General features: G+C 43.2%; 1 protein-coding gene and 1 pseudogene across 2 annotated transcripts; both read left to right on the top strand.

The window, feature by feature from the left end:
• Positions 1 to 36,482: 36,482 nt before the first annotated feature.
• On the top strand, positions 36,483 to 124,050 carry LOC126293603 (organic solute transporter alpha-like protein). 2 transcript variants are annotated; one of them, XM_049986887.1, is made up of 7 exons: positions 36,483 to 36,704; positions 45,890 to 46,790; positions 69,371 to 69,522; positions 74,607 to 74,845; positions 89,531 to 89,627; positions 104,309 to 104,555; positions 123,186 to 124,050. In XM_049986887.1, the coding sequence occupies exons 2-7, from the start codon at positions 46,664 to 46,666 to the stop codon at positions 123,356 to 123,358; spliced, it is 1,035 nt and encodes a 344-aa protein (XP_049842844.1). In that variant the 5' UTR covers positions 36,483 to 36,704; positions 45,890 to 46,663; the 3' UTR covers positions 123,359 to 124,050. The 2 variants fall into 2 exon arrangements, with proteins under 2 accessions (XP_049842844.1, XP_049842845.1); XM_049986888.1 differs by having other exon boundaries at positions 36,532 to 36,700.
• Positions 91,805 to 91,922, top strand: LOC126293788 (5S ribosomal RNA; annotated as a pseudogene).
• Positions 124,051 to 141,218: the final 17,168 nt, after the last annotated feature.

Genomic DNA, 141,218 nt, shown 5'->3' with positions numbered 1-141,218 from the left:
GAGGATGTCTATGGGACTGAAAGGGGCACCTAGCACATTTCAAAGACTAATGAATGTTGCATTGTCAGGATTACAGGGAACGAAGTGTCTAGTATATTTAGACGATATTATCTGCTATGGAAGTTCTTTAAGAAAACATAATGATAAATTGCAGGAGGTTTTTGATCGACATGGGGAACAGAGACTAAAGAGTCAGATAAAGAACCAGCAGATCTAAGTGAGGAACAGAAAGCCGAAATATTGAAAGAAGTACACGACAATCCATTGGGTGGACATCAAGGTAGCCACTGAATGCTAAACAGGTTAGCAAGGAACGGTTCGTGGAAGGGAATGAAAAGAGATGTAGAGGAATACATCAGGAAATGTGAGAAATGTCAGTGAAATAAATTTACTCAGAGTAAGACCAAAATGCCATTGGTAATTACAAATTCAGCGGAAACCATGTTTGACAAATGTTATATGGACATAATCGGTCCATTGGATGTAACTGCTCAAGGCCACAGATATATTTTAACTTTTCAATATGATTTGAGTAAGTTTACCGTAGCAATACCATTGGAGAGACAAGACGCAGATACAGTAGCAGAAAAGTTTGTAGAAGAAGTTATCTTAAGGTATGGTATTCCTTCAGTATTGTTGACAGACCAAGGTTCAAATTTTTTAAGTCAAGTATTTAAAAGAATATGTAAATTATTGAGAATACAGAAGATACAGACAACCACTTTCCACCCCCCAAACGAACGGAGGTTTAGAGAGGACACATCGGACTGTAGTGGAGTATTTGAAACACTTTCTAAAGAAAGATCACAGCCATTGGGATAAGTGGATTTCTTGCAGTGTGTTTTCAATACTACCTCCCCCCCCCCCCCCCCCCCAGCAGTACAGGATATAATCATTTTGAATTTATGTTCGGAAGAACAGTGAACTTACCAGGAATGTTACAAAAGGAAGCAACCACAATAGGATATAATTATGAGGATTATGCACACCAATTCAAAGCTAGGATGCAAGAGGCACCTCGAGTAGCGAGAGAAAAGATAAAACAGGCAAGTAAAGTTTATTATGACAAAACAGAAAAGTACAGAACGTTTGAAATAGGGGATAAAGTACTTGTAAAGGACGAATCAGTAAGACGTGGGAGATCAAAGAAATTACACTCAGTTTAGAGGCACATACGAGGTAACAAATGTAGAATTGCATAATGTAACATTAAAGACAAACAGGAGGCAGGAATTGAAAGTTCATGCCAATAGATTGAAACTGTATTACTGAGATCAGGATTTCACTTACAGACACATCATGATGCCCTCAACTGCAATGATGTGGATGCTGTGTTTCATCAGTGGATGGTGGACCAATAATTGGCAAGTGTGTGGAGACACAGACGAGATTGTGGACGTTCACACAATACAGACATTACTGTCATAAAGGCGACATCGAGATAACCAGAACAACCTGGAAATTGATAACTTACGTGAATCTGAGAACCCTAGATGAAAGGCATCACTCGGTACGACGAGTAGCACTAAGAGCGAAACAACAATGTAAAAAGAGATTAGAGCAACTCATTATTAGTCAGGTTTCGTACAATGTAGATCGATTACAAGAGACACAGTCCTTAACACATCCATTAACACCACCAGTAAAGCGACAGAAAAGAGGAGTTCTCAATTTTGTAGGAGAAATCAGTAAAATCTTATTTGGAATCTTGGACGAGGCAGATGCTGTTTATTACAAAAAGCACATTGATCGGATGGAATCTAGATCAAAAGAACAAGTGGTGGTAGTCAGGGCCACATTGTCAAGTTTAAATAGAACTGTGGATTCAGTTGCTACAAACGAGCAATTGCTTAAAAATGGAATGAATGAACTAGAACAATTTATTACGTACTCTCTGAAGACTACAGATTATCGTCTGAAGAGAATAGCTGCATTCATGACGATCAATGAACAACTCCTACAATTATAAATTTTGTTTAATGAATTAAGTATGGAATATGATAGACTTGTAAGTGCAATAGTTCATACACAGAAGGGAATGTTAGCCCCTCACATTGTAAATCCAGTGCAAATTGTAGAGTATTTAAGATTAATACAAAATGAGTTGAGAGAAGTAAAGTTTCCAGTACCGTTCATGAGGGGTATGGAATCATATTGTTAAGAATTATGTAACTTGATGTATTTGTAACTGAGGATGTATTAGGTAATGTAATTAATCTTCCATTAATTGAGAATAATGAGTTTAACTTACATAAAACGTTGCCATTACCAATTAAAATGACCTCAGATGAAGACCAGAGAAAGAGTATTTGCTGATTGATAATTGCAAGAAACTGTATGCTAAACTGTCCTCTGAGCAGTTAGATTATAAGGAAATGGACAAGCAAAGATTGTTGTGATGAAATAGAGACAAAAATTAATGCTTCAACAATAATTACCTTTGAAGCACATCACATACAATCTAGATGATTTAAGAGTAGGGGGTAAAAGACTAGAAGACACTGATAAATTCATAGATAAAGAACAAATGGAATTGGAATGGGACAAGAAGGTCCACACCTATTCTGTTGTTACTTATATCAGTATAAGTGCAATCATTTTTGTCATTGTATTTATATGCTGTACCAAATGCAATTATTGTAAATATTTGTACAAAAAATTCTTTGATGGCCCAGAAGATGGGAACTGCTATCAATCTATTTATGTAAAGACGACAGTAGTACAGACACCCAAACATAATCGAATACTATTAAGATCAGTAAACATAGGCGAGGAAATAGTCATATATGAAAGACATCCGAGACACACAGATGACAGTGTAATTATAACCAATAGACGTTAAAATGTATTAATGGCACTTTGGATAAGTGCACATGAATGTAATTTTGGCGGGAGGTGTTGTGACTGTAGAAAATTTTAATGTTTATTCTTGGTCTTGTGACCATAATAAGAGTCCAGGCTCCATAGGCAAACAGCCAGCTGACATTAAGAAATAGTCGACCAGGACGTGGGGACAAGATAAACGACGGAGGCTGCCTAGTGTGGCATTCTTGTGCAATCCGATCACTTGGAAATGAAAGGGTTGTGTGAAACAAATTAACTCGTGTGCACCCAAGTACATGAGAAATGAAGTAAAAGGCCAGGCAGTGGAACAGCTAGAAGCAAAGATTCAGAGCCAGTGCCGGCAGTTTGGAGATTCCGCAGTGAGATGCCATCGGGGTCGAGTACGCCCCAAGAAGCCTATACAGCTGATAAAGGCTTCAACTACGAGAAGGCAGACAGCAATTTACAACAAACAGTTCAAAAGTATAATGCAAGATTTAAAGTTTAGACACTTATTTGGCTGTCTATGACTCAATTATAGTTGTAATTACTGTGTACTGACTAAAGATTAAGAGACAGTTTGAAGGCCTTAATCCTGCCAGGTGAAATGAAGCATCAATCCTTAAAGGCACACCAAGTTACTAGCTTCAACGTTTCTCAACCACTGTATTTATTCTACCTTTAGCACAAGCTCCCTCAACATTGTCGACAGATTAGTCTGATGGAAATCAACCTTTAACTACAAAAGTATGGGTGTTTCAAACTTTACGGTGAACACACTGATAACAATAGGAACGTAGCTGGCCTCCAACACCTTCTGTTGATGGCTAGTTTTCAACACACAGCACTCACCTGCCATTTCTGCACTCTGCATCTTGAGGCAAAATCTGGAATAATTGCTCTTCATTTAGAAATTATATATTCCATGAATCCAAGTAGAGAGGATATGTTGTTAGCTATTTGTGACCACTTCTTACTAAAGCTGTCAATAGTTCAAAGAAGTGTAACATGCAGCAACAAAAATTCTTTGATGAAACAAAGTTTGACAGTTCCTCAACAAACATTTAAATTATCAGCTTCCAACCTAACCTAGATCTCGGGCTTTGCTACAGATAATTCTGTCACTACAATGATGATTCCAGAGAGGGAGGACGTACTTCTGCTAGTAAATTTTTAACCCTTCTGGCATTATGAAATGTGAAAATGGTCAACATGTAACTGCACATTAAAATAATACATGCCAATAGTAAGCTATAAAATCGGTAAATATGGCAGGGAAGTTACAATAAAACGCCTCTACCTTGGCAAAAGATTTTTTCTGAATACCAACAGGTTTCCATTATTTTTTGTGTGCGCCTGGCAACAACTCAACAGCTCTGTTATTCAGTAAGTGAGTACAGCTGGCTTATTTTTTGCCTGTCAGTCACAGCTTTTCTATTATTTCAAACAGGCTGGATATGGGGAATGCTGCCCATTTTCAGATCATTTTCTGTAGTTACAGAGTAACTACCATTGATAGAACAATAAATTTCACTCCCATATATGCCTGAAACTTATTAGTTTGAAATAATAAGAACCACCAATTAACAGGCAGAAAACGATACTATTTTATATAAATCAGATTACAGACAGGTATGTCAAGTTCTGACAAAGTGAATGCTGAGAGAAACTATGAATGAGCGATGGAACAGGGGACTAACTACACTACATATACATATAAATGCTCTAGGACACACTGTTACAGCATTTAAGCCAAATCTAGAAACAACTGTTCAATATTAACAAGACACCACTCATTAGGCTTATTTTGGTTAGAAAAAACAATAGTATGATTCGGTGCACCCTTAACATCATACCACATTCTAATTCCATATTAAGTCCTGCCATGTTTAATGTAATATTCCTGAATGTCTTGTTAAAAAGATTACTTCTTAAGTTCACTGACCTTTGATCAGTAACATTACCAGCTGCCAAGTTTGTTTTGTTTGCTGATGATACAAACATTGAAATGAATAGCAAATCAAGTGTAGTCTTAGAAATATCAGCTAATAAAATATTTGTGACATTAATATCTGGCTCCTAGCCAATTCCTTGTCACAAAACTTTGAAAAAACACACTACATGCAGTTCAGAACTTGTAAGGGGTGTCCCACGGGTATACGCCTAACATACAATGACAAGCATATAAAAGAAGTGGACAGTGTTAAATTCTTGGGATTACAGCTTGATAATAAATTCAACTGGGAGGAGCACACCACAGAACTGCTGAAGCATCTTAACAAATCTCTGTTTGAATGCAAATTGTGTCAGACATAGAGGATATAAAAATGAAAAAGCTGGCATACTATGCTTACTTTCATTCCATAATGTCATATGGGATTATTTTTTGGGGTAATTCATCAAGCCAAGCTGAAGTTTTCTGGGCACAAAAACGCGTAGTAAAAGTTATATGTGGTGTGAACTCAAGAACATCCTGCAGAATCCTGTTTAGGGAACTAGGGATACTAACTACTGCTTCCCAATATATTTATTCCTTAATGAAATTTGTCATTCAAAATATATCACTTTTTCAAGCCAACAGCTCAATGCATGGAATCAATACTAAAAATAAGAATAATCTTCACGAGAATTTAAAGTAGCTTAGTCTTTGTACAAAAAGGTGTGCATTACAGGAACACACATTTTCAAACACTTGCCAGTAGCCATAAAAAGACTAACAACCAATGAAATTCAGTTTAAGAGAAGCCTAAAGGATTTATTGGTGGCCAATTCCTTCTACTCCATTGATGAATTTCTCAGTAAAACCAACTAACTTGTAATATACAAAACTTCTGCACTATTTCAGTGCAGTAATGTGTTCACTGTAAATAAGTATTGTAGTGGTTGTATTACACATTTATTACCTTATAAATAAATCAAAAACTTTTTTATTTTAAAATCAGTGCATTAGTATTTGTAAAATGACTTTCATATAGTGTTCATTAAAAAATGACGATCAATCCACTTGGGACCTGTGGATGGTACATTAGCTTAATCGTTTTAGTTGTAATTATTTGTCATGTATTGTTGTTGTCTTTCTGACATTTTCCACAGCCTGGAGAACCTCTCACTATGGATCAAATGGTATGAAAGTAAATCTAATCTAACCCGTCACACTAAAAACTAGCACACAACAACCAACTGTGTTCAGCATTTCTGATTTCCACCTTTTCATATTACAGCAATCTAAACAATTCATTATTTTTGCAGCAGTAATTAATAGAGTGTTATTATTCTCAAATGTATATATGTAATGTACCACTCTTTATTAGATATTTGTGTACACACTCTTGGTCAAAATGCACTTAAACACAACATTTTTAATAGTCAACCTTGTTCAACTATCAAAATGCTAAGCAATTTTAACACATTCTTAACAGTTAAATCAAAATGCTTACACCATCATTTTGTGTTTCATATCATAATATTGTCTGTAACAGTCACAGAGGTGTCCACTGAAATTCTAACTGCATTATTTTAGCAAAATTGTGTCAAAAAGAAACGAACAAATTCACCTCTTATAACAGCAATATATTTCAATTTGAGCACGATATAATTTCAGCGTAAGACTACCACATAGGGCTCTTTCATACGTTCACAATTTTTCACTAGCACGTACTGTTCACTTAATAAACATTACACAAATTCACGACAAAAAAACGAACAAAATAAACCAATGTTCCACTATTCGCATTCCTTTTCACCTCAGTCGATTGCGTTATCAGCAGGCGTACTGTGGCTGTTGCGTTGGAAGCAAATAAAATCTTCTCTTTGTCATTATTCTCTCTCGGGAGTATTTATCCTCCGGTGAAAATCGGGCTGCAAAGAATTTGTGTGTCAGTAAATAGCACCAACAGTTTGTGCAACTCGTACCCTCAATTACAATGAGTAATAGAAGACAAATATAGAAAACACTGCAAATAACATCTATTGCTAAAATCTCTCTTGTGCAGTCTCCTAATATAAGCAAGTCAACCCTAGTTACTGAATTATTTCAGTACGTTAGTCCGAGACGAAATGTACTTACCAGGATGAGCTGATGCCGTGGGTCTGCCTTTCGGATCGACTTTCTTCAGAGTATAAACTCTGTCACCGTTTCCGTCAAGATAATACATTAAATACATTGTGAATGGTTCCAACAATCACTATGGTGCGATTAACGTACCAGCTCCCTCGTTCCGTCGACTGTAAATAAACAAACAAACAACAACGCACGTGTTGCCCTGTAAGTGGCTACTGTGTGTGCCAGCGATAATCTTTGTGTTGTATGAAACTTCGACCATAGATACTATATGGTCGAAGGTAGCATCCAGCGCCAAAGAGTATATGTTAGGACGTTACCAATCTCTAGAACTAGAGTTGAACCAACATATTATTGACTTGTTCAGTTTGTGGAGCTCTTGCTCTTCAACAAATCATCCAGTTTTTAAAATTTTTGTCATTTGTTTGTCTGCACATGTACACCACATCTACTGAATTGATTTCCGTTTCTCTCAAATAACTCCTCCGGGTTAACAGATTGCGCGTTGTGCGATAACATTTTATTCCCGGTTAGTAATTTCCGGAATAGCGTTCCCGGCCAGTCAAGTTGGTAACAACATTGGAAAGCACTGCATATTTTCGCGTAAGTCATTTCATACTTAGTTACGTGTTTCAGGAAGTCATTTCTGAAAATATTTGTATGGAGTGTAGTCATGTATGGAAATGAAACATGGACGATAAATAGTTTGGACAAGAAGAGAATGGAAGCTTTCGAAGTGTGGTGCTGCAGAAGAATGGCTGAAGATTAGATGAGTAGATCACATAACTAATCGTGGACGATTAATAGTTTGGACAAGAAGAGAATAGAAGCTTTTGAAATGTGGTGCTACAGAAGAATGCTGAAGATTAGATGGGTAGATCACATAACTAATCAGGAAGTATTGAATAGGATTGGGGAGAAGACAAGTTTGTGGCACAACTTGACTAGAAGAAGGGATCGGTTGGTAGGACATGTATTGAGGCATCAAGAGATCACGAATTTAGTATTGGAGGGCAGCGTGGAGGGTAAAAATCGTAGAGGAGGCCAAGAGATGAATACACTAAGCAGATTCAGAAGGATGTAGGTGGTAGTAGGTACTGGGAGATGAAGAAACTTGCACAGGATAGAGTAGCATGGAGAGCTACATCAAACCAGTCTCAGGACTCAAGACAACAACAACAACAACCAACATTAATCGTTGACTGCGGAAGTAGAGGATCGAACGTGAACGATAAGCGTTCCAGATCGCAAACTTATTCGTTTGAGGCTGGTAGATACTGTAGAAGAGTTCAAGAGTATAGCAGGAAACACAAAAATTTCTGCGGTCTCATTCAATGAAAAGTTGAAAACGTTGGTGCAAAACAGCGAACTACGTTTCCTGGATAATTGCATGTATAATGACTTCCAAAATTAGTTAAATTATCAGGTGTGTGTTGTTTGACCAGTAAGAAATCTTTCTAGATTTCTGAAAACAACTTCACACAGATAGACAGAGCAGCTATAACAGGCGAACGATACACCCCCGCCCCACTGCGTCAAGAACAGGTGTCTATAAAAGGTAGCAGGGGTGCCCATATATGGAATGTGAGTTCCAGGTTGTGTACAATGAAATTTGCGATTTGATAAAGTTGTCAAGGAATACACCACAGCCAAGTAGGGACACAATATAAAAGCAACTGTGAAATGCTGTCTGATTTGTCAAATAGTGGTTCTTCCCAGAATTTCCAACTGTGGCAGCACAGCCAAAATTGAGATCGATCTGAACGAGAATTCTGAGAGGTGTAACTGGCTAACTCGTTGTTGTATTTATGTCTTAGAATGTTTCATTCGTTACAGATGCAGGAGTTTCCATAGAAAGTATATTTGCTGGATTACTGAACATTGGGCATCTACATTTGCAGTTATTTTGCATTTGTAAATCTTGTTTCTATGATGTGATTATTAATAATTATATTGAGCACATATATGATAAGTTGCCAACATTTACAATAAACAACAATAATCTTTTTTATAATCCTGGTGTAGAAATGTATGTATGGAAAATATCGAAACTGGAAGCTGTCTACATATCTCACCGTAAACGTTGTGCTTTTGAAATCATCTTGAGCTGCCATATATAACCTGGGTGGGAAGTGAAAGGAACTGGAGGCATGGACACCTTCACTGTGTTCATTTTGTATGGTCATTTTAGATTAAAACTGTCAGTTTTATTTTCAGAATAAAAATATCTGTTCAAAAATGTGGAAGAATTAGTGTTCAGGGTGCTGATTCAAAAGTAGCATGACAAGAATAAGAAAAAGGGGGAAGAACTGTATTGGTATTTAAAAAAATCATTAAGTTCAAAATTAGGATCAGAAAATACAAGTAAAACAAATGATTTCAGAATAAAAGAATGTTATTCCATATACATGCATTTATTTTATTTTCCCTTAACTACATGAGAGAGCTGAAATAATTAACAAAATTGTCTCTTCTATATGTTCTCCAGTGTTCCACAGATCCTTTTAATAGTCCTGCTATCTGCCCCTTGTCAGAACAAATGAAGTCTCCAATGAACAGAAAAAAAATCACAGACGCAAAGTATTTGAGTACTAGTAGTAACTGCTTCATTGGTAGAACACTGTCATTTTTGAAAGAAGAAAAAGAATGACAAGAGACAATTTGTTTGACAGTTCAAGAGAAATTTAAAAACAGAACTTGCTAGCCACTCTATCCACTTTTATGATTATGTAGATTCAATAACTAAAGACTCCTGTTAGCTGAATGACAAGTACCTATGTTCTTATGACACACAGCTAACAATTACTTTATGATAAATATGGATGTTGTTATGTAGATAATACTAATAAGTGAGAAACACAACAACCATATAGATTTCTGTTACTTTTACTATATTAAGCCTAGCTTGAGTGAACACAAGTAATTTATATGTTTACAGGAGTAATTCTAGGTGCCGTATAACGTTTATGCTCTGAAGCATTCACAACAAGATGGAAAGTTGTTATCTGAATGGGAAGTATGAGTGAAGAATATTTTCTGCTACAGATATGGCTGAGTGAATTCTGGACAATAGTATACTATCAACTTTTTGTTACATTACTCAGTCATAATAAGCCATTAGTTTCAAAAAATGGTACTTCATAGAAGTGCAATATAAGATATTTCAGTTTAAGTTACCTTCAGCCAGCTACAATTTGAAATAAAGGACACTGACACAAGAGTCCCCTTTTGCTCTTATAAGATGGATATAGCTATTATTTTATGGTAAATATGGATGGACTTACGTGGATAATACTGACAATTGATTGCAATTTTCAAGAAAATGCTATTAGATAAAGTGGCCATCTGGATGCATTTTTAATAGTTATACTGTGTCCTGATCAAAGTTTTATTTTTCATCAACCTTATGCATTTCGACTTTCATCATTTTCAGAGACTGCAAACATACAGAATAAAACTGGTATCAGACAACATGAAGACATGATACATTTCACCATTGTTAAGAGACAGATCCTTGAGCCTCGGTAGAAGGTGACGCACTACAGTTTGCCACAACACAATATTCTTTTCGCCATAAATGGCATACGATTCTGTATTTTACCCCCAAGACTATGCACCATTGTGTGGCTTCCTCCTCTGTTGTGTATTTTGCACAAGATGTGTAAAACCTCACCTATTTACTGCATATTTAATGTCATATGCTCGAATTGGTCATAGGCCGATACAGTATTCATAAATGGGTGCTCAGCGCCTCATGTTGCATGGCACAAGTTGAAAACTGTTGACAAAAGCGCTACTATAGCTGTTTAATATCACGTTATAATATTTTATGTAGGCTGTCATTTTATTAACATTTGTAGGTGCAGTATTACACACAGTAACAAGGATTTTTTAATATGTTAAGATTGATATTGTGTACCACTTGACCCCTCTTCACTTCCCTTAGTTGTGACATGGCGATCTATAACGACAATGTTTGTTATTGAGATCTACACTATGTGATCAACAGTATCGTGTTACACACCGCCATAGTACACGCTTGTGTCAGTGAAGTGGGGATGTTGAGTCAGTAATATGCGTGATGTGTAATACCTCAACTGACATATGTATACTACCTGGCAAAAACAGTAAAAAGCCTGGAAGGGAAAGGTGAAACGGAATTAAACTAAATGAACTGAGAGGGAATGTGACGTTCTTGCAGTGATTACAAAATCGAGTTAACTCTACAAAGTACATGACAGTAGTGTGGCCACTTGTAAGTACAATGTTGCACCTCTGTGGCCTGGATGCATGCATTGATTCGGTTGGGAAGGGTGTCATAATGGTGTTGTATCTTCTACCGAGGTGGCCCAAAACTTTTGCAATAGGTCCTTGATATTGTGATTTGTATGTTAACTGGGGGCCTAGAAACGATGTAGAGGCTCTGTCCCGCAGTGCTCCACAGCCCCACGATAACTACCGCAGTCCACTTCAACTCTCCCCTGCCCCACACCGCACCACTCTTTCAGGGTATAGCTGAGGCGGAAAAAGGGGAACCAGCCCACATTCGCCGAGCAGATAGAAAACCGCCTAAAAACCGTCCATAGACTGGCCACCTCACCGGACCTCAACACAAGTCTGCCAGGCAGATTCGTGCCGGGGACCAGGCACTCCTTCCCACCTGCAAAGCTATGTGTTAGACCGTACAGCTAAGTGGATATCCTGGATACTGGCACAGAGCTAATGTCCCAGCTGGTCCCACTTATGTTCTATTATGGAGAGATGTGGGTCCCTCGCCACTCAAAGGATTACCCCAACTTCATAGACAGTTGATAGAGACATGTGCCATATGTGGACGAACATTGTACTGTTAAAAAAGGGCACTACAATACCATTGTATGAGAGGTAACACATGAGGATGCACGATGTCTGTCATGTACCACTGTGCCATCAGAATTCCCTTAGTCGATGCCATCGATTACCTGAAGTCATATTCTATGGCTCCCCACAACATGATCCCAGGAGCAACACCACTTCGTCTCTATAAAACATTGGAAGAATGCGACCTCTCACTAGGTTGCTGCCATACTTGCTGACAGTGGTCATCCATGGTAGTGCAGATCCCCCACTCATTGCTGAATGCAATGTAATGCCATTCACCAGCAGTCCACACTTCCTGGTCATTGCTCTGCTCCAAAGGGAGAAATTTATGTTGCGTTGTTAACAGTAGCCAACACATGGGACCACAATTCCGTGATTTGGCTGCAGTTGGTCTTCACCAAACGATGCAGGATGACACAGGATGTTGGGGAGTCTATTGTTCTTGGATGGTGGGTATAGATATGAATGAGTTACGATGTGGTTGGTGCGCAGTACAATGACCTTCTATTGTAGCGGTCAGATATTGTTGACTGGGACCTTGATGATGAGTATGCTTTCTCTCATATTTACTTGCAGTCAAACGACAGGTACTTATCACATCTGAATGTCCCAGAAATCTGAATGTTGCATGATTCGACCAGCTAGCCAAATGGAGATCCACAATGAAGCCCATTGGAAAAATCTCTTAAGTGCTGATAACGCTGTCGTTCATCAGTATGCAATATCTCTGTGTGCTTAGTGATCAGTCAACATTGTAAACCATTTATGGCTCTTGTTTACTCGACCAGGGCTGGTATCAATAATGTATATGAACAAAGCTAATGAACTCTGGTGGGCGTTCCTCCTGTCACAGAATATTGCAACTGTAATAGTTTACATATCCACATGAATGAAGTTACATTGACATCTGACCATTTCGTCTGAGTGTCTCACTTTCTTTGTCTGACAGTGTACACTATGTGATCAAAAGTATCCGGACACTCCCAAAAATATACGTTTTCCATATCAGGTGCATTGTCTGCCACTTACTGCGAGATACTCCATATCAGCGACCTCACTAATCATTAGACATCGCGAGTGTAATGTGTAATAGGCAGACATCCATCCAGACATCTATCACACAGGAATTCCAAACTGCATTAGGATACACTGCAAGTACTATGACAGTTAGGCGAGAGATGAGAAAACTTGGATTTCATTGTCGAGCGGCTGCTCCTAAGGTACATACCACGCCAGTAAATGCAAAACAGAGCCTCGTTTGGTGTAAGGAGCATAAAACATCGTACGGTTGAACAATTGAAAAGCGTTGTGTGGAGTGAGAAATCACGGTACACATTGTGGTGATCCGATGGTAGGGTGTGGGTATGGCGAATGCCTAGCGAATGTCATCTGCCAGTGTTTGTAGTGCCAACAGTAAAATACAGAGGTGGTGGTGTCATGGTGTGGTCGAGTTTTTCATGGAGGGGGCTTGCACCCCTTGTTATTTTGCATGGCACTATCACAGCACAGGCTAACATTGATGTTTTAAGCACCTTATTGCTTCCCACTGTTGAAGAGCAATTCGGGGATGTCGATTGCATCTTTCAACATGATTGAGCACCTGCTCATAATTCACGGCCTGTGGTTATACGACAATAACATCCCTGTAATGGACTGGCCTGCACAGAGTTGTGACCTGAATCCTATAGAACACCCCTGGGATGTTATGAAACGCTGACTTTATACCAGGGCTCACTGACCAACATCGATACCTCTCCTCAGTGCAGCACTCCGTGAAGAATGGGCTGATATTCCCAAAGAAATCTTCCAGCACCTGATTGAACGTATGGCTGCGAGACTGGAAGCTGTGATCAAGGCTAAGGGTGGGCCAACACCATATTGAATTCCAGCATTACCGATGGATGGCGCTAGGTGTCCGGATACATTTGATCACAAACGATTTACATAGTAGTACTGTATTTTTGTCAAGAACTGTTTACTGAAGAAAAGTGTTGTGCAAAACCCATAAGTATATAAGGCATAATTGACAGGCAGTGAACAGTATCGTCTCTATGACTAAAGTGTAGACAGTCACACTATTCTTGGTTGATAATTAAAAACCCATACACTTGTATCTCGTTTACAGTGCAATTGATACATAAGTCATATTGTGCCTTGTCGAATAGCACAACTATTTTTCCTGGCTCCAGAAATCTTGTTCTTGGATGTGTGACACTAGCACCACCAGAGGGCAGTCGCTGTGGGAGATGAAACCACTGCAAGTGACATTGCCATGGAGGTTGGAGAGTGAACAGAGTGACAGAGCGTCGTACTGGAGAGACACTGAGGAAAGTAGTTATGTGGGAAGTGTATTCCAAGACTCCAACTGACTCAGTATGCACATCAACACCAGAGGGCTATGGTCAGCACAGATGATGCTGGCGTGTGGACAACAACCTTCTGAAGCAGGTGTTGTTTTCTCTTGTTGCACACACGGCATTGCAGGAAAGTGAGGAATGGCCTCAGCAGATTGTAAGGAGCACAGCTACACAGCTTCTGAGTTCAAGTCGGTAACCTGGTGCTCTTGTGGCATGAGTCAAAGTGCTATATGTGAAGGTGCATTAAGTGAAGTCTGTTGTATCTCATCTCATCCAAAGTTGTGAGAATAGAGTTATAGATTGTCGCAGCTGTTGCATTTAGGGCCATGCTAAGTGTACATTGTGTATAGCACACAGGGTGTGCTAAAGTAAATATTGTGTCTCAAAGCATGGGCGTACCCAGCGAGGGGGAGGGGGAGGCGTGCAGCTGCCCCCCCCCCCCCACCCCCCAAGAAGGTACTCGCAGTTTTTCACTAGTTTACTGTTTTATTTAATAAGAAATGCTGCATGTTTTCTCAGATTGTACAAGCGCATTCTTGTATTTAAAATGCTTATTAAAAGCTGTTTTTCATTGGTTTGCTGTTTTATTTAATAAGAAGTGCTGTATGTTGTCTCGAGTCCTCGTTTCCTGAGACCAGTATGACCTCGACCTCCACAGGTCCGTTTCAAGGACATTAAGGGGTTGGTATCTGGTTCCTGGTTCACGTCAGATGAAAACCCAGCGAGAATCACTGGTCCGTGAACATAACCTGGGACCACTGTTCCAATGACCATGTACTGTGTTCTTGACACCTGGCTTTAAGGGCTCTCCTGTGACCAGGGGTCAGTGGACTGCACCTTGCAGGTCTCCGGGCGAATAAACCGTGTCTGTTCAGTCGTCTGTTTCTGTGACTGGATACAACTGCTGCAGTGTCTGTGGTAAGATCCCGAGCAAGGCTACCTGCAGGCCGTCTGCGGGCACTGATGGTGAGATATCGGTCTTCTTGTGGTGTTGTACACTGTGGACGTCCCGTACTGTAGCGCCTGGAGACGTTTCCTGTCTGCTGGAATCGTTGCCATAATCTTGAGATCACACTTTGTGACTCACGGAGGGCCTGAGCTATGACCTGCTGTGTTTGACCAGTCTCCAGTCGCCCTAGTATTCTACCCTGCACAACGTCATCCATGTTTTCTTCGAGCCATTTTCAACATACAGTCACCATTAGCACGTGTGATAACGTCTGCACACTTACTCGCTGCACCATGCTCTGACATGCACCAACACACCTCTGCGTATGTACACTGCTGCCAGCGCCACCGTGCGGCGACCGCAGATCAAATGCACCGCATGGTCATACCCTGAGGTGATTTAAAACCTGGAAACCGCCCACCAGAGCGTTGTTTCATTATTGCATTATCCTTAATTTATGAGCACGAGTGTATTTGCGACTGGAACAAGAAAGATGGGAAAGTGACAGTGGGACACAGAGTATCCTGCGCCACACTCCGCAAGGTGGATCGTGGAGTATAGATGTAGATGCAGATGAAAACTGCGGACTCCGTGCGACGGAATAAAGGCTAATTACGGGAACGTTTCGCTTCCAGGCGTGTCTTGGGGTGTCATTGTCCTGCTTGTTCCACTGTTGGCACGGAGTGGAAATTTGCCGTGTTATCGTGTTTGCAGGGCTTCAACCGCGATTACGCTTGAGATATTCAGTATGTTGTCCAAGATAAGTTCTATACTGGGCAAGCAATTTGCCCACTTATCTCTGTGTTGTGCACAACGATAATGACGGCGCACACAGGAACACAAGAGACACACGTGCTCTGCCATTCCTTTTAGTCAGGAGTCTCCAATCCGTGGCCCAGGAAGTAGGCACCTAACACACGATCTATAAGAAATGTAACGTTATGATAAATTGATACTCTTTTTTGCGCAGCGGGTTTGTGCGGGTGAGAAATAGCCGTCCTCTTCCAGTGTGGTGCAGGTGAGCTAAAAGGTTGGATACCCCTGCTCTAAGTCATTCGCACTGCATTGGTTTACTACAGCTATAACTACACGTTTACGCCGCCAGAAATGGTATAGTGCAAGGCGGGGCTACTCCACGACAGTATTACAGATTTTCGTTCTGTTTCGTTTGCGTACCCAGCGAGGTAAAGAGAAGAACCCAATGGAGCACCAGGTTGAGAGGGTACATGGCGTTGTTTCAGTGATTACAAATTCGAGGCAAACTGATGAACTTGGAAGTAGGAGTCGGCTTATTGGTGTGACGTTGTACTCCCTCTGGGTTTAATTGATACCCTTATTCTGTTGGCAAGGGTTAAAAAGGCGTTGTACCCACTCCTGAGCCATGCTAGCGGACAACTGTTATACTTCGTCCTTGATGTTTGGGGATACTGGCAATGTGGCAGAGTTGACGTCAGAGATGACACTACACCTTTACCGTTGAGGAGAGAATTGAGGATCTTGCTGGACACTGTAGTTCCTCAATATCACGCAGACAGTTCATATGGACAAATGACATGTGTGGATGAGCGTTATCCTCTTGGAAAATAGCACAAAACGAAATATGTGAGGACGCAGGATGTTTGAGATGTACTGCTGCGCCATCAGACTACCCTGAATGACTGCCAGCTGTGACCTCAAGTCTCACTCGATGACTTTGCATGTCGTGACACCAGGAGTAACACTGTTGAACTTTGGAAAAATGTGGCCTCTTTCTAAGGCGCCGCCATAATTCGCTGAATACGATCATTTGAATAACCACGATTCGTCACTGAACACTCACCAGCAATCAGTGCTTCCCAGTTATGTCAGTACTCTAATGCAACCGTTTGTGTTGTGGTGTTGATTGCAGCCTCTGCATTGGATGATCATTTCATAGTCAGACTGCTGCACCTCTGGTCAATGGTATGAGACAACACAGACTGTTGCACAGCGTTTGCAGACTGCTGGTGCTATTCTCCAACGAATGGTGTGAAATGACATAGAATGTTGCAGGCTGAACCGTAATTCCCTAGTCTGACTGCTGCTATTTTCTGATAAGTGATGTGGGATGGCACAGACTGTTGCAGGGAGTCTGCAGACTGAACAGTAAAGGCCCAGTCTGACGGCTGATACTCTCTGACCAATGGTGTGGAATGGGACACATTGTTGCATGTAGTCTGTGGATTGGACCGTAACTCCCTAGTCCGACTGCTGCTACTCTCTGACCAATGGTGTGGGATGGCAGAGAATGTTATAAAGAGTTTACGAATTGGACCATAATTCCCTAGTCGAACTGCTTCTACTCTCTGACCAATGGTGTGGAATGGGACACAATGTTGCATGTAGTCTGTGGATTGGACCGTAACTCCCTAGTCCGCTACTACTCTCTGACCAATGGTGTGGAATGGGACACAATGTTGCATGTAGTCTGTGGATTGGATCGTAACTCCCTAGTCTGACTGCTGCTACTCTCTGACTAATAGTGGGTGATTGTACAATATGTTATGGGGAGTCTGTAGACTGGACGGTAATTCCCGAGTTCGACTGTTGCTACTCTCTGGCAAACAGGGCGACATGGCACAGAATGTTACAGGGAGTCTGAGGATTGGACCATAATTCCCTAGTCCAACTGCTGCTACTCTCTGACTACTGGTGTGGAATGGGACACAATGTTGAATGTAGTCTGCGGATTGGACCGTAACTCCCTAGTCCAACTGCTGCTACTCTCTGACCAATGGTGTGGAATGGGATACAATGCTGCATATAGTCTGTGGATTGGACAGTAACTCCCTAGTCCAACTGCCGTTACTGTCTGACCAATAGTGTGGGATGGCACAGAATTTTATAGGGAATCTGCGGATAGGACCATAATTCCCTAATCCGACTGCTGCGACTCTCTGACCAATGGTGTGAGATGCCACAGAATGTCTCGGGGAGTCTGCGGATTGGACCATAATTCCTTTGTCTGACCGCTGCTACTGTCTCACAAACGGGTTGAGATGGCACATAATGCTACAGGGAATCGCAGACTGAACTGTAATTCCATAGCCTGACTGCTGCTACTCTCTAACCAATGGTGTGGGATGGCACAGAATGTTGCGGGGAGTCCATCAGTTGTTTTCGAAAGACAGGTGTAGATGTAAAGCAGCTTGGATGTGCTTGGTGCACAATATAGCTCCTTTAAACTTTTGGTAAGCAAAAACTTTTGGGAAAGACTGTTGTTAAATAGTTTGAGTAATTTCGGCGTGGTTGTACGGAATCAAATCCTTCAGAGGTAGACTTTGCAAGATCGATTGAAACCAGTTGCCAATCCAGAAAACTGACAGTGTGACGAATATGACTGAAGAGGCTAGAAAAGTGACTTTACTGTGAGATGGAGTTGTGCTCGGGCTTTTGGAAGACCGTAAACACTATGTTTTGGCCTGCCAGATTGGCCGAGCACTTCTAGGCGCTACAGTTCTAGGGTACTGATGACCTCAGTAGGAGTAATCCGCTGAATTACAGGCCTATATCTCTAACGTCGATTTGCAGTAGGGTTTTGGAACATATACTGTATTCGAACATTATGAAGTACCTCGAACAAAACGATTTATTGACACACAGTCAGCACGGTTTTAGAAAATGTCGTTCTTGTGCAACACAACTAGCTCTTTATTCTCATGAAGTAATACGTGCTAGCGACAGGGGATGCCAAATTGATTCCATATTTTTTACGGCGTTCCCCAAGGAAGCGTTATAGGCCCTCTATAGTTCCATATATATATATATATATATATATATATATATATATATATATATATATATATATATATATATATATATATTAATGACATAGGAGACAATCTGAGTAGCCGTCTTAGATTGTTTGCAGATGATGCTGTCATTTACCGTCTTGTAAAGTCATCAGATGATCAAGACGACTTGCAAAATGATGTAGATAAGATATATGTACGGTGCGGAAAGTGGCAGTTGACCTTGAATAAGGAAAAGTGTGAAGTTATTCACATGAGTACAAAAGAAATCAGCTAAGTTTCAATTACGCATTATGTCACACAAATCTGAAGGCTGTAAATTCAACTTAATACTTGCGGATTACAGTTACAAATAACAGATATTGGAACGATTACATAGGTAATACTGTACGTAGAGCAAACCAAAGACTGCGATTTATTGGCAGAACACTTAGAAGGTGCAACAGGTGTAATAAAGAGACTGCTTACACCACGCTTGTCCGCCCTATTCTGCTGTGCGGTGTCGGATCCATATCGGATGGGACTGACAGATGACATCGAAAAAGTACAAAGAAGGGCAGCTCGTTTTGTATTATCATGAAATAGGGGAGATAGTGTCACAGACGTGCTACGTGAATTGGAGTTGCAATCATTGAAACGAAAGCATTTTTCGTTGCGACGGGATCTTCTCATGAAATTTCAATCACCAGTTTTCTCCTCCGATTGCGAAAACATTCTGTTGGCACCCACCTACATAGGGAGATATGATCACCGCGATCAAATAAGAGAAATCAGGGCTAGCACAGAAAATTTTAGTGCTCCTTTTTCGAGCGAGCCTTTCGAAACTGGAATGGTAGAGATAGGTTGAAGGTGGTTCATTGAACCCTCTGCCAGGCACTTTATTGTGAATAGCAGAGTAAACACGTAGATGTAGATGTTGATTGCCATTCCGATACTTTATTTTTACTGTGTGCCATGCAACGCTCTACCACTCTCCCAACATCCAATGCTGATTGTCACGTGCCCATTTCAGTCGTAGTTGCCGATGTCGTGGTGTTGACATTGGCATACGATGGGGGAGTCGGTTGCGGGGGCCCATCGTTAGGAGTGTTTGGTGAACTGTGTATTCAGACACACTTGTATTCTGCCCAGCATTAGAGTATGATGGTAGCCCCGCCACAGTTCGCTGCCTGTCCTGTTTTACCAGTCTGCCCAACCTACATCCGACATCTGTAATGAGGGATGGCCACCCAGCTCCGCGAAGTCTGGATGTGGTTTCACAGCGTGTTGAAGACGTTCACCACAGCACTCATCGAACACCCGTCAAGTCATGCATTTTTCGAAATGTTCGTGCCGAGCCTCCGGGCCATTAAATCCTATCCTCAGTCAATTTCATATAAATCGCGCAACTTCCTGATTGTAGACACGGAGAGCACGCACACTGATACTACACCACTCGCCATTAAAATTGCTACACCAAGAAGAAATGCAGATGATAAACGGGTATTCATTGGACAATTATACTAGAACTGACACGTGATTACATTTTCACGCAGTATGGGTGCATAGATCCTGAGAAATTAGTACCCAGAACAGCCACCTCTGGCCGTAATGACGGCCTTGATACTCCTCGGCATTGAGTCAAACAGAGCTTGGATGGCGTGTACAGGTACAGCTGCCCATGCAGCTTCAACACGATACCACAGTTTATCAAGAGTAGTGACTGGAGTATTGTGACGAGCCAGTTGCTCGGCCACCATTAACCAGACGTTTTCAGTTGGTGAGAGATCAGGACAATGTGCTGGCCAGGGCAGCAGTCGAACATTTTCTGTATCCATAAAGGCCCGTACAGGACCTGCAACACGCGGTCGTGCATTATCCTGCTGAAATGTAGGGTTTTGCAGGGATCGAATGAAGGGTAGAGCCACGGGTCGTAACACATCTGCAATGTAACGTCCACTGTTCAAAGTGCTGTGAATGCGTACAAGAGGTGACCGAGACGTGTAACCGATGGCACCCCATGCCATCACGCAGGGTCATACGCCAGTATGGCGATGACGAATACACGCTTCCAATTTGCGTTCACTGCGATGTCGTCAAACACGGATGTGACCATCCTGATGCTGTAAATAGAACCTGGATTCATCCGAAAAAATGACATTTTGCCATTCGTGCACCCAGGTTCGTCGTCAAATACACCATCGCATGCGCTCCTGTCTGTGATGCAGTGTCAAGGGTAACTGTAGCCACGGTCTCCGAGCTGATAGTCCATGCTGCTGTGAACGTCGTCGAAATGTTCGTGCAGATGTTGGTTGTCTTGCAAACGTCCCCATCTGTTGACTCAGGGATCGAGACGTGGCTGCACGATCCGTTACAGCCATGCGGATAAGACACCTGTTACCTCGACTGCTAGTGATACGAGGCCGTTTGGATCCCACACGGCGTTACGTATTACCCTTCTGAAGCCACTGATTCCATATTCTATAAACAGTCATTGGATCTCGACTAATGCTAGCAGCAATGTCGCGATACGATAAACCGCAATCGCGATAGGCTACAATCCGAACTTTAGCAAAGTCGGAAACGTTATGGTACGCATTTCTCCTCCTTACACGAGGCATCACAACTACGTTTCACCAGGTAACGCTGGTCAACTGCTATTTGTGCATGAGAAATCGGTTGGAAACTTTCCTCGTGTCAGCACGTTGTAGGTGTCGCCACCGGTGCCAACCTCGTGTGAATGCTCTGAAAAGCTAATCATTTGCATATCACAGCATCTTCTTCCTGTCGATTATTTTTGGCGTCTGTAGCACGTCATCTTCGTGGTGTAGCAATTTTAATGGCCAGTAGTGTACTTGCATTGCCCGTGTGTCTAGCAGTCATTCCTCGCCAGGTGACGCTGCTGTCTACTGGACGAAGATGAGTTTTAACTGTTTGAAAAAAAAGCTTGCTTCGTTTGGATTTTACGTACAAACAAACACGTTTTTCGGGGAGGGTTTTAAAGCGCGCCACTTCTGCCCTTTAAAGCTTAGTTTACACGACGACACTAGTTTGCAGGCAACTGCACTACCGCCCACTGCGCATGAGCGCCTCGCGTTTGCGCAACTCGTTGGTGAAACTAAACAGTTTCGGCGTGTTCCAACTATGGCGACACTAGTTGCATGAGGTTTGAGGTTATGTGTATTCGTAGAGCATAGACAAACTGAAATATGAAGTGGGGAACGGAGAATAATGTTCGCTTTTTGGACGCTTTACATGATATAGAGGCTTACCTCACGATGGGTAAGATAGATACTGCCCACAGGAAAATTAAAGAGACCTTTGGAGATAAGAGAACCACTTGCATGAATATCAAGACGTCAGATGGAAACCCAGTACTGAGCAAAGAAGGGAAAGCACAAAAGGTGGAGTGAGTATATAGAGGGTCTATACAGGGGCGATGTTCTTGAGGACAATATTATGGAAGTGGAAGAAGATGTAGATGAAGATGAAATGGGAGATATGATACTGCGTGAAGAGTTTGACAGAGCACTGAAAGACCTCAGTCGAAACAAGGTCCCCGGAGTAGACCACATTCCATTGGAACTACTAACAGCCTTGGGAGAATCAGTCCTGACAAAACTCTGAGCAAGATGTACGAGACATGCGAAATTCCCTCAGGTTTCAAGAAGAATCTAATAATTCCAATCCCAAAGAAAGCAGGTGTTGAAAGATGTAAAAATTACCGAACTATTAGTTTAATAAGTCACGGATGCAAAATACTAACGCGAGGGACATGAAAAGGAAGCAGCGGTTGGGAAGGGAGTGAGACAGGGTTGTAACCTCTCCCTGATGCTTTTCAATCTGTATATTGAGTAAGCAGAGTAAGCAGCAAAGAAAACAAAAGAAGAGTTCGGAGTAGGTATTAAAATCCATGGAGAAGAAATAAAAACTTTGAGGTTCGCCGATGACATTGTAATTCTGTCAGAGACAGCAAAGGACTTGGAAGAGCTGTTGAACGGAATATGCAGTGTCTTGAAAGGAGGATATAAGATGAACATCAACAAAAGCAAAACGAGGATAATGGAATGTGTTCGAATTAAGTCTGGTGATACTGAGGGAATTAGGTTAGGAAATGAGACACTTAAAGTAGTAAAGGAGTTTTGCTATTTGAGGAGAAAAATAGCAGATGATGGTCGAAGTAGAGAGGATATAAAATGTAGACTGGCAATGGCTAGGAAAGCGCTTCTGAAGAAGAGAAATTTGTTAACATCGAGTATTGATTTATGTGTCAGGAAGTCGAATCTGAAAGTATTTGTACGAGGGTCGGTCAAAAAGGAATGCCTCCCATTTTTTTTCTACTTAAAAAAATTAAGTTAAGTAAAAAATTTGAATTTGGCGCCATTCCTCAAACCTTCTTCTGCAATCCACTGCAGTAGTAACTTTCTGTGTCAACAGGTGGCAGCACACCAGAAGTTTGTAAGATGGCCGACATCGATGTTCGTTTGAGACAACGTTGTGTGATTGAATTCTTGAATGCAGAAGGTGAAACGCCCATACGCATTCATGAAAGACTGAAGAAGGTGTATGGTGTTGTGACAGTGGATGTCAGCACTGTTAGACGATGGGTTCGTCGTTGTAAGGAAGCTGAAAGGCAAACACCGTTGACTGACGAAAAGCGGAGCGGCAGGCCGGTGAGTGCAGTGACTCCACACAACATTCAGCAAGTTGATGACATCATTCGTGGTGACCGTCGAGTGACTGCAGATGAAGTGTGTCGCATTATTTCTCTTAGTAAAGGCAGTGTGATCACGATTATTAAACAATTGGGGTACTCAAAAGTTTGTGCACGGTGGGTTCCAAGAATGTTAACCGATAAGAATAAAGAGGCAAGGAAAACAATAGCCTCCCAACACTTGCAGCGCTTCCGTTTGGAGGGAGATGAGTTTCTGAAAAAAATTGTGACCGGGGACGAAACATGGGTGCATTTTTTTGAACCCGAATCAAAGAGGCAGTCAATGGAGTGGCGTCACACAAGCTCGCCGAGGAAGAAAAAATTCAAAACTGTGCGATCGGCAGGGAAAGTTATGGCAACAGTTTGCTGGGATACAGAGGGTGTGATTCTGGTTGATTTTTTGGAGCAGGGATGCACAATAAATTCTGTTCAATACGTCACAACCCTCAAAAAACTTAAAGCACCTCTTCAGCGAGTTCGCCTAACAAAATCAATGGCAGATGTTCTTCTTTTGTATGACAATGCAAGACCACACACCAGTCGTCACACCTCTGACGAGATTGTCAAAATTGGATGGGAAGTTTTGCCTCATCCCCCATACAGCCCTGACCTGGCACCATCAGACTTCCATCTGTTCGGGCCACTGAAAGAAGCTCATCGTGGGATTCATTTTGAAGATGAGGAGGCCGTCAAAACATCCGTGCGTCAATGGCTTAGGAAGCAGAGCTATGATTTTTACCGTGCTGGGATACATGCCCTTGTTCAAAGATGGACCAAAACTGTAGAGATGGGCGGAGATTACATTGATAAATGACAAAATGATCCTCAATGTTTTGGTTTTCAACCTATGTAATTGCATTTAAATTTCCTGACAATTAAACGTAGAAAAAAAAATAGGAGGCATTACTTTTTGACTGACCCTCGTATGGAGTGTAGCCATATATGGAAGTGAAACATGGACGATAAATAGTTTAGACAAGGAGAGAATAGAAGCTTTCGAAATGTGGTGCTACAGAAGAATGCTGAAGATTAGATGGGTAGATCACATAAGTAATGAGGAGGTATTGAATAGAATTAGGGAGAAGAGGAGTTTGTGGCAGAACTTGACTAGAAGAAGGGATCGGTTGGTAGGACATGTTCTAAGGCATCATGGGATCACCAATTTGGTACTGGAGGGCAGCGTGGAGGGTAAAAATCGTAGAGGGAGACCAAGAGATGAATACACTAAGCAGATTCAGAAGGATGTAGGGTGCAGTAGGTACTAGGAGATGAAGAAGCTTGCACAGGATAGAGTAGCATGGAGAGCTGCATCAAACCAGTCTCAGGACTTAAGACCACAACAATCGCTTAAGATTTGGTGAGAAGGTAGACAAATACATGTGATTAATGGTTGTCGTGTAGTTTTACGAAACGTTTATCCTTTGTCACGATATAAGCAAAGTTTTCCGAAAGACAGTTAAAGAAACCTGCACCGGAGAAGTCGTCGTCCGAGTCAACAAAAATCAGTAACATGTCGGTCTAATGTCAGTATTATGGTAGAGTAAAAGTTAGGAGCTAGAATTTCAAAAATGATCCTGTTGTAGCACGGAATATGTCCTGGATAGAGTTATGGATGTGAAAAAGGGGGGGGGGGGGTGGAACTAGCTTTTCGACTTACATGGAAGTTTCTAAGACATTTAAAATTAAAAAATCTTGACATATTCACGCTTTTTCACGACTTAACCTGACTTTTCCTGCGCAATGAGCTCTCAGACCCATCCAATGTTACACGTATGGCGAGGGGTGCAGGAACGAATAGACACGAATTTAGGTGCTTCCAGAGGCCGCGTGCATAGCTGGGTGTTAACGTGCTTGCCTCTAATGCAGTGGGTCTGGGTTCGATTCCCGGCTGGGTTGGAGATTTTCTCCGCTCGTGGACTGGGTGTTGTGTTTCCCATTATCGGCCGCAAGTCCCATCAACGACGAACTTAAACGGGTGTCCGCCCCGAGCAGATGCAACGAACGAAAGCGAACAAAAAAAGAAAAAAAAATGTAGCGTCCACTGAAATTAAGACTTGCACTTGGCTGTCGAAGGCGAATGGGACCTGCCGGTCAACATTGCCATACGGTTATTTCATTTTTTTATGTGCTTCTAGAGAGAGGGATGCTTCTACAATAGGAGGTATCCGAGAGTGCGGGTGCATCTGTAATAGAAAGTACCCCGAAGTGGAGATGCATGCATTTAAACTTTAATGACACGTTGAGTCATATTGCACGACATGACAAATGCCATGTTGGATGATCCGATGACATGTGTCACGTTATACATGACATTACGTATAATGTTAGTTTGCTTGGCACGTTGAATTGCATGACTTTACATGGCTACTAATATTAATAAATAAACAAAGGCTCATATGTCAAAATGCTTTGATTTAAATGTCTTAAAAGCTGCTATATAAGTCGAAAAGTTGGTTCCCTATTTCTGCCCAGGATATATTCGACCTTTTTTGTGCTACTACAGGAGTATTTTTCATTGTGAAAAGTATATAAATAGCTTTCCATTGGATGAACAAATGGTTCAAATGGCTCTGAGCAGTATGGGACTTAACATCTGAGGTCCGTAGTCCCCTAGAACTTAGAACTACTTAAACCTAACTAACCTAAGGACATCACACACATCCATGCACGAGGCAGGATTCGATCCTGCGACCGTAGCGGTCGCGCGCTTCCAGACTGAAGCGCCTAGAACCGCTCGGTCACATCGGCCGGCTAGTGGATGAACATATTATGACGTAAATGCTATGTTTATACGCGATGTACATATTCCATGCGAGTCACTGGTGTACGTGGGTGGTACGATATGTCAAATAATTTGTAGCGTATCATATATCGAAGGCCGCAAATAAAGTAAAAAGAACAATAAACTGATTGGGTGTTCCCATAGAAAACGAAACCGAGAGATCTGTTTCGTACGCAAAGTTCTCCGAGATAATGATCGCTTGTTTCTTTGGTTACATTTAAAATGTTGCGATCATTGCTTTAGAACAGAAGTTAAAAGAACAGTTAATACTGAGTGGTATATGACAATAAAGTTCGGACAAGTCAAGACTGAATTCAGAAAAAAAAAGCGCTGCATCATTTTTCACACGACAATGACAGATCTCTCATAGAACTTCAAATAATCGATGATTTGACGGACAAAAAGATGGAATTAATGTACCATTTGGTTACATTTGAAATGTTGCGGGCATTGCTTTACAACAGAAGTTCAAAGAACAGTTAGTATTGAGTGGTATAGGACAATAAAGTTCGGAGCAAGTCAAGACTGAAATCAGGAAAAAAAGCGTTTCATCATTCTTCACACGACAATGGCAGATCTCTCACAGAACTTCAAATAATCGATTATTTGACGGACAAAAAGATGGAATTAATGTACCATTTGGGTACATTTGAAATGTTGCGGGAATTGCTTTAGAATAGAAGTTCAAAGAACAGTTAATACTGAGTGGTATTTTACAATAAAATTCCGCGCAAGTCAAGACTGAAATCAGGAAAAACAAAAAAGTTGCACAATTTTTCACACTAAAATGGTAGACGTCTAGCGGAACTTCAAATAATCTATTATTTGACGGCGGAAAAGATGGAATTAATGTACCATTTTCCTTATTCTCTTGCTTTGTCGCCTAACGATTTCCTTTTATTCCCCTACATCAAACAAATAACATGCCGAAAGCAACAACTCAAGAATCTGTTTTGAGTCCCTCGAAAACCATGTTTTTGTGGTAACAAATCAGAGAAGGGAAACTTCCCATAATTCGTTTGAATGCATGAAGAACTATAAATTGTGAAGGCGTGTACTTTGAGAAACAATAGACAGTTTAATACTTTAAAAAATGGTTTCTTCTTTCGATGTTTTTTGTAAAAGAAAAGGTAACTCTCATAAGCGTTTCAGCGGCTTGTGACATAGAATTCACTTCCATCTCCTGCTCATTTACGTAACACGGATCGACAGCGATGCTCCACTTGTGTTTGGCTATCTCCCTTATCATACTGAATGACGCAAAGACAGTCTGACTTAGCAGATTGTGGACTCCAAAACAAGGGCTCGAAGGCGCTGTGTTCTTGATTACTTTAATTTTCTGACATTGTTCTGCGATGTTGAGGGTAGTCTCAAGGTTTTCAACGACGCACATGATAAAATGTATTTTTAGGTTTGCAAAAACCACAATTTTACGCAATATCTTTGTGTCATAATATTGAAACTACCAGTTTTGGTCAAATCAGGCCATCCCCAGACATAAAAAACGGTCATAATATTGAAACTACCAGTTTTGTTCAAATCAGGCCATCCCCAGACATGAAAAACGATATTAAGTACAGGACATGTGTGCAGTTATTATCAATTGTATCTACATCAACGTTTTACATAAACTGCGCAAAAATTATAGAATTCGAGAAAGTACTAGATTTATGCATTCTGCGATACTCCCGACATCTACAGCCTGAACTCATTAAGGAACCGACCTCACATGTTTAAAACAGTGTCAAACGGCTGATTACTTCACAAGTGAGTTTATGTGTTAAGTATTTGACGTTGATGGTTGAAGACGCAAAACGCTAATTATGTTGGTTTTATAGTAGTCTGATCCACGAAAGATGGCGGTTTCGCGCATGTCGAGGAACGGACGTGGATTGCATTGTTGCCGATTCCAAGCGATAGTTGCAGAGCGCGCCTGTGGGTAATCTTGCGCTTGATGAAAGCATATGCAAATTGTCTCTCGCTTGATTATGCAGAATTTGTCACTTACCATCACCATCTGCGATGGCAACTCGCCAAATATGTAAAAAAACTCCCTACGATCACGTTTAATATTTGCTTTCTTGTGACTGTGTTTCTTTAGAATTTTATAACCGTTGTTGGCTGTATTGTCCCTGTAACCCAAAGGCAAAATAAAGGAATGGAAAAAAAGTTTGCTAAGCTACGGCATTCGCAGCTAAGCGCTCGGAACAATTCTATATGCTCATTGACTGCCGGAGCATGCGGACGTAGGTGCGCAGAACAATCCTATACTCGACCGCCATCATTCGTGGCTCCAGCTATAATTTCCGATAATTTGCCCGTGGCCTAATTTCTTAGAAAAGGATTGAAATTATCCTTAAAGTGTGTTGGAAGTTGCTATGGGTTCTCGCTATCGAACAGGAAGGCAAAGGTCCCGAGTTCGAGTCTCGGTCCGGCACACAGTTTTAATCTGTCAGGAAGTTTCATATCAGCGCACACTCCGCTGCAGAGTGAAAATCTCATTCAGGATGAGGATCGCCTATAAGAAGACAAAGACATCAAATACCACTGCAGACTGGGAAACACCGGAAGGACTGTGCAAATGGTGGACAAATTTAAATATCTAGGAGAATTTTTAACAGGAATGAACAGGAGCAAGGAGGGAATAACAGAGGACAGAGAAGATGAGGTCAGCCTTCTGCAAGACGACAGATCCCTTAAAAAGAATATATCCACAGCGGCAAAGATACGGCACTACAAGGCAACGGTGAGAAATGCAGTGTTATATGCTGCTGAGACGATGGCTCTAGGAAGAAATGGGGCAGAAGGACTAGAGAAAGAAGAGAGAAAAACACTGAGAAAAATACCAGGTTCCAAAAGAGGCGGAGAGAGGTGGATGCCATGACCTAGGGAACAATTGTACCGGAACATAAGAACAATATCCAGGGAAATCAGACTCAAAAGGGCAAGGTTTGCTGGACATGTAGTTAGGATGAGTATGGACAGAATGACGAAGAGAGTATGGGAAACAACAGGGAGGACAAGGGGAAAGACAGGAACCAAGTGGGTCGTTAACTTCGGAAGGACTGGTTGGAATTGGGGATAAAGGTCGAAGGAAAGGAAAATTGGAGGAACAAATATACACCGAACAATATGCAGGAGATCAATGACAGAGAAGAATACAGGAAAAGATTTGAGTATCACCAGTGGAACCGACAAGAGAAACGGAAACTGAAGTTCTCGGAAGAAGAGCAGGAGATAAGAAAAAGAATAAAGAGGTTCTGGGAGAAGAGGAGTAAAATGCAGTCCACGAAGGGGCTACCCGTGGTCTTACAGAGGCCGTAACGCATGAAGAAGAAGAAGAAGAAGAAGATGATGATGATGATGAGTACAGTGTGGACGTCCGCAGCTCGTGGTCTTGTGGTAGCTTCACGCGCACGGGGTCCACGGTTCGATTCCCGGCGGGTAAGGGATTTTTCCCTGTCTCGAGATAAGTGGGTATTGTTGTGTCGTCATCATCATCATTCATCCTCGTTACGGTCGGAGGGAGCAATGGCAAACCACCTCCTCTAGGGCCTTGAATCGTCGGCATCGTTAAAAAATGGTTCAAATGGCTGCGAGCAGTATGGGACTTAACATCTCAGGTCACGAGTCCCCTAGAACTTAGAACTACTTAAACCTAACTAACCTAAGGACATCACACACATCCACGCCCGAGGCAGGATTCGAACGTGCGACCGTAGCGGTCGCACGCTTCCAGATTGAAGCGCCTAGAACCGTTCGGCCACCGACGGCCTTGCTCGGCATCGTCCCCTGAGCTTCTCGGAGTATGGGACCTCATAGCAGTTTTAAGAAAAAACTGGTTCTTCACGCATCTCAGGTTTATGACGTCGTATCACCTGAGCTGTACGTGTCATATAATGATATAATTTTATCATAATGCAGTCACAGATATATGTAGATACTGGTTGCAAAATTTCTTGGTAATAGATTTAGTAGTAAGGAAGTAATACCTGAGAACATTGTGTTTTGTTGAGAAGACATGGGAAAAGGAAACAAAGGGAATTCAACTTGGGATTAAAAACGAGCAGAGAAGCAGTGTGACGTGTCTGGCTTTCGCGAGCTTGCCATTCTTACCAACAACAGAGGCGAAGCCAAATTTGCACTGGAGAAGTTGCACGAAATCTTACAGAAGACTGGCCTACAAATCCCCTACGAGGAGACTCATTGCATAGAAAGCAAGCCTGTAAATAATCTCCCCATTACAACTCAGAACGGGAAAGTGGCACGAGTTGCGCACTTCAAATATCCGGGAGAAATAAGCCAGCCATCAGGACTGAAATCCATAGCCAGTCAAGAAAGAATCTCCAAATCAGAGAATAGCATATAAGCGCACTTGGAATCACTACAAAAAATAAATAAATCTGTTTCTGTCACTGCAAAACTAATTCATTACAACACAGTGGTTCTAGCAGAAGCACTCTATGCTTCAGAAACTTCAGTGATTCATGGTCATAGCAAAATAAGAGAAATTGAAAAGCAAGAAAGAAACATTCCGAGGAAAATATATTTACCAGTGTTTCGTGAAGGAATCTGGATATAGTCCAACAAGAGATATCTACAAAGAGGTAGAAACAGTGACGGACAACTTTAGAAAAAGAAAGATGTATTTTTGTGGACATATCAGCAGGATGTACAAGAACAGGCTCACAAGGCAAATCTTTGACCTAGCAAACAGTAAAATGAACAAGATAAAGTGGGTCAGTGAAACAAAAGAAGACACAAAGGAACTGAAAATCACAGAAGCCAGCAAACAATCGTGAACAATTCAGGAACATAAATAAGCGTACACTTAAAAAAAAAAAAAACACCGAGAAAAGAACAGGAAATAAATGGTAGGGAGAATGCAAGAGAGAGCACAGCGAACGTATGAAAAGAATTTGGGGACAAGAAGAAATCATGACTACTCAAGTTCAATCACTCTCTTAAAGAGGAATAATCTCAAAAATTGGGCCTGCTGCTGAAGTTTTAGTGTGTGGCAGCGAAAATGCAGTAAGATATGTTTTTCTATTTTAGTGGTTGCTGTCAACGATAAAAAGTTTCGAAATTCTAGATCAATATGTTGTTATTGTGGTCTTCGGTCCAGAGACTGGTTTGATGCAGCTCTCTCCTTCTACTCTATCCTGTGCAAGTTTCTTCACTTCCAGTACTTACTGCAACCTACATCCTTCTGAATCTGCTTAGTGTATTCATCTCTTGGTCTCCCACTACGATTTTTGCCCACCACGCTGCCCCTCAATACTAAACTGGTGATCCCTTGTTGCCTCAGAACATGTCCTACCAACTGATCCCTTCTTCTGGTCAAGTTGTGCCACAAACTTCTCTTCTCCCCAATCCTATTCAATACTTCCTCATTATTTATGTGATATACCCATCTAATCTTCAGCATTCTTCTTTAACACCACATTTCGAAAGCTTCTATTCTCTTCTTGTCCAAACTATTTATCGTCCATGGTTCATTTCCATACATGGCTACACTCTATACAAATACTTTCAGAAACGACTTCCTGACACTTAAATCTATACTCGACGTTAACAAATTTCTCTTCTTCAGAACGCTTTCCTTTCCATTGCCAGTCTACATTTTATTTCCTCTCTACTTCGACCATCATCAGTTATTTTGCTCCCCAAATACCGAAACTCCTTTACTACTTTAAGTGTCTCATTTCCTAATCTAATTCCCTCAGCATCGCATTCCTTTATCCTCGTTTTGCTTTTGTTGATGTTCATCTTATATCGTCCTTTCAAGACACTGTCCATTCCGTTCAACTGCTCTTCCAAGTCTTTTGCTGTCTCTGACAGAATTACAATGTTATCGGCGAACCTCAATTTTTTTTCTTCTCCATGGATTTTAATACCTACTCCGAATTTTTCTTTTGTTTCCTTTACTGCTTGCTCAATATACAGATTGAAAAGCATCGGGGAGAGGTTACAACCCTGTCTCACTCCCTTCCCAACCGCTGCTTCCCTTTCATGTCCCTCGACTCTTATGACTGGTTTTGGTTTCTCTACAAATTGTAAATAGCTTTTGGCTCCCTGTGTTTTACCTCTGCCACCTTCAGAATGTGAAGGAGAGTATTCCAGTCAATATTGTCAAAAGCTTTCTCTACGTCTACAAATGCTAGAAATGTAGGTTCGCCTTTCCTTAATCTATCTTCTAAGATAAGTCGTAGGGTTAGTATTGCTTCACGTGTTCCAATATTTCTACGGAATCTAAACTGAGGTCGGCTTCTAGCAGTTTTTCCATTCCTCTGTAAAGGAATTCGTATTAGTATTTTGCAGTCGTGTCTTATTAAACTCATAGTACGGTAATTTTCACACCTGTCAACACCTACTTACTTTGGGATTGGAATTATTATATTCTTCTTGAAGTCTGAGGGTATTTCGCCTGTCTCATACATCTTGCTCACCAGATCGATATAATCTGTGTATTTTGCTCGCCTTGATTTGCGCTGCCTCGAGATACAAACACTGTTTGTGTTTGACTTAATTGTGCTAAACATTAACGTAAGATTATGCCGCTTAGTGAGTGCGTGATGGCGGCATTTTAAAGTTAGTCAGTAATTACGCGAAATATTGAAAATTAAATTTTTGTTGTCCCTGGGAGCCGTTAGATAGATAACCTGCAGTTCGGTATGCACCGTGCATCCCTTTAGCGATTTCGTGACGTACAATAAATGTTAACAGTACGACGGAGAAGGCTTAACATTTACGGCGTAATTTCTGAATAGCCTATGAATGGCGTCCGTTATTAGGCAGGATCTCAGTTACGAATATACCAACGCTCGTCGGTAAATAGTAGCTTCAGTTCCAAAACCACAGGGTGTTTGCAAAGTGTCACGTTTAACGAACAACATTTCGCTCTTCGGTAATACAGGCGAATCGGTGTAGTCCATAATTATGGATTCCTGAAAGGCGATCGAACTCTTCAAAGACAGACGAATGATAACAGAGATACGTGAATATACCGCCAGATATGTGACTAACGTACAAACTTGTTGAGTCATGAATTTAGATTTTCCCTTTTTTCCTTTCAGTCGTCATTCTTCTGACTGGTTCCTTTCTTGTGCCAACCTTATCACCTCAGAGCAGCACTTGCGTTCTACTCTTCAATTACTTGCTGGATATATTCCAATTTCTGTCTTTCCTTGCATTTTTTCCCTGTACATCTCCCTCTAGTACCATGGAAGTTATTCCTTGATGTCTCAATGCATGTCCTATCATTCTCTCCCTTCTTGTTACTGTTTCCCATAACTTCCTTTCTTCGACGATTCTGCAGACAATCTCATTATTCCTTACCTTCTCAGTCCAAATTCTTTCGAACTTCGTTCTGCAGCAACACAGGTCAAATGCTTCGATTCTCTTCTGTTCCAGATTTCCCATAGTCTATGATTTACTACCATACAGTTCTGTGCTCCAATTGCACATTCTCAGGAATTTCTTCCTCAGATTAAGTCCTATTTTTTATATCGCTAGACTTCTCTTGGCCAGGAATGCCCTCTTTGCTTGTGCTAATTGGTTTTTATGTCCTCCTCGCTTCTTATGTAAATCCTTCTTTTGCTTCCAAAATTGAATTAGTTCACTCGGTGTACCTCGTGGCACCAAATGTTTGTGTTAAATTTATCGCTAAACTCATTTCTGTTGTTCCTCATTACTTTTTTTTAATTTTCTAGTTGTAATCTCAAGAATGTCCGCCCCTGGTAGCTGAGTGTTCAGCGCGACGTAATGTCGTACCTAACGGCCCGGGTTCGATTCCGGGCTGAGTCGGAGATTTTCTCCACTCAGAGACTGGGTCTTGTGCTGTCCTAATCATCATCATTTCATCCCCATAGACACGCAAGTCGCCGAAGTGGCGTCAACTCGAAAGTTTTGCACCAGGCAAACGGTCTATCCGATGGGAGGCCCTAGCCGCACGGCGTTTCCATCTCCATCTCAAGAATTTGCCACAGTCAACCTCTGTTGTCGGCTTTCTGTTACGTTTTCGACGTAGCTGGGACGAAACCTCTTACATGCTCTGAGCAGCCTAATGTATTTTAGTGACAAAAAATTGGGTGGGAACCATTTTTAAAATGGTTCAAATGGTTCTGAGCACTATGGGACTTAACATCGGAGGTCATCAGTCCCCTAGAACTTAGAACTACCTAAACCTAACTAACCTAAGGACATCACACACATCCATGCCCGAGGCAGAATTCGAACCTGCGACCGTAGCAGTCTCACGGTTCCGGAGTGAAGTGCCTACAACCGCACGGACACCGATGCGGCGAACCGTTTTTAGCCCATTGAAATTGCACTAACCACTGTGTGTAAGACCATACCTAATTTGGCATTTACTCATATTGTAATATTTTATCATCTCCAAAAGAAACAAATTTGGCATCTGATAATGTTACTGAAGCAAGATGATTAATATACTCAAGAAAAAATAAGGTCCCTATGGTGGCACGTTGTGAGACCAACACATAATACACTCTTTCTAATAAATTAAGGATAATTGCAGAATGTGGTGCACTACAAAAAACTGGCGCTAATAGCATAGACACATAGGGAACACACACGACACAGATCTGTAAGTCCACGGTATTGGTGAGAAGCTGGAAAAACCGTCCCGAAACACATGTGCTACAAAACGCCACTGCTTCCTGCACATGTACCCCAACATCAATGTGGGATATGATCACCATGCACACGAACACACACGGCACAACGGGTTGGCATTCTCTGGGTGAGGTGGTCGAGCAGCTGCTGGGGTATAGCCTCCCATTCTTGCACCAGTGCCTGTCGGAGCTCCTGAAGTGTCGTAGGGGTTTGAAGATGTGAAGCGATACGTCAACCGAGAACATCCCAAACGTGCTCGTTGGGGTTTAGGTCTGGAGAACAGGCAGGCCACTCCATTCACCTGATATCTTCTGTTTCAAGGTGCTCCTCCACGATGGCAACTAGGTAGGGCCGTACGTGCTCATCCATCAGGAGGAAAGTGGGACCCACTGCACCCCTGAAAAGGCGAACATACTGGTGCAAAATGACATCCCGATACATCTGAACTGTTACAGTTCCTCTGTCAAAGACGGGCTGGGGTGTACGTGCACCAGTCATAATCTCACCCCACACCATCAAACCACGACCTCCATACAGGTCCCTTTCAACGACATTATGGGGTTGGTACCTGGTTCCTCGTTCACGCCAGATGAAAACCAGGCGAGAATCACTGTTCAGACTATACCTGGACTCGTTCGTGAACATGACCTGAGACCACTTTTCCAATGACCATGTGCTGTGTTCTTGACACCAGGCTTTACAGGCTCTCCTGTGACCAGGAGACAGTGGAATGCACCTAGCAGGTTTCCAGGTGAATAAACCATGTCAATTCAGTCGTCTGTAGACTGTGCGTTTGGAGACAACCGTTCCAATGGCTACCGTAAGGTACCGTGCAAGGCTACCTGTAGTAATCCGTGGCCGTCTGCGGGCACTGATGGTGAGATTTCGGTCTTCTTGTGGTGTTGTACACTGGGGCCGTCCCGTACTGTAGCACCTGGACACGCTTCCTGTCTGCTGGAATCGTTGCCATAATCCTGGGGTCACACTCTGTGGCACACGGAGGGCCGTGCTACGACCTGCTGTGTTTGACCAGCGTCGAGTCGCCCTAGTATTCTACCCTTCATAATGTCATCAATGAGTGTTCTTTGAGCTATTTTCAACACTCAGTCACCGTTAGCACGTCTGAAAACGTGTGTACACTTACTCGCTGCACCGTACTCTGACGTGCACCAACACACCTCTGCGTATGTGGACTGCTGCCAGCGCCACCGTGCGACGACCGCAGGTCAAATGCACCGCGTGGTCATACCCTGTGATTTAAACCCGCAAACCGTCCACCAGAGCGTTGTTTCACCATGTATCACCCTAATCCTTAATTTATGAGCAAAAATGGTTTGGTATCGAATAAAGAACATTCTCGCTATATGTGTAAATAGCGTTTATCAGTATCGGAACGCTTTAGAAACCCAAACAGTGACTTTCACGATTTTTTGTCCGTAGTTAGATGGATAAATTCGACACGTCGTCGACATCGCGAAACCTCCACGGTCTCGTGTGCTGAGAGGCGACGCGGTGGAGACAAAAGGCTATGGCCCGATATCATTTCGCCTTGGAGAGACGGCCTCGCTGATAACGCGGTATTACCGCCAGCTGAAACGCAGCCCCACAGAGACACCAGGAGCCGCGCCGGTTGTCATGTCCGCCTTGGTCTGGCGCTTATACGTTTCCACCGTCGTGAAGTGCACTGAAGCAACCTCACCACTGGTACCACCTATGGCGCTCAAACGTCACAGCCCGTCTTTGGCTTGGATGGATACCGTTTCAGACAAGTAGGTGAGTTCGTTTTTCTGTTTCTTGTCAAATGTTCGAGCAGAGCGCAAACCAAACTATATGATTTCTATGTTGTTCTTGTTGTAGTCTTCAGTCCAGAGACTGGTTTCATGCAGCTCTCCATGCCACTCTATCCCGTGCAAGCTTCTTCATCTCCCAGTACCTGCTGCAACCTACATCAAATATTGGTTGAAATGGCTCTGAGCACTATGGGACTTAACAGCTGTGGTCATCAGTCCCCTAGAACTTAGAACTACTTAAACCTGACTAACCTAAGGACATCACACACATCCATGCCCGAGGCAGGATTCGAACCTGCGACCGTAGCAGTCGCGCAACCTACGTCCTTTGAATCTGTTTAGTGTATTCTCTTGGTCTACGATTTTTACCCTCTGCGCTGCCTTCCAATACTAAATTGGTGATCCCTTGATGCCTCAGAATATGTACTACCAACCGATACCTTCTTATAGTCAAGTTGTGCCACAAATTTCTCTTCCCCCCAATTCTATTCAATGCCTCCTCATTAGTTATGTGAACTACCCATCTAATCTTCAGTATTCTTCTGTAGCACGACATTTCGAAAGCTTCTATTCTCTTCTTGTCCAAACTATTTATCGTCCATGTTTCACTTCCATACATGTCTACACTCCATACAAATACTTTCAGAAACGAATTCCTGACACTTATACCTATAATCGATGTAAACAAATTTCTCTTCTTCAGAAACGCTTTCCTTGCCATTGCCTGTCTACATTTTATATCTTCTCTACTTCATCAGTTACTTGGCTCCCCAAATACCAAAACTCCTTTACTACTTTAAGCGTCTCATTTCTTAATCTAATTCCCGCAGCATCAGCCCATGTAATTCGACTACATTCCATTGTCTTGGTTTTGCTTTTAATGATATCCATCTTATATCCTCCTTTTAAGACACTGTCCATTCCGTTCAGCTGCTCTTCCAAGTCCTTTGCTGTCACTGACAGAATTACAATGTCATCGGCGAACCTCAAAGTTTTTATTTCTTCTCCATGGATTTTAATTCGTACTCCGTATTTTTTTCCTTTACAGCTTGCTCAATATACAGATTGAATAACAACAGGGATAGACTGTAACCCTGTCTCACTCCCTTCTCAACCACTGCTTCCCTTTCATGCTCTTCGATTCCTATAACTGCCTTCTCGTTTCTGTACAAATTGTAAATAGCCTTTGGCTCACTGTATTTTATTCCTACCACCTTCAGAATTTGAAAGAGTATTCCAGTCAACATTGTCAAAACCTTTCTCTATGACTACAAATATTGGAAACGTAGGTTTGCCTTTCCTTTATCTTCTAAGATAAGTCGTAGGGTCAGTATTGCCGCACATGTTTCAACATTTCTACGGAATCCAAACTGATCTTCCCCGAGGTCGGCTTCTACTAGTTTTTCCATTCGTCTGCAAAGATTTCGCGTTAGTATTTTGCAGCCGTGGCTTATTAAACTAATAATTCGGTAATTTTCACATCTGTCAACACCTGCTTTCTTTGGGATTGGAATTCTTATATTCTTCTAGAAGTCTGAGGGTATTTCACCTGTCTCATACATTTTGCTCACCAGATGGTAGAGTTTTGTCAGGACTGGCTCTCCCAAGGCTATCAGTAGTTCTAATGGAATGTTGTCTACTCCCGGGACCTTGTTTCGGCTTAGGTCTTTCAGCACTCTGTCAAACTCTTCACACAGTATCATATCTCCTATTTCATCTTCATCTACATTCTCTTCTGTTTCTACAATATTGTCGTCAAGAACATCGCCCCTGTACAGATATACTCCTTCCACCTTTCTGCTTTCCCTTCTTTGCTTAGAATTGGGTTTCCATCTGAGCTGTTGATATTCATACAAGTGGTTCTTTTTTCTCCAAAGTTCTGTCTAATTTTCCTGTAGCCAGTATCTATCTAGTGATATGCACCTATACATCCTTACATTTGTCCTCTAGCCATCCCTGCTTAGCAATTTTGCACTTCCTGTCGATCTCATTTTTGAGACGTTTGTATTCCTTTTTGCCTGCTCCATTTACTTCATTTTTGTTTTTTCTCCTTTCATCAATTAAATCCAATCTCTGTTCTGTTACCCAAGGATTTCTATTAACCCTCGTGTTTTACCTAGTTGATCCTCTGCTACCTTCACTATTTCATTTCTTAGAACTACCCATTCTTCTTCTACTGTATCTCTTTCCCCCATTCCTATCATTCCATAATGGTTTCCCTGAAGCTCTCTACAAGTTCTGGTTCTTTCAGTTTATCCAGGTCTCATCTCCTCAAATTCTCGCCTTTTTGCAGTTTCTCCAGTTTTAATCTACAGTTCATAAGCAATTCAGGTGAATACAGGGTTACGAAGGATTTCTGTGTATTGAAAGTAAAACAGTCACGGTTGCAACGTTATTCTTACTTTAAAAATAACGCGTTTCGCCATGATTAGGCATCATCGGATTATCTAAACTGAAAAAGGTGACTAATTAAGTAAGTACGATATTGCAGTGCCTGTGTTATTACGAATTACTGCGGCCACTACAGCTGTTATAAATATAGGTTAAAGTATTCGCAGTTGAAGGTTGTCCACATTCGCAAAATTGTGTACCTTCCATCAGGTTACTGACGTGTCTGTTCTCCTTCTGCAGTCTTGGCAGTCGCCATACTAGACACTGGTTATAGAGCATGAGTCATGTGGTAAAAATACATTACCGTCACAAGTACGAGGGTCACTCCAAAAGAAATGCACACTGTTTTTTTGTAATCCATCTGTTATTCTACATGTCTGAAAGTTTTACAGTGTGTAGATACATCCTTCAGGAACAATATTTTCCTTTCTTCACATAATTTCCATCCCTCTCAACTGCCTTACGCCATCTTGGATCCAGCGCCTGTATACCCCCACGGTAAAATTCTGGACCAACCAGTTGGAGCCATTGTTTGGCAGCGTGCACAAGGGAGTCATCATCTTCAAACCATGTTCCTCGAAGAGAGTCTTTCAGTTTCCCAAAGAGATGATAGTCACATGGAGCCAGGTCAGGACGGTAAGGCGGGTGTTTCCGTGTTGTCCATCCGAGTTTTGTGATCGCTTCTGTGGTTTTTTGACTGACATGTGGCCGTGCATTGTTGTGCAACAGCGAAACATCCTGCTTCTGCCAATGTGGTCAAACACGACTCAGTCGAGCTTGAAGTTTCTTCAGTGTCATCACATATGCGTCAGAATTTATGGTGGTTCCACTTGGCATGATGTCCACAAGCAAGAGTCCTTCGGAATCGAAAAACACCGTAGCCATAACTTTTCCGGTGGAAGATGTGGTTTTGAATTTTTTTTCTCGGGTGAATTTGCATGATGCCACTCCACTGATTGCCTCTTTGTCTCTGGTGAAAAATGGTGGAGTCATGCTTCATCACCTGTCACAATGCTTCCAAGAAATTCATCTCCACCATTCTCTTACTGTTCCAAAGGTTTGCTGCATACCGTGTTTCTTGTTCCTTTGTGAGCCACTGTCAACATCCTGGGAATCCACCTGGCACAAACCTTTTTTAACTCCAACACTTTCAGTATTCTGCAAACACTTCCTTCCCTATTCCAACGTAGCGCGACAATTCGTTCACTGTGATGCGTCTGTCAGCAGTCACCAATTGTCTGGAGTGTGTGCAATATGAGGCCTGCCTCTGCGAGGTCAATCCTCAATATTGCCGTGCCCGCTTTCATCACGTAACCTGCTTGCCCACCGACTGACTGTACTGCGATCGACAGCAGCATCTCCATATATCTTTTTCAACCTCTTGTGGATGTTTCCCACTGTCTCGTTTTCACAGCACAGGAATTCCATGACAGTGCGTCAAGTGTAGCAGCCACCTTGAAGACATGCTGTGACGGCGCCACTCACGGGAAAAGGTTGAACTAAGTTTGAAAACAAGCGGAAAGGATGTAACTACACACTGTAAAACTTTCACACATGCAGAATGAAAACTGTTTTTCTACAAAAATAGTGTGCATTTCTTTTGGAGTGGCCCTCATGAATTTGATGTTTAGAGAGAGCAGGCTAGATGCCAGATTGACCTATGACAGAAATGAAAACGAGAAATAAACTGAGGAGAACTGAGTTCTACCGAATTCAGTGGAAATATCCAATCTGCTAAATAAAATTTATTTCATCACTTTTGAATTATTGAGTTTCAAAAAAGTCATTTTTTTCCAAATCCAGACGTGCAGTTGTTGGTTACTACGGAATGTATTATCAAAAATGTATTGAGCAAAACACTATATATATATACGAAAAGTGTAAATCGATAACAAAAATTTTGTGAAACTTCCTGGCAGATTAAAACTGTGTGACGGCCGAGACTCGAACTCGGGACCTCTGCCTATCGCCGGGCAAGTGCTCTACTAACTGATCTACCGCTGCAGAGTGAAAATCTCATTCTGGATAAAATTTTGTATTCTTAATACAGGACAAGGTATTAGCATAAAATAGAATTACTACGATATTATAAAAAGGAACGGCCCAGTATGAAGGAAAACTAAATAGAAGACGACTTGATAGTTTGAAAATTGTATTCTTTATTTTCAACTTACATATTACATGATACTTTCCCATCTCCGCTGCGTCCCCACGGGCGAGTCGTCAGCCTCGGATATAGCTGCAGGTCACGCGAAATAAAGGTGGATCTTTCCTGGACGCCAGGCGCCGTGCAGGGTTTCCGCGTCGCATGAGTTGATGGACTGCATTGGCGTTACCGGTAGACTATATGTATGTATGTATCGTTTTATGTAAAGTATATGAACTATGTTCCAATATAGATCACATCACCTGCTCGACCTGAGAACTCCACATCCCGCCGCCACCCATTCTGTATTAGAAATCTTTATAAACATTTACTTTACAGTTCACAACTGAGTACGCGGCTAACGTAAATCCGCATGCCTGGAAAGTAAAAAAAGTAAATTATAGTTGCACTTATTTATTTATGTTGATTTCGGATGTATATATAGATTAGGAGGATATAAAATGTAGACTGGCAATGGCAAGGAAAGCGTTTCTGAAGAGAAATTTGTTAACATCGAGTATAGATTTAAGTGTCAGGAAGTCTTTTCTGAAAGTATTTGTATGGAGTGTGCAAGAAGAGAATAGAAGCTTTCAAAATGTGGTGCTACAGAAGAACGCTGAAGATTAGATGGGTAGATCACATAACTAACGAGGAAGTATTGAATAGGATTGGGGAGTAGAGAAGTTTGTGGCACAACATGAGTAGAAGAAGGGATCGGTTGGTAGGACATGTTCTGAGGCATCAAGGGATCACCAATTTAGCGTTGGAGGGCAGCGTGGAGGGTAAAAATCGTAGAGGGAGACCAAGGGATGAATACACTAAGCAGATTCAGAAGGATGTAGGTTGCAGTAGGTACTGGGAGATGAAGCAGCTTGCACAGGATAGAGTAGCATGGAGAGCTGCATCAAACCAGTCTCAGGACTGAAGACCACAACAACATATAGATTAGGCACACTTACATACACGATTACCGATATACGTACAATTTAGGCACATATACAGACATATTCATAGAAAGTTAATGTTTCAATTAAATTTATGCATTGCACATATACACACATCAAAAAAGTTAAGCATAACCTCGGTTGCGAGAGATCCAGAACCTGTACAGAAACCTGGAATAGAGATCAACATAAACATCATTTCTAACCATTTTATTGCTCATGAAAACCACACATTGCATGTTGTAACACCATTCAGCACGACCTTCAGAGGTGGTGGTCCAGATTCCTGTACATACCAGTACCTCTAATACACAGTAGCATGTCCTCTTGCGTTGATGCCTGCCTGTATTCGTCGAGGCATAATATCCATAAGTTCATCAAGGTACTGTTGGTCCAGATTTTTCCACTCCTCAACGGCGATTCGGCGTAGATTCCTCAGAGTGGTTGGTGGGTCATGACGTCCATAAACAGCCCTTCTCAATCCGTCCCAGGCATGTTCGGTAGGGTTCATGTCTGGATAACATGCTGGCCACTCTAGTCGAGCCATGTCGTTATCCTGAAGGAAGTCATTCACAAGATGTGCACGATGGGGCTGCGAATTGTCGTCCATGAAGACGAATGCCTCGCCAATATACTCTACCGATATGTTTGCACTGTCGGTCAGAGGATGGCATTCATTTATTGTACAGGAACCTCCACCTTGCTGCACTCGCTGGATAGTGTGTCTAAGGCGTTCAGCCTGACCGAGTTGCCTCCAAACATATCTCCGACGATTGTCTGGTTGAAGGTACACGCGACACTCATCGGTGATGACAATCCGCATGTTGTTGGGACCATCTGTACCGCGCTGCCGGCCTTTGTGGCCGAGCGGTTCTAGGCGCTCCAGTCCGGAACCGCGCTTCTGCTACGATCGCAGGTTCGAATCCTGCTTCGGGCATGGATGTGTGTGATGTCCTTAGGTTAGTTAGGTTTAAGTAGTTCCAAGTCTAGGGGACTGATGACCTCAGATGTTAGGTCCCATAGTGCTCAGAGCCATTTGAACCATCTGTACCGCACTGCATGGTGTCGTGGTTGCAAAGAAGGGCCTCGCCATGGACGTCAGGAGTGAAGTTGCGCATCATGCAGCCTATTGTGCACAGTTTGAGCCGTAACACGACGTCCTGTGCCTGCAGGAAAAGCGTTATTCAACATAGTGGCGTTGATGTCAGGGTTCCTCCTAGCCATAATCCGTAGGTAGTGACGGTCATCCACTGCAGTAGTAGCCCTTGGGCTGCCTGAGTAAGGCATGACACGGACTGTTCCTGTCTCTCTGTATCTCCTCCATTTCCGAACAACATCGCTTTGATTCACTCCGAGACGCCTGGACACTACGCTTGTTGAGAGCCCTTCCTGGCACAAAGTAGCAATGTGGACGCGATCGAACCGCTGTATTGACCATCTAGGCATGGGTGAACTACAGACGACACGAGCCGTGTACCTCCTTCCTGGTGGAATGACTGGAACTGATAGGCTGTTCGACTCCCTCCGTCTAATAGGCGCTGCTCACGCATGGTTGTTTACCTCTTCGGGCAGGTGTAGTGACTGTGTCTGTGAACGATATCCACAGTCAACGTCTATCTTCAGGAGTTCTTGGAACCGGGGTGATGCAAAACTTTTTTGTGTATATCTAATGAAAGAAAACTAACAATACTTCGACTTTTCTGAATAAATCGAAATGACTACAATCAAAAAGGTTTAAAATTACCAAATATGCAGCAACCAGTCGCAAAATCATGTTTTATTTATTCACTTTTGCAAATCGATTTCAACTGATTAACAGCTATCATCGGTGCTTTCAACCAATATGTGACCTGAGTAGTAATACTGTTAAACAAAGTTGACCTCTCCTTAAGACAGTATTACTACTCAGGGCACATATTGGTTGAAAGCCCCGATGACGGCTGTTAATCAGTTGAAATCGATTTGCAAAAGTGAATAAATAAAACATGATTTTGCGACTGGTTGCTGCATATTTGGTAATTTCATGGTTTACGATCGCTTCACGACTTGGGAACCACATGGAGCCCACCATTTAAAAAAAATGCTTCTCGTCCGCCAATTTTAAACATTTTTGCCTCACACGTTTATTGTGAATACATTCCGTGATAACGAAGCAACTGTGCATATGGGTTTGAAAAAATAATCGTTTCTTTCGAAACTAAAAAATTCGAAATGATCGAAAAACATTGCTTAAGAAACTGGATTTACCCATTGAATTCAGGATGCCAAAGTATGTTTGGAATCAAATTGTCAGCTCCCTCTGATTTTTGAATGACAGGGTTGAAATTTCACCTATGTGTCTCCTTAAGTTACAAAAAGGATGTTATGGGGCTGATAAACCTATACTTAAAAAAGAAGGAAAAAATAAGATTAAAATAAAAATGTAATAAAAATTAAAATTATTCAAGACGTAACACGGGCCATCGAAGTCACATGTAATACAGTGACGTTACTGCACGTACTAGGAAAACAGTAGTGTATTGTAAATAGGCTCTTTAGGTTTTTATGTTGGTAACGCCACGTAGTGCTCTACATGAAAATCACTGACCGTGCTGTGTGCAGTCTGTGGCTGGTTAGCATTGTTGGAATATTCACTATTGTAGTGTTGGGCAGTTCGATGTGAACAGCGCATAGCGTTGCACAGTTGTCGGGGAGCCGCCAGCAGTGGTGGATGTGGGGAGAGAGATGGCAGAATTTTAAGAGCGGACGATCTGGACGTGTGTCCGCCAGAAAGAGTAAATTTGCAATACTGGATATTATGAACTGATGCATATACTATGACTTTTGAACATTATTAAGGTAAATACATTGTTTGTTCTCTATCAAAATCTTTCATTTGCTAACTATGCCTATCAGTAGTTAGTGCCTTCAGTAGTTAGAATCTTTTATTTAGCTGGCAGTAGTGGCGCTCGCTGTATTACAGCAGTTCGAATAACGAAGATTTTTTGAGGTAAGTGATTCATGAGAGGTATAGATTATTATTAGTCACGGCCATCTTTTTGTAGGGATTATTGAAAAGTCATATTGCGTTGCGCTAAAAGTATTGTGTGTCAGTTTAGTGTTGATCAGAATAAGTAAAGAAAGTAATGTCTGAGTACGTTCAGTTTTTCTCAGCTGTTTGAAAATCAAATAACGTAGAGGTTTATCAGCACAGTAATTCATAAATTTTTCGAAGGGGATGTTTCAGTATAAACGACAGTACTATTAACAGTTAACTAGCAAGTACGACATCGGTAAAGCGTACAAAGGCAGCGTCTATGGACAATTAAATAAACAAACTGGAGACGGACAGAAAGAGGGGGAAGGGGGGTTTGGAGAGAGGGAAAGGGGAGGAAGATAAGGTTTGAGAGGGGGTGGAGGTGGTGGACAAATACAGAGGAGGAGGGGGTGAAGAAACAGAGTGTTGAGGAGAAGATTGACAGATTGAGGTGGGAGGATGAGATGGACAGAGAGACGCGAGGTGGAGGAGCTGTGACCATACATGTATCAAATGTGTACGCAAGCAAAGCCTTGGGGAAAAGGCTAGTAAAAAATAAAGGAAGTCTTCTGTACAAATCTTTTTTCTTGCTTGTTCACTCTTCCTTTGCATATATCGGCAAGTAAATAGATAATCATACGACGGTCTCCTCGCCTGTTTCTCTGTTACAGACAGGGGCTTTTGGTGCAGTGAACGCCCAGTATGGCGTTCCCTAGAAGCGGGGAATCCGAAAGTACTTTGGATCTGGATTTTTCGAGAAAATCTGCTGCTTGCTACGTGACGTCAGACACCAGCGACAGCCAATGTGAAGTACAAGTGCGCCGGCTGTGCTGTCGGCATATCGACTTCTCCTGTCCTCATTTTAAGAGATGCCAAATTCAAACTCCGCTAACAGAGCTGGCAGCTGAAGAATATGATGTTATTCCAGCAGGCAGAGAGGATGACAAACGGTGGTACATTTAAAAACTGATCAGCTTACCACCAACATGCAACCATTAGCGTATCTTTGGAGAGATTCAAGTACGTGTAGAATATATTCTCATCTGTTTGTGTGTGACTAAGCGTGTGTAATCAGTGATCATTGGTGCTGGAACTATTCTACTCATCTCAGTGAAGCGTCGACGTGTGAGTGATAGGAATCATATAGCTATCTCCGCAGTGCATTTTACCTCAAAGGAATCTCATTATCACCCGTTCTTCACGAGTACCTGTCCAGAATCCTACTCGGAAAACACTCTTTAACATTACAGGTTCTGGAGCATTTTAGGTCTCGTTATTCCAGTTATCCCTGAATGGAAAATACTCAGGACGGCTACCTAAGACGTTAGTGTAAAGTGTCACGAAGCTTCCTGAATGTGCGTGTGTAGTGCAATAAAGTGAGTGACAGAAGTGGCTACCGGAAACGCGGATGCTGTTGTCCAGGATCCGGCCGAAATCTGTCCAACATGAGCAGAGACTTCCAGTCGGTGAGCGAGGTGGCCTGGAGCGTCCGGAGGGACTCGCTGCTGGAAAGCCCTACTGACACCGACTGTGCCCACAGCCAACTACCCTCTGTCAAGGACTACTACACAGGTAAGCAACCCCACGTAGCTTAGAAATTCAAAGACGCAAAGCTCGGAATGAGTAATGGTCAGTCTACGGGTGAGCCTAAAGACTTTATACAACTATCAATTTTATTTTACAAAAGCTACAGAAATGTGGTTCATGGTGTGGGTTCCTGTAGTCATGTCCTAGTTCATGAACCTCGGGCAACGTATGAGTGGCCAAGTAAGCGGTCCCGACAGTCGGGATACCAGTTACTTTAGAATAAGGCTGGGCATCTCGGACATATTCTGAGTCGTGGTCACCTTTGTGCTCAGGCGGCAAAGACTACCAAATCCACCGGTTAGTCCCTCAACCGTTAGGGGTAAAACTCAATGGGACTCGGGGCAAGTAAGGCTAGCAACCTGCTTCCCCGATACTTTAAATATGATGCTGGCAACAATCAGAGCAAAATGCCTCGGAGCTTTTGAGGTGACGGAGTCCCACCTCTAACTGACAAACCAGGGACTCCTAAGATACGACTTAGCAAACGAATGGTAATGAGATGGGGAGCTATTAATATCAATGGGAGCTACTCTGGGAAGATGGTAGAGCTGGCAGAGGCTGCAAGTAAGATGGGGCTGGACGTTTTAGCTGTTAGTGACATTCGGGTAAGGGGTGAAAAAGAAGAAGTGGGAGAATACAAGGTCTACCTGTCACGAGTCAAAGCAGGAATAGCACAATGGGGTGTAGGGCTTTACATCAGGAAAGAAATGGAACCCAGCGAAGTTACAGTAAGGTATGTAAACGAACGACTGATGTGGATAGATTTGACAGTGTCTAGCAAGAAAATTAGGATTGTGTCAGTATATTCTCATTGTGAAGGGACAGATCAAGAAAATATGGATACTTTTTATGAGGCACTCAGTGATGTAGTTGTTAGAGTAAAGGACAAGGGCAGTGTTCTGCTCATGGGTGATTTTAATGCCAGAAGGGTATGAAAAGGTTATGGGTAAATTTGGAGAGGATATGGAGGCCAACAGGAACGGGAAACAACTCTTGGATTTCTGTGCCAGTATGGGATTAGTAATCACAAACTCCTTTTTTAAACATAAGAACATTCACCGGAATACTTGGGAAGGCAGGGGATCCAGATCTGTCATTGACTATATAATAAGAGATCAGGAATTCAGAAAGGCTGTGAGGGACACACATGTATTCAGGGGATTCTTTGATGACACTGATCATTATTTAATCTGCAGTGAAATTGGGAATGTGAGGCCGAAAGTGCAGGAGGTCAGGTCCATATGCAGGAGGATAAGAGTGGAGAAACTTCAGGATAAGGAAATCAGGCACAAGTATATAACAGCGATCTCAGAAAGGTACCAGTTAGTTGAATGTAGTCAATTACAGTAATTGGAAAAGGAATGGACAAGGTACAGGGACACAGTACTAGAAGTGGCTAAAGAATGTCTTGGAACAGTAGTGTGTAAAAGTAGGATGAAGCAAACAGCTTGGTGGAATGACACAGTCAAGGAAGCCTGTAAAAGGAAAAAGAAGGCGTATCAAAAATGGCTACATACTAGAGCTCAGGTAGACAGAGAAAGTTATGTTGAAGAAAGAAACAAAGCCAAACAGATAATTGCAGCATCCAAGAAGAAATCTTGGGAAGACTTTGGAAACAGGTCGGAGACTATGGGTCAAGCTGCTGGAAAACAATTCTGGAGTGTAATTAGCAGTCTTCGAAAGGGAGGTAAGAAGGAAATGACAAGTATTTTGGACAGGTCAGGAAAACTGCTGGTGAATCCTGTGGATGCCTTGGGCAGATGGAGGGAATATTTTGATGAGTTGCTCAATGTAGGTGAAAATACGATTAGTAAAGTTTCAGATTTCGAGGTAGAATGGGATAGGAATGATGATGGAAATAGGATCACATTGGAGGAAGTGGAGAAAATGGTCAATAGATTGCAGTGCAATAAAGCAGCTGGGGTGGATGAAATTAGGTCGAAACTCATCAAATACAGTGGAACGTCAGGCCTTAAATGGCTACACAGGATAATTGAAATGGCCTGGGAGTCGGGACAGGTTCCATCAGTCTGGACAAAAGCAGTAATCACACCAACCTTTAAACATGGAAACAGAAAAGATTGTAACAACTACAGAGGTATCTCTTTAATTAGCATTGTGGATAAAATCTTCTGAGGTATTGTTGAAAGGAAAGTGCGAGTATTACTTGAGGACCAATTGGATGAAAATCAGTGTGGATTTAGGCCTCTTAGAGGTTGTCAGGACCAGATCTTTAGCTTACGGCAAATAATGGAGAAGCGTTATGAGTGAAACAGGGAACTGTATCTATGCTTTATAGATCTAGAAAAGGCATATGACCGGGTTCCTAGGAGGAAGTTATTGTCTGTTCTACGAGATTATGGAATAGGAGGCAAACTTTTGCAAGCAATTAAAGGTCTTTACATAGATAGTCAGGCAGCAGTTAGAGTTGACAGTAAATTGAGTTCATGGGTCAGAGTAGTTTCAGGGGTAAGACAAGGCTGCAACCTGTCTCCACTGTTGTTCATATTATTTATGGACCATATGTTGAAAACAATAGACTAGCTGGATGAGATCAAGATATGTGAACACAAAATAAGCAGTTTTGCAGATGTAGATGACTTAGTTGTGATGGCAGATTCGATTGAAAGTTTGCAAAGTAATATTTGAGAGCTAGATCAGAGATGTAAGGACTATGAGACTATGATATGAAGATTAGCATCTCCAAAACGAAAGTAATGTCAGTGGGAAAGAAATATAAACGGATTGAGTGCCAAATAGGAGGAACAAAGTTAGAACAGGTGGACAGTTTCAAGTACTTAGGACGCATATTCTCACAGGATGGCAACATAGTGAAAGAACTGGAAGCAAGGTGTAGCAAAGCCAATGCAGTGAGCGCTCAGCTACGATCTACTCTCTTCTGCAAGAAGGAAGTCAGTAACAAGACTAAGTTATCTGTGCACCGTTCAATCTTTAGACCAACATTGTTGTATGGGAGCGAAAGCTGAGTGGATTCAGGTTACCTTATCAACAAGGTTGAGGTTACGGATATGAAAGTAGCTAGGATGATTGCAGGTGCTAGTAGATGGGAACAATGGCAGGAGGGTGTCCACAATGAGGAAATCAAAGAAAAACTGGGAATGAACTCTATAGATGTAGCAGTTAGGGCGAACAGGCTTAGATGGTGGGGTCATGTCACACACATGGGAGAAGCAAGGTACCCAAGAGACTCATGGGTTCAGCAGTAGAGGTTAGCAGGAGTCGGGGCAGACCAAGGAGAAGGTAACTGGATTCGGCTAAGAATGATTTTGAAGTAATAGGTTTAACATCAGAAGAGGCACCAATGTTAGCTCTGAGTAGGTGATCATGGAGGAATTTTATAAAGGGGCTATGCTCCAGACTGAACGCTGAAAGGCATACTCAGTCTTAAATGACGATGATGATGATGATGATGACGATGATCTACAGAAATTAGACTAGTGGCGATTAAAATTTCTACACCAACAAGAAATACAGATGATAAACGGGTATTCACTGAACAATTTTATTGTACTAGAACTGATATGTGATAACATTTTCACGAAATTTGGGTGCATAGATCCTGAGAAATCAGTACCCAGAACAACCACCTCTCACCGTAATAACGGCCTTGATACGCCTGGGCATTGGGTCAAACAGAGCTTGGATGACGTGTACAGGTACAGCTGCCCATGCAGCTTCGACACGATACCACAGCTCGTCAAGAGTAGTGACTGGTGTATTGTGACGAGCCAGTTGCTCGGCCACCATTGACCAGACGTTTTCAGTTGGTCATAGATCTGGCGAATGTGTTGGCCAGGGCAGCAGTCGAGCATTTTCTGTAACCAGAAAGGCCCGTACAGGACCTGCAACATGCGGTCGTGCATTATCTTGCTCAAATGAAGGATTTCGCAGGGATCGAATGAAGGGTAGAGCCACGGGTCGTAACACATCTGAAAAGTAACGTCCACTGTTCAAAGTGCCGTCAATGCTAACAAGAGGTGACCGAGACGTGAACCAATGGCACCCCATGGCATCACGACGGGTGATACACCAATATGGCGAAGACGAATACGTGTGCATTCACCGCGATGTCGACAAACACGGATGCGACCATCGTGATGCTGTAAACAGAACCTGGATTCATCCGAAAGAATGACGTTTTGCCATTCGTGCACCCAGGTTCGTCGTTGAGTACACCATTGCAGGCGCTCCTGTCTGTGATGCAGCATCAGCATCAAATCTCATTATGATCTTAAACTTTTAAAACTAATATGAATAATTAAACAAACTCAGCAGTCAGAAAAGTTTGCACCTGGCTTTGACGGCAGAAAGCTCATTGATCATATCTTCATAGTTCAGACGGTTATCAGTTAGGAGGTCGGCTTCAGTGTAAAGAATGGACAAGGCGCTCAGTCTCTCCTCATAGAATGCAGAATGTAGGTACGATTTCTGTTTTTTAAGAGCCAGTAAACGAGCGTTCTGCTGAACAATTTGCAAGTGCCATACATAGAAATATTCTAAAAGCAATGTCAACATTCGGAAACACGAACTGTAACTTCTTTTTTCGTAAAAATTGACTCATTTCGGTTGGAATATCACTAATATCAGGGGATTTCAAAAGTTTCACGAAATACACACATTCACTAGGGAAGGAAGGCTCTGAATCTGTGTCGTATGACACTTGGAGTTTTGCTGCATGTTCAGCAATACCGTGAGGTGAACTGCTCTTAAGGTTACTGAAAACTGTGAAGGAGTCCAACGGTGGTCCATAGCTTTCCTTCCCCCTCACTAACTCGGCGTACAAGTTGCCGAGTACCGGGAGAAATGTTTCGATTCTAAATTTTTCCCATCCCGAGAGAAACTTCTTCAGAGTCCTCTTCTTCGTCATCACGAAGTTTGCGTATACGTGATCTTTTATAGGTGCATTCATAGTCTATATCTGTGACAATCTCTATGGAATTATTTTCATAATAGTTGAACATGCCACGAATAGATGCAATAAATTCTACAAGTGATTCATTTAATTCACGCTCTATTTTAGTATCAATATTTACACATTGCAATTTCAGATTTACGCTATCAAACCTCTGGAGTATGTCCTTCCAAACTGTCATCATTAAAGCTGTTTCTAGTCTGCAGAGGTTATTCAATAAAGCTGAAGTCTCATTACGCACAACTGGTTTTTCAACTGTATTATTGGTTAATCCCCTCCCCCAAGAACCATGGACCATGCCGTTGGTGGGGAGGCTTGCGTGCCTCAGTGATACAGGTAGCCGTACCGTAGGTGCAACCACGACGGATGGGTATCTGTTTAGAGGCCAGACAAACGAGTGGTTCCTGAAGAGGGGCAGCGGCCTTTTCAGTAGTTGCAAAGGGCCACAGTCTGGATGACTGACTGATCTGGCCTTGTAAGGTTAACCAAAACGGCCTTGCTGTGCTGGTACTGCGAAAGGCTGAAAGCAAGGGGAAACTACAGCCGTAATTTTTCCCGAGGGCTTGCAGCTTTACTGTATGGTTAAATGATGATGGCGTCCTCTTAGGTAAAATATTCCGGAGGTTAAATAGTCCCCCATTCGGATCTCCGGGTGGGAACTACTCAGGAGGACGTCGTTATCAGGAGAAAAAAAACTGGCGTTCTACGGATCGGAGCGTGGAATGTCAGATCCCTTAATCGAGCATGTGGGTTAGAAAATTTAAAAAGGGAAATGGATAGGTTAAAGTTAAATATAGTAGGAATTAGCGAAGTTCGATGGCAGGAGGAAAAAGACTTTTGGTCGGTCAGGCGAATACAGGGTTATAAATACAAAATCAAATAGGGGTAATGCAGGAGTAGGTTTAATAATGAATAAAAAAAATAGGAGTGCCAGTAAGCTACTACAAACAGCATAGTAAAAGCATTATTGTGGCCAAGATAGATACGAAGTCCACACCTACCACAGTAGTACAAGTTTATATGCCAACTAGCTCTGCAGATGACGAAGAAATTGAAGAAATGTATGATGAAATAAAAGAAATTATTCATATAGTGAAGGGAGATGAAAATTTAATAGTCATGAGTGACTGGAATTCGAGTGTAGCAAAAGGGAGAGAAGGAAACGTAGTAGGTGAATATGGATTGGTGCTAAGAAATGAAAGAGGAAGCCGCCTGGTAGAATTTTGCACAGAGCACAACTTAATCACAGCTAACACTTGGTTCAAGAATCACGAAAGATGGTTGTATACATGTAAGTACCCTGGAGATACTAAAAGTTATCAGATAGATTATATAATGGTAAGAAAGACATTTAGGAATCAGGTTTTAAATTACAAGATATTTCCAGGGGCAGATGTGGACTCTGACCACAATCTGTTGGTTATGAACTGTAGATTAAAACTGAAGAAACTGCAAAAAGGTGGGAATTTAAGGAGATGGGACATGAATAAACTGACTAAACCAGAGGTTGTACAGTGTTTCAGGGAGAGCATAAGGGACCAATTGACAGGAATTGGGGAAAGAAATACAGTAGAAGAAGAATGGGTAGCTTTGAAGGATGAAGTAGTGAAGGCAGCAGAGGATCAAGTAAGTAAAAAGTCAAGGGCTAGTAAAAATCCTTGGCTAACAGAAGAAATATTGAATTTAACTGATGAAAAGAGAAAATATAAAAATGCAGTAAATGAAGCAGACAAAAAGTAATACAAATGTCTCAAAAATGAGATCGACAGGAAGTGCAAAATGGCTAAGCAGGGATGGCTAGATTACAAATGTAAGGATGTAGATGCTTATCTCACTGCGGGTAAGATAGATACTGCCTACAGGAAAATTAAAGAGACCTTTGGAGAAAAGAGAATCACTTGTACGAATATTAAGAGCTCAGATGAAAACCCAGTTCTAAGCAAAGAAGGGAAAGCAGAAAGCTGTAAGGAGTATATAGAGGGTGTATACAAAGGCGATGTACTTGAGGGCAATATTATGGAAATAGAAGAGGATGTAGATGAAATGAAATGGGAGATACGATACTGCGTGAAGAATTTGACAGACCTGAGTCGAAACAAGGCCCTGGGAGTAGGCAACATTCCATCAGAACTACTGACGTCCTTGGGAGGGCCAGTCCTGACAAAACTCTACCATCTGGTGAGCAAGATGTATGAGACAGGCGAAATACTCTCAGACTTCAAGAAGAATATAATAGAATATAATAATTCCAATCCCAAAGAATGAAGGTGTTGACAGATGTGAAAAATACCGAACTATTAGTTTAATAAGTCACGGATGTAAAATACTAATGCGAATTCTTTACAGACGAATGGAAAAACTGGTAGAAGCCGACCTCGGGGAAGATCAGTTTGGATTTCATAGAAATATTGGAACACGTGAGGCAATACTGACCCTACGACTTATCTTAGAAGCTAGATTAAGGAAAGACAAACCTACGTTCCTAGCATTTGTAGACTTGGAGAAAGCTTTTGATAATGTTGACTGGAATATTCTCTTTCAAATTCTGAAGTTGGCAAACGTAAAATACAGGGAGCTAAATGCTATTTACAATTTGTACAGAAACCAGATGGCAGTTATAAGAGTCGAGGGGCATGAAAGGGAAGCAGTGGTTGGGAAGGTAGAGAAACAGGGTTGTAACGTATCCCCGATGTTATTCAATCTGTATATTGAGCAAGCAGTGAAGGGAACAAAAGAAAAATTCGGAGTAGATATTAAAATCCATGGAGTAGAAATAAAATCTTTGAGACAGCAAAGGACTTGGAAGAGCAGTTACGCGGAATGGACAGTGTCATGAAAGGAGGGTCTACGATCAACCTCAACAAAAGCAAAACGAGGATAATGGAATGTAGTCGAATTAAATCGGGTGATGCTGAGGAAATTAGATTAGGAAATGATACACTTAAAGTAGTAAAGGAGTTTTGCTATTTGGGGAGCAAAATAACTGATGATAGTCGAAGTAGAGAGGATATGAAATGTGGACTGGCAATGGCAAGGAAAGCGTTTCTGAAGAAGAGAAAGTGTCAGGAAGTTGTTTGTGAAAGTATTTGTATGGAAGTGAAACATGGATGATAAATAGTTTGGACAAGAAGAGAATAGAAGCTCTCGAAATGTGGTGCTACTGAAGAATGCTGAAGATTAGGTATGTAAATCACATAACTACTGAGGAGGTATTGAATAGGATTGGGGAGAAGAGAAGTTTGTGGCACAACTTGACTAGAAGAAGGGATCGGTTGGTAGGACATGTTTAGAGGCATCAAGGGATCACAAATTTAGCATTGAAGGGTAGCGTGGAGGGTAAAAATCGTAGAGGGAGACCAAGAGATGAATACACTAAGCAGATGCAGAACGATTTAGGTAGCAGTAAGCACTGGCAGATGAAGTTTGCACAGTATAGAGTAGCATGGAGAGCTGCATCAAACCAGTCTCAGGACTGAAGACCACAACAACAAGTGTTTTACTAAATGTTTGGATCTATTTGAAGTATGTGCTATCTCTACTCTTTGTACCTTATCTGTAAGGTATGATCGAAACCTCTTGTTCCTAATGATTCTAATTTATTTAATAGGATCTTAATAGAATGTAGCAACTCGACCTGTCGTGGACTCAACAAATCGTTGGAAGTCCCTTGTAGAAATATTGATCCATGTTGCCTCTGTAATCATGCGTACTTGCGAAAGTGTTGCTGGTGCAGGATGTCGTGCACAAACTGACCGCTCGATTATGTCTCTTGTATGTCCGATGGGATTCATGTCGAGCGATCTGCAAAGCCAAATGTTTCTCCCGAATTTAACTGAATGTTCTTCAGACGAATGTCTGGAGAACAGGGTGGCCAGTGGTGTTGGACTGTTCCTTCGAATCCACTGATCCGGACATTACTCCCTCCAGACATTACGCCCCTTGATTTTTTTTTCTGGGGCTATATCAGGGACAGAGTGTTCACCACACCGGTTGCTGACGTCGACGAACTGAAGGCTAAGATATAAGCTGCTGTGGGTACCGTGACAGAACACATGTTACGAAACTCGTGGCGGGAACTGGAATACCGGTTCGACATTCTTCGAGCTACCAAGGGAGCGCACGTTGAGATTTAGTAACGTAAGTGCTCTTAAAAAAAAAAGAAACAGTAACACTAACCTATGTAACGGCATCAAATGTAAATTGTCATGTCAAACGGTTATTCTGTCATAAATTGTTATAATAAGTGCAAGAATTAGTGCTCACCCTGTATTTTAGATGCCTCGAACAATAATCTATCCCCATTTCCAGGAAAAAGGCGCAAATCATGCACGTGTAAAAGAAGAGTAATATAAGTGATCCACAAAACTACCGTTCAATATTCTTGACATTGGTTTGTTGCAGAATTTTAGAACGTATTCTAAACACAAATATAATGAGGTATCTCGAACATAGTGACCTCCCTCATGCCAACCAGCATGGATTACCTAAAAGATCGATCACGTGAAACCCAATTCCCATTTTTCATACAATGGATCAAACCAATCAGATAGATGCCGTATTTCTTGATTTCAGAAAAAAAATGTGATTTAGTACCACACCACTTATTGTCAAAACAACCATCATATGGGGTATCAAGTGAAATTTGTCACTGGACTGAGAGCGTGACAGGGAAGATGCGGCGTGGTATATTAGAGCGTCAGATCTAGAAATAATTTCGGGTGTGCCCAGAGAAGTGTGTTGGCACTCTTGCTGTTCAAGTTGTATATTAATGACCTTGAAGACAATATTGATAATAACTGAGCCGTGTTGCAGCTCGCGTTGGTGCCATTGGTTGGTTGGCATCGTGTAATAGGGATAGTGGCGTCTCGTTTTCTTCTTGAGTTTACTGGCGCCACTACGTTTGCTAGCATTGTCAGTCCGTTGAGTCGCAGCAGCAGCAGTTGTCGGTACCTAGTACCATGGAAGAACGTCTAGTGTCTTCTGGGATGGAGTGTGTCGGGCAGTGGGATGGAGCACCAGTGAGGTCCGACAGCGCGGTGACATGCCGAGACCGCTGGCGGCACGCAGGCATTGCCGGATCGAGGGGCTGTAGTTGCAAGAGCGACAACCTCTTTTTCCACCGGACCCAGGCCGTTTGAGATGAGCGAACATTAAACCTGTAGTGAAACCTCCACTATTTTGAGATCATGCCGTTTGTTCGTTCATTGCTGATTGCAGTGAGACGAAGAGCAACGAGTGGAGTGTTTGGAGTTGGCGAAATTCATTAGCCGTCCTCCACCTTTTATTATTACGATTGAATTCCTTGTGGTTATTCATTAAGTTCAACCAGCGGTATTTTTCTGCCTAGTGGCCGCTAACGCCCCAGTTACCTGCCATGGAGGTTAGCATATTTTCGCAGCAGTGTACCTTTTCTCGCCTTGACGCTTCTGTCTGGTAAAGCGTGTAGTTCAACACCCTCCTTGATTGTGGTCCGGATATTTTTTTCTTTTGGACTACTATGGTCGTACTGGTTCCTCCTGCTTCTGAATTCAGAAGAGACAGTGCTGTCTGCCAGTTGTGCCTTGCTTGGGTTATTCCATAGTTGCGTTGGTTACCAGATGTTAGGTAGATGTTGCAAGAGCGTTGGCCGGCGTTTAAACTGTCACAAGTTTGACTTGCCATCCGGTTAGGTGAGTATAGCTCTTGGCTGCCTGTCTCATTGTTTACGAAATTGAACGACTTTCCCAGGTCGATCCTTGGAGCACTGTCAGAGGCACACTTCTACCTTGATTTGATCAGATTGTGATGATTGTCAATAACGCCTTCAGCCGTGAATGCAATTTGTCTTGAGAATTTTTAATTTGATATTCTCTCTTCATATGATTGTCCTTTTTTTATAATATTTAGTAAAAATTTGCTCTCTACGCCTTTAGCCGTCAAATTGTTTTTGAATAATTGCTATTGGGGCCTTCTGCTGACAATTTGAATTTCTTGTCAATAAGGCCTTCGGCTGTGAACTCAATTTTGTATTAAGAATTTTTAATTAGATATTGTCTCTTAATATGATTGTCCTTTTTTGTAATATTTTAGTAAGAATTTGCTATGTAGGCCGTAAAATACACTCCTGGAAATTGAAATAAGAACACCGTGAATTCATTGTCCCAGGCAGGGGAAACTTTATTGACACATTCCTGGGGTCAGATACATCACATGATCACACTGACAGAACCACAGGCACATAGACACAGGCAACAGAGCATGCACAATGTCGGCACTAGTACAGTGTATATCCACCTTTCGCAGCAATGCAGGCTGCTATTCTCCCATGGAGACGATCGTAGAGATGCTGGATGTAGTCCTGTGGAACGGCTTGCCATGCCATTTCCACCTAGCGCCTCAGCTGGATCAGCGTTAGTGCTGGACGTGCAGACCGCGTGAAACGACGCTTCATCCAGTCCCAAACATGCTCAATGGGGGACAGATCCGGAGATCTTGCTGGCCAGGGTAGTTGACTTACACCTTCTAGAGCACGTTGGGTGGCACGGGATACATGCGGACGTGCATTGTCCTGTTGGAACAGCAAGTTCCCTTGCCTGTCTAGGAATGGTAGATCGATGGGTTCGATGACGGTTTGGATGTACCGTGCACTATTCAGTGTCCCCTCGACGATCAAAAAAATGGTTCAAATGGCTCTGAGCACTATGGGACTCAACTGCTGTGGTCATTAGTCCCCTAGAACTTAGAACTAATTAAACCTAACTAACCTAAGGACGTCACACACATCCATGCCCGAGGCAGGATTCGAACCTGCGACCGTAGCAGTCGCACGGTTCCGGACTGCGCGCCTAGAACCGCGAGACCACCGCGGCCGGCCCTCGACGATCACCAGAGGTGTACGGCCAGTGTAGGAGATCGCTCCCCACACCATGATGCCGGGTGTTGGCCCTGTGTGCCTCAGTCGTATGCAGTCCTGATTGTGGCGCTCACCTGCACGGCGCCAAACACGCATACGACCATCATTGGCACCAAGGCAGAAGCGACTCTCATGGCTGAAGAAGACACGTCTCCATTCGTCCCTCCATTCACGCCTGTCGCGACACCACTGGAGGCGGGCTGCACGATGTTGGGGCGTGAGCGGAAGACGGCCTATCGGTGTGCGGGACCGTAGCCCAGCTTCATGGAGACGATTGCGAATGGTCCTCGCCGATACCCCAGGAGCAAAAGTGTCCCTAATTTGCTGGGAAATGGCGGTGCGGTCCCCTACGGCACTGCGTAAGATCCTACGGTCTTGGCGTGCATCCGTGCGTCGCTGCGGTCCGGTCCCAGGTGGACGGGCACGTGCACCTTCCGCCGACCACTGGCGACAACATCGATGTACTGTGGAGACCTCACGCCCCACGTGTTGAGCAATTCGGCGGTACGTCCACCCGGCCTCCCACATGCCCACTATACGCCCTCGCTCAAAGTCCGTCAACTGCACATACGGTTCACGTCCACGCTGTCGTGGCATGCTACCAGTGTTAAAGACTGCGATGGACCTCCGTATGCCACAGCAAACTGGCTGACACTGACGGCGGCGGTGCACAAATGCTGCGCAGCTAGCGCCATTCGACGGCCAACACAGCGGTTCCTGGTGTGTCCGCTGTGCCGTGCGTGTGATCATTGCTTGTACAGCCCTCTCGCAGTGTCCGGAGCAAGTATGGTGGGTCTGACACACCGGTGTCAATGTGTTCTTTTTTCCATTTCCAGGAGTGTAGTTTGAGTTGTTACTGTTGGGGCCTTCAGTTGACAAATAATTTGAATTTATGGTCAATAAGACCTTCAGCCATGAATGCAATTGGTCTTAAGAATTTTTAATTAGATATTGTCTTAACAGTCGAATTTGATAATTGTTCCTTATTGTCAACCTTATATGCAATTGGTCCCAAATAAACTGTACGTGATTAAAAAAACAACTGAGCAACCAACGGTAACTGAATAAGGCCCTGTCCACACCGAAATTGGCCTTTTCCCTAAGTAGACACGTCTCAGTAACCTCAGGCTTTGTGCAGGTGATGCTGTTGTGCATGATGAAGTACTGTCTGAAACAAGCTGCATAAATATTCAGTCAGATCTTGATAAGATTTCTAAGTGGTGCGAAGATCGGAAACTTGCTTTAAATGTTCAAAAAATGTAAAATTTTGCACTTCACAGAACGGAAAAACATTGTATCCTATGAGTATAATATCAGTGGGTCACAGTTCGAATCGGCCAATTCATACAAATACCTGGGTGTAACACATTGTAGGGATGTGAAATGGAATCATCATATAGGCTCATTCGGGGGTAAAGCAAATGGTAGACTTCGTTTTTTTGGTAGAATACTGACGAAATGCAATCAGTCTACAAAGGAGATCGCCTACAAATCACTCGTGCGACCGGTTCTGGAATATTTCTCAAGTGTGTGGGACCTGTACCAAATAGGACTAACAGGGGATATCGAATGCATACAGAGAAGGGCAGCACGAATCATCACAGGTTTGTTTGACCGGGAGGAAAGTCATACAGATATGCAGAAGAAACTGAACTGGCAGACTCTTGAAGGTAGACGTTAAATATCGGGAGAAAGTCTGCTACTGAAGTTTCGAGTTTAAATGATGACTCTAGGAATATACTACAACCCCCTTCGTATCACCCACATAGGAATCATGAGGACATGATTAGAATAATTACAACACACGCAGAGACATTCAGGCTATCACTCTTCCCACCCCCATAGGTGAATGGAATGGTAAAAAACCCTAATAATTGGTACAGTGGGACGTACCCTCTGCCATGCACTTCGCGGTGGTTTGCAGAGTTTAGATGTACACTCATGCTCATAAATTAAAGATAATTGCAGAATGTGGTCCCACACAACGTGACACTACACAAAACTGGCAACCGGCCGCGGTGGGCCGGGCGGTGTGGCCGAGCGGTTCTAGGCGCTACAGTCTGGAGCCGAGCGACCGCTACGGTCGCAGGTTCGAATCCTGCCTCGGGCATGCATGTGTGTGGTTAGTCACGTTTAAGTAGTTGTAAGTTCTAGGGGACTGATGACCACAGATGGTAAGTCCCATAGTGCTCAGAACCATTTGAACTATTTAAACAAAACTGGCGCTAATAGCATACGCACATGGGGAACACACACAACAAAGATCTATAAGTATAAGGTATTGGTGATAAGTTGAGAAAACAGTCGCAAAACACATGTGCTACAAAACGCAACTGTTTCCTGCACATGTACCCAGACATCAATATGGGATATGAGTAGAGGTCTGCGCGGATAAGAAAAGTGCAATCCGTAACCGCAAGTTCTTTATCCGCATCCGCATATATTTAAGTTTTGAATGAGGAATTAACAGTAATAGACAGCAGTACTTAGAATTGTGGTATGTAGTGACATAGTTATTGTTAGGGTGCCATTTCTGCGACAACTTAACTACTTTCGACTTCTTAAATCACAGGTAATGTTCTATACCTACTCTAAAGCAGACCATTCCAAACAGGAAAGCACTGGCGCTCCGGAGCACACACAGTAGCGGCTCGGATCTCCTGAGATTGGAAACGCTATTTTTTTTTTAAAAAAACTTCAATATAAAATTATTAAATGATGAAAATACGTGTATAGAAACAATTATATTTCGCTGCTCTTTTGCCGAGGCATCTGAAAATGACTATGGTTTTAAACTGTTACTAGCACATTGCATTATTTTACCGACAGTTTTTTTTTGTACTCACTGCTTGGATGTGTTAAATTTTGAAGCCATTCATGTCAACTGATGATTATATTATAGTTTACGTGTTCAGTCCTCGTCATGTCCAGGTGAAAATATTTACAGTATTAGGCCTCCACTGCAAAACGCAGGCGCACCTGTGAAAACGTTAAACTGCCAGCAATAATTGACGTTGTCTGGAAGAAATAACTCGTCTTCCGAAGAGTGACAACAAAATCAGTGGTTATGGAAATTAGGAGTGGTTTCATGAGGTAGCAGTTCCTTAGCACTCACTGCACCGTACTTGGCCCCCACATCAATAAAAAACTGTGCCGTCTCGAGAAACCCAGATCCACACGCAACTTCGAACGGTAAAATGTCTTTGCTGACAAGATTGAAAAGTTTTTCTGTCGCGGCTGTCTTCAAATTTGGCGGAACTTCAGGAACTTTCACGGCTGTCTTGGTATTTAAATAAGTAATTATGCTACTTTGTCGAGGCTCACACGAATGTTTTTGCAAATTTCAAGTTCCACTTTTGTGTCCAGTGTAGGAATATACTTTTTTACATTCAAAACTAGCCATCAAATACGTATGCGAATTTTTCCAAATTGACGTTTTCAATTTGTTTTCCTTCACTAGTGTAAAATCACCTTTTTTCACCTTAGACGAAATTGTATCCATCGATATGGTGTTCATTTGAAGAAAGAACTCTCACTGATATTTGCTACGATGCACGTTGTCACTCGGTCACTACAAAGCGCAAACTGGAGGCAGCGGAAAATTGCAACAGGCACCTGCCTGGTAGACAGTGGGTAGGTTCGCCACCCAGAGAGAACTTCACAGGCCACACAAAAGACTCGGTCGCGGAAACGGATTAGGCGCAGGTCTCTTGGGTACAGCTACGGCGGTCGTAGCCAGGGGCTAAGGACAACAGACATCCGCTCTACCCGGGGCCTGCAAGATTCCAAGAATGTCAACAGACTTGAAGTTTTGAACTAACATTGTAACATACGTACTGGGCAGATGGCTTGCTCATTATCCGCAGATGACCCGCGGATATCCGCGCCGGACGCGATTTTATCCGCCAAGTAACAAATACCGTGGATATCCGCATCCGCGCAGACCTCTAGATATGATGACCATGCAGACGTACACAGGCCGCACAACGGGTTGGCATACTCTGGATCAGGTGGTCGAGTAGCTGCTGGGGTATAGCCTCCCATTCTTGCATCAGTGCCCGTCTGAGCTCCTGAAGTGTCGTAGGGGTTTGAAGACGTCCAGCGATACGTCAACCGAGAGCATCCCAGACTTGCTCGATGGGGTTTAGGTCTGGAGAACAGGCAGGCCACTCCATTCGCCTGATATCTTCTGTTTCAAGGTACTCCTCCACGACGTCAGCTGGGTGGGGCCGTGTGTTATGATCCATCAGGAGGATGGTCTGATCCACTGCATCTCTGAAAATGCGGACATATTGCTGAAAAATGACATCCTGATGCACCTGACCTGTTACAGTTTCTCTGTCGAAGACATGCATGGGCGTACATGCGCCAATGATAATCCTACCCCACACCATCAAACCACGACCTCCATACAGGTCCCTTTCAAGGACATTAAGGGGTTGGTATCTGATTCCTGGTTCACGCCGCATGAAAACCCGGTGAGAATATCACTGTTCAGACTATACCTCGACTCGTTCGTGAACATAACCTGGCACAACTGTTCCAATGACCGTGTACTGTGTTCTTGACACCTGGCTTTATGGGCTCTCCTGTGACCAGGGATCAGTGGAATGCTTCTTGCAGGTCTCTGGACGAATAAACTATGTCTGTTCTGTCGTCTGTACACTGTGTGAGTGGAAATTGCGGTAAGGTCCCGAGCTAGGCTACCTGCAGTACTCCGTGGCTTTCTGCGGGCACTGATGCTCAGATATTGGTCTCCTTGGGGTGTTGTACACTGTGGACGTCCCGTACTGTAGCGCCTGGACACTTTCCCTGTCTGCTGGAATCGTTGTCATAGTCTTGAGATCACACTTTGTGGCACACAGAGGGCCCTTGCTATGACCTGCTGCGTTTGACCAGCCTCCAGTCGCGCTAGTATTCTACTCCTCATAACGTTATCAATTGAGCCATTTTCAACACACATTCACCATTAGCCCGTCTCAAAAGGTCTGCACACTTACTCGCTGCACTGTACTCTGGCATGCACCAACACACCTCTGCGTATGTGGACTGCTGCCAGCGCCACCGTGCGACGACCGCAGGTCAAATGCACCGCATGGTCATACCCCGGGGTGATTTAAACCCGCAAACCGCCCACCAGTGCGTTGTTTCACCATTTATCAGCATTACCCTTAATTTCTGAGCATGAGTGTAGATGTAAATTCTGTATACAAACGAACACTGCGCAGCTTGTTTCTCAATCCGTAACGCAACTGGATGTACACTACCTGTAGTTAGTAGTAGCTGGACAATTGCCTATTAGTGGACATTAATGCGCAGTGTATCCTGCATCGGCCTTTGTGGCTGCTTGAACTCTGATGAGAACGGGTCTTTTCAGGAGCTTTATTATCCACAAACCATCACCTCACAGATGCTGCGTTATACAGCTAGCAATGTCATGCTGATAATAATATTCTACAAACTGTGCGCCGCACAGGATAGCCATGGGGTCTAGGGCGCCTTGCCACAGTTCACGCAGCTCCCCCCATCGGAGGTTCGAATCCTCCTTCGGGCATGGGTGTGTGTGTGTTGTCATTAGCATTAGGTTAGTTTAAGTTAGCCTGGGGACCGATGGCCTCAGCAGTTTGGTCTCATAGTAACTTACCACAAATTTCCAAACTGTTCCTTTACTGTATGCAACACACAGCTCAGTGAAATGTCTTCATTTTCTTCTGCATTTAGCGTTATCTTAAACGCAGTAAGGGTACGTCATCCCAGACACGAAAAGCATCCCCATACCGTAACAAGACCTTCTCCATATGTACTTCACTGTTGGCACGACACTGACCGGAATGATCGAGCGGTTCTAGGCGCTACAGTATGGAACCGCGCGACTGCTACGGTCGCAGGTTCGAATCCTGCCTCGGGCATGGATGTGTGTGATGTCCTTAGGTTAGTTAGGTTTAAGTAGTTTTAAGTTCTAGGGGACTGATGACCGCTGATGTTAAGTCCCATAGTGCCCAGAGGTATTTGAACCATTTTTTTTTTGGAGAATTTATATGTCTCCATTCCAACGACTGCCTTTTTGTTTCACCCAAATCTAATCCCCAGTTACAATACGAACGATAACTTTGTTAATATTTTCCTTGTAATCTTCGAGGAAGGTCAGTGCTGCAGCCAATCTTCTTGTGATCTTCCGTTAGTATTTTGGGAACCCACCTGGCACAAATTTTTTGGTAACTAAGCTTGCCTGCCACAATGTCACGCACCAAACGTTGTGAGTTTCGTAATAGTGAAACGACGATTCCCACGTATTTTGTCGTTGATTTCTATCATCAGTCAGTCTGTCACAAGGCTAAGCCTACCTTTGCGGTCGTCATTGTGAACACTGGTACGGCCATTTTTAAAATCAATGCACCACTGCCTTGCTGGGTTTTAAGTCATTATTCGTTTTCCGTACACATCACTAAGGTGGCGATAAATTTCAACCGGTTTTCAGTTTTTTTATCAATTAAAACCTAATCACAAACCGCACGCGAGAAGTGGCGGGATTTTCTGTAGCAGCGCACATTTTAACGTGTCACAAAAAGCAAAGTAGCGGAAATGCAGACCACACTCTACCACTGCTGGATGTGTACTGAATGTAGGACCGTTATAGCACCAAGAGCCGGCCGTTATGGCCGAGCGGTTCTAGGCGCTTCAGCCTGGAACCACGCTGCTGCTACAGTCACAGGTTCGAATCCTGCCTTGGGCACGGATGTGTGTGACGTCCTTGGTTTATTTAGGTTTAAGTAGTTCTAAGTCTAGGGGATTGATGACCTCAGATGTTAAGTCCGACAGTGCTTTGAGCCATTTGAACCATTTTTTGAACCAAGTAAAAGTGTTCCTGAAAATGACAAATATGTTGACTACAAATTCTGTTACTTTGCTGTTGTCAAACACGTCTCTCCTACTGAAGGTTTGCTCATGGTTCCTAAGATATACTTTTTAGAGCCCACGTTCACTAGGCAATTTTTTCTTGTTTTGGTTCATATGAAGTAAATATTCCAGAATTCAGAACCAGAACCAGCATGAGTGACACAAAAAGAGATAGCTTAGGTGTTGCGAAACGACTAAAATCACTTAGAAAGGCAAGTCTTCGCTCCAGATGGTATATCAATCAGGTTCCTTTCAGAGATTGCAAACACAATAGCTCACTTGACGAAAGGTCTGTTCGTAAGGACTGGAAAGTAGCACAGGTCACACCAATATTCAAGAAAGGAAATAGGAGTAACCCATTGAATTACAGAGCCATATCACTGACCTCAATTTGCAGTAGGATTTTGGAGCATTATGAATCACCTTGAAGAATTATTAATACATAACCAACACGGATTCAGAAAATATCGTTCTTGTCCAACACAGCTAGCTCTTTATTTCCATGAAGTAATGTGTGCTGTCGACAAGGGATCTCAGATCGATTCCATATTCCTAGGTTTCCAGAAGGCTTTCGATACCGTTCCTCACAAGCGACTATTAATCAAATTGCGTGCATATGGAGCATCGTCTCAGTTGTGTGACTGGATTCGTCATTTCCTCTCAGAGAATTCACAGTTCGTAGTGATAGACGGTTAACCATCGAGCAGAACAGAAGTGATATCTGGCGTTCCGCAAGGTAGTGTCATAGGCCCTCTGCTGTTACTGATTACATAAATGATCTAGGTAATAATCTGAGCAGCCCCCTTAGACTGTTCGCAGATGACGCTGTAAATTACCGTCTCGTAAAATCATTAGACGATCAATTCTAATTACAAAATTATCTAGAAAGAATTTCTGTATGGTGCGAAAAGTGGCAATTGGCACTAAACAAAGGAAAGTGCGAGGTCATCCACATGGGTACTAAGAGAACTCCAATAAATTTTGGGTATACGATAAATCGCACAAATCTAAGGGCTGTCAATTCGACTACATACCTAGGGATTACAATTACGAGCAACTTAAATTGGAAAGATCACATATATAATATTGTAGGGAAGGCAACTTTTTTGGCAGAACACTTAGAAGATGCGACAAACCCACTACAGAGACAGTCTACATTACACTTGTCCATCTTCTGCTGGAATATTGCTGCGCGGTGTGGAATCCGTACCAGGTAGGATTGACAGAGGACATCGAAAAAGTGCAAAGAAGGGCAGCCCGTTTCGTGTTATTACGCTCTATGCATGAGAGTGTCACTGATACGATACGCGAGTTGGGGTGGCAGTCACTGAAACAAAGGCGGTTTGCTTTGTGGCGAGATCTAGTTACGAAATTTCAATCACCAACTTTCACTTCTGTGGTGTGCGTACTGTAAGACCTTCGGTACACACACCATCAGATTATTTGACTCGTCGCTCTAGCGAAGCAGGCAAGTGTCAGCAATATGTCTCATGGTCTTATCGTGGCGTGTTTATCTTCTGCCGTTAGGTCAGACGATAGAAATGCCACTTGCATGCTTAGAGTAGCAGATTGACGGCGACCGACGTTAAACATAACTTGATTAATTTTCACACACTTTTATTAAAATAATAAAAAGAATAGAGATTACGTAACTTGATTCTGGATGCTGTTTACAATTGACAATCTGAAGTTCCTTTGGTCTTGGTACGTTAATCTTATTCTCACATATCTCTGATACTTGACAAAGTGTCTATTCATTTATCTTTATGGCTATGTACAGGAATATGGTAATCTTATTAGGCACAGACTGAAACTTCACTATAGACTGGTACAGACTAATGCAGACTGACTAATTGGAGGTCTGTACACTCGTTATAATACCTCGCACGTTCAGGTATCACTGCACGAGTGTGATCCGCGAGGAGAAAAGGTTCTACATTAGCACCAATCTCATTGGCTGCGTTACATATTAATAAGCGGATCGGTGGAAGCAGAATTTGGTCTGTCTCTAAGGCAGCGCCATCTCGTAATGCGGGGACGGACGAGCGCTGCGCCTGCGCTGTTGTGCTTAGCGGGTGCGCTGTAGTGGGAAAATTGTGTATGTGCTGACTACGCGGAACTATGTACGCAACATCTTCCAAATGCCAAAATGTTTTGTTGACACCCACTTACGTAGGCAGAAATGATCATCATAATAAAATAAGATAAATCAGAGCTCGAACGGAAAGATCTAGGTGTTCCTTTTTCCCACGCGCCATTGGAGAGTGGAATGGTAGAGAAGTAGTATGAAAATGGTTTGATGAACCCTCTGCCAGGAACTTAAGTGTGAATTGCATGTACACTCCTGGAAATGGAAAAAAGAACACATTGACACCGGTGTGTCAGACCCACCATACTTGCTCCAGACACTGCGAGAGGGCTGTACAAGCAATGATCACACGCACGGCACAGCGGACACACCAGGAACCGCGGTGTTGGCCGTCGAATGGCGCTAGCTGCGCAGCATTTGTGCACCGCCGCCGTCAGTGTCAGCCAGTTTACCATGGCATACGGAGCTCCATCACAGTCTTTAACACTGGTAGCATGCCGCGACAGCGTGGACGTGAACCGTATGTGCAGTTGACGGACTTTGAGTGAGGCCGTACAGTGAGCATGCGGGAGGCCGGGTGGACGTACCGCCGAATTGCTCAACACGTGGGGCGTGAGGTCTCCACAGTACATCGATGTTGTCGCCAGTGGTCGGCGGAAGGTGAACGTGCCCGTCGACCTGGGACCGGACCGCAGCGACGCACAGATGCACGCCAAGACCGTAGGATCCTATGCAGTGCCGTAGGGGACCGCACCGCCACTTTCCAGCAAATTAGGGACACTGTTGCTCCTGGGGTATCGGCGAGGACCATTCGCAACCGTCTCCATAAAGCTGGGCTACGGTCCCGCACACCGTTAGGCCGTCTTCCGCTCACGCCCCAACATCGTGCAGCCCGCCTCCAGTGGTGTCGCGACAGGCGTGAATGGAGGGACGAATGGAGACGTGTCGTCTTCAGCGATGAGAGTCGCTTCTGCCTTGGTGCCAATGATGGTCGTATGCGTGTTTGGCGCCGTGCAGGTGAGCGCCACAATCAGGACTGCATACGACCGAGGCACACAGGGCCAACACCCGGCATCATGGTGTGGGGAGCGATCTCCTACACTGGCCGTACACCTCTGGTGATCGTCGAGGGGACACTGAATAGTGTACGGTACATCCAAACCGTCATCGAACCCATCGTTCTACCATTCCTAGACCGGCAAGGGAACTTGCTGTTCCAACAGGACAATGCACGTCCGCATGTATCCCGTGCCACCCAACGTGCTCTAGAAGGTGTAAGTCAACTACCCTGGCCAGCAAGATCTCCGGATCTGTCCCCCATTGAGGATGTTTGGGACTGGATGAAGCGTCGTCTCAAGCGGTCTGCACGTCCAGCACGAACGCTGGTCCAACTGAGGCGCCAGGTGGAAATGGCATGGCAAGCCGTTCCACAGGACTACATCCAGCATCTCTACGATCGTCTCCATGGGAGAATAGCAGCCTGCATTGCTGTGAAAGGTGGATATACACTGTACTAGTGCCGACATTGTGCTTGCTCTGTTGCCTGTGTCTATGTGCCTGTGGTTCTGTCAGTGTGCTCATGTGATGTATCTGACCCCAGGAATGTGTCAATAAAGTTTCCCCTTCCTGGGACAATGAATTCATGGTGTTCTTATTTCAATTTCCAGGAGTGTATATGTAGATGTAGAAGCATGTCACTGTTGACAGACTGAGTACTGGAGCACACCCTGTAAGCTCCCCCTCCTGCTTTGCAGAGCTGAGTCCGGTGCTGGTGTGGGTCATCGCCGTCTCCACGGTGGCGGTCCTGTCCACGTGCGCCATCTACGTCATGAGCTTGTGGCACGTGCTCACCAGGGCGGCACCCACACTCAAGTCGCCCACCAGCTACGTGCTCACCATACACCCAGTGAGTAGCTGCACGCTATGCAGTACCTTAATGTCTTCAACATTTTATGGACAAGCAGTCAAAGTTATTGCCTCTCGATTTTGGGATCCTGAATTCGATTCCTTCGTTATACTGGGTGATCAAAAAGTCAGTATAAATTTGAAAACTGAATAAATCATGGAATAATATGGATAGAGAGGTACAAAATTGACGCACATGCTTGGAATGACATGAGGTTTTATTAGAAGCAAAAAAATACAAAAGTTCAAAAAATGTCTGACAGATGGCGCTACAGAGCTGAAGCTGAGCACAGTTGTTCCCGAGGCATGCTGGTACACGACGCACGCTCTCGTTGCTGTATGCGAGCGAGCTACTAGTGTCTACAACAAAACGGACCTTACTTTAAAAAAACATGCCTCATATTAACTTACATGTAAAGTAATCATACGTTCAAAGCTGTTTTATATAGGGGAGTTCGATTTCTTAAATAACTTGGAGTGTGGATTATTGACGAAATTCTAATCAACGAATTTCACAGGCAAAGAATTACCAGAGTATCTGTTTCCTAAGTTTGGGCGAGGTGCTGATGGTGAACTATCCATTTCTGTGAGTGCGTGAAGACATTTCGCCTTAAGAATTAAAAGTTCTCAGGTTTCCAGCCGCATCAAGCAGTCAAAATCGCACAAGCTTTCGGCCAAACACTCTATGGCCATTGTCAAGTGGTATGAGTTGCAGTAAGCTGTTTTGTACCCTTTGTTATTTCATGCCTCAGATCAGGCAGGCCAGCAGCGGCCTACATACGCTGTTCTTCGGCCAATAGATATAAGAGATGAACATAGAGGACAGAGAACATAGAAAGCTAGGTAATACATGATGAACATTACATGATATATTAGAAGCCGTTCGATGGAAAGCACGGTACACAAAGGGTGTCACCAGTAGAACAGATGAAGACATCCAGTTGGAGATGCAAACGCATGAGAACACCGATGAAAACAGTGTAGCACACAACGGAGAAACACTGATGCATGGAAACACTGGTGACAATCATTGGCGACGCACTCACAGACACTGATGAAAGAGGGGCCTGTCTCCAGATGGAAGGGAGAGGTAGGAGGGCGGGAAGGAGTGGGGTGGAGCCAGTGGGAGAAAGAAGGGAGAGTGGGGGGAGAGGAGAGGGGCGGAGTTGGAAGCCTGGGGAGGGGGGTGGAAGCGGGAGATGTGGGAGAGAGGAGGGGGGGGGGGGGGAAGAAAGGTGAGGAGGGAGAGAGGGCCCTGGGCGAAAAGGGGGCGAATGAGAGGTGAGAATCAGAGGTTTGGGAGGGGTAGATAGACTGAATAAGGACAGCATCAGGGAAGAGGAGCCACCTTGGGCATGGAGGGTGTGAAGATGGAGAGCAGGTGGGATGCAAGAATGCAGGCGTGGCAGCAGGCTAGGATGGGCGAGAATTGGAGCAGTAAGCTGCTGCTACGCCCCTTAAATATAGTAGCTATCGGCTGTGACGTCACTGAGGCATCCCAATATATGGGCGATATGCCCGTTTAGCAGCGCGCTCGCTGGATCCCGCGCCGTGTATACTGCAGGCAACCGTCTGTGTCTAAGGCGTTATCGGCGATTTTTATTTCAATGGCTTCTGTAATTGCGCAGTCCCAGAAGCCGATAGTACGAGCCACGACGGAGGTTTCGTCAAATTTTGTCCGGTTTACTAAAGCATGCTCAGCTAAGACGGATTTCTCGAGGTAGCGTAGGCGATAAAACCTCTCGTGCTGTTTCCTGTGTTTCTCCACAGTGCTTAATGTTTCTCCGACTTAAGACTGGTCACACTCGCAAGGGATCTTTTACACCTGATGTGTTCTGAGACCTGCTGCATCTTTAGCTAATCTCAGCAACTGATGGGTTTTTGTCGGAGACCTAAAGATCGATTTGATCTTGGGCCTTTTCTGCGGGCGGTTCATCTTGCCTGACACGGAGCTACAGAACAGCAAGAAAGCCTCCTCGTCGGTAGTCTTACTGTGATCTCTGCTCGAAATCACTTCATTTACTTGATGAACGTTGTAACAGTTTTTCCTGTACATCCCCTTAGGTGGCTCAGCTCATGGAGCAGTTTTTCAGCGACTGATATCATTCTTGCACGATGCAGCAATGTTTGTAACACAGCGCACTTATGTGGCGCATGGTGATGGCTGATGGCATGCAAGTATAGATCGGTGCGGGCAAGTTTCCTAGAGAGGCTTCCGCCAGGGCTACCATATCGCTTGCGACGTACGAGGACGACGAGAATGGGTGATGCATTGTCTTCTCCTACCACCATGGTGAACTGGATGTTACGGTTAATGTTCTTCAGGTGCTCCTAGAACTCTTCAAGCTTCCTAGTTCCGTCGGGCAAATGACGAACGTGTCATCAATGTATCGAGAGAAACAACCTGAGCCGGCCGCGGTGGACGAGCGCTTCTAGGCGCTTCAGTCTGGAACCGCGCGACTGCTACGGTCGCAGGTTAGAATCCTGGGGACTGATGACCTCAGGTGTTAAGTCCCATAGTGCTCAGAGCCATTTGAACCATTTGAACACATCAAATGACGTGTCAATGTATGCCCATATATGTCGATGCCGCCAGTACCTTTGACATCACAGCCATCAGACAGTGCATAAAGGGTGGTCCATTGATAGTGACCGGGCCAAATATCTCCGAAATAAGCATCAAACGAAAAAACTAAAAAGAACGAAACTTGTCTAACTTGAAGGGGGAAACCAGATGGCGTTATGGTTGGCCCACTAGAAGGCGCTCCATAGGTCAAACGGATATTCAACTGCGTTTTTTTAAACAGGAACCCCCATTTTTTACTACATATTCGTGTAGTACGTAAAGAAATATGAATGTTTCAGTTGGACCACTTTTTTCGCTTTGTAATGGATGGCGCTGTAATAGTCACAAACGTATAAGTACGTGGTATCACGTAATATTCCGCCAGTGCGGACGGTATTTGCTTCGTGATACATTACCCGTGTTAAAATTGACCTTTTACCAATTGCAGGAAAGGTCAATATCGTGTTGATGTATGACTATTGTGATCAAAATGCCCAACGGGCGTGTGCTATGTATGCTGCTCTGTATCCTGGACGACATCATCCAAGTGTCCGGACCGTTCGCTGGATAGTTACGTTATTTAAGGGAACAGGTAGTGTTCACCCACATGTGAAACGTCCACCACGACCTGCAACAAATGACGATGTCCAAGTAGTTGTTTTAGCTGCTGTCGCGGCTAATCCGAACATCAGTAGCAGACAAATTGCGCGAGAATCGGGAATCTCAAAAATGTCGGTGCTGAGAATGCTACATGAACATCGATTGCACCCGTACCATATTTCTGTGCACCAGAAATTGCATGGCGATGACTTTGAACGTCGTGTACAGTCCTGCCACTGTGCACAAGAGAAATTGCGGGACGATGAGAGATTTTTGCAAGCGTTCTATTTAGCGACGAAGCGTCATTCACCAACAGCGGTAACAGACCGGCATAATATGCACTATTGGGCAACGGAAAATCCACGATGGCTGCGACAAGTGGAACATCAGCGGCCTTGGCGGGTTAATGTATGGTGCGGCATTATGGAACGAAGGATAACTGGCCTCCGTTTTATCGATGGCAATCTAAATGGTGCAATGTATGCTGATTTCCTACGTAATGTTCTATCGATGTTATTACAAGATTTTTCACTGCATGGCAGAATGGCGATGTACTTCCAAAATGATGGAATTCCGGCACATAGCTCGCGTGCGGTTGAAGCGGTATTGATTAGCATATTTCATGACAGGTGGATTGCTCGTCGAAGCACCATACCATGGCCCACACGTTCACCGGATGTGATGTTCCAGGATTTATTTCTGTGGGGAAAGTTGAAGGGTATTTGCTACCGTGATGCACCGACAACGCCTGACAATACACGTCAGAGAATTGTCAACGCATGTACGAAGATTACGGAAGGCGAACTACTAGCTGTTGAGAGGAATGCCAAATGCATTGAGGTTGACGGACATCATTTTGAGCATTTATTGCTTTAATGTGGTATTTACAGGTAATCACACCGTAACGGCATGCTTTCTCAGTAATGATAAATTCACAAAGGTGCATGTATCACATTGGAACAACCAAAATAAAATGTTCAAACGTACCTATGTTCTGTATTTTAATTTAAAAATCCTACCTGTTACCAGCAGTTCGTCTAAAATTGTGAGCCATATGATTGTGACTATTACAGTGCCATCTATCAGAAAGCGAAAAACGTGGTCCAACTAAAACATTCATATTTCTTTACGTACTACACGAATGTGTAATAAAAAATGGAGGTTCCTATTTTTAAAAAAAAACGCAGTTGATAACCGTTTGACCTCTGGCAGCGCCATCTAGCGGGCCAACCATAGCGCCATCTGGTTTCCCCTTCAAGCTAGACGAGTTTCGTTCTTTGTAGTTTTTTCGTTTGACGCTATCGATGGGACACCCTGTATACACTGTCTGATGGCTGTGATGTCACAGGTGCTCGCGGCATCGCCATATACGGGCATACATTGACACGGCATTTGATGTTTTCAAATGGTTCAAACGGCTCTGAGCACTATGGGACTTAACATCTGAGGTCATGAGTCCCCAGGATTTAAACCTGCGGCGGTAGCAGTCGTGCGCAGTTCCAGACTGAAGCGCCTAGAACCGCTCGGTCACAGCGGCCGGGTCTTTGATGTGTCTGCTTTAACTTCCTGGCTACTGGATTCCATGCCGCGCTAACCTGCAGGTCACCGTTTCTATTAAGGGTGTTGCTGGTATTTTTTATATCCGTTTGACCTATGGCAGCACCATCTAGCGGGCCAGCCATAGCGCCATCTGGTTTCTCCCTTCCAGCGTGAAAAGTTTCGTCCTTTGTAGTTTTTTTGTTTGACGCTTATTTCGTGAGATATTTGGCCCGGTCATCCCGGTCAGCTCAGTCAGTCCATTGGCAACGGCCAAAGTGCTTGGCTGATAGCTCACGTAATTTTAATCACTCGCTGTGGCTCTTTATGCAGTGTTACTGCCGCGAGACTCTGCATCCTTACATTTCGCCTCGTGTCGGCAGGTGGCGGCTGTGGCGTCGTACATCTCGGTGATGATCCCGCGCACGTACTTCCTGATGGAGGCGCTGGTGCAGGACCTGTTCACCATCTGCGTGTACCAGATGTTCTGCCTGCTGGCCGCCTACTACGAGCAGGAGGGCGTCTCGCGCAAGCTGCGGGGCGCCTGCATCCGGCTGAGCACGGGGCCCTGCTGCTGCCTGCCCTGCTGCCGCCGCCTCTGCACGCCCGTGCCGCTCACCAGGTTCGTACACCTCTTCCCAGTCTTTAGCAAGAAAGAAAAGCGTACCAAGTTAGAAATCGCACTGAGAAGGCTGTTTCAATGCTGCAGCATAGGTTGCTGGCACTTGCGGTGACCCTCAGCTCACCTGTGGACATACGTAGGCAGTATAGGCTACGCTCCAAATAGCATTATTACACCTATACTGCACCATTCGGTTTAGCTTGCCCATAAGCAATAGGCTGTGCTACACTGTCAAGTGGCTACGGCCCATTAGGGGTCACAAACAGAGTGGGTAAGATTCTACGAGGGCTATTCGGAAAGTAAGGAACGATAGATTGCGAAATGGGAACCACATTGAAAATCAAAACTGTTTTATTTGCAACAGTTAGCTACAACTGTAGATTAAAACTGAAGAAACTGCAAAAAGTTGGGAATTTAAGGAGATGGGACCTGGATAAACTGAAAGAACCAGAGGTTGTACAGAGTTTCAGAGAGAGCATAAGGGAACAACTGACAGGAATGGGGGAAAGAAATAGAGTAGAGGAAGAATGGGTAGCTTTGAGGAATGAAATGGTGAAGGCAGCAGAGGATCAAGTAGATAAAAAGACGAGGGCTAGTAGAAATCCTTGGGTAACAGAAGAAATATTGAATGTAATTGATGAAAAGAGAAAATATAAAAACGCAGTAAATGAACCAGGCAAAAGGGAATACAAACGTATCAAAAATGAGATCGACAGGAAGTGCAAAATGGCTAAGCAGGGATGGCTAGAGGACAAATGTAAGGATGCAGAGGCTTATCTCACGAGGGGTAAGATAGATACTGCCTACAGGAAAATTAAAGAGACCTTTGGAGAAAAGAGAGCCACTTGTATGAATATCAAGAGCCCAGATGGAAACCCAGTTCTAAGCAAAGAAGGGAAAGCAGAAAGGAGTATATAGAGGGTCTATACAAGGGCGATGTACTTGAGGACAATATTATGGAAATGGAAGAGGATGTAGGTGAAGATGAAATAGGAGATACGATACTGTGTGAAGAGTTTGACAGAGCACTGAAAGACCTGAGTCGAAACAAGGCCCCGAGAGTAGACAACATTCCATTAGAACTACTGACAGCCTTGGGAGAGCCAGTCCTGACAAAACTCTACCATCTGGTGGGCAACATGTATGAGACAGGCGAAATACCCTCAGACTTCAAGAAGAATATAATAATTCCAATCCCAAAGAAAGCAGGTGTTAACAGATGTTAAAATTTCCGAACTGTTAGTCTAATAAGTCACAGCTCCAAAATACTAACACGCATTCTTTACCGACGAATGGAAAAACCGATACAAGCCGACCTCGGCGAAGATCAGTTTGGATTCCGCAGAAATGTTGGAACACGTTAGACAATACTAACACTACGACTTATCCTAGAAAATAGATTAAGGAAAGGCAAACCTACATTTCTAGCATTTGTAGAGAAAGTTTTTGACAATGTTGACTGAAATACTCTCTTTCAAATTCTGAAGGTGGCAGGGGTAAAATACAGGGAGCGAAAGGATATTTACAATTTGTACAGATACCAGATGGCAGTTACAAGAGTCGAAGGACATGAAAGGGAAGCAGTGGTTGGAAAGGGAGTGAGACAGGGTTGCAGCCTGTCCCCGATGTTATTCAATCTGTATATTGAGCAAGCAGTAAAGGAAACAAAAGAAAAATTCGGAGTGAGTATTGAAGTCCAGAGAGAAGAAACACAAACTTTGAGGTTCGCCGATGACATTGTAATTCTGTCAGAGACAGCAAAGGACTTGGAAGAGCAGTTGAACGGAATGGACAGTGTCTTGAAAGGAGGGTATAAGATGAACATCAACAAAAGCAAAACGAGGATAATGGAATGCAGTCGAATTAATTCAGGTGATGCTGAGGGAATTAGATTAGGAAATGAGACACTTGAAGTAGTAAAGGAGTTTTGCTATTTGGGAAGCAAAATAACTGGTGATGGTCGAAGTAGAGAGGATATAAAATGTAGACTGACAATGGCAAGGAAAGCGCTTCTGAAGAAGAGAAATTTGTTAACATCGAGTATAGATTTAAGTGTCAGGAAGTCGTTTCTGAAAGTATTTGAATGGAGTGTAGCCATGTATGGAAGTGAAACATGGACGATAAATAGTTTGGACAAGAAGAGAATAGAAGCTTTTGAAATGTGGTGCTACAGAAGAATGCTGAAGATTAGAAAAATGGTTCAAATGGCTCTGAGCACTATGGGTCTCAACTGCTGAGGTCGTAAGTCCCCTAGAACTTAGAACTACTTAAACCTAACTAACCTAAGGACAACACACACATCCATGCCCGAGGCAGGATTCGAATCTGCGACCGTAGCGGTCGCGCGGTTCCAGACTGCAGCGCCAGAACCGCTCGGCCACCAGCGGCCGGCGTTGAAGTTTAGATGGGTAGATTACATAACTAATGAGGAGGTATTGAATAGAAATGGGGAGAAGAGGAGTTTATGGCATATGTTCTGAGGCATCAAGGGATCACAAATTTAGCATTGGGGGAGCGTGGAGGGTAAAAATCGTAGAGCGAGACCAAGAGATGAATACACTAAGCAGATTCAGAGGGATGTAGGTTGCAGTAAGTACTCGGAGATGAAGAAGCTTGCACAGGATGGAATAGGATGGAAAGCTGCATCAAACCAGTCTCAGGACTGAAGACAACAACAACAACAACAACTTCCAGCTACTTCTCTATGTAGTCGCCGCTCAGACTTAGACATCTGTCGTAGCGTTTTACCAACTTTCCATTCCCTCGTTATACACTCAAGCTCATAAATTAAGGGTAATGGTGATACATGGTGAAACAACGTCCTGGTGGGCGGTTTGCGGGTTTAAATCACTTCGCGGTATGCCCATGTGGTTCCATTTGTCCTGCAGTCGTCGCACGGTGGCATTGGCAGCAGTCCACACACAAAGAGGTGTGTTGGTGCATTCAGAGAACGGTGCAATTATGAACAAATTGAAACGCCACCGTTTGCACTTCCACTATTAAAAAAACGCTGTTAATGAGTAGAACCTGTTAAACAAATAATACTTTTCATGCAGCGAGTAAATGTGCAGACGTTTACAGACATGCTGATAGTGAATGTGTGTTGAACATGGCAGAAAGAGCACATATTGATGACATTATGAAGGGTAGAATACTAGGGCGACTGGAGGCTGGTCAAACACAGCAGGTCGTAGCACGGGCCCTCCGTGTGATCTCAAGATTATGGTAACGATTCCAGCAGACAGGAAACGTGTCCAGGCGCTACTATACGGGACGTTTACAGTGTACAATACCACAACAAGACCGATATCTCACCATTAGAGCGCACAGACGACCGTGGAGTAATGCAGATAGCCTTGCTCGGGACCTTACAGCAGCCACTGGAACAGTCTACAAACGACTGAACAGACACGGTTTATTCGCCCAGAGACCTGCAAGGTGCATTCGACTAACCCCTGAGATTATCCAAATAAACAAAGTTTTCGATCAAAGCCAAATATGATGTCAATTACAAAAAAAAGGAGTGTTTAACACGGTATCGTGGGTTTCCCGACCGGTCAACCGTGCAGTGTAACGCACGGCTTTCCGGATTGGGAAGGAGCGCCTGGTCCCCAGCGCGAATCCGCCTGGCGGACTTGTGTCGAAGTCCGGTGAGCCGGCCAGTCTATGGATCGATTTTAGGCGGTTTTCCGTCTGCCTCGGCGAATCCGGGCTGGTTCCCCTTATTCCGCCTCAGCTACACTCTGTCGGCGATTGCTGCGCAAACAAGTTCTTCACATACGCGTACACCACCATTACTCTACCACGCAAACACAGGGGTTACACTCGTCTGGTGTGAGACGTTCGCTGGGGGCCGAACCGCACAATAACCCTGAAAGACTGGTCCGGTGTGAGGCTGCGGAGGTGTGAAGTGGACTGCGGTAAGCCGGCCGCTGTATTCGAGCGGTTCTAGGCGCTTCAGTCCGGAATCGCGCTGCTACCACGGTCGCAGGTTCGAATCCTGCCTTGGGCATGGATGTGTGTGATGTCCTTCGGTTAGTTAAGTTTAAATAGTTCTAAGTCTAGGGGACTGATGACCTCACATGTTAAGTCCCATAGTGCTCAGAGTTATTTGGACAGCGGTAGTCGTCGTGGGGTTGTGGACATCTGCGGCTGCGGCGGGGAAAGAGCCTCTCCGTCGTTTCTAGGTCCCCGGTTCACATACAATACAATACAATACAATCGTTGATTAAAGCAGGGATGACGATCCTTGTTTATACTGATAGTGTGAGTAACACTGCAGGGAATTAATTCGTTTGTGGGGTCTGAGACTATGAAAGTTTTCTCTCTTATACGAAGATGTAAGACTCTGCGTGCAGTAGTGCGAAGACACACACACACACACACACACACACACACACACACACACATACACACACACACACACACACGTAATTTGCCCTCACGAACCACAGTGTGAAATCACCGGAGTCCCCCCATCACCATCAGGAAGACAGATGCAATAGCCAAGCGCCTGATCGCCATGCAGTTCACTTTTCACTTTGTTTTTCTGCCGTTAATTGTTGAAAAATTTGGATGATTTAAAATCTGCCTTTGCGCTAGCACTATGGCAGACTGGTCCAACGAGGAACACATCTAATTGATAGGGATGATCGTACATTTCGTGGTTTTTGGTTGCTAAATTCCGCAGTCTATAAAAGGGGAAATGAAACGTTAGCACCAGATGTGTCCAACCCTTTAGCGTACCTGAGCCACGTTGGAAGAAGACGAAGTATTTTTGGGCCGCACATAGTACATTTAAACCCTGGTGTACACTCACGAATACATATATACAATGTGGAAACTAGGGCAATTATGAACAAATTAAAACGCCACCGTTTGCATTTCCACTATTAAAAAACGCTGTTAATGAGTAGAACCTGTTAAACAAATAATACTTTTCATGCTGGACCCTATTAACTTTTCAATAGGAGCGAAAGGGAAGTAGTGGTTGAGAAGGGAGTGAAACAAGATTATAGGCCATCCAAGCCCTTCCGCTATGTTATTCAATCTGTACACCGAGCAATCAGTAAAGGAAATCAAAGATAGATTTCGAGAAGGAGATACAGTGCAGGGACTGGAAAAATAATCCTTGAGGTTTTCCGAACACATTGTAGCTCCACTCTGTCGGAGTCTTGGAAGCACAGTTGAACGGAATGGACAGTGTCTTGAGAGGAGGATATAAGGTAAACATTAACAAATGCAAAACAAGGATAATGGAATGCAGCCAAATTATTTCAGGCGATTTCGAGGGAATTAGTGTAGGGCATGAGACAGTAAAAGTAGTTGATGAGGTTTGCTATTTGGCCAGTTAAGTAACTGGGTGATGGCCAAAGTGGAAAGGATATAAAATGTAGATTGACTATTAAAAGGCAAGCGTTTCTGAAGAAAGGAAATTTGTTAACATCGAATATAGATTTGTGTGTTGAGAAGTCTCTTCTAAAGGTATTTGTCTTGAGTGCAGCCAGGCATGGAAGTGGTACGTGGACGATAAACGATTTGGACAAGAAGAGAATGGAGGCTTTCCAAATGTGCTACAGGAAAATGCTGAAAATTATGCTGGTAGATCACGTATGTAATGAGGGGGTACTAAACAGAATTGGGGAGACAAAAAATTGGTTGCACAACCTGACTAGAAGTTGGCTTTTGGTTGATAGGACACATTCTGAGACATTAAGGGATCACCAGTTTAGTACTGGAGCGAGAAGTGAGGGGGCGGGAGGGGGGGGGTTAATAATCGTACAGGGAGATCAAGAGATGAATACAGTAAGCAGATCCAGTAGCGTGTATGTTGCAGTGGTTATTTGGAGGTGCAGTAGCGTAAAGAAGTGCGTGAAACCGTCTTCGCACCGAATTCCGTTTTGTAATACTGAAGGACAATCAAAATTTGTGATGTGTCAAGTTAGCTTTGCATTATTACAATTCCTTATAAGTAAGATTCCGTAGAAATGTTGGAACACGTGAGGCAATACTGACCCTACGACTTATCTTAGAAAATGGATTAAGGAAAGGCAAACCTACGTTTCTAGCATTTGTAGACTTAGAGAAAGCTTTTGACAATGTTGAACGGAACACTTTCTTTCAAATTCTGAAGGTGGTAGGGGTAAAATACAGGGAGCGAAAGGCTATTTACAATTTGTACAGAAACCAGATAGCATTTGTAAGAGTCGAGGGGCATGAAAGGGAAGCAGTGGTTGGGAAGGGAGTGAGACAGGGTTGTAGCCTATCCCCGATGTCATTCAGTCAGTATATTGAGCAAGCAGTAAAGGAAACAAAAGAAAAATTCGGAGTAGGAATTAAAATCCATGGAGAAAAAATAAAAATTTGAGGTTCGGCGATGACATTGTAATTGTCAGAGACAGCAAAGGACTTGGAAGAGCAGCTGAACGGAATGGATAGGGTCTCGAAAGGAGGATATTATATGAACATCAACAAAAGCAAAACGAGGATAATGGAATGTAGTCGAATTAAGTCGGGTGATGGTGAGGGAATTAGATTAGGAAATGAGACACTTAAAGTAGTAAAGGAGTTTTGCTATTTGGGGATCAAAATAACTGATGATGGTCAAAGTAGAGAGGATATAAAATGTAGACTGGCAATTGCAAGGAAAGCATTTCTGAAGAAGAGAAATTTAATAACATCGAGTATAGATTTGGGTATCACGTGGATGTCAACCTCGTCCCGTCTGTCCCCAGATCGGTCTGCCGCTGTGGTTGCCCCGGTTGCTGCCCGCAGTGGGGCTGAGCCCTCGCCTGTGGTTGATTGGGAGGTCGTTCCAAGGCGTGGCAGGCAGCGAAAGGCGTCCCCGGAGGCTGATTAGAAAGCCTCCCCGGTGCGTCTGACAAACCGGTTTCAGGCACTGTCTCTGGCTGAGCCAGATGCAGCTGCCTGTCCTGTTTCAGAGGATCATTCTCAGCCTTCAAGGTCCGGGCAATCGCAGAGGTTGGGCTTACTGGTAGTTGGGAGCTCCAATGTTAGGCGCGTAATGGGGCCCCTTAGGGATATGGCGGCTAAGGAGGGGAAGAAATCCAGTGTGCACTCCGTGTGCATTCCGGGAGGAGTCATTCCTGATGTGGAAAGGGTCCTTCCGGATGCCATGAAGAGCACAGGGTGCAGCCAGCTGCAGGTGGTGGCACATGTCGGCACTAATGACGTGTGTCGCTTTGGATCTGAGGAAATTCTCTCTGGATTCCAGCGGCTATCTGATTTGGTGAAGGCTGCCGGTCTTGCTTACGAGATGAAGGCAGAGCTCACCATCTGCAGCATCGTTGACAGAACCGACTGCGGACCTTTGGTGCAGAGCCGGGTGGAGGGTCTGAATCAGAGGCTCAGACGGTTTTGCGACCGTATTGGCTGCAGATTCCTTGACTTGCGCCATAGGGTGGTGGGGTTTCGGGTTCCGCTGAATAGGTCAGGAGTTCACTACACTCAGCTGGCGGCTACACGGGTAGCGGAGGCTGTGTGGCGTGGACTGGGCGGTTTTTTAGGTTAGAAGGCCTCGGGAAAGTGTGGGATGGGCTGCAATGTCAAAGGGTGCTTGGCAATACAGGACGTGCTTGGATCAAGGAACAGTCGGAATTATAGTTGTAAATTGTTGTAATTGCGCTGGAAAAGTCCCTGAGCTTCAAGCGCTAATAGAAAGCACAGAAGCTGATATCGTTATAGGTACAGAAAGCTGGCTAAAGCCTGAAATAAGTTCTGCAGAAATTTTTACGAAGTCTCAGACGGTGTTCAGGAAAGATAGATTAGGCAGAATTGGTGGTGGAGTGTTTGTGTCTGTCAGTAGTGGTTTATCTTGTAGTCAAGTCGAAGTAGATACTCCGTGCGAATTGGTGTGGGTGGAGGTTATACTTAACAGCCGAATTAAGTTAATAATTGGCTCCTTCTACCGACCCCCAGACTCCGATGATACAGTTGCGGAACAGTTCAGAGAAAGTTTGAGTCTCGTAACAAATAAATACCCCACTCATACGGTTATAGTTGGTGGGGACTTCAACCTACCCTCGGTATGTTGGCAAAAATACTTGTTCAAAACCGGTGGTAGGCACAAAACGTCTTCCGAGATTGTCCTAAATGCATTCTCCGAAAATTATTTAGAGCAGTTAGTCCACGAACCCACGCGAATTGTAAATGGTTGCGAAAACACACTTGACCTCTTGGCCACAAACAATCCAGAGCTGATAGAGAGCATCATGACTGATACAGGGATTAGTGATCACAAGGTCATTGTAGCTAGGCTCAATACCATTTCTTCCAAATCCATCAGAAACAAACGCAAAATAATTTTATTTAAAAAAGCGGATAAAGTGCCACTAGAAGCCTTCCTAAAAGACAATTTCCATTCCTTCCGAACTGACTATGCGAATGTAGACGAGATGTGGCTCAAATTCAAAGATATAGTAGCAACAGCAATTGAGATATTCATACCTCATAAATTGGTAAGAGATGGAACGGATCCCCCGTGGTACACAAAAAAGGTCCGAACGCTGTTGCAGAGGCAACGGAAAAAGCATGCGAAGTTCAGAAGAACGCGAAATCCTGAAGATGGGCTAAAATTTACAGACGCGCGAAATTTGGCACGTACTTCGATGCGAGATGCCTTTAATAGGTTCCACAACGAAACATTGTCTCGAAATTTGGTAGAAAATCCGAAGAAATTCTGGTCGTATGTAAAGTACACAAGCGGCAAGACGCAGTCAATAGCTTCGCTGCGCAGTGCCGATGGTACTGTTATCGACGACTGCGCCGCTAAAGCGGAGTTATTGAACGCAGTTTTCCGAAATTCCTTCACCAGGGAAGACGAATGGAATATTCCAGAATTTGAAACACGAACATCTGCTAGCATGAGTTTCTTAGAAGTAGATACCTTAGGGGTTGCGAAGCAACTCAAATCGCTTGATACGGGCAAGTCTTCAGGTCCAGATTGTATACCGATTAGGTTCCTTTCAGATTACGCTGATACTATAGCTCCCTACTTAGCACTCATATACAACCGCTCGCTCACCGATAGATCTGTACCTACAGATTGGAAAATTGCGCAGGTCGCACCAGTGTTCAAGAAGGGTAGTAGGAGTAATCCATTTAACTACAGACCTATATCATTGACGTCGGTTTGCAGTAGGGTTTTGGAGCATATACTGTATTCAAACATTATGAATCACCTCGAAGGGAACGATCTATTGACACGTAATCAGCATGGCTTCAGAAAACATCGCTCTTGTGCAACGCAGCTAGCTCTTTATTCGCACGAAGTAATGGCCGCTATCGACAGGGGATCTCAAGTTGATTCCGTATTTCTAGATTTCCGGAAAGCTTTTGACACCGTTCCTCACAAGCAACTTCTAATCAAGCTGCGGAGCTATGGGGTATCGTCTCAGTTGTGCGACTGGATTCGTGATTTCCTGTCAGGAAGGTCGCAGTTCGTAGTAATAGACGGCAAATCATCGAGTAAAACTGAAGTGATATCAGGTGTTCCCCAGGGAAGCGTCCTGGGACCTCTACTGTTCCTGATCTATATAAATGACCTGGGTGACAATCTGAGCAGTTCTCTTAGGTTGTTCGCAGATGATGCTGTAATTTACCGTCTAGTAAGGTCATCCGAAGACCAGTATCAGCTGCAAAGCGATTTAGAAAAGATTGCTGTATGGTGTGTCAGGTGGCAGTTGACGCTAAATAACGAAAAGTGTGAGATGATCCACATGAGTTCCAAAAGAAATCCGTTGGAATTCGATTACTCGATAAATAGTACAATTCTCAAGGCTGTCAATTCAACTAAGTACCTGGGTGTTAAAATTACAAACAACTTCAGTTGGAAGGACCACATAGATAATATTGTCGGGAAGGCGAGCCAAAGGTTGCGTTTCATTGGCAGGACACTTAGAAGATGCAACAAGTCCACTAAAGAGACAGCTTACACTACACTCGTTCGTCCTCTGTTAGAATATTGCTGCGCGGTGTGGGATCCTTACCAGGTGGGATTGACGGAGGACATCGAGAGGGTGCAAAGAAGGGCAGCTCGTTTTGTATTATCGCGTTATAGGGGAGAGAGTGTGGCAGATATGATACACGAGTTGGGATGGAAGTCATTACAGCGTCGCGGCGAGACCTTTTTACGAAATTTCAGTCACCAACTTTCTCTTCCGAATGCGAAAATATTTTGTTGAGCCCAACCTACATAGGTAGGAATGATCATCAAAATAAAATAAGAGAAATCAGAGCTCGAACAGAAAGGTTTAGGTGTTCGCTTTTCCCGCTCGCTGTTCGGGAGTGGAATAGTAGAGAGATAGTATGATTGTGGTTCGATGAACCCTCTGCCAAGCACTTAAATGTGAATTGCAGAGTAGTCATGTAGATGTAGATGTAGATTTAAGTTTCAGGAAGTCGTTGCTGAAAGTATTTGTGTGTTGTGTAGACATGTATGGAAGTGAAACGTGGGTGATAAATAGTTTAGACAAGAAGAGAACAGAAGCTTTCGAAATGTGGTGCTACAGAAGAATGCAGAAGATTAGATAGGTAGATCAACAACAATAGGGTAGTATTCACCATTCATCTCGTTTTTCTATAGGATAAGAAAACTATTCGTCTTTTTTTTGCACCGCTCTTTCTCGTTCTATGAAAATTTCAATAATTTTATAGAGAGTATAAGAGATAATCCAGACATCAGAAAACGTTTTGCATCACCTGGGTTCATAGAGTTCCGGAACCTGTACGGAAAATTGGAACAGAGATCAACATGAACATTATTTCCGCCCTTTTTATTGATAATGAAAAGCACACATTGCATGTTGTACTACCATACAGCGAGATGATGGTCCAGGTTGCTGTACACATTGATGCATACCTGTATTCGTCGTGGCATACTATACAAGAGTTCATCAAGGCACTGTTGGCCGAGATTGTCCCGCTCCTCAACGGCGATTCGGTGTAAATCCCTCAGAGTGGGTGGTGGGTCACGCCGTCTATAAACAGCCCTTTTCAATCCATCCCAGGCGTATTAGATAAGGTTCGTGTCTGGAGAACAAGCTGACCACTCTAGTCGAGCGATGTCTTTATCCTGAAGGAAGCCATTCACAAGATATGCACGACGGGGGCACTAATTGTCTTCCATGAAGACGAATGCCTTGCCAATATGCTGCCGATATGTGACACACACAGTGGTTGCGGTTACTACAAGCCACATCACAAGTTGGAAAACGGGGCCATTTTTCTAGTAGTTTACAGTCGAGTTGAGATTTTCACACACAAATGTTTTATTCATGTCTTACAGAAACCAGCAGTACGGCAATCAACAACCTTTCAAAACACGCCGCTAACGGCAATAAAGTAATTTACAGAAGTGCACCAGTTTAAAAATTTCTTTTAAAAACGGCAATCAAGTCATTTATAGCAATACAACAACTTAAATTTTTTTTAAACACAGAAGCTAACTGTACAGCAACAACCGCCTTTCAAAACACGCCGCTAACGGCAATCAAGTAATTTATACCAATACAACCGTTTTAAAAAAATTTAAAGAACATTAGTAAACAGGCTACTAAAGTAAATACAGAACTTTGTTAATAAAGTACGGTGAGGTAGTGAAGCTACCAACACCGCCATTAAAATAAAAATCCAAGGTCTCAGCAAACACACGATTAATAGCTATAGAGGAATGGAGGAATTTAAAAGGTCTTTTAAACGTAAGTGTCCTGGAATATCATTAGAACATAACAGATATGACGGACCCGTGTAAGGCGGCCACAAGTCACCCACTCAGGGATGCTCAGGCTAGGCAGAATACTGACCAATTTAAATACGCCCGTAAACACAATTGCCACTCTCAGGCTGGTCACTGCACCGACTTTTAGCTAGCGGAAACTTGTAATAAGATGGCTTAACTTGCTGACAGAATTAGAGCTAGCCTCGTGCAAGGAAACATTACACCACACAGTCCTGAATGAGCGACCACATGATCAAACAACAAGAAGCATGAACTTAGTCATAACACACGACAGAATAGGGAAACAATTAAACTGCCAAAACTACACCTACCATCCGGCAGTAACGAGAGGAGGGGGAAAGATCACTGTCTTCAATTACACCGGTGCCGGGGACAGGAAACCCGATCGCTGGAGGCCACAAGGCAGAAGAGACACTGGTTACGCAAACTTATTACTTAATGATTAAACCTTCCACTAACTTTTAATTATGCTCGAACAGGCAGTACACGACCTCCGATGGCAAGGATCCACACATCCGACCGCGCACGCGTCGCCAGTGTACCCAACACGCCACGGTCACGCGAGAACACGCTCTGTCCCCGGAGTACACGTCTTCTCTGCAACGGTGACGGGTAGTGACCGCTCCTTCATGTTAGATGTCTTCTTTTTAAACTACAGTGTTGAAACGGAGGACTTAAAGAAGCTTGTTAACGTCGCACGGAGGTGAAACGAACAGCAACTACTCGTGGGGCGATACTGTATACAACCAACCCGCGGGTAGCTCTTCCGTCAATTCGACTCGCTCGTTACACACAACCGACATACATCATGTGGCGACTCGGTACAACCGACCACGCCTGGTCCACGCTGGCGAGCCTCACTGCCCTCCCGTGTCCACCAGACTCTGTCTGGGCACAACGCCCCTACTTCCGCGCCACCACACAAAGTTACAACCGGTCAAAGACCTTACTTCCTCCATAGCAGTTTCCCGGGAGCAAACGCAGATATCGGTAGCAGAGGGAAAAGACAACCAAGTAGCCACTTAATGACAGACAACATATCAAACAAGCATATCAGGGGAAGAAAAGGAAAACCAATACAACCTAAATACAAGGTGTAGCACGTAGTAGTAGTAGTAGTAGTAGTAGTAGAACAGGAATATAGAACGGAACAGAAAACATGGGTAATAATCGTTGAAAAACATGTGCTCGCCCACACCAAAGCGTGGGATGAAGCAGAGCGTCAGCAGTAAAACATTGACAACACAGGAAGAAAATGACAGAGGTAGTGAAATCAATATGGAAGTGGCTGGCTGACCGCAAGGAAAAAAGGGGGAGGAGTCAGCCACTCTGCAATACACTAAAACCTCCAGCCTAAAAGTTTAGGCCAGAGTCCAGACACATCACAAAACTTAAAAACCCTAGACACACACGTCTCAGCATTAGCTAAAACGCAGCGCAGATCCCCATCAACTTGCGCTTTTGCCCGTGCATCACGGTATAAAATGCAGTCTGTTAAAATGTGGTGGACAGAGATCCACCAAAAGCATCACAAGACGGGGGATCCTCCCGCCGTAATAGAAATCTGTGTGTGAGAGGACAGTGGCCGATCCGAAGACGCGTGAGGGCCACCTCCTCCCGCCTGAGCAACCGGCAGGAGGAACGCCACGGCCGAGTGGTTCACTTTAGCAACCGCAGTTTATTGGCCGTCACTGCCAGCCATTCGTCCTCCCACAACTCCATGCACTTCCTGTGGAGTGCAGCGATGACTGACTGCAAGGGAATAGGACACTGGACCACATCCTGCTCTCTGCAGGCCTCCTTGGCAGCCCGATCGGCCTTTACATTGCCCCATATGCCGATATGACCAGGCACCCAGCAGAAGGATACTTCTGTACCCCGCCGTTGGAGCAAGTATAGTTGGTCATCTCCACGAGTCGATACACAGCTCAGTATGGTTGCACTATCGGTCGGAGGATGGCATTTATGTATCGTACAGCCGTTACGGCGCCTTCCATAACACCAGCGCCGTACGTCGACGCCACATAATGCCACCCCAAAACAGAAGGGAACATCCACATTGCTGCACTCGCTGGACAGAGTGTCTAAGGCGTTCGGCCTGACCGGGTTGCCGCCAAACATTTCTTCGACGATTGTCTGGTTGAAGGCATATGCGACATTCATCGGTGAAAAGAACGTGATGCCAATCCTGAGCGGTCCATTCGGCATGTTTCTGGGCCCATGCTTCATGGTGTCGTGGTTGCAAATATGTACCTCGCCATGGACGTCGGGAGTGAAGTTGAGCATCATGCAGCCTAATGAGCAAAGTTTGAGTCGTAACACGACGTCCTGTGGCTGCACGAAAAGCATTACTGAACATGGTGGCGTCGCTGTCAGCGTTTCTCCGAGCCATAATCCGCACGTAGAAGTCATCCACTGCAGTAGTAGCCCTTGGGCGGCCTGAACGAGGCATGTCATCGACAGTTCCTCTCTCTCTCTGTATTTCTTCCGTGTCCGAACAACATCGCTTTGGTTCACTCCGAGACGCCTGGACACTTCCCTTGTTGAGAGAGCCCTTCCTGGCCCAAAGTAAAAATGCGGACGCTATCGAACCGCGGTATTGACCGTCTAGGCATGGTTGAACTACAGACAACACGAGCCATGTACCGCCTTTCTGGTGGAATGACTGGAACTGATTGGCTGTTGGACCCCCTCCGTCTAATATTCGCTGCTCACGCATGGTTGTTTACATCTTTGGGCGGGTTTTAGTAACATCTCTGAACAGTCAACGTCTGTCTTCAGGTTATCTGGGAACTGGGATGACGCAAAACTTTTTTTGATGTGTGTATTTCCACCAGACTCGTTCCTTAGCTGGAGGTATGACAGCTGCATGTACGTAGACCACGGTAAACTTGTGTAGAACTCACAGCCGTGGGCCGTTGTTCCAGGAGTGCGATGATGAAGCTACGCATCCTGGTGCTGCAGCTGCCGGTGGTCCTGTGGGTGCTGTACGGCGTGTGCTACGTGCTGTGGGCGGAGGACGAGGTGAGTGGACAGCCCCACGCAGAGTGTGTGTGTGTGTGTGTGTGTGTGTGTAATGGGGAGCTATACTGACAGCGTTTTCGAGATCGTTCAGGGATAGCTACTCTGTGGTTTGGTACAAGGAACTCTTGCTCTTAAAATACGCTGCTGGCCATAAAAACTGCACCACCAGGAAAGACAGCAGAAAACGAAATTTTAGATACTGTGTGCTTACACGGAATCAGGAAGAACGTGTGATGAAATTTGCAGATGACTGGCTGCACCCAGACATGCTTTGTTGTGGTTCAGTCTGATTAAATGAAAAAAAAGAAAAGAAAACGCACACGTTTCAAATATGCTTAGGAATTGTATATAGTTCCTAATCTCCTTCTCTCCCTTGTCTCTGTCCATCTCCTCCTCTCCCTCTCTTTCTCCATCTCCTGTGCCTTCAACCTCTTCAACCCATCACCTCCCTATCTCTCTTTCCATCTCCTCCTCCCTCTCCCTTTCTCCATCTCCTTGTCCCCCTCTTTCTCTGTCCATCATCTCTTTCCCCTCTCTCTCTATCTCCTCTTTCCCCCTCTCTCTGTTCATCTTCTCCAACCCCTCCCTCTCTCCATCTCTTCTTGTCTCCCTTTCTCCCCTTGCAGTCAGTCACCTTCTCCCTTCTGGCTTCTCCTCCCCTCTATCTCTTCTCTCTGTCCATTTCCTCCTTGCCATTTCATATGTCCATTACCTCCCGCCTTCTGTCCATCTTCTCTTCACCCCCACACACTCTCTGACTTTGATAAAAATTTGAAGTAAATAAGAAGGGTATGCTTCCAGATTTTTGGTAATAATGTTTTCTCTTTATACATTACATACATACATTTATATATTACATGTATTAAAAATATACATATATAAAAGAATTATGTACATACAAACACGTTCATATTAGAATTCAACGGTGTGTCAAAATTATAAAGCAGTCGGTCAAGAACTTTTCATATGAAAGATTTTGAACAAACCAACGTTTACATGTTTTAACGTTTCCCATTTTATTACATGTGTGTTATTTATCCACCAGATGGCGTTACAGCAGGTGTACAAAAACACGTGAGTATTCGAATGTGATATTGCCTCAATATATCAAAGCAATATTTCGCGGTATCGACGCAATTCTGGATGTTTCACGCGTGAAAACAGGGAAACTTCGGTTTATCCGAAATTTCCCCTGTCCCGATCATTTTGGATAAACGGGAGTTTACCATCCTGAGCATTAGTTTGGTTTATTGAAAGTTTAAGTAATGTAAAAATTGAAAAAAGTAGTGTTTCTGCATAGAGGCCCAACTCCAGACCCTCAGACTACCAGTCTGTACTTTTTCTGCTGCGCCAATCGCTGGGTGGATGCTTCTATATCTATTCTACGAGTATATCAATATTAAATCTGTAAGATTGTCATGTCTGTTTCTCTGTTCGAATACGTTTCTCCAAAACTAGTAGACGAATTTTCACGGAGTTTTCACAGAAAAATTGAGCACAACCTGGGGCACCGATCACGGACAAAGAAGACATAGTGATTTAAAATTTTATCTAAAATCTGCCTGTGTCAGTTTGTCTGTTTCAACATGCTACTCTCTTTCACGAAATTTTCCACAGGTAACTTGAGCATAGCTTCGGGAACATTGTAGGCTTTACTTGATCAAAACTGGATCACGGAAAAAAATTATTGTAAATGAGGATTTATCCATACTAATATTATAAATACAAAAGTAATTCCGTCTGTTAAATCTTCATGACCAACCGTCTGTACCAATTTTTTTTTATGGAGATAGCTTGAACCCTAGGGAGGAACATAGTAGCATGCTTCATAAACTGTGCTTCATAACTGTGCGTTTGCAGTTAAAATGAGTGGGTTTCAGTGATTGAACAGCTCCCCATAAGCTACATATTTCTGCATCCAGTTGTGTGGTCCTGCCCACTGGTCTCTTATAGGGTACCTAAAGGATGCTACTTTCTCAGATAGCTATATAACAAATCAAGCAAATCACATTAAATGGTTTTTAATACAATAAAGAAAATTGACAATACTTAACTACGGATTTACAACGAGTTGTCACAAGCGATGGGCGACTCGCAGAAAGTCAGTATCCTTCACCATTTACTATGTCTATGTAAGCATTTACACTCGGTCTTACGTCACTGCTATCGTTAATATTGGCAAAGGCCTTGCCGCAGTGGATACACCGGTTCCCGTGAGATCACCGAAGTTAAGCGCTGTCGGGCGTGGTCGGCACTTGGATGGGTGACCATCCAGGCCGCCATGCGCTGTTGCCATTTTTCGGGGTGCACTCAGCCTCGCGATGCCAATTGAGGTCAAGAATACCATCTTACGACTGGGAGAGCGGTGTGCTGACCCCACACCCCTCCTATCTGCATCGTCCCTGAGGATGATACGGCGGTCGGACGGTCCCGGTAGGCCACTCGTGGCCTGATTTCGGAGTGATAGGTAAATGGCTGTCATACAGAGGACCCGGGTTCGACTACCGATACTGCCAAGGCTTTTTTCTTCTAGGGAGCATTCAGCCTCATGACCCCAAGTAACGAGCTGCTTGATCGAGCGGTAGCGGTTCCACGCTCTAGAAAGTCTGCACAACGGCCGGGAGAGCGGTGTGCTGACCGCATTCCCCTCCATACTAGGGCTGACGGTAAATTATAAATATATTGATATTCTTCGAAAAATATCGGTATCAAAGATAATCATTTCTCAGAAATATCACACGAAATGGCAAGATCGAGTGCTGATGGTTTTTTTATATATTATGAAGGTAATCCCAAAAGAAAGATCTATTTTTTTTATAAATACATAGACCTGTTTATTTCTACAATGGCTTACAGCAGTTCACAGTTTGAACATTTAGCTGTTTTTCGACATAATCACCATTTCTGTCGATGCATTTTTGGAGACCCCTGTGGCAGTTTTTGTATGCCCATGTCATACCAGCTCGCCGCCATGCTGTTCAGAAAGTTATGAACCTCTTCTTTCACCTCGTCGTCGGAGCTGAGTCGCTTTCCGGTTAAATGTTCTTTTAACCTAGGAAACACGTGATAGTCACTGGGCGCCAAGTCAGGACTATAGGATGGGCGTCACCTTCTGGTAACAAACCAGGTTATAATTCTTGCTGGCCGGCCTGAGTGGCCATGCGGTTCTAGGCGCTACAGTCTGGAACCGGGCGGCAGCTATGGTCGCAGGTTCGAATCCTGCCTGGGGCATGGCTGTGTGTGATGTCCTTAGGTTAGTTAGGTTTCAGTAGTTCTACGTTCTAGGGGACTGATGACCTCAGAAGTTAAGTCCCATAGTGCTCAGAGCCATTTGAACCATTTTTTGGAACATTCCTCTCCCCCAAAACGATGGACCGTCATCGTGTAGGGAGTGCGACCATGGTGGGGGATACAGGAGTGTGAGTACATCATGGGACCAGAAGCAGTGGCTGCAGGGGATGTCAAGCTTCCGGTCCTCCATCTGGCCTGCGCTCTGGCGGAAACGTCCCCTGCAAAACGACCAGAAGGGTACACGTCCACCTACTGATGCCACGAACCAGGTGAAGTAGGCGGTGACTGCTGCTGTATGGGCGGGTTCCGCTCCATCGGTAGGACCAGAGGAGGCGAAGACTCTGCCTCTATGGGGTCGTCCCATGGTGTGGTGATGACACCCATTGGTGGCTGTTGGGGGTGTGCTGTCCTCTGGATCTGGGAATCTGGGGCAAGAGGTGTCGTGCACATGACAGAGGCGGAGTTGTTTTGATGGCGGTGCTGCAAGCCATCTGGACCTGTAATAAGACACATGCAAGCGCCAAGTCGACGGACGATCTCGCCTGGCGCCCGCTGTCTGCTGCCGCTAAAAACCCTGTAAAAGACAATAACATGCGGAGCGAAACGATACTTGCGGCGTTCCTTCAGCGGAGGATGTTGAGAAGGGTGGAACAATGTCCGATGGCGGCGGCCGTGAAGCAATTCTGCCGACGATGGTCCATCTCGTGGGTGCGAATGATGGGAGGAGAGAAACAGTTGCAATGCTTGATCCCTGCTGTGCGGAGCGAAGTTTGGCCATCTGGTGCTCGAAGGTTCTAATAAAACGCCCCAGATTCCCAGATCCAGAGGACAGCACGGCCACAGAAGCCGTCATCACGACACTGGAGATGGAGTCTTCGCCTTCTCCGCCTCCTCTCGTTCTACCGATGGAGCTGGATCCGGAAACACAGCAGCATTACATCCTTCTTCATCTTCATGCCGTCACTTGTCGATACTCCGGAGCATCAGTGATAAGAGATACTTGAAGTGCTCTAAATAGCGACACCATTGGACAGTGGATGACCGGAGACAAGGAGTGATTTGGAGCGATGAGTAATGCTGTAACCTCTGGAAGACTGACGAAAGAGTTTGGGTTTGGCGAATGCCTGGAGAACAAAGCCTGCCACTGTGTGTCGTGCCAACAGTGAAGTACATATGGAGAATGTGGTGTTATGGTACGGGGATTCTTTTCATGGTTAGGATGTGGTGCCTTACTGCGTTTAAGATAACGCTAAAAGCAGAAGAAAATGAGACATTTTACTGAATTGTGTGTTGAATACAGTAAAGGAACAGTTTGGAAATTTGTGGTAAGATACTATGGGACCAAACTGCTGAGGTCATCAGTCCCCAGGCTGACTTAAACTAACCTAACGCTAAGGACAACACACACATACCCATTCCCAAAGGAGCACTCGATCCTCCGACGGGGGGAGGTGCGCTAACGCTGGCAAGGCGCCCCTAGACCGCATGGCTACACTGCGCGGCGCACAGTTTGGAGAATATGATTGATTATCAGCAAGACATTGCAAGCTGTATAAAGCAGCATCTGTGGGGCGATGGTTTGTGGATAACGAAGTTCCTGAAAAGAACTGTCCTTATCAGAGTTAAAGCAGTCATAAAGGCGAATGCAGGACACACTGCGTATTAATGTCCACTAGTAGGTAATTGTCTAGATACTACTGGCCAGGTAGTGTACATCCAGATGTGTTACGGATTAAGAAACAAGCTGCACAGTGTTCGTTTGTATACAGAATTTACGTCTACATATACTCTCATGCTCAGAAATTAAAGATAATGCTGATACATGGTGAAACAACTCCCTGATGGGTGGTTTTCGGGTATTCAATCACCTCGGGGTATGACCATGCAGATCATTTGACCTGCGGTCATTGCGCAGTGGCGCTGTCAGGAGTCCACATACGCGGAGGTGTTTTGGTACATGCCACAGTACGGTGCTGCGAGTAAGTGTGTAGACGTTTTCAAACATGTTAATGGTGACTGTCTGTTGAAAATGGCTCAAAGAACACATATTGATGATTTTATGAGGGGTAGAATACTAGGGCGACTGGAGGCTGGTAAAACACAGCAGGTCGTAGCACGGAACCTCCGTGAGTCACAAAGTGTGATCTCAAAAGACCGATATCTCAGCAGCAGTGCCGACAGACAGCCACGGAGTACTGCAGGTAGTCTTTCTCAGGACCTTACAGCAGCCACTGGAACAGTTGTCTCCAGACAAACAGTCTACAGACGAATGAACAAACATGGTTTATTCGCCCAGAAACCTGTAAGGTTCATTCCACTGACCCCTGGTCATAGGAGAGCCCGTAAAGCCTGGTGTCAAGAACACAGTACATGCTCATTGGAATAGTGGTCCCAAGTTATGTTCACGGACGAGTCCAGGTATAATCTGAACAGTGATTCTCGCCGTATTTTCATCTGGCGTGAACCAGGGACCAGATACCAACCCCTTAATGTCCTCGAAAGGGATCTGTATGGAGGTCGTGGTTTGATGGTGTAGGGTGGGACTATGATTGGTGCATGTGCACCCCTGCATCTCTTTGACAGAGAAACTGTAACACGTCAGGTGTATCGGGATGTCATTTTGCACCAGTATGTCCGCCTTTTCAGGGGTTCAGTGGGTCCCACCTTCCTCCTCATGGAGGATGACCCACTGCCCCACTGAGGTGCCATCTCGGAGGAGTACCTTGAAACAGATGATATGAGGCGAATGAAGTGGCCTGCCTGTTCTGCAAACCTAAACACCATTGAGCACGTCTGGGATGCTCTCGGTCGACGTATGGCTGCACGTCTTCAAACCCCTAGGACACTTCAGGGGCTCCGATAGGCACTGGTGCAGGAATCGGAGGCTATACCCCAGCAGCTGCTTGACCACCTGATCCAATGCCAACCCGTTGTGCAGCCTGTGTATGGTGATCATATCCCACACCGATGTTGGGGTACATGCGCAGGAAACATTGGCCTTTTGTAGCACACGTGCTTCGGGACGGTTTTCTCAACTTATCACCAATACCGTGGACTTACAGACCTGTGTCGCGTGTGTTCCGTATGTGCCTATGCTATTAGCGCCAGTTTTGTGTAGAGCCACGTTGTGTGGCACCACATTCTGCAATTATCCTTAATTTATGAGCATGAGTGTACTTCTATCGCCACAAGCCGCCTTGCGGTGTGGGGCGGAGGGTACTTTGTGTACCTCTGTCACTTCCCCCTTTCCTGTTCCAGACGTGTATAGCTCGCGGGAAGAACGATTGCTGCTATGTCTCCGTGTGGGTTCGCAGCTCTCTAGGTTACTTCCATGGTCTATTTGCGAGATATACGTACGAGGAAGCAATATACTGATTTACTCTTCTTCGGAACGCACACTCTCGGAACTGGATCATTGGGCGTAACATGGTGCAGAATACCTCGTCTGCCACAACAGTTATCTCAGAGTCTCCGTGACGTTTACGCGCTTACTAAATGACTCTGTAACGGAATGTGCTACTCTTCTTTGGATCTTATTTCCTCTATCAGTCCTATGTGGCACGAATCCCACACTGATGAGCAATATTCTAGTATTGGTGGAACGAGTGTTTTGTAATCTACAGTCTTTGTGACTGGACTAAATTTCCTGAGGATTCTTCGAACGAATCTGCCTGGCATTTGCCTCACTCGCCATTAATTTTATGTAGGTGTTACATTTCAGATCGCCCCATATGCATACTCCTGTTAATTTTATGGAAATAACTGCTTCCAGTGAGTGTTCTGCAATCGTGTAATCATACAATAAAGAGTCTTTATGCGTATGTATTCGCAATACATTACTTTTGCTCATGTTGAGTGTCAGTCGCATTTCCCTGCAATAATCGTCGATGCTCTATAGGTTTCGACGGCTTCGACTTCTGTGTACACGACAGTATCATCTGCGAAAAGCCTAACAGAACTTTACGCGTTGTCTTGTAGATCGGCTTCAAATGGCTCTAAGGACGATGGGTCTTAATATCTGAGGTAACCAGTCCCCTAGAACAGGGCTGCGCAAGATGCATGCACCGGTGCATCGCACAGTGCAGAGTGCAGAAGACGGCTGCGCTATGTTGACGGCGGTGCAGACCCCTCACTCCTCGGCATTGCGCAACAGCGCTGCCTCTCACTTCCTTAGCTTGTGTCGCTCGCCCCGCCTGTCTCGACCTGTTCCCAGGCTTTTACCCTGTTGTCTTCGTCATTGCCAAATACTAATGTACACTAGGTGGAGAGCTTAGTTTGGTGTACCGGTAAAAAAGAGATTTATATAATAACTGTAATGGTAACAATTTTAAATTTGGTTTCAACACAAATGTACACTCCTGGAAATTGAAATAAGAACACCGTGAATTCATTGTCCCAGGAAGGGGAAACTTTATTGACACATTCCTGGGGTCAGATACATCACATGATCACACTGACAGAACCACAGGCACATAGACACAGGCAACAGAGCATGCACAATGTCGGCACTAGTACAGTGTATATCCACCTTTCGCAGCAATGCAGGCTGCTATTCTCCCATGGAGACGATCGTAGAGATGCTGGATGTAGTCCTGTGGAACGGCTTGCCATGCCATTTCCACCTGGCGCCTCAGTTGGACCAGCGTTCGTGCTGGACGTGCAGACCGCGTGAGACGACGCTTCATCCAGTCCCAAACATTCTCAATGGGGGACAGATCCGGAGATCTTGCTGGCCAGGGTAGTTGACTTACACCTTCTAGAGCACGTTGGGTGGCACGGGATACATGTGGACGTGCATTGTCCTGTTGGAACAGCAAGTTCCCTTGTTGGTCTAGGAATGGTAGAACGATGGGTTCGATGACGGTTTGGATGTACCATGCACTATTCAGTGTCCCCTCGACGATCACTAGAGGTTTACGGCCAGTGTAAGAGATCGCTCCCCACACCATGATGCCGGGTGTTGGCCCTGTGTACCTCGGTCATATGCAGTCTTGATTGTGGCGCTCACCTGCACGGCGCCAAACACGCATACGACCATCATTGGCACCAAGGCAGAAGCGACTCTCATCGCTGAAGACGACACGTCTCCATTCGTCCCTCCATTCACGCCTGTCGCGACACCACTGGAGGCGGGCTGCACGATGTTGGGGCGTGAGCGGAAGACGGCCTAACGGTGTGCGGGACCGTAGCCCAGCTTCATGGAGACGGTTGCGAATGGTCCTCGCCGATACCCCAGGAGCAACAGTGTCCCTAATTTGCTGGGAAGTGGCGGTGCGGTCCCCTACGGCAGTGCGTAGGATCCTACGGTCTTGGCGTGCATCCGTGCGTCGCTGCGGTCCGGTCCCAGGTCGACGGGCACGTGCACCTTCCGCCGACCACTGGCGACAACATCGATGTTCTGTGGAGACCTCACGCCCCACGTGTTGAGCAATTCGGCGGTACGTCCACCCGGCCTCCCGCATGCCCACTATACGCCCTCGCTCAAAGTCCGTCAACTGCACATACGGTTCACGTCCACACTGTCGCGGCATGCTACCAGTGTTAAAGACTGCAATGGAGCTCCGTATGCCACGGCAAACTGGCTGACACTGACGGCGGCGGTGCACAAATGATGTGTAGCTAGCGCCATTCGACGGCCAACACCGCGGTTCCTGGTGTGTCCGCTGTGCCGTGCGTGTGATCATTGCTTGTACAGCCGTCTCGCAGTGTCCGGAGCAAGTATGGTGGGTCTGACACACCGGTGTCAATGTGTTCTTTTTTCCATTTCCAGGAGTGTATCTTTCTATCTGCTCTTTGTTTTATTTGCAATTATGCTCTTAAGATCTGGAACATGAGATTGGCTGACAGCAAGTCTGAGAGAATTTTTTAAATTACAGTTAGAAATACTCGCACGCAATCTAGTTTTTGTACAAGACAAAACAGATAAAAACCTTTCACATTCACAAGTGGAACCAAACATAGAAATAATCTTCGCTGCTTCTCTGTGTAACTTGGGAAATTCTTCCTTCGGCAAATTCTGGTAGAATTGGAGCAAACCTTTTGTATTGTAAAACACATCCTTTCGGCGAACATCGCTTTGCAAATCAATTAGTTCGAAATGTAAATCTGAAGTCGCACTTTCAATATCCATCGAAAAAGGTTTCACAAAAATATCGAGAATTGGCTGCAGGTAAGTAATTTCCGGAAACAATAACAAAGCCAATGTTAATAAATGAAAGTAATGTAAGCCGTTGTTTCGAAGTACTAAAATGCGATAGATTTTAATAAACTTGTAATGTGTACTATTGGTTTTAATGTAATGCTACACTTGCATATGTAACGCAATCTCCTTTATCTAGCTGTATGTCATATACCAGCACATTACCTGGAATCGGTCGTTAAACGCATTTTCAAGGCATTGTAGCACCTCGACGTATATTTCAAAGCGCGCTCCTTCCTGCACAGATGCTGTCAAACAAAAACATACTACCGTTTTGATTAGAGCCGTTATAAAAATCAGGCTGTTTTAATAAAGGTACAATTTATATCTTGCCTACCTAGTTCAGGAAAGTGTTGCGTATTTTTCTCTGAAAGGTTGTTTTTGAGGAGCTTCAGTTTATACTGGAAAGCGTTTATTTTTGTGATCATATCGTTGATGAGATTGTTTTCTTTTTGGAGTTTCAGACTTAAATCATTTAGGAGAGCCATAATGTCTGCTAAAAATCCTAAATCAGCTACCCATTCAGGGTCATGAAAAAGTGGCTTCGGACGTTCTTTGTTCTCCAAAAACTGAGCCACAGTGTGGCGTTGTCGAAAAATTCAAGAAATCACTTTCCCTTTGCTCAGCCGGCGCACCTCAGCGTGGTAGGGAGTATCTGGATACTCCTCTTCAAAGGAAATCAAAAATTCTTTGAATTGACGATGAGTGAGTCCATGAGAACGAATGTAGTTCACGATACGCACCACTACCTTCATCACATCTTGAAGACCGATAACTTTCGCACAAAGAGCCTCTTGGTGGGCAAAACAATGAACGGAAAGTAAATCCGGCATGTTTCAGTTTTTTCCGCAGTAGGCCAATAAACCCTTTAGCTTTACCGCACATTGCTGGTGCCCCGTCTGTGGTTACGGAAAACAGCTTCTCCCAAGGGAGTCGAATTTCTTCAGCTCCCATTTCAATAGCTGCTAAAATATCCGCCCCTGTAACAGTGTCCCTCAACGAAATCATATCCAGGATTCTCTTCCGTTACATGTATGTCGTCGTCCCCGCCACGTAAAAACATAGCTAACTGAGCCGTGTCGTTAATATCTGTGGACTCATCAAGTGCGATGGAGTTCGCTAGGAAGTTTTCAATTTTGGCTGCCAGTTGTTCATGCAAATTCTCAGCAATGTCGTTGAGTCTCCGATGTACTGTCATGCTCGAAAGTGGTATTCTGCTGTACGCGGGAGCTAATGTGAGATTCATTGTCTCTACTACGTCCAGCATAATGTTTTTTATTAATGGCCCGTCCATAAATGGCCTCCCAGCTCTCAATAAACGTAGAGCAACTTTGTAACTAGCTCTGAGAGGCCTTTCGCAATACCCCTCATCTTCTTCACCCTAAAGTACAGAAAAAAGATATGTTAGTGAAACGTCCCCTTTGAAAAATTTATACACGACTGTGCTTAAACTGAAACACAATATTTTTGGCGCAACGCAATCTGACTTCCAAAAATCGATACGAAAGAATGGCCCTGACTAACATTAACCTATACGTTTCACAAATCACTTACCTCACAAAAATCTTCGTTACTCAAGCTACTGCAGTACAGCGAGCGCCACTACTGCCAGCTAAATAAAAGATTCACACTACTGAAAGCACTAACTACTGATAGGCATAGTTAGCAAATGAAAGATTTTAATAGAGAACAAACAATGTATTTACCTCACTAGTCATAATATATATAGCAGTTCATGACACCAATTCTTACAAAATTCAAAACTCCACCATCTCTCTCCCCACGTCCACCACTGCTGGCGGCTCACCTCCAACTCCGCAACGCTACGCGCTGTTAGCATCCAGCTGCCGCTGCCCAGCACTACAATGGCAGACAACAATGCAAACTAGTCACAGACTGCGCACAGCACAGCCAGTGATTTTTCATACAGAGCGCTATGTGGCGTTACCAATAAGAAAACGTAAACAGCCTACTTACATAGCCCCCATGCTCCCCACAAAAAAATTTACAAATTATTTTGGGCAGTGGCCAATACAGATTTGAAAATTTTTTTCATAATTACAATGACAAAGAAATGAAATGCACACACTTATCGACAGCACAGCCAGTGATTTTTCATACAGAGCGGTATGTGGCGTTACCAATAAGAAAACCTAAACAGCCTACTTACATTAGAAATAATTTATGCGAAAGCGAAAACTAAGGAATCTAAACAAATGTTATATCGTTTCGCATCACCTTTAACCAAAATATACATGCTAAAGTACTTGCAACAAACCTCGTTTGTAGATACAATTCTCTTCTGCAAGAGTTTGCAACTTCCGTAATTCTTCCTCTCTGGCATCCCCTGTTATATCACTATACTTTTCTGAATGCAATTTGCTGTAGTGCCTTTCAATAGACCATTTTCTGACACACGTAATTAGTGTACCGCAGATTAGACATCTGGCTTTATCGTCACAACGCACAAAAAAGTAGGAGAGTTCCCATTCTGGTTTAAATTGACTTTCGGCAATTTTGCCTTTTTTTGGAGCTGATGGTTCCATTATTCCGGTAATTGTCTTGCGCTTACGTATTCCAATGTTGACTAAGCCGTCTGGCAGCGCATTCGGCAGCGCACAGCGTCGGCCTCACCTAGCAAGCCGAGTTGAGGCGAAGTATGCCGAGTTGAGGCGAAGTATACCGAGTTGAGGCGAAGTATGCCGAGTTGAGCCGATGCACTGCGCAGGCACTCGCTGCACCTCGCTTTGCACGCGTGCGGTTTTCCGTTTTTGTGCGGCCGTGCCATAGACTTAGAACTACTTAAACCTAACTAACCTAAGGACATCACACACATCTGTGCCCCAGGCAGGATTCGAACCTGCGACCGTAGTAGCAGTGCGGTTCCGAACAGAAGCGCCTAGAACCGATCGGTCACAGCGGCCGGCTCTTGTAGATCATTTACATATATACCGCGAAAAGTAATACCCCTATGACATTCGCTTGGGGCACACTGGAATTTACTTTTACTCCATTCATAATGACACGCTGTGTTCTGCTAGCCAGAAACTCTTCAGTCCAGTCATACAGTTGATCTGGTAGTCGTATTTTATTCATTAGGTGGTTGTACAAAACTGTAGCGAATGGCTTCCAGGAGTATGCCATCTGCCTGGGCATCTGTATCTACTGCTTTCTGGATCTCGTGAACGAACAGAGTGAGTTGGTTCCTACAGAGTAGGATGAGATGGTGTTACTACTTCTTACTTTTAGTGTTTGTATAAAATACTGACAATCTGTATGTCTGTGTATTTGCGCTGAGGTGATAAGTCATGGGATAGCGACTTGCACATATACAGATGGCAGTAGTATCGCATTTGCAAGGTATAAAAGAGCAGCGTACTAGTGCAGATGTTGTCTGTACTCAGGTCATTCATATGAAAAGGTTTGCGAGGTGATTATGGTCACAGAACGGCAATTAAGACTTTAAATGTAGAATGGTGCTTGGAGCTAGACGCATGGGACATTCTGTTTCAGAAAACGTTAGCGAATTCAGTATCTGGAGATCCACAGAGTCAAGAGTGCGCTGATAAGACGAAATTTCGGACGTTACCTCTCATGATGGACAACGCAATGGCCAACGGCCTTCACTTAACGACCAAGAGCAGCGGTGTTTCCCTAGAAGTGTCAGTGCTAACAGACAAGCAACGCTGCGTGAAATGCCCACGGAAATCGACGTGTGATATACGACGAACATATCTGTTATGACAGTATGGTTTTTTTAATTTTTAATTTGATCGTATGGCTAGGGCCCCCGTCGGGCAGACCGTTCGCCGGATATCGGTCTTTCAATTTGACACCACTTCGGCGACCTGCAGTCGATGGGGATGATAGGATGATGATTAGAACAGCACCACACCCAGTCCCTGGGCGGAGAAAATTCCCCGACCCAGGCGGGAATCGAACCTGGGCCCAGAGGACTGACAATCCGTCACGCTGACCATTCAGCTACCGGGGGCGGACTACAGTATAGTGAAAGTCGGCGTTAATGGGCTGTGCCGGCAAAGACTGATGCGAGTGCCTTTACTAACAGCACATCACGTCGGCGTCTCTTCCTTTCTTGTGACCATATTGGTTGGACTATAGGTGACTAGAAAACCGTGGCTTGGTCAGAAAAGTCTCCAGTTTCAATTGGTGAGAGTGGATGGTAGGAATCTAGTGTGGTGCATCCCAACGTAGCCATGGATCCATATTGTCAACAATGCACCGTACAAACTGGTGGCGTCCCCATAACAGTGTGGGGTGTTTTCATGGCATGGACTGGGTCATATGGTCCAACTCAATCGATCATTAACTGGAAATGTTTGTGTCTGGTTACTTGCAGACCATTTGCAGACATCTGAGATGTTCCCAAATAATGGTGGAATTTTTTTGGCTGACAACACACCTTGTCACAAAGGGACAATTGTCTATGGTAGGTTTGAAGTAAATTCTAAACATTTCGAGCCAATTATGTGGCCACCTAGATGGCCTGTTGTGAATCCCACTGAAGATTTATGGGACATATTGAGAGGTCAGTTACCCAGCCGCGGTGGTCGAGCTATTCTAGGTGGTTCAGTCCAGAATTGCAACGACTGCTATGGTCGCAGGTTTGAATCCTGCCTCAGGCATGGATGTGTGTAATGTCCTTAGGTCAGTTAGGTTTAAGTAGTCCTAAGTTCTAGGGGACTGTTGATCTCAGATGCAAGTCCCATAGTGCTCAGAGCCATGTGAACCATTTTTGAGAGGTCAGTTTGTGCTCAAAATACTGCACCAGAAAGACTTCCAATTATGGGCGGCTTTAGAGACAGCATGGTTCAGTATTTTTGCAGGGGACTTACAACGATTTCTGGACTCCACGCCATGTCGAGTTGCTGAACTACCCTGGTCAAAACGAGGTGCTACACGATATTAGGAATCATCCCACGACTTTTATCACCTCAATGTAGTAGACCTCAAGCCAGTTTAAGGTTTGTTGTGCATGGCTATCATGGTGTTGCAGTTTCAATGGCCAGCAGTGTATCACAGACTGGTCTTTCTGGTCACACGTGAGGGTATGCCATTACTGTAGAGCTCTTACTACTCTTTTCAGTACACCCGATGAAATTGTATTCCTTATCACAGACGCTAGTGTGGGTTTCAGAGCCATAACAGAGTGTCCATCATTGTCGAGCAGAAGCTGCTGGATGCGGCGCAGCCGTTCCTGGTGCCGGTGCAGGTGGGGTCTGTGTTGCTGGCGGGCTGGGGCACCAACATGGCGTCGCACGTGCTGTCCGATGCCCTGGGCGGGGTTCGCGCCACGCACAAGTTCCTCGCCCTCGAGCTGACCGTGTTGCTGCCCGAGGTGCAGAGCCTGCTGGCGCACCACATCGCCGGCCTCTTCCCCTGCACCGTGCCCTTCACGCCGATCTTCTGGAGCAACAGTGAGTCCACCGTGCAGTACAAGAGGCTATCCAAAATTTTCAGGACTGGTTCTGCCATCTGTTGAAAACCTTATCTTTGGACTAATGGTCACCATCACCCTCGAAGTAGTTTCCATCTGCACCGTGCCCTTCACGCTGCTCTTCTGGATCAACAGTCAGTCCACCAGGCATTACAAGGTGCTATAGTAAATTTTCAGGACTGGTGTTGCCATCTGTAAAAAACCTTACCTTTGGATAATGGTCACCATCACCCTCGAAGTAGTTTCCATCTGCAACATGCCCTTCACACAGCTCTTCTGGATCAACAGTGAGTCCTCTGTGCAATACAAGGTGCTATCCAAAATTTTCAGGACCGGTGCTGCCATCTGTTGAAAACCTTATCTTTGGACTAATGGTCACCATCACCCTCGAAGTAGTTTCCATCTGCACCGTGCCCTTCACGCTGCTCTTCTGGATCAACAGTCAGTCCACCAGGCATTACAAGGTGCTATAGTAAATTTTCAGGACTGGTGTTGCCATCTGTAAAAAACCTTACCTTTGGATAATGGTCACCATCACCCTCGAAGTAGTTTCCATCTGCACCATGCCCTTCACACAGCTCTTCTGGATCAACAGTGAGTCCTCTGTGCAATACAAGGTGCTATCCAAAATTTTCAAGACCGGTGCTGCCATCTGTTGAAAACCTTATCTTTGGACTAATGGTCACCATCACCCTCGAAGTAGTTTCCATCTGCACCGTGCCCTTCACGCTGCTCTTCTGGATCAACAGTCAGTCCACCAGGCATTACAAGGTGCTATAGTAAATTTTCAGGACTGGTGTTGCCATCTGTAAAAAACCTTACCTTTGGATAATGGTCACCATCACCCTCGAAGTAGTTTCCATCTGCACCATGCCCTTCACACAGCTCTTCTGGATCAACAGTGAGTGCTCTGTGCAATACAAGGTGCTATGCAAAATTTTCAGGACCGGTGCTGCCATCTGTTGAAAACCTTATCTTTGGACTAATGGTCACCATCACCCTCGAAGTAGTTTCCATCTGCACCGTGCCCTTCACGCTGCTCTTCTGGATCAACAGTCAATCCACCAGGCATTACAAGGTGCTATAGTAAATTTTCAGGACTGGTGTTGCCATCTGTAAAAAACCTTACCTTTGGATAATGGCCACCATCACCCTCGAAGTAGTTTCCATCTGCACCATGCCCTTCACACAGCTCTTCTGGATCAACAGTGAGTCCTCTGTGCAATACAAGGTGCTATCCAAAATTTTCAGGACCGGTGCTGCCATCTGTTGAAAACCTTATCTTTGGACTAATGGTCACCATCACCCTCGAAGTAGTTTCCATCTGCACCGTGCCCTTCACGCTGCTCTTCTGGATCAACAGTCAATCCACCAGGCATTACAAGGTGCTATAGTAAATTTTCAGGACTGGTGTTGCCATCTGTAAAAAACCTTACCTTTGGATAATGGTCACCATCACCCTCGAAGTAGTTTCCATCTGCACCATGCCCTTCACACAGCTCTTCTGGATCAACAGTGAGTCCTCTGTGCAATACAAGGTGCTATCCAAAATTTTCAGGACCGGTGCTGCCATCTGTTGAAAACCTTATCTTTGGACTAATGGTCACCATCACCCTTGAAGTAGTTTCCATCTGCACCGTGCCCTTCACACAGCTCTTCTGGATCAACAGTCAGTCCACCAGGCATTACAAGGTGCTATAGTAAATTTTCAGGACTGGTGTTGCCATCTGTAAAAAACCTTACCTTTGGATAATGGTCACCATCACCCTCGAAGTAGTTTCCATCTGCACCATGCCCTTCACACAGCTCTTCTGGATCAACAGTGAGTCCTCTGTGCAATACAAGGTGCTATCCAAAATTTTCAGGACCGGTGCTGCCATCTGTTGAAAACCTTATCTTTGGACTAATGGTCACCATCACCCTCGAAGTAGTTTCCATCTGAACCGTGCCCTTCACGCTGCTCTTCTGGATCAACAGTCAGTCCACCAGGCATTACAAGGTGCTATAGTAAATTTTCAGGACTGGTGTTGCCATCTGTAAAAAACCTTACCTTTGGATAATGGTCACCATCACCCTCGAAGTAGTTTCCATCTGCACCATGCCCTTCACACAGCTCTTCTGGATCAACAGTGAGTCCTCTGTGCAATACAAGGTGCTATCCAAAATTTTCAGGACCGGTGCTGCCATCTGTTGAAAACCTTATCTTTGGACTAATGGTCACCATCACCCTCGAAGTAGTTTCCATCTGCACCGTGCCCTTCACGCTGCTCTTCTGGATCAACAGTCAATCCACCAGGCATTACAAGGTGCTATAGTAAATTTTCAGAACTGGTGTTGCCATCTGTAAAAAACCTTACCTTTGGATAATGGTCACCATCACCCTCGAAGTAGTTTCCATCTGCACCATGCCCTTCACACAGCTCTTCTGGATCAACAGTGAGTCCTCTGTGCAATACAAGGTGCTATCCAAAATTTTCAGGACCGGTGCTGCCATCTGTTGAAAACCTTATCTTTGGACTAATGGTCACCATCACCCTCGAAGTAGTTTCCATCTGCACCGTGCCCTTCACGTGCTCTTTTGGATCAACAGTCAGTCCACCAGGCATTACAAGGTGCTATAGTAAATTTTCAGGACTGGTGTTGCCATCTGTAAAAAACCTTACCTTTGGATAATGGTCACCATCACCCTCGAAGTAGTTTCCATCTGCATCATGCCCTTCACGCTGCTCTTCTGGATCAACAGTGAGTCCACCACGCATTATGAGGTGCTATCCAAAAGTTTCAGGACTGGTGTTGCCATCTGCTGAAAACCTTACCTTTGGATAACGGTTACCGCGGTGGTCTCGCGGTTCTAGGCGCGCAGTCCGGAACCGTGCGACTGCTACGGTCGCAGGTTCGAATCCTGCCTCGGGCATGGGTGTGTGTGATGTCCTTAGGTTAGTTAGGTTTAAGTAGTTCTAAGTTCTAGGGGACTGATGACCACAGCAGTTGAGTCCCATAGTGCTCAGAGCCATTTGAACCATTTGGATAACGGTTACCCTCACCCTCGAAGGAGTCTCCATCTGCACCGTGCCCTTCACGCCGCTCTTCTGGAGCAACAGTGAGTCCACCATGCATTACAAGGTGCTATCCAAAAGTTTCAGGACTGGTGCTGCCATCTGTTAAAAACCTTACCTTTGGACTAATGGTCACCATCACCCTCAATGTAGTTCCCATCTGCATGTACACACCGGTCCCAGCACTTCACCCACTGGTCAACCGTTTCTGGAAGTACTGTTCTTTGAAGGCTTCTTGAATCCTCTCTAGTGTCGAACCGATGGTCTTTCACCTTGAGTTTCAGTTTTGGGAATAGCGCGAAGTCGCAAAGTGCCAAATCTGGCGAGTACAGTGGGTGGGGTACAACAGCCATGTTCGTTTTTGCCAAAAAGGTCCTGGTGAGCAAGAACATTTGACAGGGAGGGTTCTCGTGATGTAGCAGCCAGTTCCCTTGACACCAAAGTTCGGGTCGTCGTCGCAGCACGTATTCATAGAGCCGTCGCAAAACGTCACAGTAGTACACAGAATTCACTGTTTGGTTAGGTGGGACGAATTCTTTGTGCACAATTCCCTTGATATCCAAGAAAACGATCATTATGCTCTTCACTTTGCTCTTCATGTGCCTCGCTTTTTTGGGCCTTGGAGAGCTCGAGAGGCTGTCTGGAGTGGCCGTGCGGTTCTAGGCGCTACAGTCCGGAGCCGGGCAACCACTACGGTCGCAGGTTCGAATCCTGCCTCGTGCATGGATGTGTGTGCTGTCCTTAGGTTAGTTAGATTTAATTAGTTCTAAGTTCCAGGCGATTGATGACCTCAGAAGTTAAGTCGCATAGTGCTCAGAGCCATTTTGACAGTTTGGGCTCCTCCACTGGGACGATTGTTTCTTTGTCTCTGGATTATGACCATACATACATCGCTGGTGATAACCTGTGACAAGACGCTTGGATCATCAGATGCTGTCTGACGAAGGCCTGTCCACACTTCAACACGCTGTGCCTTCTGATCGACAGTCAAGATCCTTGGCACAAATTTTGTAGTGACACGATGCATGCCCAATTCATCAGTCAACATTCGTTCACATGACCCATAACCAATACCCATTTCATCCGCAAGGTCTTGAATGATTCAACGTCGATCTGCACGAACCAATTGTTGAAGTTTGGCGACAATGTAAGGTGTTGGGCGGCTAACGAGCCTTCCAGTGTGAGCATCATCTTCAACGTCTGTGTGGCTGCCCCTGAACCGAGCATGCCACTCAAATACATGCGTACAGCTCATACTCTGTCCCCAAAACACTTGTTGAATCACTGCAAGGGTCTCCCGAGATTCTTACAGAATCTGATACACACACACTGTTCTGTTCACGGATCCATCCCAAAATCTCCACACACCAAACACAGAATAATACGGAAATGACCGTGGACACTCAACACGTCCTCCCTGCTGAATACCACTTTGCACACTGGCTCATAAGATATGCAGCTCTCGTCACATAGCGCTGCAAAGATCTACTACTCCTACTTTCCAGATGGCAGCACCAGTCCAGAAAATTTTGGATTCTATCTCGTTGAGCTCGGAAACAGAACGAGTACGAGTCCAGTGTTGAGGGTTGCATTCACTGTCATCTCACTGCTGTAGTTGTTCCTTTCTTACCGCTGCAGTTTCGCGAGTAAGATCTGTCTGAGAACGGTGGCACTGCAGTCACTTCCTACTCGTATATTCGTTCCCTCTTAGTAAGGCGTATAGGAGTGTCAATTTGTGGCATAGCACAGAAGTTGAGTTGACATTTTTACAGTTGTACTGTAGCTCTGATGGGGTGAGAAACAGTGGCTCTCAGTGTCAGATGATCTCTAAAGAAAGCTGTTTCTTCTGCTACTCTGGAGGATGTTAACATCTGAGGTCATCAGTCCCCTAGACTTAGAAATACTTAAACCTAACTAACCTAAGTCGGCCAGTGTGCCCGAGTGGTTCCCGGCGCAACAGTCTGGAACTGCCCGATCGCTATGGTCGCAGTTTCGCATCCTGCATCGGGCATGGATGTGTGTGATGTCCTTAGATTAGTTACACTGCTAGCCATTAAAATTCCTACACCAAGAAGAAATGCACATGATAAATGGGTATTCATTGGACAAATATATTATACTAGAACTGACATGTGATTACATTTTCACGCAATTTGGGTGTAGAAATCATGAGAAATCAGTACCCAGAACAACCACCTCTGGCTGTAATAACGGCCTGGGCATTGAGTCAAACAGAGCTTGGATGGCGTGTACAGGTAAAGCTGTCCATGCAGCTTCAACACGATACCGCAGTTCACCAAGAGTAGTGACTCGCGTATTGTGACGAGCCAGTTGCTTGGCCTCCATTGACCAGACGTTTTCAATTTGTGAGAGATCTGGAGAATGTGCTGGGAAGGGCAGAATTCGAACATTTTCTGTATCCAGAAAGGCCCGTACAGGACCTGCAACATGCGGTCGTGCATTATCCTACTGAAATGTAGGGTTTCGCAGGGATCGAATGAAGGGTAGAGCCACGAGTCGTAACACATCTTAAATGTAACGTCCACTGTTCAAAGTGCTGTGAATGCGAACAAGAGGTGACCGAGACGTGTAACCAATGGCTCCCCATACCATCACGCCGGGTGAAACGCCAGTATGGCGATGACGAATACAGGCTTCCAATGTGCGTTCACCGGGAAGTCGCCAAACACGGATGCGACCATCATGATGCTGTAAACAGAACCTGGATTCAACCGAAAAAACGACGTTTTGCCATTCGTGCGCCTAGGTTCGTCGTTGAGTACACCATCGCAGGCGCTCCTGTCTGTGATGCAGCGTCAAGGGTAACCGCAACCATGGCCTCCGAGCTGACAGTCCGTGCTGCTGCAAACGTCGTCGAGCTGTTCGTGCATATGGTTGTTGTCTTGCAGATGTCCCCATCTGTTGACTCAGGGATCGAGAGGTGGCTTCACGATCCGTTACAGCCATTCGTATAAGATGCCTATCATCTCGACTGCTAGTGATACGAGATCGTTGGGATCCAGCACGGCCGGCCGGAGTGGCCGAGAGGTTCTAGGCGCTTCAGTCTGGAACAGCGCAACCGATACGGTTGCAGGTTCGAATCCTGCCTCGGGCATGGATGTGTGTGATGTCCTTAGGTTAGTTAGGTTTAAGTAGTTCTAAGTTCTAGTGGACTGATGACCTCAGAATTTAAGTCCCATACTGCTTAGAGCCATTTGAACCATTTTATTTTGATTCAGCACGGCGTTCCGTATTACCCTCCTGAACTTATCGATTCCATATTCTGCTAACAGTCATTGGACCTCGACCAACGCGAGCAGCAATGTCGCGATACGATAAGCCGCAATCGTGATAGGCTACAATCCGACCTTTATCAAAGTCGGAAACGTGATGGTACGCATTTCTTCTCCTTACACGAGGCATCACAACAACGATTCACCAGGCAACGCCGGTCAACTGCTATTTGTGTATGAGAAATCGGTTGGTAACTTTCCTCATGTCAGCACGTTGTAGGTATTGCCACTGACGCCAACCTTGTGTGAATGCTCTGATGATCCGAGGTTAGTTAGGTTTATGTAGTTCTAGGGGACTGATGACCTCAGATGTTAAGTCCAATAGTGCTCAGAGCCGTTTGAACCATTTAACTAAACTTAGGAGAGCATACACATCCATTCCCGAGGCAGGATTCGAACTTGCGACCGTAGCAACAGTGAGGTTCCGGACTGAAGCGCCTAGAACTGCTCGGTCACAGCGGCCGGCTCTGTACAAGTTGTAGTTAATCTTGTGTCCCTGTGATTTATCGGTGATACTTCCAGAGATTCAAACAATATTTTTCAATTAAGGTTGTCAAAACCTTTCTCTAAACATGCAAATGCTACACTCCTGGAAATGGAAAAAAGAACACATTGACACCGGTGTGTCAGACCCATCATACTTGCTCCGGACACTGCGAGAGGGCTGTACAAGCAATGATCACACGCACGGCACAGCGGACACACCAGGAACCGCGGTGTTAGCCGTCGAATGGCGCTAGCTGCGCAGCATTTGTGCATCGCCGCCGTCAGTGTCAGCCAGTTTGCCGTGGCATACGGAGCTCCATCGCAGTCTTTAACACTGGTAGCATGCCGCGACAGTGTGGACGTGAACCGTATGTGCAGTTGACGGTCTTTGAGCGAGGGCGTATAGTGGGCATGCGGGAGGCCGGATGGACGTACCGCCGAATTGCTCAACACGTGGGGCGTGAGGTCTCCACAGTACATCGATGTTGTCGCCAGTGGTCGGCGGAAGGTGCACGTGCCCGTCGACCTGGGACCGGACCGCAGCGACGCACGGATGCACGCCAAGACCGTAGGATCCTACGCAGTGCCGTAGGGGACCGCAGCGCCACTTCCCAGCAAATTAGGGACACTGTTGCTCCTGGGGTATCGGCGAGGACCATTCGCAACCATCTCCATGAAGCTGGGCTATGGTCCCGCACACCGTTAGGCCGTCTTCCGCTCATGCCCCAACATCGTGCAGCCTGCCTCCAGTGGTGTCGCAACAGGCGTGAATGGAGGGACGAATGGAGACGTGTCATCTTCAGCGATGGGAGTCGCTTCTGCCTTGGTGCCAATGATGGTCGTATGTGTGTTTGGCGCCGTGCAGGTGAGCGCCACAATCAGGACTGCATACGACCGAGGCACACAGGGCCAACACCCAGCATCATGATGTGAGGAGCGATCTCCTACACTGGCCGTACACCTCTGGTGATCGTCGAGGGTACACTGAATAGTGCACGGTACATCCAAACCGTCATCGAACCCATCGTTCTACCATTCCTAGACCGGCAAGGGAACTTGCTGTTCCAACAGGACAGTGCACGTCCACATGTATCCCGTGCCACCCAACGTGCTCTAGAAGGTGTAAGTCAACTACCCTGGCCAGCAAGATCTCCGGATCTGTCCCCCATTGAGCATGTTTGGGACTGGATGAAGTGTCGTCTCACGCGGTCTGCACGTCCAGCACGAACGCTGGTCCAACTGAGGCGCCAGGTGGAAATGGCATGGTAAGCCGTTCCACAGGACTACATCCAGCATCTCTACGATCGTCTCCATGGGAGAATAGCAGCCTGCATTGCTGCGAAAGGTGGATATACACTGTACTAGTGCCGACATTGTGCATGCTCTGTTGCCTGTGTCTATGTGCCTGTGGTTCTGTCAGTGTGATCATGTGATGTATGTGACCCAGGAATGTGTCAATAAAGTTTCCCCTTCCTGGGACAATGAATTCACGGTGTTCTTATTTCAATTTCCAGGAGTGTATAAACACATTTGCCGTTCTCCAGTCTGTGTATTTAGCTAAGTGGTAGGATCAGTAGTGTTAGTTGGTATAACCCTTCCCCCTCTCCTCTTTACATACTCCTTCAACTTTCTAGTCTTCTCTTATTTGTTTAGTTCTGGCTTGCGAAATGAGTTCTTGACTCGTTTGAGCAAAGTTTTCTTTCTTCTTTCTCATTTTCATTCTCCTATGTTTTCAAAGCGGAAAATCGGTTTGCGGTTTCGGACACTCTGTCAACGTCATTTTTAGACCTGTCTGTTCCTCATGGCCTAGTTTATTTTTGCTGCATTTTTATATTTTCCCCTGTTGTCAATAATATTTAATATATAACGTTTTATCCAACGATTTCTACAGTATCTTTTTCCCATTCACATCCTCTGCCGTATTCACCATTTCTTGTCTCAAATATATCCATTTGTATTGTAGTGGATTCCTTCCTCTGTTTCAGTCAGTCGTTTCCTTACGGTAGCATTAAGATTATCGAAAAACTGTGGGTCTTGAGGTATTAAAGTTCCATCTCCTTAATTTGCTACAGTTTACTGTCACTTTAGTTGTCTATTTTACTGTCTCTTTAGTTTTATCACATATATATTGCATATCTACCAGATGGCGTTACAGTAGTTATAGAAAAACACGTGAGTATTCGAATGCAATATTGTCTCATTGTTTCAAAGCAATCCGTGAAGAATTTTTGGAGATGTGATATTTTAAAGAAATGAATACCTACGTTGTACTTACATAAAACCTGTAAATGTTCCTAATCACAAATCTCCGATATATATGCTTAGGAATTGGATTAGTTCCTAATCTTCTTCTCTCCCCTGTCTCTGTCCATCTCCTACATCCACTACATAAAAATACATTCCACCAAACTCTCATGTGTCGTGCTACTCCAGTACCTATTAACAGTATACTATGCAATGTTCAATGGTCACATCAGCTATGGGCTATAACTGTGCTTTTATTGCAAAAGAAAGCAACGAGCATGATGACTTCAAGCAAAATAACTGACCATTGAAAACTATTTTTTCAGATTAGGAGTTCTGCTGTTTTCAGAAAAATGGTTCAAATGGCTCTAAGCACTATGGGACTTAACATCTGAGGTCATCAGTCCCCTAGACTTAGAACTAATTAAACTTAACTAACCCAAGGACATCACACACATCCATGCCTGAGGCAGGATTCAAACCTGCGACCATAGCAACAGCACGGTTCTGGACTGAAGCACCTAGAACCGCTCGACCACTGCGGCCGGCCTGGAGATAGTTCGATACAATATTCCACACTTCAGATGGAATACATACAACGTTCGTCCAACGCTTAAAAAAAGTATTGTAGTATACACTGATATGACAAAGGTCGTAGGATACCTCCTAACATCGTGTTGGACCTACTTTTGATTAGCGTAGTACAGCATCTTTACGTGGCGTGAACTCAACACGTTGTTGGCCTGCAGAAATCTTGAGCCATGCTGTCTCTATAGCCGTCCAGAATCGCGAAAGTGTTGCCAGTGCAGGATTGCGCACGAACTGACCTCTCGATTGTGTCCCATAAATATTCGACAGAATTCATTTCAGGCGGTTTGGGTGGCCAAAACATTCTCTTGAATTATCCAGAATGTTCTTCAAACCAATCGCAAACAATTGTGGCCCAGTGACATGGTGAATTGTCGTCCATAAAAATTGCATCATTGTTTGGGAACATGAAGTCCATGAATGGCTTCAATTGTTCTCCAACTAGCAGAACATAACCAGGACCCAGTCTATTTTTTGTTACCACAGCCCACAGTATTGTGGAGCAACCACCAGTTTGCGCAATGTCTTGTTGACAGCGCGTGTCCATGGCTTCTTGGAATCTGCCCAGGCCACAGTTTTCCAGTGGCCTATGATGCAACCGATGTGGTCATGAGCCCCTTCATGCCGCTCTTGTGGAGCAAAATGGTTCAAATGGCTCTGGGCACTATGGGACTTAACATCTGAGGTCATCAGTCCCCTAGACTTATAACTACTTAAACCTAACTAACCTAAGGACATCACACACACCCATGCCCGAGGCAGTATTCGAACCTGCGACTGTAGTGATCGCGCGGTTCCAGACTGAAGCGCCTAGAACCGCTCGGCCACACCGGCCGGCTTTTGTGGAGCAACAGTGAGTCCACCACGCATTAGAGCTTGGAAACAGAGCGAGTATGAGTTAAGTGTTGAGGGTTGCATACACTGTCAGCTCACTGCTATACTGGTTCCTTCCTTGGCCTGGTTTCTTCCTTGGCCTATGGTCCAACCGGTGTGGTACGAGCCCAGGAGAGGTGCTGCGGGCAATTTCATACTGTTAGCAAAGGCACGTGATGAGTACTGCCCTGTCGAACAGATACTTTCGTCGTACGTTCCTCATTGATTTCCGCAGTTATTCCACCCTAGTGGTGCTTGTCTATCAGCACTGACACATCTTCGCAAACGCCAGTCCCGGTCGTTAAGTGAAGGCCGTCAGCCACTGCATTGTCCATGGTGAAAAGTAATGCCTCAAATTTCGTATTCTCGGCACGCTCTTGACACTGTGGATCTCGGAATACTGAATTATATTAATGTATCATGTTATACGAGTATATTAAAATAATGTATCACATGGTTTAATAAAGTGAGAGTGCAGCACTGATGAATTGCATTGCATTTTGAGACACTTAAATTTCATAATACTTTAGTCTCCAAAAGTTCCTCAGAAATTTGTTAATTTATGTGTAAATATATTATGTCGGGGTGTAATTTTGTAGTGTTTTCGTTTTGCATGTTGGTATTCTCGTTGCTACAGGTTTATTTATTTATCAGTTGTTATTTATTTGAGTGTGCATATAGTCAGTTTGTTATTTGGTGAAAGTGAGTGGGGCTGTGAACGCTAGAAAATGAGTACCAAGTGGAGAAATAGGAATGTTCTACATCTACATGGTTACTCTGCAATTCACACTTAAGTGCCTGGCAGAGGGTTTGTAGAACCATTTTCATACTACTCCTCTACCATTCCACTCTTGATGGCACGTGGGGAGAAAGCGACACCAAAATCTTTCCGTTCGAGCTCTGATTTCTCATATTTCATTATGATGATCATTCCTCCCTACATAGGTGAGTGTCAACCAAATATTTTCACATTCGGAAGAGAAAGTTGGTGATTGAAATTTCGTAAATAGATCTAGCCGCAAAGGAAACCAACTTTGTTTCAGTGACTGCCACCGCCAACTAGCATATCATAACAGTGACACTTTCACCCCTGCACGTTAACACAAAACGAGCTGCCCTTCATTCCACTTTTTCGATGTCTTCCATCAATGCTACCTGCTAAGGATCCCACACTGCGCAGCAATACTCCAGCAGAGGACGGACAAGTGTAATGTAGGCTGTCTCTTTAGTGGGTTTGTCGCATCTTCTAAGTGTTCTGCCAACAAAGCGCAGTCTTTGTTTCGCCTTCCCCACAATATTATCTATGTGGTCTTTTCAATTTAAGTTGCTCGTAATTGTAATTCCTAGGTATTTAGTTGAATTGATAGTCCTTGGATTTGTGCAATTTATCATATACCCAAAATTCATCGGATTTCTTTTAGTACCCAAGAGGATGACATCACACGTTTTTTTCTTTAGTGCCAATTGCCATTTTTCACAACATACGGAAATTCTCTCTAGATCATTTTGCAATTGGAGTTGATCGTCTGATGATTTTACTAGATGCTAAATTACAGCATCATCTGCAAACTATTTAAAGGTGCTGCTCAGATTATCACCTAGATCATTTATGTAAATCAGGAACAGCAGAGGGCCTATGACACTACCCTGTGGAATGCCAGATATCACTTCTTTTCTACTCGATGATTTACCATCTATCACTAAGCACAGTCCCCTTTCTGAGAGGAAATCATGAATCCAGTCACACAACTGAGATGATACTCCATATGCACACAATTTGATTAATAGTTCTGACATATTCTGTTTTGAGTTCAATAGAGAGGTACCAGTAGCGGAAGCAGTCAGAAACATTTGGCCCTTTATGGGGATAAAGCCATTGGACAGAGCATGGCAAGAAAATTGTTTTCTCATTTTAAGGGTGACCATTTTGACTTCAGTGACTCTCCACATTCTGGAAGACCTTTGGGGTTTGATGAAGATTGTTTAAACGCACTAATCCACAATGATCCACATCATTGTACTTGAGAATTGGCAAATGTGATGAACTGTGCTCATGCCACCATTATGTGACTATTGAATGCACTGGAGAAGGTTCAAAAATCCAGTGTATGGGTAGTGCATGATCTAAGCTGAAGTCACAAAAATCAGCAGGTGGCCGTATGTGCATCTCTGCTTGCTCGTCATCATTTGGGTCATAAACAACATGAATTGTTCTTATCCTGTATCATAAGTGGTGAAGAGAAATAATGTCGTTTTGTTAACATACAGGAAAAAAGGGTATGGTTGAGCCCAAATAAAGCACAACTCCCCATACATACCTCTGCTCATCCACAATAGATAATGTTATGCATCTGATGGGACAGCGAAGTATGGTGTACCACAAATTGCTTTCCTGAGGTGTAATCATCACTGCTGACATTTATTGTCAACAACTGAGACATTTAGCACATGCAGTCCAAGAACAAAAACCAGGAAGACTGGGTGAAGTGATGCTACTCCGTGATAACACCAGTCTGCATTCTGCTAGGCTGACAGAAAACACTATACAGGACTTGCATTGGGAAGTCATTCCACACCCACCTTATTCACCTTATCTCTCACCATCAGAAGATTTTCGCCTTTTCCATTGTTTATGGGACAACCTTTCAGGATCTTCCTCTCCAGATGTAAATGCGCTCTGAGCATGTCTCGATGAGTTTTTAACCTGGGGGGGGGAGTTATTTTTACAGTTTCAGAATCAAAAAGTTACTCAGTGTTGCTAGATTGTTGTAAATAGTGAAGGAGAATATATCAAACGATGGAAACTCCAGGTAGCAATATCAACAGTATATCAGAATGCTGGCCCAAGACGCCGGAGATGGCGAACATGTGTGTGTGAGATATGCTTTCTGTGTGAATGAATGGTGTGTGTTTCTCTTTTTTTGATAAAGGCTGGGGCTGAAAACTTATGTGTAAGTATCTTTTAACTGTGCCTGTCTGCAACTTAGTGCATTATCTTTATAGTGAGTAGCAATCTGACTTTTCCTATATTGAAGGAGAATATATTAATGATGACTAGAGACTCTGTTATTCGTATGTGTTGTGTTTATTAAATTATGAAAAAGTGCTACAAACTTACGCACCAACGTAATCTAAATGCTTTTAATAAAACGTTTTTCTTTGTTGCTCACGATCCCCAGGATCACCTCTGTCCCTTGAAACATTCTTTCAATGGAGACCAGGTATCCAAGAAGTGAAGGAATTAGCATATTCCATCAAAATATTATAGATAAAGCTAGTAAACTGCTTATAGATGTTGACTCTGACATTATTGGTATATCGGAGCACCACTTAAATAATGTGACTGCCCAGAAGCTTTCTTTACTAGGATACAGATTATATGCCTGTTTTTTAAAGAGTTCTTTGAGAACTGGGAGAGTAGCCATGTACATAAAAAACAGTATTCCCTTTGAGTCTGTAGACATATCACAGTGCTGCACTGAACAGGTATTTGAATGTTATGCAGGGGCAGTTGCATGTAATGAAACTAAAGTTATGTTATGTATAGGTCACCTAACTATGACTTCAGGGCATTTCTGCTCAAGCTAGAGAGGGTTCTTGGTTCAATTGATAGAAAGTACCAAAAATTAATTATATGAGGTGACTTCAGTATTAATTTTGTATGTGATTGTGTAACAAAAAGGATGTTGGAAGATCTCCAAAATTCATATGGTCTGATGTAGACTGAGTGTTCTCCAAATAGGGTGGAGAGTACACTAGAAAAAACATAGACTAAATTTTTATTCATTCTTCATTACTAGATTGGCATTCTGATAGTAAAAGAATGAATGGCCTTTCAGAGTGTGATGCACAAATTTGAACACTGAAAGGTTTTTGTACTCAAGCCAATGTTATTTATAGTTACAAACTATGTTGGAAAGCTAATCCAATGGCAATTGAGAGTTTTTTTAACCTCGTTAAGGAACAAGTGTGCCGATAACATGGATGTTAAATATAATTCTTAATATTATATAATTAATATAATATTCCTTGACACATTTCTCACACTCTTTGAAAGTTGCTTTCCTTTAGGAAATTCTAAACAGACTACTAGGAGTAAAAGGTAGCCTGGGTGGCTGACTAGCTGGATAAGGATATAATGTAGAACAAATTGGGAATTATGTCAAAATATTAGAAGCAGCCACAATAGAGCTATAGTAGCCCAATGAAAATAATATTGTAAGGTGATTAAAGATGCTATTAGGAAGGCAAAGAGTATGTGGTATGCAAATAGAATATGTAATTCACAGGATAAAGCCATAAGGTCAGTCCTGAAAGAAGTGTCTGGTCAGCAGCACAAGGTTGACAATATAAAGTCAGTCTGTAGTGAAAATGTTTCTGGTACTGATAAGTCATATATGTGTACAGTATTTAACAATCCCTTTCTGAGCATAAATTAAATAAAAACTTAATTTCTATAGAGAATCATATTACTCTCTTGGAAAATGCCTTCCCAATATTCATGCCTGAAATGCTCCTCTGTGATACTGGCAAGGGGGAGACTGAACCAATAATCAAATCACTGAAGACTAAGGACTCTCATGAATATGATGGAGTACCTAGCAGAATATTAAAGTGCTGTGCTGCCCATGTTAGCACTATACTTAGCTTTATTTATAATTTTTCCTTTAAGAATCGTCAGTTTCTTGAACCATTAAAGTACTCAGCAGTAAAGCTGCATTAAAAATGGGATAATGTGGACAATTTTACACCTATTTCTATGCCTCAAAGTTTGCTAAAGTTATTGAAAAGCCAGTGTATGTAAGTAAATTGATGATTTTGTTTTACATAATTCGCTATAACATGTGCAGCTCGATTTTAGAAGTGGTTTAACAACTAAAAATGCTGTATTCTCTTTCTATACAAGCTACTGGATGGATTAAACAAAAGGGTTCAAATGCTTGGCATCTCTCTTGATTTAACTAATGTATTTGATTGTGTTGATCACAAAATATTGCTCCAGAAGTTGGGCCATTATAGAATAGGTGCAGTAGCTCACCACTGGTTCACCTACTACTTTAATAACAGACAACAAAAGGCCATTCTCCACAGTGTTGAGAATGGCTATGATGTGGGGTCTGAGTGGTGCATGGTTAAATGGGTGGTGATCCCAGTAACAGTGCCAGAGCCACTCCTGTTCCTTGTTTATATAACTGATGTCCTCAAGTATTACAGGTGTTCCTAAAATATTTCTGTTTGTCGATGACTCTAGCTTGGTAGTAAAGGATGTTGTGTGCAACATTGGCACTGTTTGAAGTTGTGCAGTTCAAGACATAAGTTCATGGCTTGTAGAAAAATAAACTTATGCTAACTCACAATAAGACTCAATTTTTACAGTTTCTAACACACAATTAAAGAAAACTTGACATTTTAATTTCACAGAATGGACATATGGTTAGTGAGACAGAGCAGTTCCAATTTTTAGGTGTTCAGATAGATAGTAAACTGTTGTGGACAGCTCATGTTCAGGATCTTGTTCTAAGACTTAATGCTGCCATTTTCACTATTCGAATAGTATAGGAAGTAAGTGATAGTTCATCACAAAAATTGGTCTACTTTGCTTATTTTCATTTGCTTATAAGATGTGAGATTATATTTTGAGGTTGCTCTTCCCATTCTCAAGGGATATTTTTGGGTCAGAAATGAGTGGTTTGGGCAATAAGTGGTGTAAGGTCATGAACATCTTGTCGACACATGTTCATTAGTCTGGATGTTCTGACATTGCAAAGATTCCAAGACTTACCAAGCAGGAAAGTGCCGGCAGACAGGCACAAACACACACACACACAAACACACACACACAAACACACACACAGAATTACTAGCTTTCGCAACTGATGGTTGCTTCTTCAGGAAAGAGGGAAGGAAAGGGAAAGACGAAAGGATGTGGGTTTTAAGGGAGAGGGTAAGGAGTCATTCCAATCCCGGGAGCAGAAAGACTTCCCTTAGGGGGAAATATATATTGAGAGGCCAATGTCAGAACATATATATAATAGAGGGAAACATTCCACGTGGGAAAAATATATCTAAAAACAAAGGTGATGTGACTTACCAAACAAAAGTGCTGGCAGGCCGATAGACACACAAACATACACACAAAATTCGATCTTTCGCAAGTAGTCTTTCCTCTCCCGGGATTGGAATGACTCCCTACCCTCTCCCTTAAAACTCACATCCTTTCATCGTTCCCTCTCCTTCCCTCTTTCCTGACGAAGCACCTGCCAGTTGTGAAAGCTCGAATTTTATGTGTATGTTTGTATTTGTTTGTATGTCTGTCGACCTGCCAGCACTTTTGTTTGGTAAGTCACATCATCTTTATATATATATTCCCAAGAATTAGCAATGTTCACCCAATTAATACTAGGCAGAAATCCAATCTGCATTTGGATATCACTTTTTTAACTCTTGTGAAGAAAGGTTGTGGCAGTTTCACCTGCTTTTATTTCTTTGTTTGTTGATTGTTGTCCTAGGTGTTGACATACTGCATTGCTGCACTAACTGAAAAAATGGGTTGTGGTTTCTGACACTGCCTACTGCAAATTATGTAGCCAACAGGTGCTCAATTGTGTTTCATAGTGCTTTAATTTCACTGTGTACAACCGCCCAATAATACACAGTTATATGACCAGTGCACTATTGTTTAACTTGCAAAAAGCCTCATTATTAGTTTGCATGCAAAACTCCACATACTACTACAATAGTTTACTGTTGAACAACTACCAGCAGAAAAACCTAACCACAAAGTTCATAGTTCTTGAAGAATAATCAGGTACATATGGAGCAGACACTGTCACTGTTTTTACACATGGCCTAATTGTTTAACACTTATTCAACAGTGAATTTGAAGTATTGTTTTTGTTATAACTAGCACAGGTTAGTCCTGTGAAACTCGGCCGTGGACAGACTGCCTCATGACCAAAAATTGGGCCCTTATATATTATCATGCCCCCTCAGTTGGCTGTGCGGACTAACGCACGGCTTTCCGGGCGGGAAGGAGCGCCAGGTTCCCGGCACGAATCTGCCCGGCAGACTTGTGTCAAGGTCCGGTGAACTGGCCAGTCTGTGGATGGTTTTTAGGCGGTTTTCCATCTGCCTCAGCGAATGTGGGCTGGTTCCCCTTACTCCGCCTCAGTTACACTATGTCGGCAATTGCTGCACACACAAATTATTTGTCTAAATCATGAAATTAACAAATATAGTTACATAAACAATAGTTTTGACAAAATTGTTAATTACTTTGGAATTAATGAAGGGCTGGTTTTGTTAACATGTTTTTGAATAGAGCTAAATAGATACTTTAAGGTTACTATTATTTCGTCTTCTAAATGTGTACAATTATTACAGAATATATACTTGTTTATAAGTCAACAATGGAATTTAAGTTAGGAAACAATCACCAATTTCACCCTATAACAAATGATACTAACTAGGAATAGTAAAAAAATTTGAAAAGCATTAAAAAAACACAAAATTAGATCTGGTGTTATCTACTGTAAAAATGAGGACCACTCTTTCTCTTTGATGGAAATGCAGATTATATTCCTGTATTTAATGATAATTAGTTAAAAGTAACAAAATGAATTAAAGGAGGCAGATGGCAAAACAAGTGGGAAATTAAAATTATCCCAGCTTGCTTTGTCACAAGATGTGTAGTACACTGCTGCATCCAATTTCAATAAGCAACCACAAGAATTCAAAAATTTTAGCTGTAATCCACATGGTTTAAAATCAAAACAAAAGAGTTTCTGTGTGGGTCACTCCTTCTGTTCTGTTGACGAGTTCCTTGAAAAAAAGCTTATTCCTGTGTTACATCATTTGTTGCATTTACATAATCTTATGGCTTGTCTTTTTTTGGGTTCATAAGCATTCTATTTTATCTGTTATATTTTATGTTGTGATTTCATGTGCTGACACGTTCCATGATCTTGGAGATTTGCTCCTCAATTTGGTGTTATAGAATTAGATGCGTAAAAATAAAAAAAAAGTATGTCTGTTCCAACTCTACAATGTTTTCCTCTGTGTTGTCCGCAGTGGTGGTGAATGTGCTGACACTGCTGGAGGTGTTCGCCCTCAGCCTCTGGGCTCGAAGTCTGTACTGTCACCAGGAGCTAGGCTTCCAACGCATGCGAGAGGAGGAGGAGGGTGAAGATATGGAACACTGCCAGGAGATGGTTGATGTCTCAAATGCCAGAGGCCTTCGGTAGCAGTCTGACCTGGTGGTTGCTTAAAGTGACCATGATTGATTGTGGTACTGCCTGTCAGGGCCTGCAAAATAGCTCCCAGCAGAGAGTAATGTGATATCCCACTCGTTCTCTAGCACTGGAGATGGAACCTCTCACAAAGCACCAGCGACAGGAAATTGCAGGGAAAGTTGCACACCTGCAGCTTTGAGTTTACCCAGTTTCATATCATCTGCAGAATCTGCTATACCCTGTGGGAGAAACAGAGGATCATCCATCCCAGATGTGTGAAATGAATTCTTTCCAGCCCAATAACTGGAAGTGAGCCTCCCCTCGGGATATTCAGCAGAGTTTCCAGGTGTCTCCATGTGGTCAGTTCCATTGCACTCTACTGTACTGCTTTATGTTGATGATTATACAACTATAAAGTTGCTTTAATCTCCAGGGGTGTATAATAATATACTGTACCTACGTACGATTTATGTTGTTAATGGGATTTTGGCTGTCCTGATTGTCCTCATGGTGAACTATCTATTGCCTCACTCTGAAGTGGCTGCAATGGGTAACTTTATCATACATATGTATGATTATTTTCTGGCATGTAATATGGCCATTATTAGAACATACCCAAATCCAAAATGGTGTATATACTTATTGTCCAGATCTATCAACAGGTTGTAGTCACCTGGCTATCAATAAAACTCTATGAACTATAATTATTTATTTATTGCTCCTTTCCTTCACACAAAAAAAGCATACCACATATTCAGTGAGAGGATAGTAGAATGTTATGAAGTTGTAGAACATTCTTTAGCTTGTTTGCTCATCATCACACAGATAATACAAGTCTAAATCTGCTCACTGTAGTCTGCTTCATCCCGCGTGCAAGTCAGTGGAAGATAAATTGTGCACTGTAATAAAAATAATATAAGCAATACTTCCAATTCTGATTATAATATTTTGAAGAATCAGCATCAGTTGCACAAATTTTCTTGTCTTTATCACGTTTCGGCTAAATTAACTTAGCCTTCTTCAGAAGCATAAAATTAGAATGACATGCCTGAGTAAGACACAGTCAACATTAAAATTAAAACCTATAGTAACATTGTACCATGTTGAATGAAAACTACTTAACTAAAGTCCAGCCCCGGCATGTCATCACTAAGTGCTCGGTTGGCAGCGGCAAGTACATTGTGCAACTGAGGCTGATTTTTCAAAATATTAGTCTATCACAGTTGCTGACAGGTATTCAATATGCTAAAAATTCTTAGAATTCTGATTATAGTTTAATGATATGCAAATAATATTTCACAAAATTTTTACTGTTTGACTACTGACATTGACTGCTGACTTACAGACTAAAGCATTACAACTCCTTGTCTTAATGACTGACTGGTGGATGCAACTGTCATGGTAAAAATAAAAATATAACAATGTAAGATTTTCAAAGCACTATTTAAGTGATTACAGAACTGATAATTTGAAATTACAAGTTCACATTAGTCCTGATACATTATTATTCTTTCCATCTTTCACATTTATATTTGATATAATTACAATTCTTGTAACGATATTTCCATTGAAAAATTGGTTATTTTCAAAATTTCATTGTTTTTGTTGATACATTAACTATTGTAAGAGTCTGTTTTACTACTTTCAATATGAAAATTAACAAAATAAATTTTATAAACAATTACATATGACAAATTGTGAATCACACTTTAATTATATAATTATTTTAATTACTGACATTTGTGGCACAATTTAATGTCAGATTGATTTATGTAGTGTTCCTACTTTTGTCTGAAATTATATAAGTATTGCAAATGTGACAGCATTTATACAGCAAACAAACAGATTTTTGGCATGACTGAATAACAACAACATTTTGGTACTTAAAAATACACAATGATCAGCTAGTAACATTTTTTGCAAAATATTTATTTAAGATTTTCACATACTAACATCACAGAACAGAAAACAAACTTGTCTTTACAAATGTCTGCTTGTGTCTGTGTATGTGCAGATGGATACGTGTGTGTGTGCGCGAGTGTATACCTGTCCTTTTCTCCCCTTAAGGTAAGTCTTTCTGCTCCCGGGATTGGAATGACTCCTTACCCTCTCCCTTAAAACCCACATCCTTTCGTCTTTCCCTCTCCTTCCCTCTTTCCTGAAGAAGCAACCGTTGGTTGCGAAAGCTTGAATTTTGTGTGTATGTTTGTGTTTGTTTGTGTATTTATCGACCTGCCAGCGCTTTTGTTTGGTAAGTCACATCAACTTTGTTTTTGGATATAATTATGTATTCTACAACACATTCACATTCCAGTCCATAATAGAGAAATCTGTAAGAAACTGTCCACTGAGTTATTTCGTAGATGACACTTCTTTAGAATGCACATTACAGATTTTTTTAAACATATGGTTTTATGTCAAAATATAGTCATAAGCTTTACATATAGGAATCTTGAGAAAATTATTCGCATATGTAAGCCTGTATTTTGTGTGACAAGTTATGTTTGTGCATTCATCCCATAAGTTACGTAATGATTTTTTTTTTATTCCTAATTTCCAGCACAAACAAAAACACATTTTGAACCACTCTAGTATAGCTGACTTGAGTATTGCCACCATACCATTACTTAACACGGCATCACAAAGTCACATGAAGTTTCACACTTGCTGTCAAACTGATCACCACTGCCCATCGTTGCCAATACTCTCTGCTCAGTCAGCTTCTTTTGTAAGAGTGGCTTGTGATGTCACTTGTATTCCTTGAATTGCTGTGGGTTATAATTAGTGATCTGCCCCCGGTTGCTGAGTGGTCAGCGCGACAGAATGTCAGTCCTAAGGGCCCGGGTTCAATTCCCGGCTGGGTTGGAGATTTTCTCTGTTCAGGGACTGGGTGTTGTGTTGTCCTAATCATCATTATTTCATCCCCAACGATGTGCAAGTCACCACAGTGGCGTCAAATCGAAAGACTTGCACCCGGCGAACAGTCTACTTGATGGGAGGCCCTAGTCACATGACATTTTGAGGTGTACTCAGCCTCATGATGCCATTTGAGGAGTTACTCAACTGAATAGTAGCTGCTCTGGTCAAAGAAATCCATCATAATGACCAGGAAATCAGTGTGCTGACCACATGCCCCTCCTATCCGCATCCTCAGCTGAGGGTGACACAGCGGTCAGATGGTCCGGATGGGCCACTTGTGGCCTGAAAATGGAGTGCTTTATAATTGCAGAATGTCTTTTGATTCAAATTATTTTTTATACAACTTCAAATTATGCTGAAAGCTAATTGAATAAAAGATTCCGTGGAGAAAATAAAAATCAGAGCCTCACAAGCTCTGCTGCTTCCGTCTGCACTCAAATCATTCTGATGGCCTGTTGACTGAAGCAGGCTGACATGACACAGAAGGCCTGAAAGTGTACAAAAAGTAATACTCAGTACAAAAATGCCAAAATAAAAATTGAAGGGAATGTCGTTTTGTATATCAAACAACTACATTTTATTAGAGGAGTATAAATCCAATATTGTGTTCTATCAAGACAAAATATTTTGAAAGTTATCAATGCATTTTTGGTTTTTTACACAATGTCAATGAAAACGTCATTTGTAGGTGAAAATAGTTATCAGAATTAAGGTATTTTTACCTCAAGACTTAAAAGTTTTTTTTCTTTTTCTTTTTTTTTTTTTTAGCTGAAAATATAAGTTGAACAGTGATTTTGTATCTCTCTTGCTAAGATGAATTCAATGAAGCTACAGCCAACCCCAACTCTCACCTCTCCACACATACAAAATCTACTATATCACTATGAATAAAGCATGGTTCTGACTTCCAATAAATATTAGTGATGCTGGGTATAATTTGCAAAAGGCAAACCAAACTCTTTTGATGAGCTTCAAGAGGTGTAAGATTTACAATAAAATTTTTACTTACCTTCATTTCTAATAGTTGGCTCCAGTTCTCCACACTTAGGTGTTGATTCTTGAAGCTGAAACTTTATAGCTTCTTATGGTTCCAATTAACATGATAACTTTTGAAAGAATTGCCTGAGAAGTAATAATTTCTGTTTCTGTAATTTTTATTCTTACACATTTTTCTATATCATACTGTTTTTACAGTTTTCACTTCAAAATCAAAAATTACTTTGTTATTGCCAATCATGAAAAAACATGTCCAATCACATCAGATGCATGCTCGCTACAACTCCATTATGTGGTACTAACATTATTCGAAAGAGTTTACAATTTTTTTTAAGTGTACTTTCGTCAATTTATGTCACTATTTTATAAATGAATCCAGATGTAAAGATGATAAATATCATCTGATTGCACAATTTAAAAAAAGAAAAGTGTGCCAGATATTTCTTAATTTCAAATGTTTCTAAAAGAAAAGTAATTTTAACTGTACATAAAGCCTTAATAAATATCAGTTGCAACAACAAAAATAAAATAATTTCTTTTTATACATTTCAGCCTTCAATATAATACATTGTGTACAAAATCATTTGCAATTCTTGTAAAAAATAGTTGAGACAGTATTATCCTCTTTAAAAATTTGTAACTAGTTTTTGGTATTGCCTACTTCTGTTGATGAGGGCAGGGCAGTGCACAGTGTACTGGTAGAGCACTTAGAGGGAAAACGTCCTGTGAAGAGACCAAGGCATAAGTGGGAGGACAATGTGAAGGCTGATTTGAGGAGCCTAGGTATTGAAGGTGAATGGAAGGAAATAGCCCAAGACAGGGACAGATGACGAAAATACGTTGCTGTGGTAATGGACTCTCGAGTCTGGTATGACCAGTGTGTGTGTGTGTGTCTGTGTGTGTGTGTGTGTGTGTGTGTGTGTGTGTGTGTGCTACTTCTGTTGAGGAGAGTGTTCCTTTACAACATCCCACGCCCAAAATTTGGAAACAATGCATTTACAATATTTTGTAACAATATATAAGGTATGCCAAACAGTGTACAAAATGATGCCAAAAGATAGAATACATATGTATAGTAGTATCTGATACATAACAAATTACAGAAAACGTAAGAAAAGTATCTAGTAGACAAGTCATAATTTGTACATATATCAGAACATAGCATTTAGATTTTCAGATCTGTGGGACATTCTATCGCAAGGCAATTGATACAAAGTCAAAACTACAACATTGCAACACTAAAGTATCAAAATATATACAGAGACAATGTAAATTACTATAATTACAAATTGTAAGTTTACATTCATTAAAACACGCCTTCAAAATCTTCAAAAGAGAAGAGAAGAAATCCAGATCCTAACTGTACGACAAGTGAGCCGATTGAAATACTCACAACAATGGGTACAGACCAGAAGAATATACTCAATCACAAGTGGCAATATAGCACAAAATCAATCAGCCGCATAAACCATGAAAGGACAAAATGATGAAAATATATTAGGGCCTCAGCTTAAAATGTGGAGACAGACCCATGAATCCAAACCACGCTGAGTACAAACCAGTAAAAAATGTTTTGACACAACAAAATGAATAAAGTTCATAATCATATCAATAAGTTCAACCATATGTGAAGAGTAATTATAAGAAGCATGTAGCCTCAATTTATAGTTGCATGCTCTCCTTGAGTACACACACACACACAATAGCAATGACCAGGTGTACCGAAAACAGAGTTAAGCATGAGTTTGCTCACAATTCAAGTTCCAGTCTGCTGTACTCAGGATAAATATAGAAGATAAACAGAGTCATAAACAGCTCAAGTAACTTGAGGACCAAAATCAGTGTATGAAAGCAGAATTGTGTACATCTTGTTATATTGTCTGTACTAGTAAATGTCTTCCACACTATTTGCTAATTGTCTGTACAAACTAATCTACATATATAGAGATCAGAAGATTAATTTAAAGTTGATAAAAAATACTGATTTAAAGTTATATAATGTACTGGGACGTCAGTCTCCCTACTTAAAAAAAAAAAAAAAAAAAAAAAAAACAACACCGAGGTAGCTGACAGAGTACATTACCCAGCACCTATGAAGTCTTGTAAATCAACTGGTCCAGTAGGGTACAGCCATACAGCAGTGTGGGAGTGTATCCACCCCAAGGTGCGATTTGTGCTTTACCAGTGGGGGGGTTAGTAGAATTACGTATGTTACTAGCTTGGACCATGGCGTTATGCATGACTAAACAGCTATTTATAAATAGATGTTATGCCGAAACTCACTATTCATGCGTATGCACTATCAGAAAGGCCATCCCTTGTTATATCTTTAAAAGTACATTATAGGTCAAGCTTATTTACAAAATCATCTATATACAGGTATATGAGGGGAATTCAAAAAGTAGAGGCACATTTGTGAAAATCTGTACTTATTCTGATGATAGAAAACTTGAACATATTAATAGTATTAATAGTAAGACTTATTAAAAACTTTCAGGGTTTGGCTCCACAAATTTAAATAAATAAATAATAATTAATTAAAGTTTTACTCCAGTGAATGGGAAATAAACATTCCAGGTTGGGATGCATAAAAATAAAACCAGAGGAGGGGATGGTATGATGCACAGGGAAGGGGGGGAGGGAAATCCCCCCCCATCCCCCCCAGCAAATTGCACACTGATCCACCTACATCTCCCAGTTTCCTTCCTAGAGTTCTCATCATACACGCTCCAATGGATAGGTAACTTCCTGTCTATCACTCACAGCAAATCCTGAAATATTGTTTTATGTACTTAATATGCTGTGAAAGACCTTCTTCACATCACATGGCATAAGCTCTCCCTATTTATATTGCAAAAGCAATTACGAGGGTCGGTCAAAAAGTAATGCCTCCCATTTTTTTTCTACTTAAAAAAATTAAGTTAAGTGAAAAATTTGAATTTGGCGCCATTCCTCAAACCTTCTTCTGCAATCCACTGCAGTAGTAACTTTCTGTGTCAACAGGTGGCAGCACAGCAGAAGTTTGTAAGATGGCCGACATCGATGTTCGTTTGAGACAGCGTTGTGTGATTGAATTCTTGAATGCAGAAGGTGAAATGCCCATACGCATTCATGAAAGACTGAAGAAGGTGTATGGTGTTGTGACAGTGGATGTCAGCACTGTTAGATGATGGGTTCGTCGTTGTAAGGAAGCTGAAGGGCAAACACCGTTGACTGACGAAAAGCGGAGTGGCAGGCCGGTGAGTGCAGTGACTCCACACAACATTCAGCAAGTTGATGACATCATTCGTGGTGACCGTCGGGTGACTGCAGATGAAGTGTGTTGCATTATTTCTCTTAGTAAAGGCAGTGTGATCACTATTATTAAACAATTGGGGTACTCAAAAGTTGGTGCACGGTGGGTTCCAAGAATGTTAACCGATCAGAATAAAGAGGCAAGGAAAACAATAGCCTCCCAACACTTGCAGCGCTTCCGTTTGGAGGGAGATGAGTTTCTGAAAAAAATTGTGACCGGGGACGAAACATGGGTGCATTTTTTTGAACCCGAATCAAAGAGGCAGTCAATGGAGTGGCGTCACACAAGCTCGCCGAGGAAGAAAAAATTCAAAACAGTGCGATCGGCAGGGAAAGTTATGGCAACAGTTTTCTGGGATACAGAGGGTGTGATTCTGGTTGATTATTTGGAGCAGGGATGCACAATAAATTCTGTTCAATACGTCACAACCCTCAAAAAACTTAAAGCACGTCTTCAGCGAGTTCGCCCAACAAAATCAATGGCAGATGTTCTTCTTTTGCATGACAATGCAAGACCACACACCAGTCGTCACACCTCTGACGAGATTGTCAAAATTGGATGGGAAGTTTTGCCTCATCCCCCATACAGCCCTGACCTGGCACCATCAGACTTCCATCTGTTCGGGCCACTAAAAGAAGCTCATCGTGGGATTCATTTTGAAGATGAGGAGGCCATCAAAACATCCGTGCGTCAATGGCTTAGGAAGCAGAGCTGTGATTTTTACCGTGCTGGGATACATGCCCTTGTTCAAAGATGGACCAAAACTGTAGAGATGGGTGGAGATTACATTGAAAAATGACAAAATGATCCTCAATGTTGTGGTTTTCAACCTATGTAATTGCATTTAAATTAAACGTAGAAAAAAAATAGGAGGCATTACTTTTTGACTGACCCTCGTATGTAGGATTTACATAAGATAGGATTAAAAGGTTTTCTTATAAGAAACTTTAATAAACAGAGTTAAATGCAATGAAAGAAATGAACTAACAAGATGATACACACAGATATACTAAGATACTATTCCTAATTTTTACTGTACAACTTATGAACATTGCCCCATTTCAAAAATTGTAAAAGGATCTATTCATTTAGTCTCATGGCACATATGTATCAAATTCTAAAGCACAAATTTCTTACAAAACATAATTATAGAGTATTGCAGATTTTAACTCTGTCAATAGACAAGCCAGAACTTTAGAAATCACTTCATCTTACATACTAAATTCATGATAAAACACACATACATACCATTCACAGTAAATGATAGCAGCCAAACACTTGTAGGATAAATATTTATAGATATCCTTGACCACAGTTTCAGTATAAATATACCTTCATCAGAAGAAAAAATACACCTGAACAGGAAAACACCTTCATTAGTAAAAAACTTAGCAACGTAACTAAGATAGAAGAAAAACAAATGCTTATAGCTTTAAGTAACCATGAATATTACCAAAGTATTACAAGCACAAAAACTTTTAATCACTTACTAAAATGACATCCTGCAGTGGAGGTGCATAAAACAATCATGCCAAAGGCAGCACCAGTAGTTAAAATTAAAATATCACCTCCGTCTGTGCAACATAATTATGAAGAGATGGTCAATGTGAACACAGCTTACTATCAGTACTTAGCCTGTGAATGAGTGTGAAGAGGGTGTGGAAGCACTAGGGCAGACAGTTTCACCGAGAGAGGGCACTTGTGGTATGCGCGAGACACTCGTGCACACTAAAACCTGGGATACATACTTATGTGCGTCAAGATTTTATAGGTTTTGCTAATTCACACCCTTTGTCTTAATAAATAAAACATGTCAGAACCATTTAAAACATATGCATACAATAGAAAATAGAACACCAATTTGTCTGTGTCCTAGTGTGAAGCAGGTGAAGCTTGCGCTAAGGAACGTATCCAATTAGAGAGGGCACTAGTGTTATGTGAGAGAATCTCACTCAAAATTAAAATCACAACCTTTAAAATTTTGATGAGTATGTATTCCATGTTTTAAAGTGTGTGAGTGTCTCGTGCATACCACAAGTGCCCTGTTTTGGTGAAACTGTTTGCCCTAGTGCTTCCACACCCTCGTCACACTAGTTCACAGGCTGTGTACTGATAGCATGCTGTGTTCACATCAACCATCTCTTTATAATTATGTTGTACAGATTGAGGTTATATTTTAATTTTAACTACTGGTGCCACATTTGGCACGATTGTTTTACGTATCTCCACTGCAAGATGTGATTTTAGTACACCGACAATAGAAGGAAAATATAGGTGGCTACTCACCATATAGATGACAGACAGGCACAACATGCTGAGTTGGACACAGGCACAATGAAATAGCAGCTACACATTTAGCTTTCAGCCAAAGCCTTCTTCGGAAAAGGAAACACATACACATTCATTCACATGAGCAAGCACATGTCACACACATAGATTCCTTGCATGAAAAAATGTATGTGTTTTTTCTTTTCTGAAGGGCTTTAGCCAAAAGTTATGCGTGTAACTGTGTTTTGGTTGTATTCCTATCTGCAACTCAACATTTCATCTTTATCATGAGTAGCTATCTGCATTTTCCTGATGTTGTTAATACTGTAATAGGTTACTCAATGGCATGTATATGGTTCAGTTAAAACTCTGTACAGATTTCTATAAATTTGTATCATTACATTTTCAATATCAAACATTATACTTTAAAGTAACACCAATACTGTAATACAGGTAGGTTACTCAATTGCATGTATATGGTTCAGTTAAAACTTTGTTCAGATTTTTATAAATTTGTATTATTACATTTTCAATGTCAAACATTATACTTTGAAGTAACAAATAGTACAGCAAAGATTTATTGAATAAATTTTACATATGCAGGTACCAGCCAGGTAAGTAACAGGTATGATACTCACACTTGTTGCAGGTAACGTTATTATAGTATTTATTGTGGGGCACAAGAACAAGACTTCACACTGTTTAACAGCTAAGAACAAAACTGAACTCTCATGCAACACTCCGAAGAACATCCGACAATGATTATTACACACTGAGCTTGTACACTATAGGTTATTGCTCAGAGGCCAAAGTTCCCACGGGTGGTGTTGGAACCTCCATTTACTCTTTGGCTTAGCTGCCTGAGTGTGACTAGCAGTGTCGTGGCTGGCTGCGAAGCAGAGATCAACTGGATCATTTCTTCAATGTCCTCTTCTGACCACTTGTGGTGCACAGAACAACAGCTGAGCTATTCGTTACAGATAAGAAGATAGTTTGGTGTTCCCGTACTCCAGCTCACATTAACAGTGGTAGTGGAGAGTGCTGTGAACCCATCCATAGCTTGAGCAATGGTTGTGGTCAGTGGCTTTCCTTCTCAGAATCCATGGATTTTCCTTGACCTCCTCTCAACAGGTACTGTATTTTCCATGTCTTTCATTGACATATTCATTTTTGATCATTGTAAGGAGACCATGGAAGGCTTCCTGTGTAGCAAGCTGGCAATGGTACACTCTCCATGTTCCAGGACTGGATGCAGTTCTGTATAAGGAGGTTGTAATGCTGTGTCGACCATGTCATCCGTGAGCACAACGTATCTGAAATCTTCCAATGCTTTGTGTATGAAGACACATTGTTCACTGCATGGCTGCATAGTTGGAGTATATGTATGTGTGATTTGCTGCTCAACTTGCTGGACCAGAATAGGTATCACAGTAGCAGTGAGTAATGGTGCAGGCATAATAAATTCCACTAGAAGATTGAAGCCTTCACTGTAAAAGTTTTCCGCTAATAGCACTTTCAAGTTCCTTGAATGGTATTCTCAAGCCTGGGAGAAACCATGGTAAGGTTCCTGTCCTTTGCTCCTGATGCCAAATAATTTTTGCCTTGATGGTTTGGTGAGCTCATTGCTCCTTTGGTATTCGATATTTGCTGTGCTTGGGGAATGCCTGTCATCATACTTCAATTCATTGGCAGCTAATACATGTTTGGACCCATGACTCTGTAACGATTCATGCTGAATGTTACTTAACTTAAGTTTCTACTGCCTGGTCCATTGATGAATGAATGCGAAATTTTCATGCTTCACAAAATTTATTCACATTAATTGACATATGAACTGCACACTTGGCATGTAAACAAAACACGGACAGACTTCACTGATCTCTTTGACTTCTAAAAGTAACTTCAAAACTGACTTGTCACAGCATCGCTGCATCATTTTATATACAATTTCAACAATAACTTCCAAAATAATGCATTATTAATTTTGTACAATTTTGATGTTACAATTAAAATTTACAAAATGTAAAGAAACTGATGTTACAGCCAAATTAGGTATAAAATACAATATTCAATGACAATCTTTTATAGTAACGTCTTTAGTTTTCCATAAGAAAATCATTCTGAACTTTAATTACAATAATGTCCTCATATTATTTTAGTTATGTAATTAATTATTACAGTTTGGATTTGGTTACTAACATTCAATAGTAGTACAGAGCTCATGCTTTATCCAATTACATACATAAAATGCACAAATAAGGCCTCAAATTATAGAAATTGGAAAGCTGTGAGACGTAAACAATTGGTGAGTTAATTAGAAATGTAATTACAAACAATGTTAATTACAGAAAAATACATAAAAATAAATAACAAATGAAAATACATCACTTGGTAACAACTTACATAAAAATAAATAACAAATGAAAATACAACACTTGGTAATAACTTTTAAGTTATTTCTCAAGACAATGATGTCTTCTGTCACTGGATTTTTACATTACCATTTTGTTAATTACAAGCATTGATTTTTCATGCTAACGTCTCTGCAGTCTCTAGCTGTTTATTGCTAAGGACTTATTACTTCAATTTCTTGATTAGTTGCTTAATTTAATATATGTACATAATTTTATCAATGACAACAATCCACTTATAATCACGACAATGCACGTCCTTCCAGAACATTCCACATGTCTTCGCAATGAATATCAAGTTTTTTATCAAATGGGACAGGATGATACACATAAAGAAACACATACAAGGCCTTAGAAAGCACTGAATTGTCTGATAACTATCCAGATGCATACAAAAAAGGGGTATTTGACATTTCATATGAATTCTGGGGAAGGCTGTACCATTATAACTCATAGTTAGTCTTCACTTTCCATGAGACGAAATTACTAATTTTGCAGTTGGTTGAATCCCTGTGCAAAACGCGTAGATTATCTAAAATGGTCTACTGGACATAAACAGTTTTGGGAGACATCACATCATGATTGTGTAGCAGTTCCAGGGACCATCACTCATTCTTATGTAAGTTCTGTAGCAGTATCTTGTAGAAATTGCTTGATTTGTGGGTCTTTATGTTGCACTTCAGCAAGCTCTCCATAGTTGATGCTGACTGCTACTGCATTTACGTATGAGAGGAAATCGGCCATGATAATGTATGTGCCTTAAGATGTCAAACATAAAATAGAATTGACCAATAAAATTGAGGTGATGGAATTGAAGTAGTCTAACGTTTTGGATGGCTTGAAGTGGTAAAGTATGTGTGCAAACTTCAACTTCTTTAATGATACGACTTACTTGAGATGGTCATCCGACTTTCCTAGCTGGTTAGCCTGCTGCTGCAAACTTGCAAACTCCCTTTCTCTTCTTCTACACAGTATATTCTGCATCTACATCTACATCTACATCAATACTCCACAAGCCACCTATCAGTGTGTGGCGGAGGGTACCTTGAGTACCTCTATCAGTTTTCCCTTCTATTCCAGTTTTGTATTGCTTGTGGAAAAAAGGATTGTTGGTATGCCTCTGTGTGGGCTCTAATTTCTCTGATTTTATCCTCATGGTCTCTTCGCGAGATATACACAGGAGGGAGCAATATACTGCTTGAGTCCTCAGCGAGGTATGTTCTCAAAACTTCAACAAAAGCCTGTACCGAGCTATCATCGCCGTAATGCTTTCACGACTACTAAATTATCCTGTAACAAAGTGCTCTGCTCTCTGTTGGATCTTCTCTGTATCTTCTATCAACCCTATCTGGTATGGATCCCACACTGCTGAGCAGTATTCAAGCAGTGGGCGAACAAGTGTAATGTAACCTACTTCCTTTGTTTTTGGATTGCATTTCCTTAGGATTCCTCCAATGAATCTCAGTCCTGGCATCTGCTTTACCGATGATCAACTTTATATGATCATTCCATTTTAAATCACTCCTAATGCATACTCCCAGATAATATATGGAATTAACTGCTTCCAGTTGCTGACCTGCTATTTTGTAGCTAAATGATAAGGGATCTATCTTTCTATATATTCGCAGCACATTACACTTGTCTACATTGAGATTCAATTACCATTCCCTGCACCACGTGTCAATTCGCTGCAGATCCTCCCGCATTTCAGTACAATTTTCCATTGTTACAACCTCTTGATACACCACAGCATTATCCACAAAAAGCCTCAGTGAACTTCCAATATCATCCACAAGGTCATTTATGTATATTGTGAATAGCAACGGTCCTATGACACTCCCTTGCGGCACACACTCGGAATCACTCTCATTCAGAAGACTTCTCTCCATTGAGAATGAAATGCTGCGTTCTCTTATCTAGGAACTCTTCAATCCAATCACACAATTGCTCTGATAGGCCATATGCTCTTACTTTGTTCATTAAACGACTGTGGGGAACTTTATCGAACACCTTGCGGAAGTCAAGAAACATGGCATCTACCTGTGAACCCGTGTGTATGGCTCTCTGAGTCTCGTGGACGAATAAGGCGAGCTGGGTTTCACACGATCATCTTTTTCGAAACCCATGCTGATTCCTACAGAGTAGATTTCTAGTCTCCAGAAAAGTCATTATACTCAAACATAATACATGTTCCAAAATTCTGCAACTGATAGACATTAGAGATATAGGTCTATAGTTCTGCACATCTGTTCAATGTCCCTTCTTGAAAATGGAGATGACGTGTGCCCTTTTCCAATCCTGTGGAACGATATGCTCTTCTAGAGACCCACGGTACACCACTGCAAGAAGGGGGGCAAGTTCCTTCGCGTACTCTGTGTAAAATCGAACTGGTATCCCATCAGGTCCAGCAGCCTTTCCTCTTTTGAGCGATTTTAATTGTTTCTGTACCCCCAGTTGTCTATTTCAATATCTACCATTTTGTCATCTGTGTGACAATCTAGAGAAGGAACTACAGTGCAGTCTTCCTCTGTGAAACAGCTTTGGAAAAAGACATTTAGTATTTAGGCTTTAGTCTGTCATCCTCTGTTTCAGTACAATTTTGGACACAGAGTGTCTGGACATTTTGTTTTAACCCACCCACCGCTTTGACATAAGATCAAAATTTCTTAGGATTTTCTGCCAAGTCAATACATAGAACTTTACTTTCAAATTCATTGAATGCCTCTCGCAGAGCCCTCCTCACACTACATTTCGCTTCGCGTAATTTTTGTTTGTCTGCAAGGCTTTGGCTATGTTTATGTTTGCTGTGAAGTTCCCTTTGCTAACGCAGCAGTTTTCTAACTTGGTTGTTGTACCACGGTGGCTCTTTTCCATCTCTTACGATCTTGCTTGGCACATACTCGTCTAACGCATATTGTACGATGGTTTTGAATTTTGTCCACTGATCCTCAACACTATCTGTACTTGAGACAAAACTTTTGTGTTGAGCCATTAGGTACTCTGAAATCTGCTTATTGTCACTTTTGCTAAACAGGAAAATCTTCCTACCTTTTTTTAATATTTCTATTTACGGCTGAAATCATCGGTGTAGTAACTGCTTTATTATCGCTGATTCCCTGTTCTGAATTAACTGTTTGAAATAGTTCGGGTCTGTTTGTCACCAGAAGGTCTAATATGTTATTGCCACAAGTCAGTTCTCTGCTTAACTGCTCAAGGTAGTTTTCAGGTAAAGCACTTAAAAAAATTTCACTGGATTCTTTGTCCCTGCCACCCGTTATGTGTGTTTGAGTCTCCCAGTCTATATCCGGCAAATTAAAATCTCCATCCAGAACTATAACATGGTGGGGAAATCTACTTGAAATATTTTCCAAATTATCCTTCAGGTGATCAGCCACATCAGCTGCTGAGCCAGGGGGCCTATAGAGACATCTAATTACCATGTCTTAGGCTGCTTTAACCGTGACCTTCACCCAAATTATTTCACATTTCGGATCACAGTCAATATACTTTGATACCCATGGTCTAGGGGTAGCGTCTTTGATTCATAATCAAACCGTCTTCGGTCCCGGGTTCGATCCCCGCCACTGCCTAAATTTTGAAAAATAATAAGCGTTGGCAGCCGAAGACTTCCGGCATAAGAAGTCAGCCTCATTCCTGCCAACGGCCTTGTCAAAGAGGGTGGAGGAGCGGATAGAGGTTCAGGGCACTCTCTTGTCCTAGGGGTGGGAAATTGCCCCTAAAGGCGGAAGAATCAGCAATGATCAACGACATGAGGATGCCGAAGGCAATAGAAACCACTCCATTAAAGACACGTACCATGTATCCACAGGACATGTGGCCTGTAGTTGAAGAAGTGTCATGATGATCTCTCCATTGGCAAAAGATTCTGGAATAGTCCCCCATTTGGATCTCCGTGAGGGGACTGCCAAGGGGGAGGTTACCATGAGAAAAAGATTGAATAATCAACGAAAGGATAATGTTCTACGAGTCGGGGCGTGGAATGTCAGAAGCTTAAACGTGGTAGGGAAACTAGAAAATATGAAAAGGGAAATGGAAAGGCTCAATCTAGATATAGTAGGGGTCAGTGAAGTGAAGTGGAAGGAAGACAAGGATTTCTGGTCAGATGAGTATCGGGTAATATCAACAGCAGCAGAAAATGGTATAACAGGTGTAGGATTCGTTATGAATAGGAAGGTAGGGCAGAGGGTGTGTTACTGTGAACAGTTCAGTGACTAGGTTGTTCTAATCAGAATCGACAGTAGACCAACACCGACAACGATAGTTCAGGTATACATGCCGACGTCGCAAGCTGAAGATGAACTGATAGAGAAAGTGTATGAGGATATTGAAAGGGTAATGCAGTATGTAAAGGGGGATGAAAATCTAATAGTCATGGGCGACTGGAATGCAGTTGTAGGGGAAGAAGTAGAAGAAAAGGTTACAGGGGAATATGGGCTTGGGACAAGGAATGAAAGAGGAGAAAGACCAATTGAGTTCTGTAACAAGTTGCAGCTAGTGATAGCGAATAATCTGTTCAAGAATCATAAGAGGAGGAGGTATACTTGGAAAAGGCCGGGAGATACGGGAAGATTTCAATTAGATTACATCATGGTCAGACAGAGATTCCGAAATCAGATATTGGATTGTAAGGCATACCCAGGAGCAGATATAGACTCAGATCACAATATAGTAGTGACGAAGAGTAGGCTGAAGTTCAAGACATTACTCAGGAAGAATCAATGTGCAAAGAAGTGGGATACGGAAGTTCTAAGGAATGACGAGATACGTTTGAAGTTCTCTAATGCTATAGATACAGCAATAACGAATAGCGCAGTAGGCAACACAGTTGAAGAGGAATGGACGTCTCTAAAAAGGGCCATCACAGAAGTTGGGAAGGAAAACATAGGTACAAAGAAGGTAGCTGCGAAGAAACCATGGATAACAGAAGAAATACTTCAGTTGATTGATGAAAGGAGGAAGTAGAAACATGTTCTGTGAAAATCAGTAATACAGAAATACAAGTCACTGAGGAATGAAATAAATAGGAAGTGCAGGGAAGCTAAGATGAAATGGCTGCAGGAAAGATGTGAAGACATCTAAAAAGATATGATTGTCAGAAGGCCAGACTCAGCATACAGGAAAGTCAAAACAACCTTTGGTGACATTAAAAGCAATAGTGATAACATTAAGAGTGCAAAGGGAATTCCACTGTTAAATGCACAGGAGAGAGCACATAGATGGAAAGAATACATTGAAAGCCTCTATGAGAGTGAAGATTTGTCTGATGTGATAGAAGAAGAAACAGGAGTCGATTTAGAAGAGATAGGGGATCCAGTATTAGAATCGGAATTTAAAAGAGCTTTAGAGGACTTACGGTCAAATAAGGCAGCAGGGATAGATAACATCCCATCAGAATTTCTAAAATCATTAGGGGAAGTGGCAACAAAATGACTGTTCACGTTGGTGTGTAGAATATATGAGTCTGGCAACATACCATCTGACTTTTGGAAAAGCATCATCCACACAATTCCGAAGATGGCAAGATCTGACAAGTGCGAGAATTATTGCACAATCAGCTTAACAGCTCATGCATCGAAGCTGCTTACAAGAATAATATACACAAGAATGGAAAAGAAAATTGAGAATGCATTAGGTGTCGACCAGTTTGGCTTTAGGAAAAGTAAAGGCATGAGAGAGGCAATTCTGACATTACGGCTAATAATGGAAGCAAGGCTAAAGAAAAATCAAGACACGTTCATAGGATTTGTTGAAAAAGCATTCGACAATATAAAATGGTGCAAGCTGTTCAAGATTCTGAAAAAAGTTGGGGTAAGCTATAGGGAGAGACGGGTCATATACAATTTGTACAACAACCAAGAGGGAATAATAAGAGTGGACGATCAAGAACGAAGTGCTCGTATTAAGGAGGGAGTAAGACAAGGCTGTAGCCTTTCGCTCCTACTCTTCAATCTGTACATTGAGG

This window comes from Schistocerca gregaria, chromosome 10 (assembly GCF_023897955.1).
Source record: "Schistocerca gregaria isolate iqSchGreg1 chromosome 10, iqSchGreg1.2, whole genome shotgun sequence".
Lineage (NCBI taxonomy): Eukaryota > Metazoa > Arthropoda > Insecta > Orthoptera > Acrididae > Schistocerca > Schistocerca gregaria.
Note: the sequence above shows the minus strand (reverse complement) of the source record. Positions and strands in the feature narration are given on the sequence as shown.

What these genes read in the sequence shown, in the direction of transcription:
- LOC126293603 (XM_049986887.1), top strand. Translation starts at nt 46,664, where the DNA reads ATGAGCAGAGACTTCCAGTCGGTGAGCGAGGTGGCCTGGAGCGTCCGG. An exon ending in TGTCAAGGACTACTACACAG is followed by an intron (nt 46,791 to 69,370) that starts GTAAGCAACCCC and finishes CCTGCTTTGCAG; the next exon opens with AGCTGAGTCCGGTGCTGGTG. An exon ending in GCCGATCTTCTGGAGCAACA is followed by an intron (nt 104,556 to 123,185) that starts GTGAGTCCACCG and finishes TGTTGTCCGCAG; the next exon opens with TGGTGGTGAATGTGCTGACA.